At 37.2% G+C, this 123760-nt stretch overlaps 1 protein-coding gene across 9 annotated transcripts; it reads left to right on the plus strand.

Moving 5' to 3' along the window:
- The first annotated feature begins 5221 nt into the window (after positions 1-5221).
- On the plus strand, positions 5222-106958 carry LOC139975631 (uncharacterized). Of its 9 annotated transcripts, none has more exons than XM_071983692.1 (21): positions 5222-5627; positions 21836-22000; positions 36133-36221; positions 39534-39571; positions 43150-43285; positions 49308-49401; positions 50711-50734; positions 66473-66548; positions 66888-67236; positions 68428-68545; positions 69091-69168; positions 71050-71273; positions 72575-72730; positions 74737-74814; positions 79843-80055; positions 89430-89706; positions 92548-92635; positions 93278-93419; positions 98800-98865; positions 100466-100585; positions 103597-106958. In XM_071983692.1, exons 1-21 carry the CDS (start codon positions 5612-5614, stop codon positions 103612-103614), a joined length of 2565 nt encoding a protein of 854 aa, XP_071839793.1. In that variant the 5' UTR covers positions 5222-5611; the 3' UTR covers positions 103615-106958. The 9 variants fall into 9 exon arrangements, with proteins under 9 accessions (XP_071839793.1, XP_071839795.1, XP_071839798.1 ...); XM_071983691.1 differs by having other exon boundaries at positions 5224-5627; positions 98797-98865; XM_071983694.1 differs by lacking the exon at positions 98800-98865 and having other exon boundaries at positions 5223-5627.
- The last annotated feature ends 16802 nt before the right edge of the window (positions 106959-123760 follow it).

Genomic DNA, 123760 nt, shown 5'->3' on the forward strand with positions numbered 1-123760 from the left:
TAAAAGTATACATTAACATCATATATCAGTATGACAACGTCATATTTTTCTGTAATGTCATAGTTAATTATTTTATTGACGAGTAAACCTCATATGATAACAACATAAACACACGTGAAGCCTACGTAAACTGCACTGATAAACAAGCTGAGAACAGAAGATGACGGCGCTATTTCACTTAATGTAATTAAGATATACATCGACGTAGTAGATCGCTACGACGACAGCTTTTCAGACAACAACTTTTAATCCAACGGCACAAATTCATGTACAACGTAATATCATGCAACGAAGTGATAGCGGGCTTCTACTTTTTGAACTGGATTCTATAATTTGGTGCGTTCTCTCCGTTTTACGTGAATGTGTATAGATAACAAGACATGCGATATCAATGGCAAATTTCATGGGGTGAACTATACATGGTGGAATTATAGTGTTGGAACTTCACTTTGCTTGATCATACATACAGCACTATATAACACATCAATTAAGAACAAAAGAAAATAAACTGTATGATTTAAGAAGTAGACCATGTGTCGCAACCAGAGCGTCTCGGTCGGAAATGTGCCACCCCCCCCTCCCCTCACTACCATCATCGACGGTGTCAGTTTGACTGCGTATCCATTCATGTATAGTGTGTAGTTTATCCTAGTGCATGCGGTATGTTGAAATTCTAACATGTAAATTCAACTATATCTATATAATAATTAAGGTGAACAAGAACTAGAACCCTCCACGGTGGCCGGGCTGTTTGTGCAGGAGTTCATTGTAGTCTTTAACTATAATTGACACCGAGTCCATAGTTTCCTGTTATCCAATTACATGTTGCCATATTGTATCAATGTATCGCAACAATAATAGTGTCTTATAGCACAAGACACCGATATATATATATATGACTCATAATTGACAAATAAGGAGTAAGGTTTTAGAAAATATATTGGAATTTTCGGTCCCCCTGGGACCTTCGTCAGCAATACTTGGCAGTCGAATGAAAAGTACCAAATGTGACACAATGAAAGTATAACGCTAGGTAAGTGTAAATTGCATTGATGGAATTAGAACCAAATAAACCATGATGATACAGGAAGCGGATTAAGGAGCAAAGAACAGATTACATATGCTTGTAGAACTGATAGTTGTTAAGGGGTCTCAAGTCTTTGTTGAGACCGGTGATGTGAGACTTAATACGAAAGATTCAATCGATTTCTTTACTAGCAGTTCGGGCTGTCACCGTTTATTGGTGATATTATGGCATTAAAACTGCATGCTTTCATTCCCCAACTGAAAACGTGTATCTCATTTTCGCACCGAAAACGTTTATTTCTTTTTCGGACTGAAAACGTATATTTCATTTTCGGACTGAAAACGTGTATCTTATTTTCGGACTGAAAACTTGTAGGACTGAAAACTTGTCGGACTGAAAACTTGTCGGACTGAGGGGTGTACCCCCCCCCCCCTCTCCTTTGTCATCTGTGTTCGTTTTGGCCTAACTGCTCCAATATGTAAGAGATTCTGTCTTCGTTTTGCCTACTTTTAGAATAAGTTCTCTTTGTGAGTTATTGATTGTTAGTGGTGAAATAATGATAGATCACTTACTAAAATAATATCTTTGGAAATCTAAAGAAATTGCCTAGCTACCGAATGGAACAAAAGAAGTTTTAGCAAGGGCGTAGGAACCGGGGGGCTGGGGGCGCCAGCCCCCAGTGAAAAATATGGGGGGCGGAAGTATCGTTCCGCCCCCAGCTCCGCAAGTCAGAAAACCCCTTTTTCGTTTCCAAATGAGAAAAAAATCTCATTTGAAGCACCAAATTGCATCTAAGGCCAGGTGAAAATGCAAAATTCTTTACAAAATGGAGTGGGTGTTGAAGTGTGCTATGTTGCACCAAATTGCATCTGAGGCCACCTGGAAATGCAAAAAAATTCCAAAGGGGAGGGGAACACCCCCTCCCCTTAGACCCCTCCCCCAGGCCGGCCATCAGTTTTCAGCCCCCCCCCCCACTCAAAAGTACCTTCCTACGCCACTGAGTTTTAGGGTAAGTAATGCTGGTTTCCAATGTTCAGGAATTGCCGCAACGAAGAGAAAACATGTTTACTAGTCGTCAGGGTTAACCGTTACTGACAAAGCCCTGTTTAGAACATGAAGACTGCCACCATAAAAGTTATTCACTCATGAAATCTTGTACTCGACGTAATGTAAACAAACTACAGTAACCAGCGGTGACTTGGCAAAGTACCAAATGATATTTAATTGCGCGTAATTTGCAGGGGCGTATCCAGGATTTTCTAACCCGGGGGGTGCGAATTACTATCTAAGCGGAGCGCCACCATCGGTTGGCGCGCAGCGTACACGAAAATTTCTGGTTTTGATACCACCCAGATCACCGGAAAATGCACTTCTCGCGCTTGAAAATGACCAACCAGATGTACACTTTTTGCCTGAGAACCAAGTATTTTCCCAATAGTTTTTTTTTTCCATCCATATCCTTTTTGAAGATTGTCACCAGTAACAGCTTTTGTAGGTGATTCTACGTCGCGGCCCACAATACCCGTCAGCCGCACTTTTCAAGGTTTTAAGCCCATTATTTGTTCAGAATATGAAAATTCACATCTCTCGTGAATAAACTCACTTCAAAACATACCCATATTGTTTCACAAAATTTATATATGGACAACCAATATAGAAAAACCTCCTTCAACCCCTAACAGACCGGTCAAAATTGCACAAGTAGAGGGAAGTATGATGAAGAATGTTGATGAGGAAATTTTCGAAAATTTAGACACAGTTAATTTATTAGTCTAGAAATATTAATATAACGGCTACTATAAAACTTGGTTGAAGGAAATAAAACAAATAGCAGATATTTCCGAAACCGAACACTACACCCATAGGGGTAGGAGGCGGTGGGGGGGGGGGGCGGGCTGCAGCCCCTAATTCGCCATTACTAATGTAAAAGAGAGTTTTGACCTAATTGGAGCTCAATGCTTTTTCTCCATCTACTAGACATTTCGTTGTTTACACTAGCATCCCGCGGTGTACTGCGCAACTTTCACGGACCGTACGGTACATGATAGCATGCGATGTAATACCCGATGCTTGTTTATATGATATTGACATTACAAAGATGAAAATTTTTGGTTATTTTTTCGGGCAAGTTGTTACAGCCCCCAAATAAAATTGGGCTTCTACGCCCATGATTACACACATAGACAGTTTTGAGGCTGGAAATTGTATTTCCCAGGCCTTGTAAGTTGCATCTAAGCATTTTCTAGATAGAAATTACTAGCGATATCATAAAAAAAAATATGCTCAAGGGGGGGGGGGGCGTTCCCCCCCCCCCTTCCCGAAATGAGTCATGTTCCCTGACGACACGGTCGAGTTCGAGACCAGCCACAGTTGGTTTCATAGCACAATTCTATAATTAAGGCGTATATACACACACACGTGTTATGATAGACCATATATAGTATATATATATAGATACATTAGTGAGAGAGGGAAAATGGAAACGTCAAAAATGGAGTTGTCGGTGTAAGGGGTAGGGTGAGGCGCACGCCCTTCCGAAATTCCTGTGTATACCCTGTGTATATAATAGGGATCAGCGCTGTAATGATGTCACTGTTCCTTTCTTTTCCCGGTGTCTTGGCGTTTTTCTTTTACTCCCTCCATTTCTCCTTTTTCTCTCTTCCTTCTTTTCTTTTCCCTTCCTTCCTCTCCTCCTCTTCTTTTTTCCCCCTCTTTTTTCCCTTTTTTCTTCTCTTTTTTTACTCTCCTCTTTTTCTTACCCGGGGGGAGCGCGCCCCAACGCCCCCTGGATACGCGCCTGATTTGGTTTGCACTTTGTGTTCGTCCTGTCTTGTTTAAATGTGAAAATTTAGAAGATAAAAAGAGGTAAAACGATGGACAATTTGGGAAAGATAAGCATTCTCATGTCTTTAAATTTGTTGAGCAATCAGAGCCGACAAGAAGCATGTCCACTTTGCTCATTTTACACCCATTGAAATAACACGTAAACGGGTTTCGAAGAGTTCGATTTATCCCCTTACGATGGCAGAATAATTTTTCGTATATTGCCTACCAAGCAAACACAATTATGTTTTTTGAAATATCAGGAAAATGTTTGCACAAATGTAGCGTTTACATTATTAATAACGTTTTCATGACGTTAAATGTTGAGTCACTAGGAAAGCTGGAGAACGTTGTCACAACATTTTCTAACCAGAATATTGCGAAACGCATTGAGGTTTTAATTGCTTCATTGCACTAGACTCCTTGTATACCAGAAATAGCTGTTACAATATACAGCCTATATATGGCCCTATATGATGATGTACAATTGCACTATGGCGTGGTAAACACAGGTCAAATCTCAATAAGTATACTGTTCGTGGCAATACACACCTCCTTAGAAAACAATAGGGGTCTTGTTCTCAATGTGATGCATCCACACCAGTATAATGAGTATCCACGATTCCCACCGTTAGGTATCATGTGAAAGGGCAGTTGCTATAACGATGGTAAAAACATATGATGGTAAACAAACGATGGTAGAAAACAAAAAATGGTAAAAACATATGATATACATGATATAACAAACATGGCAGCATGTTATCTCGTTCGGAAGCGTGTGTGGCAAAGGGGGTGGGAGGGGGGGGGTGGGGCATTGGGGCTCGATCGTAGCGATGACCGTGAAGAAAGGAAAATGATAGGGAAATATTTGGTACTAATTTGAGAATTACCCATTAACGTCAACCGCGAACTGGCTTAACTGAGCCTTTAAATGCATGTTAATTGTTATTCACGTCTAATACTTACTTGCCCACCAGTCTCATTGGGGGGGGGGGGGGCGTGACCCGCCCCTTCTGCCTGCCATAGTTAGTAAGCCACTGAACAAGGGAAAGCAATTTGAACAGGACCATCTTTGATAAACTTATAGCAGACATCTCATCGAGACTAGTATAGCTTTGGAAAAATCCAATATGTTATAGTACTACTACTATAGTAGAAGCCGAAGAAGATACGCACTTGAAATTGATTTTCGTTTTGTTTCAATGAGCAGTCTTGATTAAAACAAAATACCAAAATTCCTGCGTACTTCGGTAAAAGAAGAAATGTCGACTTTGAAATTTTATACCATTTTGAGATTTGACCTATGTAATTGCTATAGCCCCCTCTCTATACCTTACAGAGCGATCGCTCGCTGCAGACAACTTTAGCCTAATGCACACTACATACATTTATGTTTAAAATTTCTGTGATACAAACCAGCAACTGGGACTGCTTTGAATTAACTTTTTTTGTGAAGTTCTTTCCAGGTGTCAGGTTCAACTAACACCGATCTATCAGGTGGGCGCTCTGGCAGGTGCCACGGAATTTTGTTTGGCTTTTAAGTGAAAATCCCGTGAGTTACGTCGAACTTCTTGTTCTACAACAACCAAATTATACTTTTTACTACAGAACTTAGCCTATGCCGAGGCTAAGTTATCCTACTCCAGAGCCAATCGTACAATTTTGAGATTTTTGCAAGCCGTGGGAAAGCAATAGCATGTGATTCGGCTGGGGAAAAGGGTTTTGATATCGATACCGAAGAATACTGATGAAGTGGACATTATGAATAAAATAAACAGTAAGTCACTTACGCAATTGCTCCATGTCACTTGCCAAGTGTATTGCCCAGGCCAGTACGACTGCAGTAGGGGGTCGGTTTGATAACACAATTTAAGAAAAGTATTACGCCTAACGCAGAACAGTAAGAAAACGTGTAACATTTTTCAATTCCTGGGAATGAAATACTTTTTGGCTAGGACAAACTAATGTGATAGTAAAAATAATGTGTACAATATTTCAATTCCGGTAAAGGAAATACTTTTTGGCTAGGACAAACTAATGTGATATCATTGGACAACCCACTTGTCACCAACTTGTTTTTCGATATCCAGCCCCTTTGGTTCCTAACTATAGTACTGGTTACCTAGCTTACAATTATTGTGTAGGCCTATAGGCCTACATTTAATATCATTGGACAACCCACTTGTCACCAATTGTTTTACAATATTCAAGCCATTTGATTCCTACTGGTTACCTAGCTTATAATTATCGTTGAGTTTTTAAGTTTTTAAGGCAAAAGTTGGAAACTTGAATTCCAACCAACCATCAAATAACTCCAAGTGCATTGAGTCCCAGCAATGGTATAGAGTTGTTTGAGTTTTTGCTTTGCCTCATCTGACCCACAAGGCACAGTAGTCTTTTCCTTAACTATAGACCAGTCTTTTCAGGCTGTAATATGGTGACCAGACGTCCTCGAGTTCCAAATACAGTCCCCAGATAATATGTATTGTCAGTGGAACTGTTTTCAGATTTGATGTTGTGCCAGTAAGTTTCCAATTTTCACTTGTTTGGCATCCCGTTCCTATACAGACAGCTTGAACATTAGCTGTGATGCAACATTTTTGGCTCACAATTAAAGGCAGTTAACAGAGGACCTTGAATAATATCATGTATTATAGCCTGTAAGGAACATGAAAATGCATGTTGCACTATAGGTAAGTGATGAATAATTAGACTGCCAGCTACCTTTAAATATTTGATATTAGATTTTCGTTTCTGGACCAGGTGTTCTAAACTTGAGCAATTGCAAGGTCAGAAACATAGAAGAAAAAAGACTGACAATGGGTTTCTTTAAACATACAGTTCCGGTACTTACTAACACTTCATGTTAAAATTGGGGGGTTGGGGGTCAATATATCATGTCCCTGGAAGTATGGTAACCTGAGGCTATAATCAAAGAGCCTTAGACCTACACCCAGCTCATCTTTCATCAGTCAGAAAACTCTTAAAGGGTGTGAAGACTCGCGCAAAAAGAAACGTCTAATGATGGTAATTTGACCTAGTTTCGAATGAGGTGTAACAGAAGTGTTAAACACTACCATCGATCCCAGAAAATACACACACAGCTTGCTACCGTCGGTAATTAGACACTAGTGAACAGTCAGTACATACAGCTAAAGATAACAATTAAGATATAACGTTTCATTACTGTCTGCATATTGTAGCGACACGAACAAAACGTCACTTGCAAGCAATAGAAAGTTAACTTTTTAGATGGCCGCACGCGGTTTGGGGCGAGTCTTCAATGCCTTTAATGTATAGCCAGGTCAGTTTATTTACTTTGCATAATTTCATAACTTTTGTAAAAGGTTGGCACGTAAAATGAAACCCTTGATCAGTTTAAAAGTGTGTTACAGTATACACACACCTTCCAAGGAGTAACAGATGTTAATGAATTGAAGACCCTTTCTTCGTTTATGGGATTTGTCAACTTTGTTTGAACCAGTTTTCCTTCATTGGTGGTGCATTATAGTAATCTGTATTGCATACTAATTGCCAGCAGATTTTCACTGAGAAGTGGGAAAAACCTCAAATTGTATTTAAATCACCTCAGAACATGCATAATTCATTGCTGAAATGTATCAGACCTCCCACAAATGATTAGAATCATAACTGATTACAAAGTATAAATGTTATAAGCAGTCATGGGTAATAAAATACCCTTAAAGTTTGAAAAACACCTTCACTGAGACAAAAGTTTTCTTTCTGTTTTTCAACCACATGATAAATAAAAACACCTTTGTAACAATAACAACATGCAAAAGTACATGTAGCCAATCACTACAAATTTGATCAATAAATATGTAAACTGAACTATCATAATAATTAATGCTCAGTTCAAACCAATATAAAATAACTTATTTGCCTTGATTTTAAGTTATTTAAATAAGTAGCTCCTATCACCATATAAAGGTCACACATGGGTTTTCAATACATTGAGTGTCATTTGTTATGTTCAATGCCAGTACTTACAGTTATATACTTACATACAGTACTGTACCTGTGCAGCCATGGATACTTCCCGAGGGAAAACCTCTGACATTGTATCTTGATATTACCAAGAGTAAAATATTTGGCACATATCTGCTCAGGATTAGTGTTCTTATAATAATGTTAAGTTCAGTATAGGTGTATAAAGTAATATGATCCAATGTCTATCAACTAGAACAAACAATGCCCATACTGTCCACCTAATTAAAGCCAACATCAGATCAGTTTATCTCAAGTTTTTTTACCATATTTTAGGGTTGACATTTACCCCTTTCCAGAGAGTTATATCCCTTTCCAGAGAGTTTACATAAAATCGTGTGTTCTACACCTGACTTGTCAAAACAGTTAAGTACTGTTTATACTAGTTCACACTGCACAATGGTGAAAAATATCAGTCTCAACTGTTTTTGTGATGGTCGAAGATCATTTAATGTCAACAGAGTCAAATTATGAATTCTAGTAAACACAATAGTCTCCCAAAGTAAAGCTTGGATGAACTTCATACTTAGTGCTATATGTCCACCTCAGTGATTGCAAGAATCTGATTGAGCATGGCTAAGGTCATTTGATGTCACCATAGGTCAAAGTCTGAAAACATAAAGATGATAATTCCAAAGGTTGGAAGAAACTCCTACTTAAAGTCTCAACGTGTGTTTGCCAAATTTTAATTTCGAGCAAACTAAAAGCTCAGTGAAAATAACACCGTTCAATGCAATTTTCATATTGATATTCATCATTCAGCTAACTGCACTAAAAGTTCAGTGAAAATGACAACGTTATTTAGTTATCTGTCGTTAAACATTTTGAGCTGAATAAAATTCGCCAAATTTTTTAACGAGTCTGTGGTTTCTAAATACTTCAAGCCCTGCCCAACAGATCATGCACCAATGCAATCTCTCTGTTTTGTTTACGACCGTTAGGCCTGTGTGCTAGCCTGTGTTAGGTCCACATTTGAATAAGTATCTTTCTTTCGGTCTTACCGATGTAGCTTGCGAAACTTTGTCATTTCCTTCCATTGCAAGGAAATAACAGGTGTTTCAGACGTTTCCTCTGTGAAATTGGGTAAAAAAAGTGGACCATATCTACGAGTATACAGGTTACATTTGTGTAATGAACATGCTGATATGGGCTTTCGCAGTGATTTTATATGGTATGTCTAACCAGTATCCACCCTAATGAGTACAATTGCCCCTGTTGGCATTTGTAGAGGTCAAAGGTCATTTAATGCCAATAGAATTCTGAGACTTCATCACTAGTAAGTAAAGATCGAATAAACTTTCAGTGTAGTATTTTGGATCTTCTTCTTATACATTCATATAGTGTTAGTCATGAAAGCAACCCTGAAAGTCAGTCAGTTTTAGGTCAAGGTCATGGTATGGCACCAAGGCCAAGTTATACTCAGTACAAGCGTCCCCAATTAAGAGTTTTAAGGAACATAAAGTGTGTCACAAACCTCATTGTTTGTTTAATATGGAAGCCAAAGGCCATTTGAGGTTAGTAGAGGTCAAAGTTGTTATAAACCTTACAAAATATAAATGGCCCCTCTTCCCCCTATAGGTCGACAATGGTGAATACTTTTTTGTGCAATGTTCTCATCATGTAAAATGTGGCAAGGACGTACTAAGTGCTTTGGTTTGGTTATATTTGAAGTTTATAGTATAGATGGTGTGTTAGCTGAAGAAGAGAACATAGTACACAGTTATTGAATATCCTGTTTCCTGATGGCTTATCAGAGAGCTGTCAAAGCACATTATCACTTAAATAAGTTCCAGTATATTTATTTTGTGGTTATATTGGAAAAGTGGTAGCATTCCCAGTGTTTAGATTCTCAGGACTAATTGATAACTTACATAGAGCTAGGGTACTGTACCAAAAGTCAGCACAACACTACATTGATCCATTGTTGTGCTCAAAACTAGGTAAAGGACATAGAAGTATTACTGTAGAGTATGTACTCTACAATACACACCTACGTTGATTGTACTCTCAAGTCACCAGTGAGACTAGTAACAGTAATTGTTTAGCATTGACTTTGTATGGATGTATCCCAAACTTGAAGTTCATAGGTCATGCAAGATCATGTGGCATCATACTGCATGTGAGTGCTATTTTTAACAGACTCTGTTTAATGAAATGGAAATAAATGACAAAGGCAAATGAATATATGTATAACTGAAATTGTAGTGAGTTGGAAAATCCAGAACAGTTAAACTTCCAGCCTCCACCGAGATTTGAACCCAGGCCTCCCGCTTTTAATATATGTGGACACCCTAACCACTAGGCTATGGACGCTGATTGTATGTCCAGGGGTTCGAAACCAGGTAAGGAAGGTCGTAATTCCACTGTAGGCATATGCCACTAGTATCGAACAATGCTAGTTCTGTTTTAGTGTCATATTTCGCATTGATGCTGACCAACTCGAAATCACTTATGATTTCCTAAAGCCGGATCTTGAAAGAGATACTCTGAACAGCATCTGTTAAATGAAATGGAAATAATCGACAAAGGCAAATGAATATATATAATTGAAATTGTAGTGAGTTGGAAATTCCAGAACAGGGAAAAAACTTCCAGCCTCCACTGGGATCTACATTGATACCATCCATGTATAGCTGTAGATCACACAGTATAAACCCTGTGGATTTTTTAGGTATCTGGTGATTCAATGCAATATAGACACTATAGGATTTTATGGTATGTTGTAGCCAATGATCAAACTGCTCACAGGTTTTTGTGAGGCCTACCATACTAGACCTTACAAAAATCCTACAACACAGTCTGTGGGCTTCTGTGGTCGCAGGGATTAAGTGTTTTGTTCACTGTTGGAGTTTGTAGGCTCTGGGTGTATGCTCTTTACAACTAAAAGGGTTATTAGCCTAGAAGGGAATATGTACCCGAATTTTGTTGTTCTGTGGAGGTCATTTGAAAATAAAAGCTTGAAAATCATGTAGGCCATGTTACATTTAGTGTTTTCATGTCAAGGTATAACTATGCTGTTGGCTTACATTTTTCTATTCATATTTCATATCAAAGTGAGCAATATACAATATACATACTGTACATATGTACCATATACATACAACATATTCAGAGAGAAATACAGCTTTAGGTAGATGCAAAAACTACCATCTTTGTGCTACACTTGGTGATCCTACCTAAGCTAAAACGAATAGTAAAGAAAGACAACAATGTTTGGATAAATTTGTTCAATTCTTATTCAGTCTTGAGTATGTAACATAAAATTGTCAGTTGTCCAGATAAATTTCTGTTATCTGTTAGGAAAGAGTATTCATTGCAATATTTATCAAATATACTGTACTTAGGTTGGTGATAGTGGGTTCGTTGAAGTTGCCTTGGATCGTTAGTTCACTGGCTTTATGTACTGTACTTGAGCATGATAACACATACTGTACTTGGAACATCATGTAGCAACTAATGCAGGATAGCATATTAGGTCCTGAAATTTGTTGGTTTCTTTATTGTCCCATCAGTTAGCCCTGCAGAAAACAATAGTAAAACAGCAACAGTTGTAAGTTGTGTTGTCAATGTTCATTAAAGGTCACCTGCAGTGCCCTCTGCTGCCCCCCCCCCCTCTCCAATGTTTGTTAGCAGCTTGTGTATCAATTTGTAAACTGTCTCCTTTGAGTACAGTGGGTTGAGACCTTCCTATTTATTTGTAGACATAGGTGTAGTGGTATAACATTTTATTGCACACATACTTGTGTGTATTCCTTCTTGTTATTAAAATGTGATATGTTGTGAAACAAATATATGACATAAATGCAATGGGGAGATGTGAGATATAGTTCAATCCTTTGGTCTGTTTTACAATAGATTGTTTAACTGCATTCAGAAGGTGTCACTCTTTTCAAGTCACTAATTGTTCTTACTTGTACATGTTAAGGGCATTATAGTCAACCAAATCCAGTTCAAGAAGGGAGTTATAGTCCTGAGGGAGATTATGTTATATGCATTGAAAAGCCAAAGACAACTTTGTATTTCCTCCACATCCTCAGTGCAGTCCAATCTTGCCCATGGGGAATTGGGGATTGAGATGGCTTTTGAAGTGAGCTGTGTTTTGCACCCAAATTTGAGGGGGCTTTGAAATAGAGAATATACTATTATGTCACTGAGTACACACAGGTTTCTTCACAGGCTTATGTGGGTGCGCAGAAGTAAACCTCCTTTTGTAAAGCCACCTGTATGTTTTGCACAACAAGTTTGTGTTTCACCAAGCTAGCCTCAATGTGTGTATTATTAATAGCTCACTGATGGTGACATCCCTATGTTCTGACATTTCTATTAGTTCCAATGTATCTCTACTGTATGTTCCGACAAAAGAAAAAATTCTGAGCAATTTTTTTCAATTCAAAAATTTGTTTGTACCAAGAAAACTAGTTTTGTGACCCCAATATTTTTGTGACCCAATTTATTTTGGGACTCAATTTTGTTTGGACCAACATTTTTTCGGACCAAATTTTGCACAAATGGGGGGTGGCAATAGCCATGCCACGCTCAACCTCAAGGCTCAGTTGGGGGAATTTGAAAACGTCCAGCACTGTTTGGGTCCCAAAAAATTTTGGTCACAAAAATGTTGGGGTCTGAAAACTTGTTTTCTTGGTACAAACGATTTTTTGGGGAAAAAAATTGTCCCGAATTATTTGTTTTTGTCGGAACATAGAGACGTCAGAACATACCCGTAGAGACTTCACGAACTTAGAGATGTAACCTCACTGATGACTCTTATGTTCAGAGCTTTCCTTCTGTGGAGTAAGTGTTTTCTTTTGAGTTAGAAATCATACCCATTGCCAAGCTGGCTCCAATCACAATCACTATTCCTATCACCCCTATCCCCCCCCAACATTTACAAAAAGTAATTGTCAAGTCTACACTACTGTATACTGAGTGCACTCACAGCGTCCAGCATCTTCAGATATATATTGCACCTAGAACAATACAGTATCTACAGTACCTCAATCTTTAACTGTTTGACCTTCAAGTGGTCAGCCAGGATTAAATTTCAGCTATATTTGACCCTTTCTCAAACAATTTGTGATACAAGCTATGGGACATAAGTCCTACAACCTTAAAGGGAATGAATGATCATTGTTACACTATGTCAACTAATATCGACTGCACTACTGCATATAAAGTAAGCGTTAAAAGAAATATTTGAATAAAATGTATACAGCTATTGAACAATGAAAAATTGACAATGGAAAATTTAAAAAATATCATTTTGCTGCAAATCATTTAAAAGGGAATCAAGTGATTTAGGCAAAAAGGGGCCCAGTTTGTTGGAAAAAGGAGGGGACATTTTTACATACATATCCCTTGCTGTTTTCCATGATTGCAAGTTCTACAGTATATACTGTAGCAAGCATTATGCCATACGCCTGATCAATACATCCATGTTAGAGGTTCAAGTCGGGCTGAAGCAAGCATTCTGTGAGGATTGAGTATGTTTGAGTTGGATTTAGCCAACAGTTAACCAACAGTTTTAACATGATGGTGATTTCAAACTGACATCAAACTAATTACTTGATAATTCTTCCAATATCGTGTACTGACTTGAACTGACTTCATCACAACTTTTCTCTACCCTTAATGAAACAACTCTTAAAGGCAACAGTGTACTCTTACATGAGAGATATTTGAACTTAGAAAAATAAATTCCCAACAGTTTGCAAACATTGTATTTACTGTACTGTATGTTATAGGTACAGTACAGTTTATAATGAACTTTACATTAGAGTAAAATTGTGTCTGTTATGACAGGTGCCAAAGTTTGTGAAATGCAAACAATTAAGGAATAACATAGAGAAGAGAGCTGAATATCAGCTCTTGAAGAGCCGATTAGAGTGCATAGCTGGATGCAAAAAAAAAAAAATTTTTTTTTGGCTCATACTAAAGTATTTTAGTACACAAACAATACTGTGGGTTCCCGTTTAGTCGAAATAGACAGTAATTAAGAGTAATTCGTTGCCTTGCAGTTGTTTTCCAGCTTCGTAGATATATAATGCTATTACATTGGGCAATGGGCAGTTCAACATATATTCTGTACACAAATGTATTTAGGTGAAAAGTTAAAAGGCTGATGATGTTATGCAATTCATATCAGTACTGCATAGATGGATACCAATATGCATGTTAATAGCCTAATGAAAGTTTAGGCCAACAGCATTTCTTAGCTAACATTGTGTATGTACACTTCATTGCCACTGTGAAATGCACATCAAAAAGTGGCTTAAAAGGATTGTCTCGTGGCCCAAAGAAGTTACCTTAAAAAATGATCAATAATTTTCCAAACACGTTGTCAAAGTATGAGAACGCTAATGTTGCGTTTGACAGAGAAACAATTTTTAATCGTTAAGGATGGACATTTCAATATGATTTGAACAGTACAGAACGTCACGTCATCTACGCTAATGCAGATTGCGACATAACCCACGCTCCGTACAGTACAGTACCTACAGTAATCACAACAAAAATTGTGTTTGTATACAGATTAATTTCTTCCTTAATTTTTGGTGAAATTTCTTATAAATTAGATATATTTTCAAAAACTCCTTAAGCCGCCATATATGTAGTAGATCGGTGGTTTCGTGGTCTTTTGGTAACACAAGATAAGTTTTAACAGCAAACTCTTCGTTGTTTATACATCGCGCTATCCAGCTCCAACGCGAAGAATGTTCGCATGTAGGCTACTCTAACGTTTACAATTGGACAGTTCTGCGAAGCCTAAGCTTCTCGGTGCTACATTCTGCTCTGACATCAATTCCGCCAAGTTTCATTTATCGGTGTTCCGAATACTTTTCAAGTTTCCTTTAACTGTTTTCAGCGATTTCGAAGAACAGTTTATGAACTGTCGTTTGAGTGTGAGAATATATTATGTGCAACGCTTTACGTATACCAACTGAGCATGGTAGGCTGTAACGTTCGCGATATGTACGTTATATGTAATAGGCAATCACATGTGCGTGTACACGTGAGAGTGTACAGTATTTGCTGCGAAAATGGGAGTGCTAACTTCAAGTCGCCTGTTTTGCCTATTTGCCAGCACAACGTCAATCAACATATTGATGTGCTCGAACAAACGATACTTTTGGTGAGAAACTGGTGAATTTGAAAACCAGATTTATACAAGAAGAAAAGGTCAAATGGGGACAATTTTTACATGGTTAGAAAGAGAAAAATAATATAAGTACAAGGACAATGTATCAAAATCTTCCACCAGACAATTTCTTTAAGAAGTGTTGTTACTAATTCACTGAACACAATGTTAAACAAATGACAGAATCATACACATCATTGACTGGACTATTTTGTCTTAAACATTTCAAATAAGTGTGACAATGAAGGTATACTCAAAGACATCTGTAACCATTATAGACCAACTGACCAAGTACAGTAAGTAGGCCTTTAAACTGTCCGACGCAGTACCATTGCATTAAAGGAATTGTTTAGTGAAAAATGGGATCCAGTCCTTTCTGTCATATAATTTTTTGTCTTTGTATTGCCCTAAGCCTTGCCCCGTGATGAAGTTTAGTTTCCGTGATAGTGTGCTTGAAATGTTGGCCCGTCCTGCCAGAAAATTTGAATCTAACACTGACTTATTTCAGACGTGACGTCAGTGTGGAACATTGGTCAGAATCAATCTGATCTCACTCTAAGCTTGGCCTCGAAACAATAGATAGGAATGTGTACAGACTTCGCGTACGGCTGTGATTAAAAAAATTGCTCAAATAACAAATGTCTGAATATTATATTATGAAGAAAACCAAGTTTGAAAATTCTTGAATGTTTTAACTCTTCAAAAGATTGCTAACTTGCAACTTCACCAAGAAATTCCATCTCAATCACTATTTTACTTTCACAAATTTGAACTTTCTTTCGCTACAGTGTAGCTTGCTAATGATAGCTTCCCTGCTGCCCGAAACGAAGTGCCGCGATGACGTCACAGCGCTCATTGTTATCAACTGTTCAAAATATATCAGATTAAGCTGGCGCGAGGTTCAAAAATTCGCTTCTCACAAATCATAGGTTGAAAAATCCCGAACTACGACTGTGGCGATGGAAAAATGATGAGTTCTTTTCATATACCCAATAGACTACCACAAAAAAAAAATCCTTAAATGCCAATACACAATCCTCTGGATATAACTAGCATTGTACAGTAGGATTATAAATAATGCTAGACCTCAAAATTCAGGCTCTTTACTGGTTAAACAACAGTGGCTTTTTCTGTTTGCCATGCTATAGGAAAGAAAAGGCACTGGCATTTTGTGCCAGTGTAAATTAATGTTGCTTTGGTATTAGTTCAAGAAAATGACTAACTAGTGGGGATGGTTTTAACAAGTTGGGTTTTTTATGTACTGACATTTTTTAGCAAGTGGCTAACTACTACAGTAGGCCTGGATGCATACTTAAAATGATTGCCATATCATATACAGGTAGTCCTCGTAATCGTGGAAGTCCTTCATGGGAATCAGTATATGAGTTCCTACAGGAGACACTCCATTGAATATTAAAGCTATTTGTGCTAAATCATCATTTCCACTTTCATGGTTCATGCATTTGGTATTAAGGTTATTTAAAAATGATAACAGTAAATACAACCAACAGTGTTTTCTGTTGTACTGCAATTGTAGGGCACACTGTAACCCTTGTGCAATATTCTGTGATAGCAGCTGTTACCAGACCGTTATAAAGGAATTCTTCACGGTCTGCAGTGCATAGTACATGACAAAACTTGTGCTCTTGAAACTGACTACTTTTCAAATATTGTCAGGATTTAGACTACACAGTTTTCTTGTAGTTTCTTAGTCATTCTTTGTCATTGAACATAAAGTTAGTGATGTTTTTATTTGTGTGTGTAGCAAAAGCCTGCAACATTAACACCAGGCACCTAGTTGTTGTTGCCTGTAATAACAGTAGGTCAAATATCATAGCCATGCAAGTTGTTGGTTAGAAGTTGAACTTGGTCCATCACTAGAGGTGAATCGATAATCGATTGTCCATTAATTTAACTAGATAAGGCTAGTACCAGAAAATGTCTAGGAAATTGTGGTTGTCTCAGAAGAATGCTCTGGATAATATACTTAAATACTATGTAAGGCCAAACATCACCAAATAGTAGATGTTGGTCACAATTTTGTAACCTAAACTGTGACTTCCTCCATTTTATTTCAATATGTCATATATTCTATGGATGTACCTGTACGTGGCATCCGTCTGATTCCTAGGATGCTAGATAGAGTGTCTATGCTCTAGAAGTATCCTGAGCTTCATTTTCTTCTATACCTGTACCATGGGAAATGGTATTGTGTTTCTTTTTGGGGGATCTTATACCTTAAATGATTTCCTTTAAATTGACAAAATGTCATATTTATTTACATCATTGTTATTCTACTCAAACATATTGAGACTTTTCTTTTTTTCAACTGACATTGTCTGACATACCTGTACATATCAAGTGCAAATTGTCCCACAGTGGATACTGTAGCTATCAAGTTGGCCATTAAAGGTACCTGGGTCATTCTGTGTCAAATCACGGATGGCTGTTGCTGCACCCTCTCCAAAAATTCCCAAATTTTTTGTATGATTGGAACACCATAAAATCAGCATATTCTGCAAATTGTATGCAAGTCCAACAATTTCTTTTGAAAGATGAATCTGGAGCTTTTGTGTTGCTGGTCCTTCCTATTGTCCTCCTTCCTAAGTTTATGAATGGGTTAAAAACAATTGTAAGGTTTAAACTGACTGACCTGTGTATCTGGTGCTTTTGTTAATGCCTAACAATTTGAACTGTTAGTTAAAGTGAATACCTTTACATTTTACTGTATTGATTACTGTACCCACTTATGGAATCCTTCTCAGCATCAAAGCCTGTCTCTTTAAAGGGTGTGAAGACTCCTGCAAAAAGAAATGTTCGGAACCCCAAACATTGACTTATTCGCTTTAGCAACCAACGCCAAACTCCTGGCCTATATGCACATGGACCTTCCACCCCAGAGCGTGGGTGTCCGACGCATTCTCAGTCAGCTGGGAGGGGATAGAGGCTTATGCCTCCCCCCCCCCTCTGCCTTATATACAAAGTGCTACTCAACTGAACCTACTGTATCTTGGACGAGGCTAAGTACTAATCGCGCCCTACTGCTGGCCGAGGAGGCCATGGTTCCCCCTTCTACTAGATCTTCTGGCAGGAACCCCACACAGTCTTCCGGACTCACCCCACTTTGTGAGCTTGGGCCGGGTCCAAGTCAGTCTACCTCACCTACGATCACTGATCCTGACTGCATTGTCGGGGCTCGATTCAGAGCGAGCAGCCTTTCTCAGGATGCTGCGGCCATGGCAGCATCAGCCAGGCGGCCATCCATCGTCCAAACTTATGATTCCCTACTGGCACGATTTTCGAATGATGAGCCCATCTACAGATCTTTCCAGATACTACCTCTCCGGCACAACTAGCAGATTTTTCATGCTAGCCTAATACCGATTCCCATAACAACCTGAAATTTCACTGACAACTTAAAAGGTTCTTGTCTTGTGATTCGCACATTCATGAATATTGCTCTGAAATTTCAAAGAAAGTGCTATCATAAAATAGGAAAATCAGGAACGTGCAGCAGTCATTACCTCTCTCTTACTGTACATGGCGGAGTGTATAGCCTAGTGGTTAACGCCGGCGTCTCCCAGTCATGAGATCCCTGGTTCGATTCCCCGCCGACAGCAATGTGTGTCGTCTGGCAAGGGTGTTGTTCAATGACAACTTACTGACATGGACGTTAAATGGATTTGTGCCGAGAGATTGGCTTCGGTCAGCTTGCGAGTCTACAAGCCTCCATGGCTTCTTTCGCGAGTTCCTGCTTGCGGGAAGATCACATATATACATACATACATACACCCATACATGTACACACATACATGCTAAGTATTCATATCATAGCATGATATACAGAGCTTCAAATGCATCTACTTCATTTGAAGTCAACAGAGGTTGAAATATGAAAACTTTGTGAACCAGATGTCACTATGAATTGAGTCTTGGATTAATCTCTTATCATGTGGGTGCTTCACATGGAGAATCTGATGAACCCTGTTGTTCTTATTAGTTGGAGGGCTACAGTAGGTAAATGTATAGTGTATAGGAGTCAGTTAAGTTATCCTCATTGGTAAATACCCAATAGTGAAGAAAAAATTTGGTTGCCGCACCGTTATAATTGCATAATGTCTGTTGTACGGGTAGCAGTTTAGCGAAGTGAAGTTATAAGGAGGTCTGGTCCAGAGATTTCAATTAAGATGGCTCAAGAAAACCTGCTAAGGGGAAGCCACTGAAACTAAGCCACCAAAACCCCTGCTAATAGCTTAGAATTAGTGGGAAACATTGAGAGAAAGCTGATAAAACAAACTACAGTATCTCAAAGTGCTTTGATATCTGTTTCACACAACTTGGAATGGTTTTCTTTGATCGGTTATGAAGTTTGTACCATGATAGCTGGTACTAGTCACTTTGCAAAAGTCAATTAAACTTTAATATGGTTAAAAGGAAGCATGTTAACTCAAAAAGGGTATCCCGAATGAACGTTGCTGGTTCTAGCTTTTTTTATTCAGTACCAATATAATATCATACTAGTTGTTAAACAACATTAAGCACTACAATTGAAAGAATGTTTCCAGGCAATGGGTAGGGACTATTAGCCAATCAAATCACAGGAATTTTGGTAAAGCATCATTGTCTATTTTTAGCATGAAAATCTCCCTAATGGAGTGTTGTTAACCTTGTACCTTGTGGTTCATTGGTTTTATGATATATTTATTTTCAAACAAATTTAATGATCTGTAGGAGTGGGAAAACTTTTGATTCTTGTCAGAAGAAGTTGTGATTTTTTTAAAAGAAGTAATGAAAGATGTTCATTCAAAAATGTATTTTGTTATGTTTTCCATTGACTTAGTTGTGAGAGTGTACTTGGGTTTGTTTCTAAAAAAAATTTAAAAAGTTTGCGTCGGCTGGACGAAAGCAATTTGAAGATTTTGCGTACCTGGCCAAAACATTGCGTCCCGGACGCAAACTCTTGCATTCGTAACAATGCTGCAGCACTACCATGTATTAATACGTCAGGAAGTTGCTTGAGTACTACTAGCACTTCCTCATTCCAAAATCAGAACACTTTTGATAATACTGAGATATTATGAATATAGCAAGCAATATCAAGGTTCCAGCATCCTCTTTACATTCATTCTGCTTTAAATATCTCTAAGAAAACGATGTGCGTTGTGGTTGCATAATCATATTTGACTTAATATTATATACAGTGTATATAGCAAACCATACACCATGGAAAGTTATGTGTTTAGTTGTCTAATGGTAAGCTGGAGGACTGAAATTAACATCTACGGCCTAGGGCATCCAAAAAGGGACTTCTGACCATGGGCTTGGCACATGTTTTTTTTTCTCTGTATGGCTGAACGAGTCCATATAATACTTGGCCAATGATATACCAATCCACGGATGGTAGATTAATTAAGTAGATTAAGTATTTGATTCACGACCTACATATATTAATATAAATATATTTACGCCCTATCTTTCAAACATGGCATTACCTGTACTTTAGCAGCAGCAAAACTATTAGGTTTTTCTAAACAAAGGTTTAGCAGGCCTGACATTTCAATCATAAGTGTGAAATGTCTGGCTATCTAAGGTTTAGAATGCTATTCCTAAAGAAACTGTCTGCACTTTTTCTGAAATGACAAAAAGTAGCAGAAACAATATGAATTTGTTTTTACACATAAAATAAAGCCCACCCCTGCTGGCCACAAACAGTGCCAAACAATTGCAAAAAGAGTTACACTTTTTTCAATAATCCACTTCTTTTGTGAAGTTTCCCATGGTATGTAATTTTCGTACAGATGATTGTTTGCAAAGGACCCAGGATAAATGTTGGATCAGGTTTTGAGGATTTGCGCATGTGTAGTTAACAATGAAGTGCGAACAGGCCTACGTATATACATGCAGTAGTACAGTGAAATGTGTGGAGTTTAGCGAGAGATATGCACTGTAGGTACAGTGATTTGTGAAGAGTTGGTTGTTGGAAGCGCTGCAAGGTCAACGCATGGAGCTACTACGGAGTTGGCGAGTGCGGAAGTACAAGGGCGGATGAAGGAGGGGGCTGGTGGTAAAAATTTGTTGAAACCGCAGGGTGGGGGGGGCGAAAGGAGGAGTGGGCCGGGTTGCCCCTGTCAAACAGCGAAGCTAAGGCATTGAGCCATCTGCCCTATATATGGTGTATAAATTCACAAAGTATAAGCAGTGATACTACACTACACTAGTCACAGTAGGTAATACAATAAACCCAATTGGTGTTCGATCGGGGCGCAAGCTTTCTTTTACGGGACGCAAACTTTTTTTCTGTAATAACATTACTGTCTGTAATAGAGATGCATGAGTAGAGTACTATAATATATGGTAATACTATACTATGATCTACTTGTAAGGACTAAACATTATTTGGCTTCTTGTTGCAACGTCAAGTTTAAATGTTCAATTGTGGACTTTAAACTGTCTTGTATCAAGGCAAGGCCTGTTCACATGACTTTACAGCAATGTCAAGTACTGGATCAGTACTCTTTTCCTGACCAAGTACCAAAATTGCATACCAGTAGTTTAGTATCCGAGAAGAAGCAATTTAACGACTAAGTACCTTACATCGGGTGCAGGCACGGATGACTGGTTCAAAGTACTGGAACTACTCGAGTACTGAGAACTTTTTGGAAAAGTTCAAAATTGCGATCTGCAACACAGTATGTGTTAGACACCCCCCCCTCCCTCCACCCCAGCGTGCAGTCATTATTTTCTCATTTATCAAGCTGTATACTAATCTGCATATTTTCTCATTTATCAAGCTGTGTACTAATCTGCATGTTTTCTTCTCTTTCTTCTTTGTATTGCTGCAGGTTTAGATGAGTTGCTGCCAAATTTTGAGCAGTTTCTAGAAGATCTATCGTCAGTCAAGCTAACAAGTGACTTAGAGAGAAGACTTAATACGTATAGGCAGCGAATTAAATCTCACATCGAGCAGCACTCACCACAACCAGGAAATGTTCCTCCAAAGTTACCAGGTAAACAGTATTTTCACCTCTAAGAAGCCGATTGAAATGTACTGTACTTAATGATTTATTGATTAAGAGTGTAACATATCGATAACCAAACTTGACCCAAATTTAAGTGGCGACCATGATATCTGCAATATCTACAACATTCTGATATAATTTCAAGGGGCGACTGACACATGTGACATTAGCAAACAGCCCAGGAGCAGTAAGCCTCCCTTGCTAAACTACAATACAATTTGTTTACCCCTGGAGGTAGTTAAGGCCTTTCAGAAGTGGTATGAATTCAGAAGTGGGGTCAAAGTTTGTTGTATGAGGATGGAACAAGCGTGCTCACTGTTCAGTGCTGGTTTTGCAAATGGTGAAGGGGGTGCAGACACCATCTTGCCTGGGGGCCACATCACAGAGACAGAAGTCTGGAATATTTTCTCTTATTTTCCATTATATGCTTTAACTTGCTGTATTGTGAACACTGCAGCTCAACGGTATTATTGGTTTAAATTCATACTAGGTTTGTGGAATTGCCATATTGAGTAGAGGGACCATATTGTTTTCTGTGTTGGTCAAAGGTCATGATGATATTAGCAGAGGTCAAAAGTCTGGATATTTCTTAAACACATTCTTTATTAAAGTAAAGTTTGAATTCTAAATGATATATTTGGTATGTGGATCTATATTGTTGAGTATGAAAACCTAATTGCTTTCTGTGGAGGTCAAATGTCATTTTAGGTCAGCAAAGTTCAAAGTTTAAAACCATTTAAACATACAGTCTAATTAGTCACTCCAAAAGCTAAGCATGGATCAAGTTAATACAGTCCTTGGGTATGTTCATCCACCTTATTGAATACAAGATTCCCATCTTCCAAAGAAGATTTTTCTTACTACTGTATTTACAATTCCCTTGTATTACCAATTGTTTCCTACTGTGCTATTGTTCAGGGTAATGCTGTTTCAGTACACGTAAATAAAATTTTCTTTAGCCAAAACAAATCTTTCGTGCAATCGTTGGCAAGTCACATCTGGACCATTCAAACCTATTTTTAAAAAGTACAACGCACTAACTGTCTTGATATTTAAGTAAACACCAAGTAGCTGTATTCATGTTCCAATTCTGCCACATTTTATAACCAAATTCACTCTCCAATTTGTTTGCTCTTCGTAGCCATTGTTACTACAATAGAGATATAGTTCTGATTACACCATCCCTTTCTGTAGACTTGCAAGTAGCCAACATTGCATAAGATATTTAGGACCGTTCACCTAGCATGTTCTCCCAGAATCGATCAATATCCTCCCTCCCTACTAAGCTTTAAAAGAAATTACATATTCCACTTGTTATCTGATGATATTTAATTTACATTTTTTGTTTTCTTTCTGTTTATTGTTTTGTCCTTTATGATGTTTAAACGTATTGTTCTTTTCCAGTCATGCTGTTTTCTTTTTCTCTGTAAGGGGGATTTCACATCCCACAAGCTTTTAGTAGCTTCCTTGTGTAATCCCCTCAACTATTTATCATGTTTTATGTCTATTTTATGAACACATCATGTAAATTCTTTGAACATTGTTGGTTGAAATAAAGTTGAATTGAATTGAATTGAATTGAAAACTTCTGTGGGTCCAGGTGAAAGGTCACTTCAGGTCATCGATGTTGAAGTTAAGCATTTACTTCGCTCCTCACTTACCTGTCTCCTCACAACCTCAGCACTCTCATCATACCATGCCTAGAATGATCTGGTAACCTTTGAACTCTGCCCTCTATGTCTGGAGCCCTCCGGTCATGCCCTCCCTTCTCATTCTATGACTATAAGTGTTTAGATATTTTTTTTGAGTACCAGAGTTTCTTTTGCTTCAATTCGTTTAGAACTGGGTATTTATGTTGCTCCTCGCTTACCTGCCTCCCCATAACCTAAGTACCCTCATTCTACCGTGTCTAGAAGGAACTGGTAACCTTTTGACACTGTGCGCCCTCTATAGTCAGACACCACCGGTCAATGCCATTCTCATTCTACCTCCCAAAGTGTCTACGTCGTTCCTTTTTTGTGTGGATTTATTCTCAACTTAATTTGATTTTCTAGGATCTTTGTTTGGTATTTTCTGTAAGTATGAATTTTGTCTGTAGCCCAATAAGTATCCTTGTTGTCTAGGGAAGTCTTTGAGATTGTTTTGGGGGAGCGGTTCCTGCTCTGTCTCAAAATTTTATGTTGGGGTATCATAGCAGCTATGTGAATTGCCTAACACTATTTTTCCCACCCTTCCCTCCCATACATGCTGTAGTTGTTGTTGATTCCTTGCCCGAAGGCTCAAGGAATCTACAGTATGCGCGTGTGTATGTGTGTGACGCCCTTGGCTCGTAAACATGATAACTCAACAATGGCAAGTTGGATTGAAGTCATACTTGGTAAATAGATGCGCCATACTGAGTAGATGAACCCTAAAGATTTTGGTGCTCATCATGAATAATAATGAGGTCACAGGTCAAATATGAAAATCTCCAAATGCTAATAACTCCGCAACCAAAAGTCAGAATTTATTTATATTTGGTATTAATATGTTGGTATATAGCGGGTACATGGTGACGTATTTTCAAGTTGATATTATGCATATTTATTAGGGGGCGGGGCTTAAGTTTATTTTCACTAAAATAGCTCGTAAACATGATAACTGAACAACGACAAGTTGGATTGAAATCATACTTGGTACATAGATGCGCCATACTGAGTAGATGAACCCTAAAGATTTCGGTGCTCATCTCATGAATAATAATGAGGTCACAGGTCAAATATGAAAATCTCCTAATGCTAATAACTCCGCAACCAAAAGTCAGAATTTATTTATACTTGGTATTAATATGTTGGTATATAGCGGGTACATGGTGACATATTTTCAAGTTGATGGATATTTATTAGGGGGCGGGCTTAAATCTATTTTCACTAAAATACTGTAGCTTGTAAACACGGTAACTGAACAACGACAAGTTGGATTGAAGTCATACTTGGTACATAGATGCGCCATAGTGGGAAGATGAACCCTATTGATTTTGGTGCTCATCTCATGAATAATAATGAGGTCACAGGGTCAAATGTAAAAATCTCCAAATGCTAATAACTCTGTAATCGAAAGTCAGAATTTATTCATACTTGGTATTAATGTGTTGGTAGATAGTGGGTACATGCTAACATATGTTCAAGTTGATATTATTCATATTTATTAGGGGGCGGGGCTTAAGTCTATTTTCACTAAAAGAGATTGTAAACACGGTAACTGAACAACGACAAGTTGGAATGAAGTCATACTTGGTACATAGATGCGCCATAGTGGGAAGATGAACCCTATTGATTTTGATCCTCAACTCAGGAATAATAATGAGATCACAGAGTCAAATATAAAAATCTCCAAATGCTCATAACTCCGCAACCGAAAGTCAGAATTAATTCATAGTTGGTATTAATGTGTTGGTAGATAGTGGCTACATGGTAAATTATGTTCAAGTTGATATTATGCATATGTATTAGGGGGCAGGGCTTAAGTTTATTTTCACTAAAAGAGATTGTAAACATGGTAACTGAACAACAACAAGTTGGATTGAAGTCATACTTGGTACATGTGCACCATATTGAGTAGAAGAGCCGGATTGATTTTGGTGCTCATCTCAAAAATATCAATGAGGTCACAGTCAAATGTAAACATTTTCAGAATTGAATCATTGTGTGAAAGTGTTGGTAGATAGCAAGTACATGATAATGTATGTTCAATGTGATATTATGCACATTTATTAGAGGGCAGGGCTTCAGTTAATTTTTGTAAAAATAGCTTGTAAACATGGTAAGTTAACATATTTAGTTGTAGTTCCACAGTCAGTGAAAGAACCTTGCTAATCAATTTAATAACAATGATGAAAGCTTGGGATTATAATCTCAATTGGCAAGGAATCACGATAAGCCCACTGGCTTTCTGGTTTATTATTGAATCTAGTTTTGTGTTCCCTTTGTTCGTTACAGTACTTGTTGTTATCAAAGTATTTTTGAGTGAGTTATATTCGTCTCTTTTTATTTGTGCTCACTGGCCTTTCGTTACTGCTGGTTATATTTTTTGGTCCAGGTTTTTACTACTCTTGTAAGCTGCGTGCTCTTAGCTTAAGCCAAAGCATGTATACATGTTGTTAGGTTACTCTTCTTGTATTGTTAGACATTCTTGTTTAGCTTACATAACTTCCCCTAATATCTCCCATTGCAATTGTTAGTTGTTATTGCAAGTGCTATTTTCCTTAAATCAGGGTTCAGATATGCCTTCCCTTAGTTAACTAAAGTGTGATAATTGTTTGCTGTTCTACCTTGGTAGAACGTGGGATGACCATGATTTGTGTCCGAAATACCAGACCTGTAATCTAGAAGGATTCCTTGCCTGTTATGTAGTCAATTTTCGTTTAGTCAATGGCAAGAGATTGAAAGTTGGCTTACAGGCAGAGAAATACTGTAAACTGGAAGGGAAGTTAAGAGACGGGGAAGGTGAAAGGGAGATGGGAGAAGAAAAGGAAGTAGGGGAAGAAGAGGAGAGAGAGGAAAGTAGTGAGGAAGGAGTGGAAGGAGAGATAGGAAGAGAAAAAGGGAGAAAGAGAAAAAGAAAGAGAATGAGTGCCTCCTGTGGTCCTGGCTATGTCCATTTGGATCATGGACAAAGGGAATGGCCAGGGCAAGGGCAAGGCGTCTGTTAAGAATGCCAAAGTACCAAGAAAGAAACCCCGTGCGTCTGGTATGGAGGAGAGAGAAGGTCAGAGAGTGTCGCAGATCGGGTTGCAGGAGGAAGTAGTGTCGGCAGGGATGCATTCAGTAGTGCACTTGGAGCAGTCTGGATTACACTGCTTGGAGAGTCCAGTTCCAACGGGGACACAAAGAATGACAGCCGCGAGAAGATCCGACCCGAACTAAGTACAATTATATCAAATTTGAAAACCATGGGGCTCGACTGGTTCCAGATCTTGCATTCATAGCTAAAAACCAAGTATTAGTTTTATTCCTGGGTGATATTTTTATCCTGGAAATCATGACCTTGTCATTTGTTGCTGAAGATAAGTTATGGTGTCCAGTCAGGGCATTGAAATGGTATCTTGAAGAGGACAGAGGGTTTCCAGGGGATAACCACAAGTTTATTTATCCTACCATGTGTGCGGTTCTCAAGAGCATCAAAAGACACATTATCAAGGTGGCTGATACAGTAGAGGTTATGAGACGGTTTGCAATTGATACAAGGAGTGTCAGGGCAATTGAATTCAGAGGAGTCGCAACCTCAACAGCCTTGTTTGCAGAGGTATAGTCAGTTGGGGTAAAATAAAACAACGGGGTAGTTGGGGTAAAAAAAAACCTTTTTATAGAAGGGGAATATTTAGCCAAAGTTCCAATTGATTTTGGGTGATAGTCCTATATGTCTAGTTTAATTATTATTATATAATTTCTGGAACTCTATGTCACTTCTCTGCCAGTCACCGCTTAATCGAATCAAGTGAATGCTAAACTAGCAAAATTTGAAGTTTGTACCACATATCCGAAACTTTCTCCTGCATACCCAGCTTATATGGTGTGGAGATTATTCTAGCAGTTACAGCATAGCAGTTAAGTGATATTACACACCCCCATGGTAGAATTACTCCAACTTCATTCATGCTTCATGGGGGGGGCCTTGTTTTTTTTTACCCCCAAAAAAATGATGCAAATGGGGTAAAAAAAACAAGTACTTTCCGACTCCAATGTACTCCCTATTTTGCCCGAATGGATAAATTTTTCCATAATGTGGATTTAGAGGTTAGGCAAATAGTTTTCATGTGTGTCATGTGTCAAAAATGTTAAATAATTGGGCAGAAATAACTGAAATTGACTCAACTCTAATGTTTCTACTATATTACACCACATTTGTGTAGCATCATATACACACTGTACAGTATGAATATGGTTGAGCATGACATATGACACAAGCCATCCATAATTACGAATTAAGACAATTTCACAATTTGTTTCCTTTTTCATGTAAAGGTAGTAGCTCATACTTAGATGTAATTATATGCAAACATGATTTAAAGATACATTCATGAAGAAAATATCTGTTTTCTAGCATTGTTTCTTTTACCCGGCATTGATATTTTTTACCCCGAATTAAGCAAATTTTGGGGGTAAAAAAAAACAAACATTTTTCGCAAAAAAAGACACTTTCCATTTACAAAAAAGTTATTTTTTTTAGATATTCTTTAAGAGAATCCCATTCCACACACTTGAACATTGGAATCGAAACAATACCTCTTACTCATCAATTTTTAGAGCAAACTTTAGGTAAATTGTTTTTTTTTTACCCCACTTGACTATACAATTGAGGATATCCTAATAGCAGCAGCCTGGAGATTCCTGACAACATTTGTGGCTTGATACTTGTCAAATACTTTGCAGGCTGAGTTGGCATTTGGTAGCAATGTGATGCTGGCCCTTGTGGGGAGACAGGTAAGCGAGGAGTGAAGAAAATATTCCAAAACTTACTTGATTTGGATATTTACGAGGTTACCTGTTTCCATCCCCACCTCCCTCCCTGAGGGGGGGATAGGACACAGCCGGACAGTGGAATGAGGCTCACATTGAAAGAGGCCAGGGTCACCATCGATTTGGACTCAGATGAGCAACCACATTAATATAAGTGCAGAGTTCAATATTTTAAACAGGTTTGGAACCTTAATGTTATTATATTTTGAACCTAGGTTGAGTTAAAGGCATTGAAGACTCTCCCCAAATTGCGGGCCGCGCTCTGTTAAAGTTAACTTTTCTTTGCTTGCAAGAAGTTTTCTTTTTGTCGCTACAAAATGCAGACAGTAATGAAACGTGACTCCTTGTTATCTTTTATATAGACCTGAGATGTCCATCGCTGCTACGTACACTGTGCTGTGGGTATTGACTATAGCTGTATGTATTGACTGTACACTAGTGTATTATTACAGACAGTAGCAAGCTGTGTGTGTATTTTCTGGGATCGATGGTGGTGTCAAACACTTCTGTTACACCTCATTCGAAACTAGGTCAGGTTAGAGATGTTTCTTTGTGGGCGAGTCTTCACACCCTTTAAGTTATGGACAGTATAACATAGTAGACACAATTTATGCACTTAACTGGGTTATATATGTTTTAATGTCCTGTATGTCACCTACAGTATTTATATGTGTTGAGTCGTATATTGCATTGTATATTGTGTATATTGTGTTTTGTACAATGGGTATTGTGTATTGCTTTGTACAAAAGAAAAGCGAGTTGGTGAGGGTGGTCTCCCCTCAGAGTGGGGGTGAGACTAGCCCTGGTATACTGTAGGAGAACCACTTTGGGAAGGGGGGGTAGTTTCATTAGAAAGCAGGTCATGGTAGAACCAGAGTGCTGAGGTTGTGGGGGAGACAGAGCTATAAGCTTGTCACTCGTATAGTAAATATCCAAACCCAGTAAGTATTGGAATATAGTAATAAAACTATAAAAACTAAGTGAGTCAAATGTGTAGGAAACTAAGGGAGTCATTTTCCAAGAACTTATATTATTTTACCCATTTTTTGCCAAATCAGCAATTCAGGATGTTTACATTGTGAGACCTTTTCATAAATTGCTAGTCATGGTATTGTGCTTTGAGGTAACTAGTGTTGTGTTTTCTATTCACGTACTTCCTATTTTTCACACTGACTTGCATGCTGGTTCTTGGAATAAAATATTGGGCATGACAACAACTGTCTACTATCAGTTTTAATAGGAGAGCCACATAATTACCTTCTCCTCCTCTCTCCCAGAAGTAAAGTGATTCAATTTATGGTTTTGGAGTAAGCTGAATACCAGCCCTGTCACTGTCTATGTTTTATAAGAAAAACTAAAACCAATACATATTTCTGCTCCCCACTCGAGAAATCGTGTGACTGTACAAATAAGGCAAAGTATTTGAGGTCAATTAACCAAGCTACAAGAGTTGATGATAGAAACTTTAAAAAATCATGTTAAAAATTGAGAAAATTATAATTGAGAAGGAATAATAAAGTCTAGATAGATGGAATATAACAGAAGAAGTAAATAAACAATTCTAGCTAGTAAACACCCTGGTTACACTTGTCTATAATCTCTCCTAGGTTGCCAGTGTCTTGCATTTGTTCATAAATTCTTGGTTCCTTGCTGGAATCAAAGGATCAATGCAGTCAGTCAGGGGTGTACATAGGCGTAGGAGGCTGGGTGGGGGGGGGGGGGGCTGCAGCCCCCCAACCAAATAATTTTGGAAAAATTTGGGCAATATGCTGAGAATTTTTGGGCACCTACTGAAATAATTCGCAATGTGTGTTTCAATTGTCAAACTTATATTATTATTATCATCATTATTGTTTCGACTTCCCCAATAATGGAACCAATGTGTGTAAATAACACGGTAAATGATTGTATGGTATTGGCAGGCGATGTAATAACCGATGAATGCCTATATGATATGCACATTAAGATGTTGAATGCACTCGGAGCATTATTATATTTTTCGGGCAAGTCGTTACCGCCCCCTCCCCCCCCCCCAAATCGAAATGTTAATGTTAATTCCACCTCAAATGCGTTTTAGGACAAATTCTTTGAGCCCAAATTTGTGGGACCCAGGTTCACACAAACTTCCTCATACTCATATTTACTTATTTCTTTTTTTAATAAGGTCACTTTCCAGACCTAAAAATTAAAGTTTTCAACTATCAACAAGTCACCACGTGTTTGGAACTTCAGACAAGAAGAATGTAGGGGCTATGTTAATATGGGATTATAAACTACATACATGATAATCGTACACAATTATTTATATTGTTAATCGGCTGTGGTTTTCTGCAAAAAGTATACTTTCATACAAAAAGTTCTTAAAAATTAAAACGTAGACAAAGATGACTATAAATGACATTGGAGAACCCTTTGTAATGATAAACGAATCCATTTCATTACAGCATCAAATCTCAAGCACCGCACAGCAGTCTGTACCAGTACTGTACCCTAGGCTATAATAATATACAGTCCTGGGCGAAGATGGATATTTGCTAGATATACTCCCAGCGGTTTTGGCTAAAAATGTATGAAATCGTTATAATTATTAAACCAAAATGAGGTGAAATACATGTGGTAAGATTTTATACATGGGAACCTTCACAATCATCAATTGATGGAAGAATAAATAAGGAAAATTCCAGAATAACTTTGAGGTCCCGCAACATCCCAAGTTAGCGTTCGATATTTGGTGTAGCCTAGGTCCAAAATACTACATGTTGATTCGTTAATATATACTGTAGGTCTAGGCCAGTTTTTGATCAGAATGTTATTCAAACTAGGAACACAGACACCCAAAATAAACGTGTTTTCTTTTCTTTATTTCAAATAGTATCACATGGATATTTTTATTATGTCTGGGAATGATACCGAAACGAATGTAATAACCGGTTGTTTTTCCACTCCTGGTAGTAGTTACACATTGAACTGTGATCGGGACTAGTCAATACTGGGATCGGGATACCGGGATTCACTTGACTACCGGGATCCTGCACAACGCTAATCCATAGTGTTATAGTACTGTTTGTTCAGCATCCATAGTTCAGTTCATTCAGCAGAATATGTTATTGTTTATGTATTGTTGGTTAAATTTAGCAGAGGACCATATGTAGTGTATATAGTACTGTTCATTCAGCAGAACATGATATTGTTAATGTATTGTTGGTTAAGCAGAGGTCCATATGTAGTGTATAGTACTGTTCATTCAGCAGAACATGGTATTGTTTATGTACTGTTGGTTTAGCAATCAGTTGCTCTGTATCATTAGTTCCTCTTAAACTACTATTGGTTTCACTCTATTGAATAGAAAGGAGGCATATTTATGAATTTTTATTCTCAGTTAACAGGAAGCAATTAAAGCTTTCAACTATGATAGCTAGTTAATAAGTCAATACATAATTCAGTACATTGGTTACTTGTGCTTTATTGCATTGTAGTATAATTAAATAAAACAAGAGTTTTATAAGTTAGTTTTGTTTCATAATACTTAAGGTCTTTTGCACCGTCTAATTAGTTAGACTACAAATTCCTTCTTTCTGTTTGACTTCATGACCAATTCTGTCAGCAGTAGAATAAATTAAATTTTTAAGGCCATCCTATGGATGTAAACAGGATATTCTGAAATTGAGAAACATGAATGTTAATCATGTTGTTAATTTTCAAACGTATGAGATATGATCCTAATTGCTTCATTTCTGGTGAAATGTTGGCAAAATTATGTAGTGTAGAATTTACCTCCGGTCCGCCTTTCGGGATGGAGGCAGAACAACACCAACACCCACGGATCCTGCTCAGAAAAATGCTCTAGAGGGGGAAATTCAAGTCTTGCTAGAAAAGCAACGTATCTTGGCATCCAACTCTAAATCTAAAACTCCTGAACAAGAATTTGTTGTAACACCAAAGCAATTCTGTATGAAAAATTTAGCTCTGATTATACCCTACTCAGAAAGGACACGTGGGAGGCAATCATAGACCTAAAAGATGCCTACCTACACATACCGTTACACAAGGACACACCAATGCTATCTAGCCTTTCGCTGCAGCGTCTAGGACTTTCGGTTCAGAGCATTGACATTCAACCTGTCTACACCATCCCCGGTATCCACGATGGTGACAGGAGCAGTGCCTGTATTCCTGAGGAAGAGAGGGTATCTCTCTTTGTATACCTTGGCTAATGGTTGGTGGTAGAAGAGGCAGAGGCAGAGAAAACAATCAGCCTACAGAAAACAGAATTGACACTCCAGGGACTTACTTTTGTGTACATCCTGGACCGAAGTGGCCATCTCATTGTCTGCTCTTCTTTTGTGTTTTAGAGGCATAATTTGTGGTCTCATAGTCAGTGCATGCAACTGTCCACAGACCCTTGGAAAACAGGAAATGTGTGCCTTCAAGCATGACTCATTACCAGCTAGTTGCTGTGCTGATTACACTAGGTAGCAAATGCTGGTCCTGCCATAATCCTTGGTTGAATTTGCGAGCCTTCCCTTATAGTATCTTGTAGCAACTTATAGTAACTTATGGTAATAATTAAGTTGCGACTCATGAAGGGCACCAGGATTATAGGGTACCTTTCTGCTACAACAAGCTTCCTTGTTAGAAATAAGGGGTACGATAGTTCTCGGGCAAAGAGGGTAGGCCCCCCAAGGGTTGGGGAGGACTATCCCTCCCGTTAGACAACCCTCATAAAAAATCAATGGGATTTTACTGTGTAATTTCCTTTGCATATAGTTAACTCATTAGAGAAGTTCAATTGACATAATGTTTATAAAGTAAGAAGGTCGTCGAAGAGCAAGGTTTGTGTACAATATGCATATCAGTACTCAGTGGTGAGAACTGTTTAGCTGCTAATAGCTGAACATGGAACATTGAAACACCCTGAAAAGTAATACTAAAGTCTTGCATGGTTTCAGTAGTCATAGGTGCATGAGAACACTATTAGCAGCTATAAACATGGATTGGTGCCTATGGAAACACCCCGATTAGTTAATACTAAGTTTTGCATGATTTCAGTAGTCATAGGTGCATGACATTATTAGCAGCTCTAAACATGGATCGCTGCCTATGGAAACACCATCTGGTTCTACTTCCTGTTTCTATGAGGTACAGTGAAATACAGTCTGTAGCTTATTGCAATGTTCAGTTCACTGATGAATGTGGTTTTTAGTCTGTAAGGGTAAGGTATTGGTAAATAAGGAAACTATGAGCTAAAGATGATTGTGCAAAGTACACAGGATAAGGGAGCTTACTATATTTAGTCAATGTTTACCTTGACCTGAAGTTTCGCAGCATACTTTTGCATTCTGTTAATAGAAATGCAAGCTACAGTTAATTCAGTATTCTCATGTCCTTAATCTTTCTGTCTTTCGCTTTTTGTGGAATATTTAAGGTCATTATAAAGAGTGCACCTAAATATGCAGTCTAGTAATGTTTAACAAATACAAAGTACCTACAGGTAGTAAGTTTTCCATAAATGCTGCCATTTAACAGCGGCTGAGGACTCCGGCATGATCTTACTAGCTTCTCACATTGCGGGCAAACTCAAAGTGATGGCAGACACCTTGTCCAGGGGACATATAGGTCCCAGTGAACCGCCGCTGGAACAGGAAACGTGATAGAATTTTCTCCATCTTCGGCAAACCAATGATAGATCTGTTCGCAACACACGAAAACAGCGAACTCCACACCTTCTGTTCCAGACAGAACTACTGAGGACTGTCGCCAAACAATTTAAGGGCTTTTTAGGAGTATTTAGTGCCATGATATCATCATTTTATGGCATTTGTAAAATCTTTGGCGCATATTTAAATTGAACAATTATGAAGTTCTCTAGCCAGACTAGCCTAATGTACATAGAACTTACAATGAAAAAGGCCTAATGTTATTGTTTCCACTTTCCAGTTTTCACCTACGGTGAAATGGCCAAAGTGGTTCAAAAGTCCATTAATTTGGTTTTGATATTTAGTCCAGAAAATTAATCTTTTCTTATCAATCGTTAAACATGATAATAGGAGGTGTTGTTAGATGCAGGAAGCGAAGTGAAAAAAAAATAATTATGTCGTCCCCCTAAAGTAAACTGTTCGATGTTAACTGCCAAAACTGGATAGAGTATCCAATAGCATTAGTACAAACTCACGTGAGGGACTTGTGATACCATTTCACGGTAGATTAAGTGGTCCAAAGTATATTGGTCTGGTTTTAAATTTAGTCGAGACAATTAATCTTTCTTATCAAGCATTAAACATGATAACATGATAACAGGGGGTGTTATGTCGTCCCCCTAAGCTTATCGCGGGTATATCGTATGAGGTTAACTGCCAAAACTGGATAGAATCTCGAATAGCATTAGTACAAACTCGTGTGAAGGACTTGTGATACCATTAAATGGTAGATTATTGCTTCTTCCCCGGCTATGAATAGCATTGAATCAAATGATATACACTGTTCTCCCGTTGTGGTTGTGGTGAACCAAAAGCACGGAAAAATACAATCCTTTATGTGGAACGTAATAATCAGTTCCAAATAATCGGTAGCGCAATGGATTTTATCGGATGCCGATTATTTACCGATTGTCTGATAAGCACTAATGTAGGGTCCTTTTTAGCAAATACAGCGTTCTTGCTAAATTTGTAACAGCAATAGGACACAGTGGTGCTACATTGTTGCAGCTATAGGTCCCTATCATTGTGTCATTTTCTGTTGACAATATTTACTTTGCTCCCCGCTTACCTGTCTCCCCACAACATTAGCACCTCATTCTACAGTGTCTAGTATGCCCTGGTAATCTTTTAACACTGTGCACCCTCAGTGACCGGCTCTATCCGGTCAATGCCCTTCTCATTCTACCATCCAAAGTGTTTACCCATGTGTTTTCATAGTAGTTTGTAGTGTATATAAACCAGTAAGTATTATCATAACAACCACATTGTCAGATGGTCCTGATTAAATTTGGAACAACTACTCTGAGCTGTGGTCTGTTCTGTTATTGAAATGGATCGGCTGAAAAAACCATTTGGGTACAAGGCAAGATGTAGTGATAAGTACTCTAATACAGTACATGGAGAAGGCAGATTGGCACATATTCAGTTCAAGTTCTGTTCTAATACTTTACTCTTTGTACAATACTCACTTAAGGTGTCACTTAATTGCTCATAGCTATAAATAATCAGTTTGTTGTATATGTGTTAAATCCACCCAGTTTTGGTAGGCTTCACTGGAAGCACCCGTACTTGGAATAAAGCCCTGACAGTCCTTTCTGATCATCAGCTCTGTAATTTTTTTCTAAGTCAGCTGAAATCACCAGTTGTCAGTCACTATTGTGCGATTCCTACGGTAGTTATGCATTTATTTGAATCTCTGTCATGAGCTGATTTCTGTCATTTATCCATTTTAATGAATCATTGTATTAAAACTACTATTCAGCATTAAGCACAACATGTAGCTGGGAGAATGTTTGCTGCAAACATTTTTGTTTGAAATTTACAAAAAAATAAATAACCTTGGTTTTAACTTTGCTACTGTACTGTGTTTATTCCTCTCCATTGAATATTTATCCATGTGGTTTCATATTTTTCTTTTTTCTTTTAGCTTCTAATCCTCCATTACTGAAGAGGCCAAATGAATCAGATGCAGCGTTTACATCAAGACAGCGAGTTATTGCTAGAGAGACGTATTCGGTAAGATCCTGAATGTCATTCAGCAATTGATTACTTCCTGGATGGTGGAAGTCAGGTGTTAACAGCTATTAAAATCAATGTAATTTAAAATAGTCATGACAGTGTGAACAATGTCAAAGCATGAGATGCTTTCATCTTCAGATTTTGACATTTTACAGGAAGAAATTTAAAGGAAATGCAAGGTTGGGAGGGTGATGGAGGTAGCTTACAAAGCTAAGATCACACGATCAACTTACTTTAGGAACTCCTTACCTTCTGGATAAATAACTTAATTCATTTGCCTGCACCATTGGCACCCTTCTCGAACATACAAAACAAAGAGAGGTAAACCAAACTAGCACCAACTATCAACATGGCTGATCAAATGGCAACCAGCCTACCTGAATCCCTAGGTAAGACTGGTGCCGTAATCTAGTCAGTTCTCTCAGCTAACTTGAGTTGGTAAGTGTGTCACAACCCACATCTGTGTTTAAATAGTTCTAAACTATATCTTTGGAAATTGTTAAGATGTTAATAAACTAATTAATCAATCAATCAAGGTTTGGCTCAGTTTTGGACCTTCTACAACTGGAAGACTCTTTAAGATGGGAATACTATGAATTTCTTCTGGATGGCCAGAAGTTTGTTTTCAGAAATTCATCAGCAAACACATATTGAGACTTAAGGATAGTAAACAGACATGAAGTGTATATAGAGGAATTGTACTTCACCTATGTTTACTTATCATTGGGTCATATTTCATATCAAATCTCTAAATATTTTGAAAAGTCTACAGTTGTCCATCTCAAATTATACTGCCCTTCATCAGGATGCTCCATTGCACTTGAAAATAAATCCTCAACTTTGGAAGTGTACTCTATATAAACTAGGAAATTGTAAGGAAGGAGATACAAAAGCCTGTAAAGGCTTTGAAGGAGATGTGTTTCTGCTCAAGCTAAACCAAAAATCCATCATAGTTAAACCATGGAGCTATGATAGCTCCATAGTTAAACCATGGAGCTATTATAGCTCCATGGTTAAACTGCCTTCATGTTGGCAGGAGACGTGTCGGATGTATTATGTTTACATAATAACTTTGGTCCAGGAAGCACTTAATATCTGTGTAGGTGAAAGTTCAATAAAATCATATTGCAAGCAGTAGGGTAAAATACCATATAGTATTTTGAATGGTAACTTCGTGTGTCCTTAAAGTTAGCCTTCTGTGTTTTACATATATGTAGAGCTGCAATGAAAGACCCTTTAGCTTGCAGTGTTTGAAAATTAAATTGTAATGATTTTTTTCAAACGCAAATTAAATCCACAGAACTGGTCTTGAAAAATGGTTAAACGTTACTGTATACGATCCTACAGTAAACTGTAAAAGTGTCTCTTAGATTAAAAATAATATATTTTATTTGACCTGTAACTTTTTCTTTCAAAATAAATAGACTTCCCTGTTTAGTTCTTGTAGCGACACCCGCCCCAAACCTACCACTCATCCCCACCCCAAACAAGGAACATGAAGGAGCAGTTGTGATAATGTGCAAGGCCCGTACAGTAGGTGACAGCATTATTACCTCAGTGTGGACACAATTTACTTATTTTCGGAAACTTTGCCCTGGCTCTATCTCCTTGTTCATGCACAATCCACTGGTGTAGTGTAGTGTTTGCACTGGTTATCCGGGTACCCAGGTACCCGCCCGACGCGATGCTACCCGGTTCCTAATTTATTACCCGAATCCTAAGCAAAGTGTGATTTAAAGAAAAAAAACATTGGCAAACCGACGGTTAGGCAGATTTCCCATTGACTTAGTGTGGTGTTAGGCTACAATGTGGTCGAAGATAACAGCAATAACGAAGGGGCCCGCTCGACGCGATACTACCCGGTTCCTAATTTATTACCCGAATCATACGCAAAGTGTGATTGTTTAAAAAAAAAATTGCAAACCGATGGTTAGGCTGATTTCCCATTGACTTAGTGTGTTGTTAGGCTACCATGTGTTCGAAGATAACAGCAATAACGAAAGCTTTCCATAGATATCTTATAACTGCGTCACAATTTCAGCTAATAAACAGATGGTTAGGCTAGACTACTCCCATTGACTTAGTGTGGTGTTAGGCAACCATGTGGTCGAGCGTAACAGCAATAACGAAAGTATTCCATGGATGTCTTATAACTGCGTCACAACTCCAGCAAATAAACAGATGGTTAGGCTTAGCTAGAGATCTCATTGACTTAGTGTGGTGTTAGGCTACCATGTGGAAGAAATTATTATTTATTCATTCGTTTATTTCAAAGAAGGAAAGGCTGACAAGGAATTTTTCGCGATGTTTATGGATTATAGACGGGATAACTAAAAAATAGTAATCGCAAGTGGCTTTTTACTAATCGTTTATTCCAAATGCGATCAAATTGCGCGAATCGCGCCGCTAATGCGAACCCTGGGTCTGCATAATAGATAGTAGTAGTATTAAAAACTGTTTAAGAGCTAAATTGGATATTTATATGGTTTGATCCAATAGACATGCACGAGCTAGCATAAGCAGCGGCGGCAGTGCGATGTTAGTAGAAATGCTAATTATAATTAAATAATTAATTTATTAACAAGTTAATGAAAGAAACAGAAGCAAATAAAAATTTTTGAGGGAGGTTTTATTCCTTATCTTACACCTACGTATTTAAACATGAAAACATTGTCAGTAGAGAATATAATGCATTTATTACAGCATCCAATATGTACTTTCTTGAAAATCGTGATACACGCGGGTAAACAATTTTTTTTCCGGGTACCCGGATACCCGACGGGTAACGGCCCTCGGGTACCCGGTTCCCGATTTTTGGACCCATGTAAACACTAGTGTAGTGTTGGTCTTGAAAACCTCACTTAGTTCCATGCACTGACCTCCCTTAAATGCACTTGGTCATTGGCAAAACATCAATGAAAGAAGATTGATGAAAAATAAATACAAGATTTCTCCACTGTCTCTGTAACTGGAAGAACCTGTATCTGGGAAAGACCTTCTCCCAGACTAAAAACATCCATTGATTCCCAATGTTTGATCACAATAACACTTGTATACTTATGAACACTTCTTGATGACTTCTCATGTCAAAATGTGTGAAATCCTGTCTGATTAGATTGCTCTCCACTTTACATCACAATAACCCAGATTTAGTTACAATACTGATATTTTAATGGCAGTACAAAATAACTGCAGATAATGCATCACCAGCAGGTACAATGAGCCTTAATAATCTTAATTGCTGGTCTGTACCGTGGTCCTATCATATCAATTTAATTCAACCCCTTTACAACTTCTCTTTTCTTACAGAGTTCAGGTGGATCCATTCCAGTTGAGGAAGATAATATGTAAGTATGAAGTCACTAAACCAGTCAAATACTGATGCAAAGGCACCAGTAACTCTTTCATGAAAATGTTAATTCTTGTACTGTAGATCTGACATGGTTATCCATTAAAACAATGTCCAATGGGTATGTGGGAGTCTAGAATAACAATATAGCTATAAATGGACCAGGAAACCAGTAGAAACTGATTCTCCCAAATTTTTCTTGCAACATTTATCTAATTCTTATCAAATTGCAGAACAAAAGCTATTTTGTTATTAGTTTATTAGCATTAACTTTACAATGTGTTGAAATTATATTGCTCTTTCAAATGTTGATACCACTTAGCACAGACATTCCACAATTTTATGAACAAAGTAGAATATCCATTTTTGTACACAATCAGGACTGGAAATATAAATGACTATTGAAAGCTATAAGTACTTTGAAAATATTGACTTTTGTGCATAAAGGAAAACATCAAACAATTTATTAAGCTTTTGCTGTTCAGTTTCAAGAGTGAAGCTGAACGGTGATGAAAGTTCTCCAGCTGCCTTTGCTAGTTGCCTGTATACTCAACCTCCCAATGTTCATGAGTTGACACCATTCAACCATCTTATATAGTATGCTACTTTGTTAATACTATGCTGAAACAGTAAGTGATAAGTATTTTCTGCTTTTGTTTTTAAGAATATTTTCAGAGGGAACCTAATCTTGTGGCTGTTACAAAGGTTTACACCTTACCCCTAGTAAAGTTTCAAAGTCAATGCTGCAGACATAAAATTCAACATTTTTGACACATTTTGAAGAAGAACCTAACCTTGTTTGATAATTGTGTAACAATTCATATTCATAACTTTTGAACATTGTAATGGGCCTTGTTGTCTACCTTCGTAAGGGAGTTTTGATGACTTAGTAGGAAGTTCTGACTGAACAAGGTGGAGTTGAATTGTTTGTAAACAGAGATCAGCAAATTGTACGTTAATAATTGGCCCAAATGAAACCCCATTGGTGTCATTTGAAGGACCTTAATTCAGTTTTCTTCTTCTGACAGTCGGGTACAGTAGCCAACCAAAGATATAGTTAATGGTTGAAGGTCACTTGTGGTAGTCTTAAAATCTTGTAAACATGATCATTGTCTAAGTAAATCTTTGATAAACTTCATACTTAGGGAGCATTGCCAAAACTCTCCCCATCACCTGAACGTAATTTGCTCATCTTTTGTTTATTCAATGAAATCAGCAAAGCATTACTACAGCTCCTCTGGGCTGCAGTCACCAATAGGCAAAGTCATGGGCGGAGCCAAGACCATGCCTAGGTGATTTTACCGACTCTTGGGGTGAGAGTGGTTGCTAACAAACTATTGTTAACAGGCTTATAGGTTTAACCCAATGACCAAGAGATCAATAGAATCTTTTTGCAACAGTCAAAGCAAGCTATCCGTCAAAAATCTGCGGAATTTAATATAACATGAAGACCTTTCTTGAATGCAAGATTCAACACCTAATGTGCCCGTATTCAGTAGTCAAATGTATATACAAATGAACATACACAGGCCCATACACTACATGAGCATTGTTTGTTTTAAAGAACAGACTGCTACACACTTTTTCCACACTTGCGCGAAATCGCTGCAAACCTATCATGTGTACCTCTTAACAAGTTGGAGCCATGAAAGACATGTTGATCAATTATTTTTTAGAGTTTTTAAATGATTATTGTAAACATGGCAAATCTCACATTTTGCTTAGTGTTTCAATTATGAATGTTTTTGTTCAAACTGCAAAGAATTAAGATGTAGCTGGTAGGATAGAATATTCTTGAAAGTTGCAAGCTTAAATTGAAATGATAAATCTTGCTTGTCAACTCTTCTTTGCTACACTTCATTTAAGCAGGTAGTTAATGTGGCTAGGCTAACTTGTGGTAAGTTTTCATATACCTACAAAACGCTAGGATAAAGCAAGTTTCAAATACCTTACTGAAGTTTGCTGTATTTTAAAAAATTTAAATTTCTCACACTGTTGGGAGGTGTGGACTTATAGACTGTTTGGGGATTAGGGAACTCTCAACTAGTGTGGCCGTCAACAAATTAGTACGCAAGGATGACATTTCATTGTGATGTTCAGTTTAGCAAGGGGCTAAAGAAAATCTTAATCTCTGTTAGCTGAGTGACAATATGCTCAGTAAAATATCATCCAAGCAGTGGCGTACCCAGAATTGTTGGCCACTGGGGCGGATCCTTTCAACCCCATGCCGGGGATCATTCGATTCAACACTATTCAAAGCCGAGGAAGGTCCGCTAATCTACCGTGTAATGGTATCGCAAGTCCTGCAAGCGAGATTGTACTAATGCTCTTCGATATACTATCCAGTTTGGCAGTTAACATCATACAGTATACCCGCGATAAGCTTAGGGGGCGACGTAATTATTTTTTTTCACTTTTTTCACCTCCTGTTATCCATGTTTTTAACGATTGATAAGAAAGATTGATTGTCTTGACTAAATATAAAACCAAAACAATATACTTTTGGACCACTTTGGCCGTTTCACCGTATGTGCATTACAGTATTTGTGATTAGGCAAACACACGCATATTTTTGCGAAAAAATCCAAAGCAACTTTTTTTCCCTGGCGGCATGTATCATACGTGCTGAAAGCACCCCTTTGCAATAACTGAACTCCTAATAACAGCACTGACTAAAGCAAGTCTGATTTCCAGCTACACGCGCGAAAAGTCAATGGGACTTTAGTGTGTGATTTCTCCCACATGTAGTTAAGTCAATGGAGAAGCGCCATTGATTTACTACAGTATGTATAATCTTTTGAAAGAACATTTGACCAGAATGGTTCCCTGGCAGATAGTAAACAATTGAATTTTCATATATCAGATTATATATTTGGATATTAGATTATGAAATTTCACAAAGGTTTTATTGCCGTACAGTCTACTTTTCACTTTATTTACGTTGGAGTTGCAACACTGATAATGGTTTTAATACCAGTTGTAAAAGCAGGCCCTAACCTTTTTTTTTCAATTCGAAGCCAATGGCTACTATTTTCCCCCTTCTTTAGTATGTATAAAGGAACTCTAGTCTGTACAGCCCTGCCATTTACTGTGTTGTGGTCAGATTGAAATATTGTGACTCATCGTTATACATGTGCAGCGCCCCATGTATGTATCACAGTGTTCTTTATTTGCTCCATTAATCTTCAGTGTGAAATGTTAAGTCGTTCATTTAAATCTGGTATTGTTTTGGCCTAGAAGTTGGTAATCATGCGTACAGTAACACTAAATCATTTTCCACGAAAATGATGAAATAATCGATAATCAGCATCGGCCCGATTGTCACATGAACTAAAGTTAATGTTGGGTCAAATATACATATGATGTTAGTCCACAGAAGGGCAAGAACCGTTCCGATTGTTTGTAGATAACAGCTCAAGAATTGGTGAAACATGAGAATCCTGTGTCTAGTGTTAACGTTCAATGATCTTCTATCAAACTTGGCAGGGAATCACTAAGACTGTATTCTGGTTGTCTCTGTTTACTCTCTTTTGAACATAGCAACAAATCTTGAGGAGTTATTACATTATTTTTTAGATACGAAGATGAAGATTTTTACTTGGAACCCTCAGCTCAGCAGCCTCCTCCCCTCCCAGCAACAGACAGACCACCCTTGAAAAGCAACACCCTGGGAAAGAACCAACAGACCAAAGCTGTGGAAGAAAGTGGACAGGTGAGACTATAAATATCACTAATTCTCATCTGTCATGGTAAAAATAGTATCGTCCTTGAAAAGCAGAATATATTTCTGGCTTTGCCAGTTGTGTTCTCCCACCCATGACTGGGGATGTGCTTGCTTTGTGGATAAGTCTGTGTCAGGCAGCAAAGTGGATAGTCCATCGGGGCAGGCCTCAAAATGTGCTTAAAAAACAAGTTTCGTTGCACATATTTAGTACCAAGGTTTGTTGGTTGGAAGTTGTAGAGGGATGTCCTAGGAACATTTTTCACAATGTTGGATGATTGGAGAGGTGTCATTTTTCGAGTAAACAACAAACAAATGACGTCACTCTTATACGGTGTATGACGATTACAACAAAGCAGTTCCTTGTCACAGCAACACGAAAACGGCATTAAATGCATTTGAACTTATTAGAACCAAGATGTTTTTGTTGACAGGTATAGAGGGATGTCCTGAGATTATCTTAGGAGTTGTTGGATGCTTGGAGAGATGTTATCTTGCGGGTAAACAACAAATTACCTCACTGTGAAGTGTGGGCTAATTTAAAAATCAGCAACGACTATTCACAGCAACATGATCAGTTTTCAAATGTTACTAAACCTATTTAGAACCAAGGTTTGTTGGTTGGATGTTGTAAAGAAATGTCCTTAGAATACTTGAAGAGTTGTTGGATGCTAAAAGAGGGAATACTTTACGAGTAAACAATAAACATATGACGTCACTGTTATAGGTTGGACGACAATTAAAACTCAGGAGTTCCTTTTAAAAGCAACATGGAAAACGACATAATTTAAATGTTCTTGCACTTATTTAGAAACAAGATGTGTTGGTTGAAAGTAATGGAGCGATATCAAAATGATATTTAAAGAATTGTTGGGTGCTAGGAGAGGTGTAATTTTACAAGTAAACAATATACATATGACGTCACTCTGATACGTTGAAAGATAATAAAAATAGAGCAGTTTCTTGTCACAGCAAGATGACAAAATAATTAAACACAGTATTAAGAATCAGGATGTGTTGGCTGAAGTAAAAGAGGAATGTCCAAAGTATATTTTCAGAGTTGTTGGACTCTTAAAGCAGTGTTATTTTTCGAAAACAACAAATTTATGTTGTGTTAAACATAATTTGAATAAATGCATTTTAAACACTGTCCGTCTCCTGAAGTCTGCCTCGAGACTCACCTTTAACGCAAATGTAGCTGGTCAAAAACGCAGTGACCAGGCAAAAATTTGTTTTTAGGATTGGGAAAATTACAAGTAGCACCTTCCCATGAGAATAGGACCGGATGACTCTGAGATCGTGGGGACAACTTGAAAAGGCGTAACGGTCACACAAAAATAAACATAAGGAATATATAGCAGGTTTACTATGCACATGAATCTTGTATTAAAAACAATGGGGTAACCTAAACTTTAAAAATTTAAATGATATAAATAGGAAACTTACAGATCTTATCAAAGCTGTTAAGTCTGACAAGAAATCCACTGAACTTATTTGAAAATAAAATGCCTAAAAGTCCTAAGTTTGAACACATTCGCGGCGCGGGTCAACCAAATAAAGTCGCAAAATAAAATTACATCTTTTGGGTTACTTCGATCAGGGGCAGGTTCACTCTGTTGGGGCTTCTCGGGGTAGGTTTGCTCTCTGGACGGCTCTAGACCAGCTTGCTCTTCACTCCCTGGTATCTGGGCACATTGACCTATCTATCAGCTGTCAATTAAGTTACTAAATAATTACCAGGCACATTACTTAACCCGAATCTAAACTTATAAATGGGTCTCATCAGTGTCCTTAAATAAATTTGTAGATACACATCCATCACCAAGAATATTCCTACCTAAACAAAATAGCTATTAAACTGTCTATTTCTCCAACAGTGATAGATGCTTGGAGCCAGTACATGTATTCCTAGAAAACAAGGGCCACACAAAACAATTACTAATGTTAAAAAATGACAAAGGTCACACAGGGCCACCTGACCACAAACTCTTGCCCTGTAGTAGTAGCAAAAAAGTGAAACTTTAGGGAACTCCTCAATCTACCAAAGTATTAAGTTATTCATTGTGAAATGTATAAAACAAAATAAGAAAAAGAACGGAAAAGATCAAATGAATAAAACAAAATTGGAAAATGAAAGAAAATGATCAACATAAACAACACCAAAACATTGACCAGGTAATGCTTTGGTTACACAAACAATCCTTTCTGAGTTATATGACTTCCTCGTCACTGTCAACATAACCAACACCCATGGCCACTTGCTTAGGAAGAAGTAGTCTTCCTCTGTTATGTGTAGACAGAATGTCTTGGGCAATAGCATTGTCATCCTTTCATCACATCTCTGTTCAGCAGCTTCTTTGAGCCGTTTTTCAGCATCTCGTGTCAGACACTGAGACAGCTGTTCTGTCTGCCCGGCTAACATATCTTCTTCCTTTCGAAAACTTGAGTCCTGATTGTGCCAGAGAAATCTCTGTAGAGGAAGCACTACAAATATCATTGTCTTTGGCACCGATCGGCCTGCACTTTCATCTGCAACAAATCAAAACCAAATTTGTTTGGTTGATAGAGTATTTTGAATTGTCCTGTTGATCACACTGTGGTTCACATTAATTGTCTACACTGGAACTCAATTGACTAATAAGCCATCTGATATTCCATTTATTTCAGTGTAAGTCTGGAGCAATGAGCTTGGTAGGGCATAGTTACAAACCCACACACTACAAAGGTTTGAGAACACATGCAATGCTACTTGACAGGATTTCCCATACTAAAAGAAGACCTCCCCATAGATGCATCAAAGTAAAATAAACCAAGCAAGATGTTTGATATAAAACATTTTATTCCAAATTTTTAAAGAGCTGTAATAAGACTATAGGTGCAACTAAATTGAGTGCCATGCTGATGCTAAATAAACTTACATATGCCAACTCGCTTTGTTAGGTGTACAAAATACAAGAAGGGATCTGAGACTAGGCAATACTGTAGCATTGCCTAGGCCTATTTACTTAGTGGCCTGTATATAAGCTACATTACACGCTACATTTGTTTGTGTGTGTGCCAGTACTACCAGCAGCCATAGAGACATGCTCTGGGCTTAGTAAGGCCCTGTTTTGACAAATTAATCCAAGACTAGAGGCTAGACCATAGGCTGACATTGAATATTGATAGGCCTAACGTTAGTCTGCCTATCGAACCTACACTGGTGTTGATTTCATTTCTTTGTTTCATGACAAATAAAACATGAAATAAATGGTATCATAAAATAACAGCAGAAACCAGTATATAGTAGCTGTCGATCTATCCTTCATGGGTGCTACGTTAATCACTTCTAGTCTAAGGCAAACTAGTAGTAGTATAGTATTGAAGTTATGTATACTTTCTTGTCACAGTAATGCTCTAACATGAGTATAAGTAACAGGCCTTGAATTACCTTCATCGTTTGTGTACTGAATCATGGAAGCACCTTCTAGGTATGAAAATTTGCCACCCTCAATACTACTTCATATTTGGCACATTTGACGTCAGATTGCCAACTGTTGGCTGTAAATTTCGTTAGACTTTCAGCCCATCGTGCTCTTGTTATGCAGTACGTTATGCAGACGAATTGTAAACACGTACAAACGTTACATACACAAAGTCTGTGCATATACATCACTCCGAGCCGAGCAGTTTCTGTATCAGCTGACATATCACATGCCATACAATAAGGATTTTGATTGGCTCTTGACTGAAAAATTGCTGCGTTCGGAGAAGTCCTAACAACGCAAAGCGGACTAAATGAGTCCGTCTTAAACTGCTGTTTACTCTTAAGATAACGCTTCCCGAACCATCCAACATCGAGAATTGTAATTAGCATATGAAAACACACCATAATATGTGATCAAACCTTGGTACTAAATATGTGCAACGACAGTGAACAATATCGAGCCTGCCCCGATGGACTATGAGCAACTCACAGTCTAATCAACAACCATAGTCAGGGGCGTAGCCAGGATTTTCAAAGTTGTAGGCACGACTATCTGAGCGGAGCGCCACCATCGGTTGGCGCGGAGCGTATAAGAAAATTTTTGGTTTTACAAACCCCCAGATGGCCGGAAACGGCCCTTCCCGAGTGTTCATTCTGGTTCCCTGGCCTCATGCTAACTTGAGACACCTCATTCAATATCACCTTTAAACCCAAAAACAAACGAGTTAAAATAGTACGTAATGCAATACTACATAATGTATTTAAAATTAGCAAGGTACATGTACAGAGTAGTCTTACTTTTCAACTTCTGATACTTGTAGATACAAAGATAGGCCAGAAATGTCTTTGATACAACTATAGCCAGTAATTGTCTTTGATACAACTGTAACTAGTAAATGTTTAAGTTAGCCTAATAAGAGAAGGCGAGAGCTATCCGACGATTGCCATCTAATGCAAATTTCTTCAGCACAGCATCAACGACAATTGCAAAGTCTCTGTGGATGTCAGTGGAGTAGCCAGAATTTTTTTCAAGGGGGGTGGGCGCTGGGTGGCTTGACCATTTCATGGGAGGGCGTCTTGTTACTATCTAAGCGGAGCGCCACCATGAGTTGGCGCGCAGCATACCTAAATTTTTTAGCTAAAAGGCCTCCTAGATCGACGGAAATGACACTTCCCAAGCCTTGTAAACAGGGGCGTCAATCCGATTTGAAACGTGGGGGGGGGGACGTAATTGATTCGAGTATTCCGGCCGCAAGTACTATCTAAGCAGAGCTCCACCATCAGTTGGCGTGCAGCGTAGCAAGAAAATTTCAGATTTCAATATCTGCCAGATCGCTGGAGATGGCACTTGCCAGGCTGGATAGCAGCCATCTAGTTGCGTAATTTCGGGAGAAAATTACCAATTTGTCACTCAGGAAATCTGCAATAAGTTCATGCGGCCTTAATTTTTGGTGGATTATTTCTGTTATTAGCGATTCCAATTGACATCAACATTAGAACCCAGTGCAAGTTGACAAATGATGCGGCGAACTGGAAACCCTGGCCCCATTTTGCCTATGTTTCAGGATAGAATACCCCTCATTTGTTCAAACCCATGACAACTAACAATCTGTTAATAAATTTACTTTGAAATGGGCACATTATATTGCACCAAGTCGGTCAAGGAATGACCCCAGGGCCTCAGATATAGGCCTATAGGAACAATGCCACAAAATGTCCGCCGCGACTGCATGTGCGACTGCGGTCGAAGGGTCGTTCATGAGTGGTCATTATGGAGATTCGAGACCATTCAGACCAATGATATATTTTTCGCACATGTAATTTTTTCGACACCCAAAATCCCAGTGGGAGGGCGACTGGGGGGCGACAAGCTTTCATGGGGGCTGTCGCCCCCACGCCCCCTGGTTACGACACTGGTGGATGTGCATGAGTGCCAAACCGTTGAGTCTCTCTTCATTCATTGTATAGTTTTTTTAAACTACGCATGTAGTTTTTTTATTCTGCGCATTGCGCTTAAAGACCTTTCAGCAGTTGCCGAAGCTATTGGCATGGTTAATCATGGTAAGTCTTAACTAGATGTTAAAAAACTGGCAAGATCGTATCTTAGTCTTTTTCGGCGGGTAGAGTGTTGAATGAAACGGCACGCGATAGAAATGACAGCCTAGATGACAGAAGAATAGGTCATCTAATTTAGCCATATTCTTGCTACGTTCATTTCAATAGTTTTTCCTGTCTATACTCTTAAACTCGTCCCGCAAGCTTATGGATTTGAATTATGGGTGTTTTAAAAAAAAAAATCACTTGGCCAAAAAGTTGTAGGCCCGGGCCTACAGTTCTACATACTGGCTACGCCCTGTAGGCCCGGGCCTACAGTGCTACATACTGGCTACGCCCCTGATAGTAAAGAAGAGCAAGTGGAAAACTTATGGAAAAGAGGATATTAAATGACATGTGTTATCGATGTAAAATGGTAGAATGCCTGTTTGAGAGATTTGTCTGTAGAATTGGAAACCCTTACCTAGGCTCTTAATTTGTTCTTTACTTTAGATGTACTACGACTTTGAAAGAAAAGGTGGTGAGACCCCAGTCAGGATCATAGACACTCACGAAGATGAAGAAACGTATCAAGATGTGGATGATGGTAAGGATGTTTCTTGCTGCCTTTATGTAAAGCTTTATGATTGCAGACTTCTAAAAACCCTTTTTCACCTCTTCCTATACCTGTGCTGACCTCTAAAACCTTGTTCCTCTGAGCAGTATGAATTAGGATACTTCCAACAAGCTTAATTGAAGTCGATAGATAAATGAGGACTAACCTGTGCCAATGTGTGGTCTACATCTTCACAGCTAGGAGTAATGATGGTATTAATAAGGACAGTCAATATTAGTGTATTTAGGTGGTGTGAGTGTGGCTCCCACTTTTTACAAAAATTACAATAAACGTGTGTATCCAATTGGCATGATTGTGGGGCTGCCACTCATCTAGACTCAAGTCCCTTATCATTACTTACATAAGATAGATAGTGTCAACGCATTCTTACACAGGCTAGGCTACACTGTGGACGTTACAACAATAAAAGCAATAAATATAGCCTCAATTTTTGTCATTCCTCTTTGAAGCATTGATATTGCACATTATTTCGAAGGTGCGGGGGGGGGGGGTGGCGGGGGGATTTAAATTTTCCCAGACTGATTTAGCTAGGGGCGTAAATCTTTATAGGAGGGGCCAGCGGGGATTGAATGATTTTATAAAGGGACTTCCATGTATGAGGCTCTGGAAGTCCTCGCTCTTGAAACTAAGAAGCTTAGACGTCAAATGGTGGATTCTTAGGCAAACTTAGACTTTATATGGTCTATCATTAGATCTAAGCATGAGGTTTTGCTAAGTAATACTGTTGAATTTTTATGTGAGATTGAAAAGGGTGCTGTACACTGGGAGGAGTCGTTTAATTCTTCCTAGACTAAGTGTACAAATTGCCTGACTGACAATGGGAGAGGGGGGTGGCATTACCCCCACCCGCCCCCTCACATGTCACTTCTTTTAAATAAACAATATGTTATTAAATGGAAAGGGTGAGGGCAGAGAAACTCAGACAGGATCTTAGCAAAACAGTCTTTGTACCGTTATAGTTTGATTGAATTGAAGAGTAATGTTCTTTACTTTCTTTCTGGAATATGTGAAATATTTGAGCATGCTCTGATCTGAAGACTGAATCTCATCTAACAACCTCGCTACATACATTCTTTAACATATTATGTTTCAATTTGTCAAACCAGTTTCAACTCATCATGGTGACTTTTAAATTGTTTACTTTTTAAGTAAATTAAATTGTAAATACATGTTTTTCGTCATGAAATCACACTTTCTTTCTTCGGAGGTTGGTAAAACTTTGTTCTTGTTCTGCATTTGCTTAAATGATCATTTTGTTGTGTTCTCAATTCTATGATAGGTTCCAGTATATACGGACCAGAATGTAAGTTAAATCACTGGCAGCAAAGTTATGTTTCACAGATTACTTGTGTTGTAAACATAGAGACAAAAATAGTTTCTTTGTAAGTTATCTTTTGTTGGACACACTCCCACCCTTCTTTCACAAGCTTTTCGATTTCCTGTCAAAGGTAGAAGGAATCTATGCCATGGCGTGTGCAGTGTGGTTGTGTGGTTGTGGTTGTGAGTGTGTGGCAAACTTAACTTCAGAAGAAAAAGTGGGGTACATTTTGTATTTGGTATGTAGGTTCCCCTTAGGTATAACTTGTTTGGGATTGTTGTTGGTATTGGTCAAATATGGACTGATGAGCAGAAGATTAAACTGTCTGGTCAGGTCGAGTCGGGCTAGTGTTTGGTAACCTACGATCGCACTCAGACACTACTATGTGGCCACGACTGTCTCGATCTCATTCCTACGGAGTGGTCGGGAGTGTCTTGTTGGGTCAGCTAGAGTCGGGTGCAGTTAGAGTATCTGGATCACACTGTTAAAATTATCCTTTTAAATTTGATAGGTAGGGTTCCAACAGAACAAGAATGGTCTCCAGCAAGCATCATAAACTCATTGATTCTGTCTAGTGATATTGTCAGTGTTATGAACATGAACACGTCGAAGGAAGCAACAGTCCTATGCCCAAGTCTTGATTTGCTAGTGTGTATTTTACTCAACTCAGTTTACTAAAGTTGAAGTTAACAAATATTCCACAGATCAGTGAACACATGACAAAGACACCATATTGAAACTAGTGCTTGACCTTTTAGGTAGAGCATACAGTACCACCTACGTTTGTTAACAGAATCAATGTGCTAGTGATAGAGAGTGAATATTGCAGGTACAATTTGCACCTTTAGGTGAAACTTCATGAGATAAATGCTTTTACAAAGAACACCCTATGTACATCTAATTGAGTCCCTACTTAGTACTTAAGGAAATCAACCCATGCTTTCATAATCATATCACGAACAGTTATATGTAACACAAAAGATTACACTCAACATTATAATATTACACACTTCAGTTAGTGATTTATTCAAGCTTGCAGTTAATGAAAGTTTTACTACTCAGTTCTGTCATTGCAATCTGCTAATGTCAAGCATGTCACATAATTATGCCAAATACTCTATTGATTGATAATATATATATATCATAAATAATGATATATACTGTACTGTACACAAACCCAAATCATCATCTTTGGTTCATATGTTATATATGGTGAAGAACAACACCCATATATATCTCTGTTTGTAGATATATCTTAGTTTAAGAGTCATGTATGGGAGCTATCATTTTGTAAACCTGTGATGTCATATTGCCACAAGGATATGACATTGTTTACTTTCTCTTTGTTTTTTTGTCATATAATTTTCAAGGTAGAATGTTTAACAGTGGTGATGCTGAAACCAAAGCCATCGTTAGGCCATATTAAGAGGTTCAATATTTTTACCTATCTCCATTACAGAAAATAATGTGTGTAATAAACAAAGAAATAATTGAAGCACAAGTGGCTTGATGATGTCATATTTAGACTTGATCAAGTCCTCAGCCTTGTGTGTGAAAAAACACTAAATCTGTGGTATTTACCATATAGATGTTTCTTAGCTGTTGGGGAAGTTATTCATGACATCTCTATCACATAAGTTAATGATGATGTTGGGGTGTGTGTCTCCTATATTGATATTTACTGCTATGTAATATGATATAACACACTCCATTATTGATATTTACTGCTATGTAATATGATATAACACACTCCATTATTGATATTTACTGCTATGTAATATGATATAACACACTCCATTATGTCTATACCGTACAATTTTCTTCGTATTGATATTATTGGCAGCCATCGTCATGATCAATCTTTCTACTAAATGACATCAAACACTCTACTTAAAGATATCAAACACTCTACTTAAAGATATCAAAAGACTCTACTTGATGACATCAAACACTCTACTTAAAGATATCAAACACTCTACTTAAAGATATCAAACACTCTACTTGATGACATCAAACACTCTACTTAAAGATATCAAACACTCTACTTGATGACATCAAACACACTACTTAAAGATATCAAACACTCTACTTAAAGATATCAAACACTCTACTTGATGACATCAAACACTCTACTTAAAGATATCAAACACTCTACTTGATGACATCAAACACTCTACTTAAAGATATCAAACACTCTACTTAAAGATATCAAACACTCTACTTAAAGATATCAAAAGACTCTAGTTGATGACATCAAACACTCTACTTAAAGATATCAAACACTCTACTTAAAGATATCAAACACTCTACTTAAAGATATCAAACACTCTACTTAAAGATATCAAAAGACTCTACTTAAAGATATCAAACACTCTACTTAAAGATATCAAACACTCTACTTAAAGATATCAAACACTCTACTTAAAGATATCAAACACTCTACTTAAAGATATCAAACACTCTACTTAAAGATATCAAAAGACTCTAGTTGATGACATCAAACACTCTACTTAAAGATATCAAACACTCTACTTAAAGATATCAAACACTCTACTTAAAGATATCAAACACTCTACTTAAAGATATCAAACACTCTACTTAAAGATATCAAACACTCTACTTAAAGATATCAAAAGACTCTACTTAAAGATATCAAACACTCTACTTAAAGATATCAAACACTCTACTTAAAGATATCAAACACTCTACTTAAAGATATCAAACACTCTACTTAAAGATATCAAACACTCTACTTAAAGATATCAAAAGACTCTTCTTGATGATATCAAACACTCTACTTAAAGATATCAAAGACTCTACTTAATGACATCAAACACTCTACTTAAAGATATCAAAAGACTCTTCTTGATGATATCAAACACTCTACTTAAAGATATCAAAGACTCTACTTGATGACATCAAACACTCTACTTAAAGATATCAAAAGACTCTACTTGATGATGTCAAACACTCTACTTAGTCAATAATCATATCACTCTACCTAGAGATATCATAGGCACTCTATTATATGATGCCAATCACTCTTGTTCAGGACATCATTCTACGTATTACTCTACCTAATGATATAATGGGCACTCCACATATTATTCACATTTTATTTAATAACATTAATCGCTATTCATAATGATACAAAACTCTTGTCTAATGGTATCAAAGACTCTACCTAATGATATCAACTACTCTACCTAAGGATATCAAGGACTCTACTTAATGATATCAAACACTATACCCAATGATATCAAAGACAACCTAATGATTCAGCCACTTACGGCTACCATAATCCTCTAGTTCATATACATTACATTTTAAGACTTGCTCAATGGGTGGTCGAAAATTTGCATTTAATTTTGTTTTTGTATGTGGAAAGCGTGTGAGCAGTTCTTTTTGAGCACTATCTATTGATTGCAGATTTGATACTTAAGTGTTCTCATTTAGAAAGTGCACTTTTCTTCCTCTTCTTACACTTTACACTGACAGGTCCTATCTATACTGTGTGCACATTGTTTATTTTCATATCTAATTACATTTAACAATTAGATACATGTGGACATCAGAATGGATATCTGGTACCAATTGATACTACAGTAGAGGAATGCCATTTATGTCCTAAAAGCTTGCAATGTTGAAACCTTCCCTGTCTTTCAAGTCATCAGTGTTTGGCAAGTTATTTTCCCTGAAGCAGGGGCGTATCCAGGATTTTCCACTAGGGGGGGCGTCAGGCATGAATGATCGCCGTCCTGGGGGATGGGTCTAAGGGGAGGGGTGGACAATTTTTGCTTTCGAAGAAGGGCTGAAATGCAAAATGGTGCCATATGTGATCCATTTTTTGACCTTAATAATAAGCAACATTTCCAGTAAATATGGACACAAAATGCACAATTTAGTATGGCTGGCATGTCACTTAGTGTTTATAGTGATAATACAAACACAATTACCATCTATGTTTCTATAACTATTATGCCGCCGAACTTCGCCAGAACCTTTTTTTGGCAAACAAAAAATAAAGCATACGGGAGGGGGGGGGGGGGGTTGAGCGATCACCGACATCTCACATAAAGGTCGTCATCAATTTTTTTTTTTTTTTTTGCTAAACTTTTTTTGTTTTGGTGACGGCCAGTAGGGGGGGCGCGCGCCTGTTGCGCCCCCCCTGGATACGCCCCTGCTGAAGTGAGTTGTATCTACAAAATAATATCAAGAGCATGGACAGTAGATCTCCTCAATGAACAGTTAGCACACCATCACTGTACAGTAAGATGAATTGTAAAAGTTGCCCCGTTCAAAGTGTAAGCGTCAATATCTAGCATACAGTTGTCAAGACTTGGTTTGACAACTTAACATTCAAATGTTTGAATTGCAATGATGTATCTTAGAAGTATTCTCAAACAGTAGAATCGTGGTAATGTAACACATAAAATATGGTATTTTATTTGTTTGCCCTATCTCTGCAAATGGGTCATAATTTTTTGGCAAAATGTACATCCTTATGATTTGTGTGATATTTTTAGTATCAAATATGGTTTCTTAGTAACAAAAATGCTTTTTTAGACATCATGATTAAATGCATGATTGGGCTTAACATAACATAAGTTGCTAAAGCCATTGTCACAGTTCTTCAGGTTGTTTAAAATGGTTTTCATATACTTAATATATTAATATGCAATTGCTTTTGTGTAGCTAGCACTTTAAGAGGAACCATTGACAGAAAGGCAAGTGTTCTATTTATATTCGGCTTTTGTTCTTTCTGCATAATTATCTACCACCATTTGCTATTTCCAGGGTACACTCTCTTTACATATACCAGGTCTTCCTTGCTTTTGAGAGGAATTCTGCTTTTGTGCCTATTTATGTTTACTACCTCTTCCTTGCCTTAACCTTGAAATCCTGATTAACATTTGAACATTTTGTCCTTTGCATTAAGCTGCTAAGTTATCTTACTGTGAATCTTCCATTCACAAGATCATACATCAGACAAAAGGGTCTCAAAAGTATGCTGACATGCAGGTCTAAAATTCTCTATTAACTGAAAACTTTTGAGCAAAATGCAGACTGCAGAAAACCAAGAAATCAAGTTTTAATTGTTTACCCCATTCCTCTTTCCACTGCATGGGACTCAAGCTGGTCCAGTGGAGATCAAAACACTATGTTCACATTTGTATTCACACCGGTCTAATCCAGATGAAATCAGTGTGTTCACATACTGTACTCAGTGTCAAGACATTGGTTACTGTTTGACCTTGTTTATTGTGCTTGATCTGTTGCTACTTCTGTTACCGTAAACACCTCCAGAATTACTCTGTCTTTGATCAAAGTATTGGGTTCACCAGTTTCTCAGTTAGTGGATTATTGTTCTTTTTGCTTGCACAACCTGATGTCAACAGAGAAACTTACTACCCCAAGAAAAAGCCTCTACATGACTCAGATTAAACAGTGAAGTCCAAATATCAGGCTTGTTTGGACAATGTTTAATTCGTTTGAATTGGTGAATTTGTTGCTTTCATGAATTTACAAGTTATCATCCTGTGCCAACTATGCTCGTAAACAGTATACCTACAACAGTGACCAAACCTTCAACTACATTTCCCATGGCTGTACGTAACACAATAGAACCCTAGTTAACTACACATGCGATTTGAATATCCATTTTCGAAGCACAGTCTTGACAAGAAGATTTGGACCAGATAGGCTGGTGTCAGAAATATTCCTCCCCCTCCCCTTGTGAGTGGGTCAAGATATAATCAAAAAAATAAAGGAATGGAAAGTAGATTAGAACTGAAGAGGGAAATTAAATATGATGAACAACTTTTACAATTGTTGTAAAATGACTAAACAAATGATACTTTTCACACATATCCACCCTAGATAGTTGTCTCATTATTGAATTCTGTAGGACACCTTGAGTGGAATCATTGATCCAAAGCCCCATGCTACCCCTACCATCATCATCCATCCTGTCACAGCCCCTACCGCCATCACCCATCCTCTCACAGCCCCTACCACCATCACCCATCCTCTCACAGCCCCTACCTCCATCATCCATCCTCTCACAGCCCCTACCATCGTCATCCATCCTCTCACAGCCCCTGCCATCGTCATCCATCCTCTCACAGCCCCTACCATCATCATCCATCCTGTCACAGCCCCTACCATCATCATCATCCATCCTGTCACAGTCCCTACCATCATCATCCATCCTGTCACAGCCCCTACCATCATCATCCATCCTCTCACAGCCCCTACCATCATCATCCATCCTCTCACAGCCCCTACTATCATCATCCATCCTCTCACAACCCCTACCATCATCATCCATCCTGTCACAGCCTCTACCATCATCATCATCATCATCATCATCATCATCATCATCATCATCATCATCATCATCATCATCATCATCATCATCATCATCATCCATCCTGTCACAGCCTCTACCATCATCATCATCCATCCTGTCACAGCCCCTACCATCATCACCCATCCTCTCACAGCCCCTACCATCATCATCCATCCTCTCACAGCCCCTATCGTCATCATCATCCATCCTGTCACAGCCCCTACCATCATCATATCCATCCTCTGCCATCATCATCCACCCTCTCACAGCCCCTACCATCACACCCACCCTCTCACACGCCCTCTGCATCAGCAAATTGATCAGCAGTTAGTCCGAGTTAGGCTATTATAAACTCATCACTTTCTGGCTATGTTGGGAAGGGGGTGGGGTGAACTTCTTAAATTTCAAACTTGATTGCTGCTAATACCAAACTCTATTACTCTGTTTGGAAGGTTGCTATTTGATGACACTAGGCAGACACACATGTGGGAGACGCTGAATGGCTAATTATTTAACACATCAAGACGTCGAAACGTAAAGTTGAAACTCATTTTGTAGGGTTTTTTTTACAATTTAGAAGACAATTCCAGATGGTGTTCAAAGCATATATTGAACATGTACCTATGCTTACTTCCAAATAAACATTAATACTTGCTGAGCATGGCTTTGGTTATATCTCTTACCCTGATAATGTTTTGTGCACATACCTTTAATAGGCAGCAAGATTTCATCGTCATCAGGACAGTTTGATGGTATGTTGAACATTTTCTCAGCAGCTACTTTGTACAATTTCATATTAATATTTGTTTTACATTCTGTGGTTCAGTAATGCATCTTTTGATATCCCTGTAACAGATGTCCATACAAATATATGTTGGTTCATTCTGACAGCATATATATTTAGCAATGCCATTTCATTTCCGGTCAGTCAGCCGCAAACTTATACTAAGTACTGTGGAAAAGTTATATACTGTAACATTGCACTCCTCATTTAAACCCTCTAAATTGATGGTTCTTGTAACAAAGTTATGGTATTTGTATTATGTTGTGGATACTCTTATTGCAGCACAATTATAACTATATCTTCCAAGTAGAAGTTGTTTTTATTCCCAGTGGCAGTATTCTAAGAAGATGTTGTTTGTAGCCATTTGTTCATCCTCCACATTGGATGATGTGTGTACCTACTGTTTAATCCTTAAAAGTGGAGATATTTGTTCCCACTATTAGTCCACTATAAAAAGGGACGGCATTTGCATTTAAGTAATGTTTGCTGCTCTGTCTTAAATCCTTTATTAAATCAGTGTTTGTGACTGCCTCTCCCTGAATAGACTTGTTTGCATTTTTCTATTTAACTCTCTAAATTGAAATTTTGTTTGAACATGTAAGAGTTAGTAACCTGCATCATGCATTTTTAATATGCATGTCGCTGAGTCCTGTTTGCATGATGAATTATCTAATTTAACCTACTTTAACAAATATAGACTTCAGCTTCCTTTGTCAGTTTTGTACTTCTATAGATACCATTGATAGGTGTGTTTTATAGTACTAAAGAGAAACAACTAATGATAGAATTACTTTATAATATATATACATGGGCGTCAACAGGTGGGGGACGGGGGGACATGTCCCCCCACTTTCAAAAGTGGAGGGGATATCATATCATTTGTCCCCCCCACTTTTCAGAGCAGTTATTAAAAAAATCACATGCATATGCGCGATTTTCTATCACAATTGCTGAGCTGATTCAAGTAGAATCTAACTTAAGAATCATTATCAATAAATTGCACTGGAAATTAGAACAGTGCTTGGCCCTTTATCCCCCTTCCTCCGATATTCACCCTCCCCGCTTCGTCCGAGACCTCTGATAAAAGTTTGTGCGATGTTTGAACGATGTTTTAGAGTGTTTTGTGGAAGCACCCCTTCTTGTCAGAAATGGAATTCCCCTTGCCCTACACTGTGAATCAGAGAAAACGACGCATTTCAACTTGAAAACAAGTCGAAGACCCCACCAGGAAGGTAATATCATATATTTTAGGCCCTACAGACAGTATTCTGCCTGTATGCAGGGTATTATATAATACCAAACTACCGAAAATATTTCGTTTGAGATGGACGCTGTGTAATTCGTTTCCCTTGGTGTCAGAACGGCATCTTTCTACCAGTACTTTCTGTCGGAATTTAGTTTTGTGAGACAAAATTTCTCCTCACAGATCTGGTTCTGATGTAACTAAAAACGACTCAGGAAGGCCGTCTCCTGCGATCTAGGGGGTCTTATGTACCCAAAATTTTCTGGTACGCTACGCGCCAACCAATGGTGGCGCTCCGCTTAGATAGTATAGTGTCCCCCCCACTTTCTGAAACCTGCTGACGCCCATGTATATATAACATATTGAAAACAATTAGGTTTTTTATGTTTATTACCCTGTAAATGTTTAATGATCCCCACTTCCTTTTAGCTGAATGGTTAATTTTCAGTTAATTGCATCATTTGTCAATCCAATAGAGAAACCAAAAGTATATCTCCTAGTTTGGTATTTTGTGCATGTTCACCTAACTTATTACATTTACTTGCACTTTGTAAAGGTTGCAGTACAGCCAAGACTTAATATTTTATATTTAACGTGACCGCAATGTGTGTATTCTTGTTAGGCCCTTTGCTCAAAATAAAGCAAATAAACAAACTCTTTGCTATGTGTACTGTAGCTATAGGACCCAGGAGAAAGTTTGTATTAAATTAAACATCAGTGCAAGGTTTATCCCAGATAATATTTAGTCCAAAACAAGATTGATAGCACAGAAAATACACTCAGGAGATTTGGAAGTTATTTGCAGTGTCTTGCATTTTGAAACGGAAAAAAACATTCTGTGCCCTTTCAAAATGTTCCTTTTAAATTCTGTTACCAATACACTACAACAGTGTCTGCTATCTCAGATGTCATCTCTATGGAAGCAGTTAGTCCAATTTTACCATTTAAATAGCTTTATTTTCCAGTTTGTTTATCCATTTTCATTACACATAGGCAGAATGTGATGATATTGACCAGTGAAGTATGTGTTTGATTTCTATTTTCATTCCGGAAAGTAGATCTTGGTTCTGTGAATGTACTCATTACAAGCATACAAAAGAAGGGGATAAGTTTGCTTCTGCAAATAACATGCTAGAAGAAAGTGGCTGAGAGATATGACTGAGCTTGAACTAGCACTTGCTTGGCTCAAGTGAAATCTGAATCCTAAGATTTTGTCGTAATGTATTCATGTGTAACAGCAGCAGCATTATACACTAATCTGCCATACTAAAACACCTCCTGCTTATTTCCTATGTAGTTTAAAGTTGCCATATATGTGGACAGGTGTTAGATATTTGCAGTCATGCCTCTGTGTGCGTGTGTATGTGACGCCTTAGCTTGTAAACACAATATCTCAAGATGGGTAACCTCTTCAATTCTCATATTTGGCATGTTGCTTCCCCATGACTAGTACAAGAACCCTGTTGTTTTGGGTGGATGTCGAAGGTCATTTGGGGTCATCAAAGTTCACACTCTCTAAAGCCTTATAATCACAAACCTTGTAAACATGATAAACCAAGATAGGTTAATCACATAGCTTATATATGGCATGTGTCTTTCTAATATTAAGTATAAGAACTCTTGTATTTTGGTGGAGGTCAAAGGTCATTTGGGGTCAGCAGAGGTCCAAACATCAATTTGTCAAGATATCAAAAGTAAATTATCTTGAGAACTTAACCTTCATAGAGAGATTATATATGCATGGTAGATTACCCAAATGATTAGTAAAATTACTGAACAATTTGGTGGAAGCTCATTTAAGGTTTGCAGTAATTTCTAAAGGTCAGTTCTCAATGAAGATGTGAAACGTATGCTGATATGACTTCCCCATATGTAGTAGAACCTCCTTGCTGTTTTAGGTGGAGGTCAAAGGTTGACTTAGGTACATGCAGTATGAAATTCAGCCTGGGTTATTAGCTTGCAAACTACTCTTGTGCTGCATATGTAACCTACTTGAAGGCAAGTAACCGCTGGGAGGGGTTTCCCTCTGGTTTCACTCCTTGGCAGTTTCTTCTCCAGCAGAGAGTTTAACTTTGTTTCTAAAGTTTAGGTAGTATTGGTCTGACAAAACTGAGGTAATAACTAAAAACTATATCATTTCAACTTGACCCTTGGCAGACATGTGCCACAATTATACTGAATGTGACTCTACATGTGACTCTAATACTAGCAGACATGGTAATTAAACATCCTTGTCAGATGTGTGTTGTCAGATGTGTGGCAGATATTGCTATTTTCATGCTGGTTTTAATGTTTGTATATTGTAAGTAACCACTGTGAGCTACATAAAGTCAGGTTATCTGTTTGGTTCAGATTTTACCATAAGCTGTGTGTCCTACTTTTAAAGCCTCTGTTGAGCAATGGGCAGTTTGCCCTCTGGTTATACAAGTACATAAGTTCTGTGTCAAAAGAAGTCTTCATGTTTCTTACATATTCACTTGCACTTTGATGAAGTAACTGTAAAGCTCTTTTTCCTTAAACTGTCTGTAGACTTCATTAAAGAATTATACTAAAGCAGATCATTAGAAGAGTGATACTTTATTATTATGTTATTCATTGTTTCTAGGCTAGTATGATAATACTGTATATGATAAAACATACTCACCACGCTGTGAGTTAACATACAAATATTTGTGTACTGCAATTAGCAACCCAGGCATTGGATGTTAATTAGGTGCAAATTAAGTAAAACATTCTTGATGTCCTAAAATTCGCTTCCACGTTGCCTATCTGCAAATGTTTGGATAATAATCAAGGAAGTTGGTTGGTGAAGAAGAGAGGAAACAAGGGGTCAAGAGGGGTCATTTGTATTTTATGGTAGTAAAGGATGACTTGTTAATGTCTGTCTTTCTAGTACATACCACATAGCATGTGTGAAGGTTAATACAAGTGAATGTAAGTGCACTTCAGTTATATATAATAGTATCATGAACAACCTGTTTACCCAATTAAGGTACCATGCATATTCAAGTAGGCAGAAATATGTTAAACAGGACACAGAGCAAACAACCATTTTCAAGAGAGAGTTTTAATGCAGTCACTTAATCAGGAAATGACAGCTTTAATTAACTTAAATTGATTGAGAAGCTTTATAATTTCTGAGTACTTGATTATCTAATTGCAATAATTTTTGTATCGTTTATACTATGTAGATATAATACATCTATGAGTGGCGTTGTCAAGGAAATAGCTCTTCAGATTAATTTTATCAAAAGTTCCTTAATAGTAATTCAGTTATAAAATGTTTATATTTCTTTTTGTAATACAGTGAAATTTGTGTATGTGTGGAAAGTACATATTATAATAAAGAGTTTCAATTTTTTTATGATCACAAATTTGATGTGTGGGTTTCCTTTAATGAACATAGTTTTGAAACTTATTGTTTTCAATGGTCAGACATTTGTGTTACATCTTGTTCTTATGACACCGATAGGTTGTAAGTGGAAGTAGAGCTTCATAGGTCAGCTATTGGTCAGAGAGATGTACAGAGAGATATCGTTGATAAACTCATCATCCAAGAAGGAAATGTTGACAGAGTTCATAATAAAAGCAGTTTTATTGGATTTGCTTGTACATCTGTTATTGACCAACTAGGCTATATCCAAACAAATCAGTCACAATCGATAAATGTCTGTGGATTTTTTTCACCAGGGGAACAACGATTGGGGAGTAAATTTAGGGAGAGCTTGCAACTTCTAACATTTGTTCCACACACTGTAATATCCTATTACTTATATACAAAAATAAATTTGGAACTGGGCTGTGTCACTTTATTCAAAGGGAAATGAAAATAAACAGGACAAAGCTGCATTGTTATGAAGTTTTAGCATCTAATTATATCGACAATAACCAAAGTCAATGCTTGAAGCTGTGTGAAGCTCAATCATAATACCGTACTGTACATCCAGTATGGCAGAATTTATGTTAAGTTGAAACATGATGTAAACTCCTTTTACATCAAATCATGAAAATCATTTTCATTGAAATCTATTTCTTGTAAAAGAACATTTTTTCACTCCCATGAGGTTTCTTTACCATGACTGGCTGTATTAAGGTTTTAAGTACTTAACATCCTCAACTGTGCAAGAATTTCATTTTGGTTGACAGCCATTTAGAATGCAGGTTATGACTTATAAATAAAGACATCAGCTGTCTTTCAGAACTGGGACAAAAATACATCGATCCACTTCAGATATGGTTTTAAATTTTCCTTATATGGCAAGTAATAAATGGAAGGGTCGTATTTTTGTTATTCGTTCCATTATGCATCATGAGTACATGTACAGTAAGTAGAGCATACACACGCATGGTATAATTTTGTGGGGTACTCACTATACCCACTTCATTAATGTTCTTAATGCACGTACACAAAGCTTGGATCACAACAGCTGCCTGGGCTTCTTTTCTTGAACACTATCAACGTATAACTTGATGGAATGTAGCATTTTGGATCTACAAAATTACTTCACATTTATGTCATAAACCTTTTTATTTACCACTCTACTTCATTTGTGAGGGTTGCTTATTGCATAACCTACCATCTGTAGGGAGTAACATGTGTAACCTCAAGACAGTAGTGAAAGTGATAATTACTTATGGTGATAGCCTCTCCTAGTTCAGTGAAAGTGATAAGTACTTATGGTGATACAGTACCGCCCAGATTAAATCGGCCGTGGCATCGTGTATCGTGACAAAATATGAGGAGACTCGAGGAGTCTATCGTGATATCGTTTCCATTACGCCTATAGCAAGTACCTAACGTAATGTCGGGCGTCGCATCTTGGTCGTAATATTGTGATGGTGTGTTTATCATTTCACTGGCACTTTATACTATCGTAATGTTATCGTTATAGCGTGAATCATGTTGCAGAACGATCGATCGTTTCATCGTGATTTGAAAGAATTGGGGTAGGCTTCTTCCCGCAGTAGATGAAATCATCAATTCAACGCAATTTGCAATAGATTTATTGCAAATTCTGATCAAAAAGTTTGGTTTGCCAAAATTAAGTGTCAATCGACATACAAGTTTCATAATCGCAAAACTAGCATGATAGGACTAATGAACACACTGTAGGCCTACTCATCCAAACTCCTTCATACAAACCCCTTCTTTAAAAAAAAACAGCGGTCGCAAAATATTTTCTATTCGAACAAAACATTCGTTCTGAACTTCTTGTATGCAAGAATATTAGCCTAGGCTTTAATTGCACTAGCAAATCGTCCCAAATGTTACGATAGGGTTAATATGCATTGTAACGCTGAATATAGGCCTACAGTAGCTTTTTCACCGTCCGGCCATATGATATGCTCAAATAAGCAGTTTCTTTTGCATAGCATCAGTAATCGATATGATCCTGATGGCAACCCGTATTGACACGCACATTAAAAATTATACAAAATAGGTCATTACTTCTGTTAGAAGCTTTTTTTTTTATTTAAATGTCATAAAGTCATTTAATTGCTTTTGGCCGGACAGTTTTGTATGGTAGCAACCTTATTTTCTGAAAGTACTAGATACGGTAAAGTTGATCACGAACCTCTTAAGAATTTTCCAATATTTTTGACCAATATGTTTTCGGACCAAATTTTTTTTAAGACGCATATTTTTTAGACCAATATATTTTGATGACACAAATTTTTTTTACTCTAAAATTTTTGTTGACCAATTTTTTTCGGACAAGCACTATTTGGGTCATAAAAAACTTTGGGCCCTTTTATTTTTTGTTTCGTAAAAAAAATTTGGCGCATCCAAAAAAAATGAGTGCCCCCAAACAAATCAGGTCAGGAAAATTGTGGGTCCAAAAAAGTTGATTCCACAAAAAAAAATTGGGTCCAAATAAAATTGAGTCCCCCCAAGAAAAATTTGGCCGGAAAAAGTCCCCCCTAAAAAATTGGGTTGGAAAAAAATGAGTCCCCCCTAATAAATAGTTAGTGAGACAAAATTTGGGTCTAACAAAGTTGATTTCACAAAGAAAATTTGGGTCCAAAAAAATTGAGTCCCCCCAAAAAAATAACTTAAGCCAGACGAAATTTGGGTCCAAAAAAAAATGAGTCCCCCAAAAAATTAGTCAGACAGAATTTGGGTCTAACAAAATTGAGCCCCCCCCCAGAAAAAAATTGGGTTAAAAAAGTTAGAGTCCAAAAAAATTGTCGGAACTGAAAGAGACGTCGGAACATAGAGACGTCGGAACATAGGGTATGTCACCCTTCTTAATACATTGAGAAATTACTAGTCAAAAATATTTTCTGAAGAAAAACCGTACGATATATTGCACAAATATTGATGCTTAGATAAGTGCTTCCTCACAATCAACGAGCCGCCCCGAAATTCACTCCGCTTACGTAAAACTTCTATATATATAACACGTGGAAAAACACGAGTTTTTACACACATAATTCCCATTGACATTGTTTACGGAACATAAGTAGGTCAACAACATTCGAACTTGGCAACTTGCCCGAGTTCATTGCACCGTGGGAACGACACAACAAATTGTACATGATTGTACATTTTCCCGCCATCTGGACACCCGAGTGTAACTTTTGATGTAATATGCAAATTATTAATGGTACTGTGCGGTTAAAACTTAACCTATTGCGACACATACAAATTTTGGGAAGTTGTTGTAGATGTTACTTTTGTATCAAATGTAAAGTACTGTATGGTACTATAATTTATAAAAGACGCTTTTCCTCAGGTGGTAGGGAAAAGGGGTGTTTCGGTGAACTCGATCTCTTTGTATAGTATTTGGATACTTAAAATGACCATGTACTGTACATGCAGTTTCAGTTCTATTTAGTAAGCTGTACTTCGCATTTTTATCCTTTGTGGATCTTTATTGGAATAAATACGAAATGTATTTTTTGACGCCAGTATTTAACGATAAGCATTTTTTAAATTTACAGTAGTCAGGTTTCATGATAGAAAACGATAGAAAAAGATAAGGGCATCACGATACACGATGCCACGGACGATTTAATCTGGACGGTACTGTAGCCTTATTATTATATTACTTATGGTGATAGCCTCTCCTAGTTCAGTGAAAGTGATTATTACTTAAGGTGATAGCCTCTCCTAGTTCAGGGAAAGTGATTATTATTTATGGTCATAGCCTCTCCTAGTTCAGGGAAAGTGATTATGACTTATGGTGATAGCCTCTCCTTGTTCAGTGAAAGTGGTAAGTACTTAATAATTTAATTTATTGAAATATGAAAAATTTAAAAAGTATATATGTTGATGTTGGAATGTAGAGAGTAGTCTCCTCTGGTGCGCTAACTCTCTTAAAATATTTCTCTTTATCTCAGACAACTACGATGATGACTTCTCTGATTCCACTGACTTTGAAGAGGTTGGGGAAGGTGGACAGGTGGAAGCAACAATGTAAGATAGTTTTAAATAAATCTGGACCAGTACTTTGGAGATAAAACTAAGGAGTGTTGGGGTGATCCTGCAGTGGTAGTGTTAGATGCTCTAAATCATGGAGTCATAAAGTTGCCTAACTTATACTATTCAGAGTAGAAGTTAGTTGTCCGTTCAATTAGAGCAATTAAATTAATTATCATGAGGAAGGATTTCTTAACCTTTACTTTGGTGAAAATGTCTAGAACACAAGTGAAATGGTTCAACACATTGTGGTTGATTATTCAAACCTTGTTCCTTTTCTAAAGTACACTGCTTTTCTGGTTATAGAAAGCACTCTTCCTCTTTCTTTTCATGCAGCCAACCCAAACAGAAGAAAAGCAAGTTTGAACTGTTTCAAGAGCAGTACGCTGAGGATGCACAGGTTGATATGATTGGAGAACTATTCTACTGTAACATGTCTGCGACAATATCAAAAAGACTCATCAACAAATGGGTCAAGAAATACTGTGTGGCAAGAGACATGCATCTGCTGTGTCACAATGCACCAAAGAAGAAGAGCAGCACGGATATTCCACTACCAGGGCACACAGTTAAACTAATGGCCAGGAGTTCTGGCAAGAAGAATGTCTTGGTCATCAGCCATCCCAGCAAGGGTGATCAATTGTTCAGCTGTAGGAGTAAAGAAGAGGCAGAGAGATGGCTAGAGGTAATTATTTGCTGTATTACATATCATATAAATGAAAACCATGGGTATGTCAGGTGGACTACTCTGCTCCACGGCAACCAACTCATGAATTTAAATTAAGTCAGGTATTAAACGTGAATAATATGTAACATCCTCCACACTAGTAAACCTCTTCATGAATGTTTGCTAATAAGTCATTAAAGTTACATATTTTCTTTCGAGTTTGAAAGGTGATGCCAAACAGATATTACTGCTGATGGTCATGAGCAATTCAAGGCAGAATCATGCAGGTTTCCAATGCTTATACCACTCTATACTGTCCTCTCATGTCATGCTTCAAAGTGCTCATACTGACAGTATAAACAGTTCCTAACTTTAATTTGATAGAAACATGATATCCATATTGCTCATACTGTCAGTAAAACTGCTTTGAAGGTTTGACATCAAAGTACAGTTTATAAAACTTGTCCCAACTGGGTGGAAAAAATGTTAGGGAAGCTTCACATGGACACTTCACAATCATTGCCATGAGATCATTGCCATGGGATCATTGCTAGTATAGCAATTTATCGATAATGAGTCACTCTTGGGCGCAGATGCTTGTGAGTATCTTGAGACAGATATATTCACTACTTGAACTACTCAGCACTGATCTGATGATACCACAATAGGGAGCTTGCACAGTTCCATTGTTAGCTGCACTATTGTGCGACAAGGCAGTGATGATAGCTACATTTCAAGGGTTTCCAAAATGTTTCTAAAATGGGATTTTTCAATCTGTGGTATTTCTGTGGTGGTTTTGTTTTGTTTGTCAAACGTTTGCATTCTACACGAAAAGTTTGTGGTAGAAGAGAGTAAAAAGGGTGAACTTGTGCAGAAAAGTGAGTTCAGGATTGTTTAAATCAAGTGCTGTTTATAAGGTACACCCACGGAAAGATCTTGATAGCACATTGAGAATGATTTTCTCGTTCTAATGGCAGTTCATGTATCTTCACATATGCCACTGCTTCATGTATAGGAATCGCAATTGCAATGCTCTGCTGGTCACTACTTGGATCAACTGTTTGCAAACAAAACAAAGCCATTCAGCTTTAGACTTGGCTTTAGACACATATTGAGTTGTTATGTGGTGTACGTCTGTGTTCAGTTCTACAGAGCCGATATAGTTAAGTATGCGACTGTAGTTAATCTATTCTTTCTAATCCACTTCAGGTTTTACAAGATTATGCCACGATGGGTCATGAAATAGTTCCAAACTCAGGTTACGTAAATACAGTTGAGAGTCCAAATGCCACCAAGACCAAGGAAAAAGACAAAGATAAAAAGAAACGTAAGTGTTTTGTAATAAATTCAATAATGCAAGTGATAGGCTGCCTTACAGTTTATAGAAAAGCATGTGCAAATAAAATAGGATTTTTACTGGTTTTAATGAAAAATATGATATACATATATATATATATATATATATATATATATATATATATATATATATATATATATATATATATATATATATATATAATATGATGTTTGTTCAATATCCATGTTGTGATTTGTGTATTTGCATACAGCAGGTGTAGAATACTTATTGTAGGGATTCTTTTATTGAAGTATGTGTTGTGAGGTAAGTGTGCATGTGTGTATGAAACAAACTGAAAGTGTAAGGTCTTTGTGCTGGTAATTTATCTTTCCCTAGATTTTACAGAGAGAGTTTAGTCAAGTGTTAGGTTGATTAATAATTATTCCGATTTCACCATCAGTTGATCAGTATTTTTGTCTGCTTATGTTAAAATGATTCAATGCAGTTTATAATCTGACCTAATGTACTTTATTAATTTTCATCTGGTCTGAACATTGAATACTTTTTGTTTGCAGAGAAAAAGAAGGACAAGAAGAAAGAGAAAGTGCTTGTTGTACCTGAATTATCATATGATGATAACGGGGTGTTAGTAGGTAAAGCTGTTCTCACTATTACTTCCTGTCTGAGCGTGGCAACCTTTGTTACTCACAGTAGTTGTCTAATTATTGGTACTAAAGTGGATATTAACACCAGTATGAGTGGTGGTACCTGTCTGAGTATGGGTACCAGGTTTGGTATGAGTACCATTGTAAGAATTGATACCTGTCTGAGTATGGGTACCAGGTTTGGTATGAGTACCATTGTAAGAATTGATACCTGTCTGAGTATGGCAACCTGTGTGAGTCAATGTAATACTACTGGTAACAAGATAGATATGAGTACTGAGTACCAATGTAAGCCATGGTACTATTCTGTTCATGAGTACCAGGGTGGTTATGGGTTCAGGCACGGGCAAAACAGAACGGCCATGTAGAAGTAACTAAGGAGAACATCGCTGACCGTGGAATCAGGCACGGGCAAAACAGAACGGCCATGTAGAAGTAACTAAGTAGAACATCGCTGACCTTGTATCAGGCACGGGCAAAACAGAACGGCCATGTAGAAGTAACTAAGGAGAACATCGCTGACCGTGGAATCAGGCACGGGCAAAACAGAACGGCCATGTAGAAGTAACTAAGGAGAACATCGCTGACCGTGGAATCAGGCACGGGCAAAACAGAACGGCCATGTAGAAGTAACTAAGTAGAACATCGCTGACCTTGGAATCAGGCACGGGCAAAACAGAACGGCCATTTAGAAGTAACTAAGTAGAACATCGCTGACCGTGGAATCAGGCACGGGCAAACGAGTACAGCAATCTCAAAGTCTAATTGAACGGCTTTGACAGATAACGAAAAGATAGACAAACATATATAGTAAAGAGAAGACTTGTCTTGTTAGGCAAAGTGAAGAACTAACGTAAGGCTACTGCCAAAGAGGAGCTAGCATGGCGTAGCGATTACGTAACAGGTTGTATTAATACATTCCTAAGGCACAATCAATTAGACTTCACTATGTACGACAGTTGTACATTCCTTGAATAGAATGCACAGACGATATAACAGAATGAGTGCCAGTGTCGATATGGATACTTATGTCAGCCATGATATCATTCTGAGTATGGTTAACACAGTTGGGAGAGATACCAGTGTGAAACGGTACCAGTGTTACTCTGCTCTTACTGTGAGCATGGATGCCAATGTAATTATTATGAATGTACAGTGCAAGTATAGGTACCAGTGGGAGTGTGGTGTGGGTATCAATTGAGGTATTGTGCTGCTTTTACTGTGGTACCACTGTGGATACCAATGAGAGTATACATATTGTGACTGTAATACCATGGTGAAGCTGTATTATGGATATCAATGTGAATGAGAAATCAGTAAATCAGTGGACCCATTGTAGCTATGGAAACTAAGATAGGTTAAGGATACCAATGTGGGCATGAGCATCAGTGTGTCTATTTTACTAATGTGGATATAGGTACCATTGTAGCTATGGAAACTAAGATAGGTAAGGATACCAATGTGGGTATGAGCATCAGTGTGTCTATTTTACTAATGTGGATATAGGTACCATTGTAGCTATGGAAACTAAGATAGGTAAGGATACCAATGTGGGTATGAGCATCAGTGTGTCTATTTAACTAATGTGGATATAGGTACCATTGTAGCTATGGAAACTAAGATAGGTTATGATACCAATGTGGGTATGAGCATCAGTGTGTCTATTTTACTAATGTGGATATAGGTACCATTGTGGATGGGGTACTGCCTGTGATTATGAGTACTAGCATGAACATGAATACAACGGTCTATGAGAATATATGTTTATTTGTAAATGTTTCAAACGTAACTATTTGTTGGCCCATGTAGACTTGGTGATACTTGCACAGAGAGTTAATTTTGTCTCATGTTCTGTTTGGATGTTTTCAGGTAATGTCAACTTGTACGGAATCCACTTTGGAGAGCCAAAATGGAAGAAATACTGGATTTCTATCAAGGAACATACATTCAACTGTCATCTTGAAGAAAATGGAATAATCCTCTTCAGTTTTGACCTGAGAAAGACCACCATTGACTTAGCTGACGACAAGGAATCTAAAGACAAAACAACACTAAAGATCGGAGATGGAGAAGAGACCTATGTATTGATTGAGGTCAGTAGTAAATGACCTTGTTTACCTGAGTGGGATATTCTCGGTGGTTGGAGGAATAAACAGTAAATCATTTCTTTATCCAAGCATTCCTATCATGTGTGAATCTGGAAGGAGAGGACAGTTATATCACATATTATTACAGCTAGAAACAAGTACTTCATTATTTCAGTGTTGTGATGTAAACATTACTACTGAGCAGACTCAAAGATAACAACATCACTAACTTTATTAACTTGGTGTGTAGAAGTACCACATTGAGTACAGGTAGCTTATTGTTTCTTGTGGAGGTCAAAGGTCATTAGGGGTCACCAGTGGTCAAATTGTGAAAACCTTGTAAACATGATATCACAAGAAGGGAAGCTTGGGCAGATCTCACACGTACTATGAAGGTGTATAACATTGAGTAAAAGAAGTTCAATTTGGTGGAGTTCAAAGGTCATTTGGGGACAACAGGTGAAATCGTGAAAGCCTTGTAAACATGTTATTGCAAGAAGGGAACTTTTGAAATATCTCATTTAGTTGTAGATGTACCATATCATATTTAAGGAGCCTATCATTGCAGTTGGTGGAGATCAAAGTTCATTTGAAGTCAACAAACGTCAAACATTTACTTCCCTCCCCTCTTACCTGTCTCTCTACACTAACGCACCTACCTAAACATAATATGGCAAAGGAAGCTTGGATAGATCGCATATTTGGTATGTAATTGTACCACATTGAGTACAAGAAGCCCCATTGAGTACAAGATGCCTAATGTTTTGGGCGGTGGTCAATGGTCGTTTGAGTTCACCAGGAGTCAAATTGTGAAAATGTTTTACACTATATTTCAACAAGGACAGATGTCATATTTAGTATGTTGCAATATCCATAACATTTAGTACAAGAAGCCTGTTGTTGAGGTCAAATGGTCATTTCAGGGGAGCCTGTGTCATTTCACACTGCTTTTCACTTTATTACTTAGATCAAGTATTTTTGTACACCCTCACTATACATTTCGTCAGATTCATGAAGAAAACTGCTCATGTTACATCATCGAAACCACAATGCATTATTACAGTCTGGTTATATTTTGTTATCGTTCTTATAAATTGCTGTATGTGTGAGTATATGAATTTCCTTTATTGAGAAATAAAGTTTACTTACTTACTGAACTTGTGCAACTTTTTTAATCAGTTGATATTTATATCTACAATACACATTACCGTGACCCTTGCCTTACTAATTATTTCATGCCTGGGAATTTGCCTTTAATTGTTTAGCCATAAGATAAAGAAATCATACTGATTTTTTTTTTCATTCAGCCTCTCAATATGATTGACAACGGTAAACTTCTCAAAAGCCTAATGTCAGGAATCACAGCAGGAGCAGATCCAGAAGTACGTCAAAAACAGAGTGGCCTTGTGTCAAGGCTGATGGAAGCATTTGAGGAATCACAGCAAGAACCATCATTTTATGAGGTAAATTCAGTAGTATTAATAGGTTTTGTTTTATATTTGTTCAGAGCTAAATGATATGTGATTTTGTAAATAGCACTGGTGGTTTATGATCACCTGTGTTGTGTGTTCAGATAGCCATTGTGTATGATAACCAAGTAGGATGGCATTTGTTATCTTAGTCATTACTCAGATTACAGTTCAAGTGTAATTTATGAATTTTTTGTTGCAGGATCATTTGGTTGGTCATGTTTAAACATAGATAACCACTGACGTCACAGATTTGCTTTTTGTCTCGATAACATCTATAGTTTAAAGTTTGTTAGATAGTCCTTCAGGGTGGCAAGTTTAATGTCATGAAAAGAAAGGAACACAGTATTCAAGCAGTATACACAATGCTGTAAGTAATCCTTCAGTGTACACAATGGTGTAAGGACTCCTTCCGTATACACAATGTTGTAAGGACTCCTTCAGTATACACAATGCTGTAAGTAATCCTTCAGTGTACACAATGGTGTAAGGACTCCTTCGGTATACACAATGTTGTAAGGACTCCTTCAGTATACACAATGCTGTAAGTAATCCTTCAGTATACACAATGTTGTAAGGATTCCCTCAGTATATACAATGTTGTAAGGATTCCCTCAGTATATACAATGTTGTATGGATTCCTTGAGTGTTAAGAAGGATAACTAACATAGTATTACAAGCAGTATACACAATGTTGTAAGGATTCCCTCAGTATACACACTGGTGTAAGGATTCCCTCAGTATATACAATGTTGTAAGGATTCCCTTAGTGTTAAGTAGGATAACTAACATAGTATTACCAGCAGTATACACAATGTTGTAAGGATTCCCTTAGTGTTAGGTAGGATAAATTGCCATAGTATTGCTTCGTAAGAGTTCATGGTTTCTATACAGGACTTAACTACATTAGAAATATGGAGAGTTAGGAGGAATGGTAGAGCCCATTCAATACAGATTCTAACAAAAATTACAGGGAGAGACCAATATATGATACAAGGAATGCATCTCTACATAAATATACAGAACCTTAGTGAAAACAAAATACAAACATTTCTTGATATAATAATGCATCATTTTGATCAGCAAAGAATTTTAAATGAGAGAAAATGTGGAAGTGAAAAGAGTGATAGATCACTCCATCCAGTAGTGTATCTTAATATTAACAAAACAGATATATATTACCAGCAATAGAGTGTTAAAGGGATGTGGCAACCAGTCAAAGAAGACTGTTTACAGAGTTGATATTACAGCTGTAAGTGTTAGATCTGTCAACCTAGCTACATGACTTAAAGCTTACATGATTGTCTATATACAGCTGCATAGAAAGCAAAACAACACTGTGCTAGTAGCAATACAAATATTTGCAATCAAGGTCTTCTTTCAAGAAATGTTTGTTTAAAGAATTTGTTCTTTTTCAGAGTATTCCTAGAAAAAGATATTTCACTGGAGTGACATCGTCATGAAATCACATGTTGCTTGGGTAATGACATAATTGCATCACATGATCACAGTTATGATGTAAAAGGACTCTCTCCTGAGTAAATTACAGATAAGATTATATTGCTTACTGCAACATCATCTTTGAAGAAGATTAAATCTGCTGTTAGTCTGTACATCATGCAATAGTGGGTATCTTGGTAAGCTGTCACTTGTAACCATGCAATAGTGGGTATACTGGTAAGCTAGCTGTCACCAGTAACCATGCAATAATGGGTATACTGGTAAGCTGTCAGCAGTAACCATGCAATAATGGGTATACTGGTAAGCTGTCACCAGTAACCATGGACTAGGAGTCTTTCACTGGGCATGAGTGATCCATGCTTATTGTACTTTCCATATATGTGAGATGTTACAAGTGAATAGTTCAAGTGTTGCTTGATAAACAGTAAAGACACATCTGTATATGAAAAAAAAAATTGAATTGGCCCCAAAATTGATATTATTAAAATTTTATTCCAGCTAACTTAAGAAATATTATTATCTGTATTCTCTTTTTGTAGCTGTCAAAACTGCTGAAAGAATATTTTGCTTCCGTTAAACCAGATAAAATTGTCAAGGACTGTACCCAAGTTTGTATTGTTAGTTGACTGGTCTGGCAACCAGAAGTAAACAACGGGTTGTAAAGGATTAGTCGATAACATGGAATTCACCACTGGGAAGTTTAATCTTGTTATCCGACATTTTAATACATTAAAAGATTAAACATCAATACTCCAGACTAAAAACTGAAAATTTGACATTCTTTAATGAGAGTGATGTTTAGATCTATGAGGTACTACCTCAATAACAAATCAAAATACTGCATTCATTTAAAAAAAAATATATTTTCACTGTTTACTTAGTGAAAGGTGTTCATGAAGAACCAAAAACCACAAGTTCCACCTTCCAGGTTATTCCTGAGTTATTAATATCTCATTTGAAGTGAACAGCTACCCTTGAATTGCAGGCTTCAATGATTCCATTGTTTCCATTTGTGAATTCTGTTTGATTAATTTTTGACGGCCTTTGGTGCATGTCAATGAAGTGCATGGCATGTGTAACAACGACACAAAGAGTTAGCCAGCATGTCAGTATGAACAGAACGCACACACAATAACACATAAATAGTTTAGTTGTGAAAAACACACTTTATGTTTGTGCTTGTGGTCTTCTTGAAGAATATGCATCTTAGACCAAACTGTAGATTATAACCAGTAATTGTACTCAAACTTTAAAGCCACAGTTTCTCAAACTTGGGGTGTGAATGCTTCACAGTAGTTTCCTTTTATATGTTTGCTACTATCTCAACATTGGAATACATGGGCAAGGTAACCTTGACAGCATATTATACCATCATACCTCTTGATGTCACCTTCCAGTTTACAGCATGTGGGAACATCACTGAGAGGGCAAAGGGTGGTCGTAGCATCATAAGCAAGCATATTTTATTCATCTGATATGTTATATCAGTGTTTGTGGATGTGAAAATTAATGTTGAAAGCTCTTAAAATGATTTGATACAAATCTGACTATTTTTGTAAGTTTGGGAAAAGGAACAGCTGGTAGTATTCTCCTAGCCAACTTTGTGCATTGAGAAACACATGTGTGTAATTAGAGGTATTAGGACCCGAGGATGTTACAAATATGCTTCCAACTTGGTTTGAGTGACCTGCAATGAGCTTTATTGGGAAATACAATGTCCATTGTTGAGTGGAGATAAACGGATATGTCCAGTAGATTGGAATATAAGAAGTGACAAAATTACCCAAAGCAATTTGGCTCTGTGGCGTCCACAAGATGGATAGGATTGAGAGTTCTAATTCAACAAACTTTCTGTTTAACATCAGGCGGCTACAAGCCCTTCCAGCCCTGAAGTACTTTATGAATCGCCCACTTCCATTGGACCACTGGAAACATTTGAGCATTCGAATAACAATAGGTTTAGAAAAATATCACGGTCTAGAGAAGAAAGTGTTATATACTTTCAAGCTAGAGGGCCATCTCTGGATGAAGAATTGGCAAAGGAGAAGACGTCTTTCTTCAGTAGGGAAGCTATAAGAGTGAGTTTGGGTATAAAACTCACTTTATAACTCACTTTATCCTCAGGATAAAACTAACACAATTTATGTATGCTTTCCTTATCTTGCCAAGGGTATTGTAAAACTAACATACTATATACTCCAAAGATCATACATTACCAGTAAAAGGTCTGGAAAAGTGAAAGTTTCAAAATGACTGAAGAAAATTTCCATTATATAGAGCAAGTACAGGGTATCAGGTCAATTACAGGAAATAATACATTAACTGACTTTAGGATCCACACCATAGATGTACAATATGCCTGATGAGGTACCAACACATGTATTATGTTACCATGGTGACTTCATTCTCATATTAGCTGAATGATAACCATGCAGTAGTATTGATGTCAACTTTGAACCTAGGACTGCTTCTGCATCTTGTTTTGTATCTGTTAGTCTATCTGTTGATATATCTGTTGGTCTATTGATATTTTACTGCAGGTGTGCAGGGTGTTGCTGAATAATCAGGATGAAGATGTAGGCACACAAAGGAATTAGCATAAAGGGATTAGCATAAAGGGATAATTAGCATAGTCAGTAGATTTGTCTTAAATTGATGACAGGATACTGGTACCTTCCATATGTTGAAATCTGTGTCAGAAAATGAACAGTCAAGCAATCGATGCGTGTAACACCCATTGCTCTCAGCCTTCTGATGTCCAATTCCAGATGTAACCCTTTTTTTTGGGGGGGGGGGGACTAGGAGAGACCTCAAGGAGTTTTAGGTTTCCAATCATCAGGTTTCCTGTAGCTAATGCTGGCCTTTCTATCTACTTATCGTATTGTTAATTTCAACATTCAGTCATATTACATCATCACTTTTCCTGGGTTACTAACCTCTTGATAGTTTATCTAGTCGGTCCTCTTTTAATGTCTTTGTTTCATATCTATTTCATATCTTCTATTAACTGTTGTTACTTTCTTCAATCCTGGGTCTGTGTTTGTATTGTTTGCTGGGGGCAAATGTTAAAGGCTTAACTTTCCAGTGACACCCTGACATGAAAAAGTTGCCAAAATGGTACCTGATATATCACAAAGCAACATTGTTCTTCAACATTAGTGAATTTCCCATCAAATATGCTAAAGATGATGTTTGGTTTTGCTTCTCCTTAAAGTACTGACCACCATTTCATGCATCTTTAATGGTGTGGCACTTCAGCCAGGTATTGTAATGGATTGTGTATTAAGCCAACTAAATGCACATTAAATAGAGGTGAATGGTAATTAATGTTATAAACAATAAAGCTGAATTCTAAGATTATCCTGTGAACTGATTGTTTGGTTCACCGGATTGCAACATTTTTAGCTTATTGTGATAGCTTTTAAAATGGTTTGTAGAGTTAGCATTAATATGGGTGGTATTTGAGAGGTGGTCAAATTGGTTATATTCACAGCCTTTTAAATCTTCCTGTAAACGTGTTGTAATAACTACATAAATATCTGTTATGGTAAAATAAGCATGCTATTCAGTGTACTTCATTCTTTATGAATGGTTACTCTAACATATCAATAGGTGTTTTTCTATTCATGCTGCCAGGACTTATCCTTTCCATCTAAGCAATGGGTGCCTTTTCATCATCTGAACTTTTCTAGATCTTTAGAGAGTTGAAGAAGTAGGTTTCAGTATTACTACAGTACATTTTCAGCAGATGTAGTTGCTTCAAAATCAGTGGCAGAACATAACCAAATCGATTTCCCAGGTCACAAACCAGAGCTATTGAAAACAAGAAAACTCTCAATCAACAGCACCATTAACTAATGGCTGAGGATAAGTCATGGTAGCCTTCATGGTTGAACACAAATCTGTTCACCCTATTTCTGTTATTATATTATAACATAGATTATAATCGTTGCATGGCTGCATGCATGTACCATCATTTATTTACCCTGACTCCCATAGAATGCTTTTGTATTAGAAAACATAATTGTGTTGGTAGAAATAGAATTGATAGTAGGTATTGAAACTGTTCTAAGTGAGAAGAAAAGTTGAAAAGTATTTATTAATTAATACTGATGTCCCTAGAGCAGGGGTGGGCAAACTTTTTGAATGAATGGGCCAGATATAAGGAGTGAAAAATTGACTGGGCTGCACCTACCCAACGACCTGCTGTTGATTTCAAACCTTTGATTCCGAGGACTTTCAAGCAATTGGTGTGTGTACTTAATCTGTATTCACAAAAACATAATGTCAATACAGAACAGTTGATAATTAATGGGGATAATAGGCCTACCTGACATCATCGTTAGTGCCGATAAATTCTGAGCAGCTAGCTCGTTTATTGTGATGATGTAACATAGATTGATTTTTTTTCTTGAGACATCTCACGGGCCGCAAAAAAATCACTGGCGGGCCCCATGTGGGCCGCGGGCAGTTGGTTGCCCACCCCTGCCCTAGAGCAATGATTTTAAAAGTTGAACCCCCAGAGGTACATTGTCAATACTGGCATCAAGCAGCATGTTGGAGGGATAAAGCCGCTCAAATAGGCCTACCATCAGCATGTTGGAGGGATAAAGCCGCTCAAATAGGCCTACCATCAGCATGTTGGAGGGATAAAGCCACTCAAATAGGCCTACCATCAGCATGTTGAAGGGATAAAGCCACTCAAATAGGCCTACCATCAGCATGTTGAAGGGATAAAGCCACTCAAATAGGCCTACCATCAGCATGTTGGAGGGATAAAGCCACTCAAATAGGCCTACCATCAGCATGTTGGAGGGATAAAGCCACTCAAATAGGCCTACCATCAGCATGTTGGAGGGATAAAGCCACTCAAATAGGCCTACCATCAGCATGTTGGAGGGATAAAGCCACTCAAATAGGCCTACCATCAGCATGTTGGAGGGATAAAGCCACTCAAATAGGCCTACCATCAGCATGTTGGAGGGATAAAGCCACTCAAATAGGCCTACCATCAGCATGTTGGAGGGATAAAGCCACTCAAATAGGCCTACCATCAGCATGTTGGAGGGATAAAGCCACTCAAATAGGCCTAAAATTTACAAGTTTAGTCACTTGCATTTTCCTTGAATTAACACAAAAGAAACCTTACTTTTGCATTGGCAGAAAGATGCAAGTGTTATCTTCCACTAGCAAACAGTGAATCAAGAGACATTTAGCCAGTAAATAACCTACATTTTGAGGCTACCACTATCCCTGTTACCCACTTTAAATATGACAAAATGAGTTGGTGATTAATACCTTTTATCCCAGTCACAGCTTCACATTTGTATTAGCAATTAAGTGGAAATCTTAGTTCAGCCGTTGTGGATTTGTGCAAGCTCCCGACAGAAGCTTCAATTGAATGCGAAAACAACCATATAGTTTGTAACAAGGCCAATGACCCAAAAGAATATATTCACTCATGAAATCTAGATAGAAGCATCACTGGATATTCAAATTAACAGAACTATTGCTGCATTTGAATACTAATAATCAATATGGCTGCCAACTGCATAGCAACAGTTATCATATTGCTTATGATTCTTGCTCTTCAATTCTCTTTCACATGCTTACTCATGCTATCAAAATCCATTTAACTTACTCAGAACAATGACTCGGTGGTTGCAGGCAATGTGGAGGAGCTATATTTGGAAGTTCTTGCTGATTACTGCCAGTCTTCAAGAGATAGAGTGGTTGTCCATCCCTCAGGGAAGGACACTCACCCCATACCTCCAGAGGAGGCATATCTAGAAGTACCCAGCTATAACAGTACCCCTGTCATTCGACCTCGTATTGGCTCACTTAAACTACCTACAATGGTAATCCAAGCTGCATGAAATAAACCCTCCCACCCATGTATACCTCTCCAAGTAATCTCTCCCATTTCCCACTAATGACCATCAATGCTTGTTTCATTCTGTGAATGTTTCATCCTATGTTTGTTACGCATATATTGCCTCAGTGCGATATGTCGGCAAATAAAGCTTGACTTTCCTACCACTGCAATCCTCATGTCCTTGTACCAATTCATGTCTTTCAGTTGTTTCAAATTTGCTTTTTCCGTGTTCATTTATTGCCTTAATAGTTTCTATAGACAACATTTTGATGATTTAGGTAGTTAAAATTGTTCCATGCATCCTTATTCTACAATGAATCCTCATCGAGTTTAAGATGACCTGGACTCTCACTTCACAGTAGGGAAAACGAACAATCATGGAGGGTCATGTGATGTGCTCCCAGGTGCTACTAACATATTATTTAACCCTTTGTCAGTTCAAAGAGATAAGTGTTCCGTAGAAAACAGATTGCTACTATTACAGGCATTTACCGTAAATTTGAATAATTGCTTAGGTGTGGATTATAACATTGTTGTAACATTTGCTGTCCGTCTCATAAAATGCTTGATCTGTATGGACAGTTGCTACTATTCCAACATCTACTGTCAAAGTCTTATAGACTGCTTATGTCGGTCACTCTTATCATATCATACGCATTTGTTTACATGCAAAAATGGCAAGGAGCCTTGTGTTGCTAAGGAACGACGAATCCTGTCGTCTTCTGTTTGTGTCTGTGTACATTTGAGTACAGCCCTGATAAGCTGTGTCCTTTTGCGTTTGAAAGAAAATACTCAAATGACAAGTATGGATTTAAAAACTTCGTTTTACACTGGAAAATTTTATGGGATGTTTTTGACCTACTTACTCTGAAAAAGATCAAGAAAATTGGGCCATTTCATAACATATCAATGCTATGTGGATTAAGGTTATCAGCACATTGTTACTGGCACTCTTGGTAGAATCATCTAATTTGCAATGAAGAGACACATTCATACACTGTTGATGTTTATACTAATACTCCTCCCTATCACTGTTGGTAGAATCATCTAATTTGCAATGAAGAGACACATTCACACACTGTTGATGTTTATACTAATACTCCTCCCTATCACTGTTGGTAGAATCATCTAATTTGAAATGAAGAGACACATTCACACACTGTTGATGTTTAAACTAATACTCCTCCCTATCACTGTTGGTAGAATCATCTAATTTGCAATGAAGAGACACATTCATACACTGTTGATGTTTATACTAATACTCCTCCCTATCACTGTTGGTAGAATCATCTAATTTGCAATGAAGAGACACATTCACACAATGTTGATGTTTATACTTATACTCCTCCCTATCACTGTTGGTAGAATCATCTAATTTGCAATGAAGAGACACATTCACACACTGTTGATGTTTATACTTATACTCCTCCCTATCACTGTTGGTAGAATCATCTAATTTGCAATGAAGAGACACATTCACACACTGTTGATGTTTATACTAATACTCCTCCCTATCACTGTTGGTAGAATCATCTAATTTGCAATGAAGAGACACATTCACACAATGTTGATGTTTATACTTATACTCCTCCCTATCACTGTTGGTAGAATCATCTAATTTGCAATGAAGAGACACATTCACACACTGTTGATGTTTAAACTAATACTCCTCCCTATCACTGATTGTAGAATCATCTAATTTGCAATGAAGAGACACATTCACACAATGTTGATGTTTATACTTATACTCCTCCCTATCACTGTTGGTAGAATCATCTAATTTGCAATGAAGAGACACATTCACACAATGTTGATGTTTATACTTATACTCCTCCCTATCACTGTTGGTAGAATCATCTAATTTGCAATGAAGAGACACATTCACACACTGTTGATGTTTATACTAATACTCCTCCCTATCATTGTTGGTAGAATCATCTTATTTGCAATGAAGAGACACATTCATACACTGTTGATGTTTATACTAATACTCCTCCCTATCACTGGTGGTAGAATCATCTAATTTGCAATGAAGAGACACATTCACACACTGTTGATGTTTAAACTAATACTCCTCCCTATCACTGTTGGTAGAATCATCTAATTTGCAATGAAGAGACACATTCACACACTGTTGATGTTTATACTAATACTCCTCCCTATCACTGTTGGTAGAATCATCTAATTTGCAATGAAGAGACACATTCACACAATGTTGATGTTTATACTTATACTCCTCCCTATCACTGTTGGTAGAATCATCTAATTTGCAATGAAGAGACACATTCACACACTGTTGATGTTTAAACTAATACTCCTCCCTATCACTGATTGTAGAATCATCTAATTTGCAATGAAGAGACACATTCACACAATGTTGATGTTTATACTTATACTCCTCCCTATCACTGTTGGTAGAATCATCTAATTTGCAATGAAGAGACACATTCACACAATGTTGATGTTTATACTTATACTCCTCCCTATCACTGTTGGTAGAATCATCTAATTTGCAATGAAGAGACACATTCACACACTGTTGATGTTTATACTAATACTCCTCCCTATCATTGTTGGTAGAATCATCTTATTTGCAATGAAGAGACACATTCATACACTGTTGATGTTTATACTAATACTCCTCCCTATCACTGATTGTAGAATCATCTAATTTGCAATGAAGAGACACATTCATACACTGTTGATGTTTATACTTATACTCCTCCCTATCACTGTTGGTAGAATCATCTAATTTGCAATGAAGAGACACATTCATACACTGTTGATGTTTATACTAATACTCCTCCCTATCACTGTTTGTAGAATCATCTAATTTGCAATGAAGAGACACATTCACACACTGTTGATGTTTGTACTAATACTCCTCCCTATCACTGTTGGTAGAATAATCTAATTTGCAATGAAGAGACACATTCATACACTGTTGATGTTTATACTAATACTCCTCCCTATCACTGTTGGTAGAATCATCTAATTTGCAATGAAGAGACACATTCATACACTGTTGATGTTTATACTAATACTCCTCCCTATCACTGTTGGTAGAATCATCTTATTTGCAATGAAGAGACACATTCACACACTGTTGATGTTTATACTAATACTCCTCCCTATCACTGTTGGTAGAATCATCTAATTTGCAATGAAGAGACACATTCATACACTGTTGATGTTTATACTAATACTCCTCCCTATCACTGTTGGTAGAATCATCTAATTTGCAATGAAGAGACACATTCACACACTGTTGATGTTTAAACTAATACTCCTCCCTATCACTGTTGGTAGAATCATCTAATTTGCAATGAAGAGACACATTCACACACTGTTGATGTTTATACTAATACTCCTCCCTATCACTGTTGGTAGAATCATCTAATTTGCAATGAAGAGACACATTCATACACTGTTGATGTTTATACTAATACTCCTCCCTATCACTGTTGGTAGAATCATCTAATTTGCAATGAAGAGACACATTCACACACTGTTGATGTTTAAACTAATACTCCTCCCTATCACTGTTGGTAGAATCATCTAATTTGCAATGAAGAGACACATGCACACACTGTTGATGTTTATACTAATACTCCTCCCTATCACTGTTGGTAGAATCATCTAATTTGCAATGAAGAGACACATTCACACAATGTTGATGTTTATACTTATACTCCTCCCTATCACTGTTGGTAGAATCATCTAATTTGCAATGAAGAGACACATTCACACACTGTTGATGTTTAAACTAATACTCCTCCCTATCACTGATTGTAGAATCATCTAATTTGCAATGAAGAGACACATTCACACAATGTTGATGTTTATACTTATACTCCTCCCTATCACTGTTGGTAGAATCATCTAATTTGCAATGAAGAGACACATTCACACACTGTTGATGTTTATACTTATACTCCTCCCTATCACTGTTGGTAGAATCATCTAATTTGCAATGAAGAGACACATTCACACACTGTTGATGTTTATACTAATACTCCTCCCTATCATTGTTGGTAGAATCATCTTATTTGCAATGAAGAGACACATTCATACACTGTTGATGTTTATACTAATACTCCTCCCTATCACTGATTGTAGAATCATCTAATTTGCAATGAAGAGACACATTCATACACTGTTGATGTTTATACTTATACTCCTCCCTATCACTGTTGGTAGAATCATCTAATTTGCAATGAAGAGACACATTCATACACTGTTGATGTTTATACTAATACTCCTCCCTATCACTGTTTGTAGAATCATCTAATTTGCAATGAAGAGACACATTCATACACTGTTGATGTTTATACTAATACTCCTCCCTATCACTGTTGGTAGAATCATCTAATTTGCAATGAAGAGACACATTCATACACTGTTGATGTTTATACTAATACTCCTCCCTATCACTGTTGGTAGAATCATCTTATTTGCAATGAAGAGACACATTCACACACTGTTGATGTTTATACTAATACTCCTCCCTATCACTGTTGGTAGAATCATCTAATTTGCAATGAAGAGACACATTCACACACTGTTGATGTTTAAACTAATACTCCTCCCTATCACTGTTGGTAGAATCATCTAATTTGCAATGAAGAGACACATTCACACACTGTTGATGTTTAAACTAATACTCCTCCCTATCACTGTTGGTAGAATCATCTAATTTGCAATGAAGAGACACATTCACACACTGTTGATGTTTATACTAATACTCCTCCCTATCACTGTTGGTAGAATCATCTAATTTGCAATGAAGAGACACATTCACACACTGTTGATGTTTATACTAATACTCCTCCCTATCACTGTTGGTAGAATCATCTAATTTGCAATGAAGAGACACATTCATACACTGTTGATGTTTATACTAATACTCCTCCCTATCACTGTTGGTAGAATCATCTAATTTGCAATGAAGAGACACATTCACACACTGTTGATGTTTAAACTAATACTCCTCCCTATCACTGTTGGTAGAATCATCTAATTTGCAATGAAGAGACACATTCACACACTGTTGATGTTTATACTAATACTCCTCCCTATCACTGTTGGTAGAATCATCTAATTTGCAATGAAGAGACACATTCACACACTGTTGATGTTTAAACTAATACTCCTCCCTATCACTGTTGGTAGAATCATCTAATTTGCAATGAAGAGACACATTCACACACTGTTGATGTTTATACTAATACTCCTCCCTATCACTGATTGTAGAATCATCTAATTTGCAATGAAGAGACACATTCATACACTGTTGATGTTTATACTAATACTCCTCCCTATCACTGTTGGTAGAATCATCTAATTTGCAATGAAGAGACACATTCATACACTGTTGATGTTTATACTAATACTCCTCCCTATCACTGTTGGTAGAATCATCTAATTTGCAATGAAGAGACACATTCATACACTGTTGATGTTTATACTAATACTCCTCCCTATCACTGTTGGTAGAATCATCTAATTTGCAATGAAGAGACACATTCATACACTGTTGATGTTTAAACTAATACTCCTCCCTATCACTGTTGGTAGAATCATCTAATTTGCAATGAAGAGACACATTCATACACTGTTGATGTTTAAACTAATACTCCTCCCTATCACTGTTGGTAGAATCATCTAATTTGCAATGAAGAGACACATTCATACACTGTTGATGTTTAAACTAATACTCCTCCCTATCACTGTTGGTAGAATCATCTAATTTGCAATGAAGAGACACATTCATACACTGTTGATGTTTATACTAATACTCCTCCCTATCACTGTTTGTAGAATCATCTAATTTGCAATGAAGAGACACATTCACACACTGTTGATGTTTATACTAATACTCCTCCCTATCACTGATTGTAGAATCATCTAATTTGCAATGAAGAGACACATTCATACAATGTTGATGTTTATACTAATACTCCTCCCTATCACTGTTTGTAGAATCATCTAATTTGCAATGAAGAGACACATTCATACACTGTTGATGTTTATACTAATACTCCTCCCTATCACTGTTGGTAGAATCATCTAATTTGCAATGAAGAGACACATTCATACACTGTTGATGTTTATACTAATACTCCTCCCTATCACTGTTGGTAGAATCATCTAATTTGCAATGAAGAGACACATTCATACACTGTTGATGTTTATACTAATACTCCTCCCTATCACTGATTGTAGAATCATCTAATTTGCAATGAAGAGACACATTCACACATTGTTGATGTTTATACTAATACTCCTCCCTATCACTGATTGTAGAATCATCTAATTTGCAATGAAGAGACACATTCACACACTGTTGATGTTTATACTAATACTCCTCCATATCACTGATTGTAGAATCATCTAATTTGCAATGAAGAGACACATTCACACACTGTTGATGTTTAAACTAATACTCCTCCCTATCACTGTTGGTAGAATCATCTAATTTGCAATGAAGAGACACATTCATACACTGTTGATGTTTATACTAATACTCCTCCCTATCACTGTTGGTAGAATCATCTAATTTGCAATGAAGAGACACATTCACACACTGTTGATGTTTATACTAATACTCCTCCCTATCACTGTTGGTAGAATCATCTAATTTGCAATGAAGAGACACATTCATACACTGTTGATGTTTATACTAATACTCCTCCCTATCACTGTTTGTAGAATCATCTAATTTGCAATGAAGAGACACATTCACACACTGTTGATGTTTATACTAATACTCCTCCCTATCACTGATTGTAGAATCATCTAATTTGCAATGAAGAGACACATTCATACACTGTTGATGTTTATACTTATACTCCTCCCTATCACTGTTGGTAGAATCATCTAATTTGCAATGAAGAGACACATTCATACACTGTTGATGTTTATACTAATACTCCTCCCTATCACTGTTTGTAGAATCATCTAATTTGCAATGAAGAGACACATTCATACACTGTTGATGTTTATACTAATACTCCTCCCTATCACTGTTGGTAGAATCATCTAATTTGCAATGAAGAGACACATTCATACACTGTTGATGTTTATACTAATACTCCTCCCTATCACTGATTGTAGAATCATCTAATTTGCAATGAAGAGACACATTCACACATTGTTGATGTTTATACTAATACTCCTCCCTATCACTGATTGTAGAATCATCTAATTTGCAATGAAGAGACACATTCACACACTGTTGATGTTTATACTAATACTCCTCCCTATCACTGATTGTAGAATCATCTAATTTGCAATGAAGAGACACATTCATACACTGTTGATGTTTATACTTATACTCCTCCCTATCACTGTTGGTAGAATCATCTAATTTGCAATGAAGAGACACATTCATACACTGTTGATGTTTAAACTTATACTCCCCCTATCACTTTCTGTCCTAGTCCTGCACTCATTTTGCCTGTCTTTCTACTTATTGATATCTTTTTACTTCTATCAATTGCTATTATAGCTTCCTTGTTTCGCTGTAGTCAATATGCACTTAACATTGTTGGCAATCATTTCCAACTAGGTAGTTGTCACCTCCGTTTCACATTTCTAGAGAGTCCTTCTCTTATATAGTAGTTAATAAATAATAATAAATACTTTGCTTCCTATAGCGCTATTCCAAAAATGATCATAGCGCTTAACAACAATAGAAAACAAAAACACATTGTCAAAATATTGCAGAAAATGAATACACAGTGCAAATAAAAAGATCAAAATGACCCTAGAAAATATGAGTTTTGAGATTACTTTTGAAAGTAGTAACAGTGGGAGAACCAGATAGTTAGAGGGACATTGTTCCAGAGTTTTAGTCCTTGCATGCTGAATGATCGGGCACCATATTTTCTGATTCTCCTGGGAACATAAAGAAGTATAACATCCATAAATGATCGGAGTCCCTTCCTTGATAGTGTGAATATGGAGATGAAGTTGGAGGGGTAGGTGGGTGCAAGACCATCTAAGGACTTGTAGATGTACAAAAGTGTCTTGAAAACAATCAGCTTGTCTATTGGAAGCCAATGTAGAGTAGTCAACAGTTCGGATGCAGAATGAATTTTTGGGACTTGAAAGATTTTCCGATCGGCTTTGTTCTGGAGTCGTTGCAATCGCAAGATGTCAGCCTTCCCTGCATCCAAGAAGGAGGGAGTTTGCATAGTCCAATTTCATCAGAACAAGGGCACGCATGATGGTAATGCAGGTATCTTGATCTATAGACCTCTGGATTCTTGACATGTTCCACAAAACTGGAAGTTCAATGACTTGCATAAAGATGTAACATGTGCCGACATGGTCGTGGCAGAGTCAATACCCAAATTCCGGGTTCTGGCAGATAGTGATATTTCAGTGGTTCCAATGCATATTGTGGTTCCGGTAAGATGATACATTAGTTGGGGTGGTGAGGCAAAAAAATTCAGACAACTTGAAGATGGTACTCGCAGCTTCACCAGCTATCATTGGATCAAAGCTTAAAATACCGATAACTTTTCACTTCTGACACTATGTAATATTCTTGATGATAATGATACAAGAGATGATTCAAAGAGGAGTTGTTATTGCATTGACTTCTATATTCAGAGTCTCATTGTAACACACTCATTGTTCCTAACTACTTCTACTAACATATGTCATATACAAACTCTATTCTAAACTTGAGTATGTTTTCAGGTATACTGTGATATTCTGTGATATACTGTTCATTTAGTATTGTCTTTGTACAGCAACAGGATACCTGACATATTAATAGCTTACCTCCTTTTCCAAGAAAATGATTGAATATGGCTTTCTGGCTGCTTGTATAAAGATGGTGACCAGCCTTGACTACTATTTGCTGTAAATATTTTTAGCAAATAAGAAATAACCAAGAGCACTAACAAATTTTGGAAACCTTTTAAGCTGCAGATTTAGGGGCTCTTTGGGTAAAGCATATACCCACAAATAAAAAAATAAAATCTGCTTTCTTTAAAAACTTATTCGGAGCTTGTGCCAGCTTAAGAGATTGAACCAGTGTGGGTGCATGTTCTATTTATATTGAGTAGTATTATTGTTCATTTTTTATGCGTATATTCTTATTTCTCATTGTTGTAGTTTGAATGCAAAGATTAGAGTTTGATATGACAGGTCTTGTCAGCAGACACTTGTTGTAATATTGCAATGTGAAATGAAGAGATGTTACCAATCAAGAAAGGGAACCAACCAACACAAGGAAAGTAAATGCACACAACATGCATACAGGCTATGGAGCCATGTTGTACATTAAAATGAACATTCATTAATGTACAGAAATTTATACGAAGACCTGTCTTATGTCTTTAGAATCTACGCCTCGGCAAGACTGATCGTCCCGGGTCTGCTGAAGTTAAGACACCAGAGAACGACCCGCCTCCAATTCCAAAATCAAGTGGTGACAAGAAGTCAGGCTCGGGTTCCAAATCATCGACTCTGAGTCGTTTCTTTTCCCCAAAAAGTACAACACTATCACCACCTCCTACAGATGAGGGAAAATCCAACGAGAAATCAACACCAACGCCCTCACCTAAAGCATCTCCCAAGGTGAAAAACAAGGCCAAAACAAATGATGAGAAGAAACCAGGTAACAGTTTGTAGCTGATTGATCATAAAACATGCAATCATGTTGATACTCATGGCTCATACGAAATGAAATTTGTCTTTTTTGTTCTTTCTACTTCAGAGTATGAGTAGTGAGGAGAATTGCTCTCAATGTACAAACAAACCCTAGATTTAATATACCATTATGCAGCATTTTTACTAATCCCTGTTGACGTATTTTGAAGATCTCTGATGTTTTCTTACACAATCTCTTTACATGATCAAAGGTCTGCATTCTTATACAAACCTTGAAGAAGAAGAAAAAATAATAAAAAAAGGAAGAAGGGGAGAAAAAACCTTTGGTGAATTGATTTCAGTAAAATCCTCTAATGCAGCAGTTTTGTGTTGTGTTGCCTTAATTGAGTGCAAAGACTTATACTTTCATACCTGTACTACAAGAGACTGTTAAGTGGCTTAACAAGGAATTACTTGGCATGTAATATATCATTTCTACTAAAATGGACCAATTGAATAGGACACAACTATCCATACAACGGATTACTTGATATCACTTCTGTGGTCCTCACATGGAGTAACTTGATAAAGGTACACTACTGTCCACAGAAACACTCACTTGATATCATTTCTATGATCCTAGCACAGACTTACTTCATATAGCACACTACTGTCCACAGAAGGACTATCATAATATCACTTCTATGGTCCTAACATGGAATTACTTAATGAAGGTACACTACTGTCTACAGAAACACCTACTTGATATCATTTCTATGATCCTAACACGGATACTAACACGGACTTACTTCATATGGCACACTACTGTTCCCAGAAGGACTTTCATAATACCACTTCTATGGTCCTAACATGGAATAACTTAATAAAGGTACACTACTATCCATACACAGACTTGATGTCACTGCTATGATCCTAACACAAAATAAATTAAGGTCCACAGAATCACTTACTTGATATCACTTCTTTGATGCTAACATGGACATCCTAGTATGTCACAATACTGTCCACAGAAGGACTAACTTGATATTACTTCTATGGTCCTTATGTAGAATAAATTAATAAAGGTACACTACTGTCCACAGAAACACTTACTTAATATCACTTCTTTGGTCCTCACATGGAATAACTTAATAATGGCACACTACTGTCCATACACAGACTTACTTGATATCACTTCTATGGTCCTCACATGGAATAACTTTATAATGGCACACTACTATCCATACACAGACTTACTTGATATCACTTCTATGATGCTAACACAGACTTGCTTCATATGGCACAATATTGTCCACAGAAGGACTAACTTGATATTACTTCTATGGTCCTAATGTAAAATAAATTAATAAAGGTACACTACTGTCCACAGAAACACTTACTTGATATCACTTCTTTGGTCCTCACATGGAATAACTCAATAATGGCACACTACTGTCCATACACAGACTTACCTGATATCACTTCTTTGGTCCTCACAAGGAAAAACTTGAATAATGGTTCACTACTGTCTTTACACAGACTTACTGGATATCACTTCTTTGATCCTCACAAGGAATAACTTAATAATGGCACACTACTGTCTATGCACAGACTTACTTGATATCACTTCTATGGTCCTCACATGGAATAACTTAATAATGGCACACAACTGTCTATACACAGACTTACTTGATATCACTTCGTTGGTCCTCACAAGGAAAAACTTGAATAATGGTTCACTACTGTCTATACACAGACTTACTGGATATCACTTCTTTGATCCTCACAAGGAATAACTTAATAATGGCACACTACTGTCTATGCACAGACTTACTTGATATCACTTCTATGGTCCTCACATGGAATAACTTAATAATGGCACACAACTGTCTATACACAGACTTACTTAATATCACTTCTTTGGTCCTCACAAGGAAAAACTTGAATAATGGTTCACTACTGTCTATACACAGACTTACTGGATATCACTTCTTTGGTCCTCACAAGGAATAACTTAATAATGGCACACTACTGTCTATGCACAGACTTACTTGATATCACTTCTATGGTCCTCACATGGAATAATTTAATAATGGCACACAACTGTCTATACACAGACTTACTTGATATCACTTCTTTGGTCCTCACAAGGAAAAACTTGAATAATGGTTCACTACTGTCTATACACAGACTTACTGGATATCACTTCTTTGATCCTCACAAGGAATAACTTAATAATGGCACACTACTGTCTATGCACAGACTTACTTGATATCACTTCTATGGTCCTCACATGGAATAACTTAATAATGGCACACAACTGTCTATACACAGACTTACTTGATATCACTTCTTTGGTCCTCACAAGGAAAAACTTGAATAATGGTTCACTACTGTCTATACACAGACTTACTTGATATCACTTCTTTGATCCTCACAAGGAATAACTTAATAATGGCACACTACTGTCCATACACAGACTTACTTGATATCACTTCTTTGGTCCTCACATGGAATAACTTTATAATGGCACACTACTATCCATACACAGACTAACTTGATATCACTTGTATGATGCTAACACAGACTTGCTTCATATGGCACAATATTGTCCTTAGAAGGACTTGTTTGACATCTTTTCTATGGTCCTAACACTCACTGTACAGTATTCGAAGGACTCTCTTACTTGATATTACTCTGCCTTAATGCACAAGTGTATGTGATGTTAGCTCAGTCCGTATAAGACTAATTACACATTTATCTGACATCCTGTCATCAATAACTTTTGACATTCTACTATCCACTGTTTGCATAGTTGTTTAAGTTAATAACACATCTCTTTATCTGTTGTTCTTGTCATTTTCTTTAGACCTTATACTTGCATCAAAGCTCAGTGAGGAACGAACAGCAAAGGAGGCCATTCGTAAAGAATTGAACCAGAAAAAGAAAGATATAAGGTGCAAATTAGAGCTAGGTCAACAATCTCTGATAATGCTATCAACCTGCCAACTGAATTTCTCAAACCAAGAAGAGTCCAATCGTAGATTTCTGAACATATTTATGTTAGCTGTTAATGCAATTAATAATTCAATTTGACCCATTTGCCACAGGCAGTTTTATATTTTAGTATAAATAACATGGCAAAATAAGAATCACAAAGTTTGCAATTTTCAGTTTTGTTCATGAGATGTTCAGTCAGTGAACCATATCGTTAAATGGACCTTCAACACTAATTAGCACCACAATTTGAGCAACTCAGTGTAAATAGGTGCTATTCTCAATATGAATGCTTTGATTAATTGATAGTTAAATCGCTCTTGCTATTAGTATTCAAACGTGTGTTTTTGCTGATCAGGTTTATTGTAGATTTTGTGGCTTTACAGGGTAACATGACAACAGATAGATTGAGCAAACATTAAGAGATACATAGGGCAAAACTATGGTTATTTCCTTAAAGAAGCCAGAGTAAGCAATCAGTATTTTTGTTTGTATTGTACAATGCTTTCATGTATTTATTTTTCAAGCCTAAAGAAAGCTGTTGTATTCTAGTTAAATTAAATTGTCCATTGTCAGTTACTTCATTTATGCTTCTTTATCAGAATGAAAAAATTTACACTTAAGACAGATCCTGAACGGGATGCTTGCGATCAAGAACTTCGGGCAATCCAAGCAGAGTGGAGTGAGGTGAACAACAGTTTGCTAGAATTGGAGAAGAAGATTTACATGGCCAAAGCTGGAATTGTGAGCCACGATTTTATTGCATAGCAACTGCCCATTTTACACACTTGTGTTTCTTATATTAACTCCCAGCACAGCTTTATATTGCACATGTTTGCTGATGATGGTATGTTCGTTGGTTATATGATATGTAATGTGTTCACTGCCTCCTTACCTTCTAACATATTGTAACAATTAGCATTGATAGCTATTTTGATGCATTGGTGGAATGACATTGAATGATTCCATTGCATTGTAATTTCTCCATTACAACTTACTTGTCTTCTCCATCAACAAGATTGCAAGTAGTGTTTATGGACTGAAATAGTGAGCTAATGTGAGCTAATGTTATAGCACTAACAAAAGCAATACTAACAACAAAACATACAGGATGTAACATAAGCAATACTAACAACAAATCAAACAGGATGTAACATAAGCAATACCAACAACAAATCATACAGGATGTAACATAAGCAATACCAACAACAAATCATACAGGATGTAACAGAAGCAATACTAACAACAAATCATACAGGATGTAACATAAGCAATACCAACAACAAATCATACAGGATGTAACAGAAGCAATAATAACAACAAATCATACAGGATGTAACATAAGCAATACTAACAACAAATCATACAGGATGTTACATAAGCAATACTAACAACAAATCATACAGGATGTAACAAAAGCAATTCTTACAACAAATCAAACAGGATGTAACATAAGCAATACTAACAACAAATCAAACAGGATGTAACATAAGCAATACTAACAACAAATCATACAGGATGTAACATAAGCAATACCAACAACAAATCATACAGGATGTTACATAAGCAATACTAACAACAAATCATACAGGATGTAACATAAGCAATACTAACAACAAATCATACAGGATGTAACATAAGCAATACTAACAACAAATCATACAGGATGTAGCATAATTAATACTAACAACAAATCATACAGGATGTAACATAGGCAATACTAACAACAAAACATACAGGATTTAACATAAGCAATACTAACAACAAATCATAAAGGATGTAACATAAGCAATACTAACAACAAATCATACAGGATTTAACATAAGCAATACTAACAACAAATCATACAGGATGTAACATAAGCAATACTAACAACAAATCATACAGGATGTAACATAAGCAATACTAACAACAAATCTTACAGGATATGTAACATAAGCAATACTAACAACAAATCAAACAGGATGTAACATCAGCAATACTAACAACAAATCATACAGGATGTAACATAAGCAATTCTAACAACAAATCATAAAGGATGTAACATAAGCAATACTAACAACAAATCATACAGGATGTAATATAAGCAATACTAACAACAAATCATACAAGATTTACTATAAGAAATACTAACAACAAATCATACAGGATGTAACATAAGCAATACTAACAACAAATCATACAGGATTTAACATAAACAATACTAACAACAAATCATACAGGATGTAACATAAGCAATACTAACAACAAATCATACAGGATTTAACATAAACAATACTAACAACAAATCATACAGGATGTAACATAAGCAATACTAACAACAAATCAAACAGGATGTAACATAAGCAATACTAACAACAAATCATACAGGATGTAACATAAGCAATACTAACAACAAATCAAACAGGATGTAACATAAGCAATACCAACAACAAATCATACAGGATGTTACAGAAGCAATAATAACAACAAATCATACAGGATGTAACATACTGTAAGCAATACTCACAACAAATCAAACAGGATGTAACATAAGCAATACTAACAACAAATCATACATGATGTAACATAAGCAATACTAACAACAAATCATACAGGATGTAATTACATAAGCAATACTAACAACAAATCATACAGGATGTAACATAAGCAATACCAACAACAAATCATACAGGATGTAACATAAGCAATACTAACAACAAATCAAACAGGATGTAACATACAGTAAGCAATACCAACAACAAATCATACAGGATGTTACAGAAGCAATAATAACAACAAATCATACAGGATGTAACATAAGCAATACTCACAACAAATCATACAGGATGTAACAGAAGCAATAGTAACAACAAATCATACAGGATGTAACATAAGCAATACTAACAACAAATCATACAGGATGTAATTACATAAGCAATACTAACAACAAATCATACAGGATGTAACATAAGCAATACTAACAACAAATCATACAGGATGTAACATAAGCAATACTCACAACAAATCATACAGGATGTAACATAAGCAATACTAACAACAAATCATACAGGATGTAACATAAGCAATACTCACAACAAATCAAACAGGATGTAACATAAGCAATACTAACAACAAATCAAACAGGATGTAACATAAGCAATACTAACAACAAATCATAGATGATGTAACAATAGCAATACTAACAACAAATCATACAGGATGAACATAAGCAATAGTAACAACAAATCATACAGGATGTAACATAAGCAATACTAACAACAAATCAAACAGGATGTTATAAAAGCAATACTAACAACAAATCATACAGGATGTAACATATAAGCAATACTAACAACAAATCATACAGGATGTAACATAAGCAATACTAACAACAAATCAAACAGGATGTAACATAAGCAATACTAACAACAAATCATAGATGATGTAACAATAGCAATACTAACAACAAATCATACAGGATGAACATAAGCAATAGTAACAACAAATCATACAGGATGTAACATAAGCAATACTAACAACAAATCAAACAGGATGTTATAAAAGCAATACTAACAACAAATCATACAGGATGTAACAGAAGCAATAGTAACAACAAATCATACAGGATGTAACATAAGCAATACTAACAACAAATCATACAGGATGTAATTACATAAGCAATACTAACAACAAATCATACAGGATGTAACATAAGCAATACTAACAACAAATCATACAGGATGTAACATAAGCAATACTCACAACAAATCATACAGGATGTAACATAAGCAATACTAACAACAAATCATACAGGATGTAACATAAGCAATACTCACAACAAATCAAACAGGATGTAACATAAGCAATACTAACAACAAATCAAACAGGATGTAACATAAGCAATACTAACAACAAATCATAGATGATGTAACAATAGCAATACTAACAACAAATCATACAGGATGAACATAAGCAATAGTAACAACAAATCATACAGGATGTAACATAAGCAATACTAACAACAAATCAAACAGGATGTTATAAAAGCAATACTAACAACAAATCATACAGGATGTAACATATAAGCAATACTAACAACAAATCATACAGGATGTAACATAAGCAATACTAACAACAAATCAAACAGGATGTAACATAAGCAATACTAACAACAAATCATAGATGATGTAACAATAGCAATACTAACAACAAATCATACAGGATGAACATAAGCAATAGTAACAACAAATCATACAGGATGTAACATAAGCAATACTAACAACAAATCAAACAGGATGTTATAAAAGCAATACTAACAACAAATCATACAGGATGTAACATATAAGCAATACTAACAACAAATCATACAGGATGTAACATAAGCAATACTAACAACAAATAATACAGGATGTTACAGAAGCAATAGTAACAACAAATCAAACAGGATGTAACAGAAGCAATAGTAACAACAAATCATACAGGATGTAACATAAGCAATACTAACAACAAATCATACAGGATGTAACAGAAGCAATACTAACAACAAATCATACAGGATGTAACAGAAGCAATAGTAACAACAAATCATACAGGATGTAACAGAAGCAATACTAACAACAAATCATACAGGATGTAACATAAGCAATACTAACAACAAATCATACAGGATGTAACAGAAGCAATACTAACAACAAATCATACAGGATGTAACAGAAGCAATACTAACAACAAATCATACAGGATGTAACAGAAGCAATAGTAACAACAAATCATACAGGATGTAATATAAGCAATACCAACAACAAATCATACAGGATGTAACATAAGCAATACTAACAACAAATCATACAGGATGTAACAGAAGCAATACTAACAACAAATCATACAGGATGTAACAGAAGCAATAGTAACAACAAATCATACAGGATGTAATATAAGCAATACTAACAACAAATCATACAGGATGTAACAGAAGCAATAGTAACAACAAATCATACAGGATGTAACATAAGCAATAGTAACAACAAATCATACAGGATGTAATATAAGCAATACTAACAACAAATCATACAGGATGTAACAGAAGCAATACTAACAACAAATCATACAGGATGTAACAGAAGCAATAGTAACAACAAATCATACAGGATGTAATATAAGCAATACTAACAACAAATCATACAGGATGTAACAGAAGCAATACTAACAACAAATCATACAGGATGTAACAGAAGCAATAGTAACAACAAATCATACAGGATGTAATATAAGCAATACTAACAACAAATCATACAGGATGTAACATAAGCAATACCAACAACAAATCATACAGGATGTAACAGAAGCAATTTTTATAAAACTTACTTGTCACTCTCTAGCTGTGTTTGTAAATCTTTAGATGTTTAACAAAACGTCCAGTTTCTTGAGAATTGAGAATATATAGACTGTCTGTTTTGGTGCCTCATGCATTTTATATACCTGTTTCATTCATTAAACTATAGAAAATAATATGATTAGGGAAAGTGATCTTGGCAGTAGCTTGTCCAAATATCCCAGGATGAATGAAAGAATGATATATTGTTGAATCCTTAGTAATGAACATTTTGGTATTTGCATTAGACAAGAGCACCAGAAATTTCTGGGGTTCTGACATATTCATGGACAAAGTTTACCTCAATTGCTCAATCAAGCAGGCAACTGAAAGAAAGATTTCATAACAGAATCACAAAGACTTTCTGGTAAGTAAGTGCAAAGTATCCTCAGATTATATCAGTCTAAACTTGAAGTTGATTCTGTTCCAAAGGTAGTTGACACTGTCACTTTCATGTACTAATCATTAAACTTAATAACTTTACATTCATGTTTGGGTTTTCATTTTACTGATCATTTTATATGACTTGTGAAAGGAATGATGAATCCTACAATCCTTTGACGTTCGGATGGCTATGAATGGATTTATGAGTCATTCATAACATTAATTTGGCCTGAAATTTCAATAATGAGAAAATCTATGTCCATGATTTATGATGATGACTCACTTACCAACTTGTTTAATGATGTGTTATTTGGCTCATTCAAAGGTTTGGTTATCTTATTCTTTAGGAAGTCACAATTCTTTTTTATTAACACTTCTACTCAGAAGGATGATCCAGAACAACTTGAAAGGAGCAATTCAACAGATGTTTCCAAAAGTCTGCCTCGCTCTCTGGTAATTTGGGATTGATACTTTATCAAGAGTAAAACCAAACATATTGATACCTTAGGAGCACATCATGTGTCAGCCCATTGCTATGTCTTCATTATACTGGGAAAGGCCAAGCAAAACGTAACAGAAATTGAAAGGCTGAAAACTTCCCAATTGTTAGCTCAGAATTTAAAAGGATGCCCAGGTATATGATGTATCAAATAGTTAAAATCAATTCTATGTACTCACAGACCTAGCAAACCAGTCATAAGTTTTCAACACTAACATCTCAGGAGGGAGCAAGGGGATTTAGGACAGTGTTAGAAAAATATGGAAATGCTTCCAAATAATGCATGTTGACATTGATATAGGCAACTAATAGCAATAAGTAGCTTAATTTCAATCTTAAGACAGCACATTGCAGTGTTAAGCGGTACGCAGGATTGATAAAAGTACTAGTTGCAATAGTAGTAGGCCAAGCAACTAATATGAGATCTCCAGCTGGCTAAGTTATGTTTTGATGCAAGTATTTAAGAGCTCTTCTTCTTTCAAGTTATTATGTTACAGTGGGTGGTAAACATACCTTGTGTAAACAAGTGTTGTCTGCTGCAAAATGTATGTAAAGAAGTAGCTTGCTCGACCCATTTATTTCCCTGTATGTAGGATACTAGGGCCAAGGATCCTTTACAATTTTAAACTAAACAGCATCCACTGTGCGATTTCTGCTAGCAATGCATATACTTGTAGACGCTGGCCGGAGTTAAATTAAAGTTAATATCGGGGACCTGCCACTGGCAGTCACACTTGGAAAACTATAAAGTAAACGAAATAATATAATAAAGACGACACAGTCCGTGCGTTACTTTAACAAAATATATATATCCGTATGCTCTGGTGGTCTACAAAGAAGTCCTTACCTCAGTCTACAGAGGCAAGACTTTTACATAGTTCATTGCACATTGTGAATTGGGTATAAATAGTTGGCATGCTTTTAAAGTAGTTAGTCAAATTAGCTAGTTGCCTTTAACCCAGTCGCTTATAATTAAATGCAGTTTTCAGTTGTTATTTTACTTTCTACATACTTAATCGATTGCAAGTGGCTCCTTCATATAACCTCATTTGCATGTTTCATCATCTCAGAGGAAATTAGCGGCTAGGCCGTTTGTTAAATAATTTTCATACTGTCGAGTACATTCAATGTTTAAGTCATTCAGTTTATGAAACTGAGAGAAGTGTTGAAGTACACAACAATGCCCCCCCCCTCCCCTCCTCTTCCCCTCCAAAAAACAAAACAAGGATGCAAGTTAAAACCAGGATATATTATTGTATTGAGTTAGTACACCTGCCACAGATTTATATATTCATTGCAATTGAGTTGACTTCATGCTTGAGTACAACCTGATAGATACCCAGGAAGGATTGGGATTTACAAACCCTTCTATTTTTCTCTACAAATACTGATTTTAAGGATATGGGTTGTTTACCAACTTAATATTCATCAATGTGCTTTATCAATAAATTCTTAGGTTGTCAGCTTTGCAATGTCATCTTTCAGATAATCGTTTCTCATCAACAAGCATTTGCTTTACGTTTTCCTCAAATGCTTACAATTTTGCAATTCTAGAATAAACGAGTTTCGGTGGCCAATAGAGCTTCTGCTTACAATCGCATGTCTTCGATTGAAAATGGCACAATTGGCGACCAAGGCAGAATTTCATCTGGATCCGTTCAGAACATGAAATCTGTAAGTTCTATAGCATTACTAGTAAACATCTATCAGGTGTTAGCTATACAATACTCATGTATACATGGATGAGTTAATATGCATCTTTCAATATAAACACTTTATCCAGAAGTATCTAATGTTATGCAGATTCATAGGAAAGGCAGGGATCAAATACAATTAATATTATTCAGTAACCTCAAAACTCTCTAATATTTGATTTTTAAGTTAACTGCTTTCTGTTTGACTGAATGCGCTCACTTTGAACATTGGCTCCTAAGGCCTTACCACAATACACAGTAAGACGCTATTGATTAGGTAATATGCTTGAAATTCCATATTGATGACGTCAGAGGAACAACTCTCGTAACAAAGTCATTTTCCGTGTGGTAGACTCCCCGTGGAAAAAGTTCAGCTGTTGTTGCTAGGGCTACAACTTTAGAAAGCCTTGCAGTTTCCTATAAGCCCAATGCAGTTTAAAATATTTACAAGGTACCTGAAGATCATAGTTAGGAAAAGTCAAGAGTTCTCTTTTCTTAAAATTTTCATTAAAAGAAGACCTAGGCTACGCTAAACAAGCACACTAAAGCTAGGCCTAGTGTACGCTTAAGTAACAGTAACAATGTAGGCTGACTAACGTAAAGCATACATCATGCCTTGCCAGACTTAGGCTTACTTCATATCCAATCAAAATGGAATGTTCCCTGCGTGGCCACAGATGTCGTTCCTTATTACTAAGGTGGCTCTTAGTACTGCTTTATTATGGCAATTGGTTTCAAACTCTGTTTTGACTGTTAAACAGCCTTCTGGGGATGAAAGAGCATTTGCAAAACTATCCACTTTGTGGCAACGAACATACTCCACCTGCGTAGGCATTATCGCAGCTGCCACAAGATCCTCTTCTTCCCTGTTTACTCTTACGTTTTAACTGCCTGTAAATCCTCTGCTGTTAATATCAGAACAAAATCGTAAGGCTGCAGCCCTGCCATTGAGCCTTCTTTGATTTCTTTCGTTTTTGGTGAGAAATTCTAATGAAATTGTTGTTTACTGACTGTGCATTAGGACAGCGTTTGTACGGAGAGGCGCTACTGCTCGATTGAGTTGTTTCTCTCTGACGTCATCAATATGGCATTTCAAGCATATTACGTAACCAATGCCAGCTTATTGTGTATTGTGGTGAGGCCTTAAGAGCCAATTGTCAAAGCGAGCCTATTCAGTCAACAGGAAGAGGTTAACTTAAAAATCGATTATTAAAGGATTGGTTCAGGTGTTTGACATGTCTATTTGGTATGAAAGAGCACAAAAAGAACAGTGAAGAAACTACCATGATAGCATGCTCTGTTAAGGAGATATGACACTTTGAAGATATCAAAATTTCTTTGAAAACGACTGGTGTAGAAAGACTTACTGTGAGGGTGTGACGTCACATCCTCACTTCCTTAACATTTGTGAATATATTTCTTTAAAAATTATTTACATTTTTTAACACATTTGAAAATAATATAATCAAAAATTCTTCAGATGTTTAATCTCAAATACTTCCTTTGACAAATATGAGATCTCCTGACATATCTTTTGGTTGAAAGTCATGAAATCTCACAAAATATTTAGAGAAAAAAACAAAGACTTTTTATGAATGTGAGGATGTGACATCACAGCTAGTCAGATTTCAGCAGTTTCTACACAATCTGATAAAACTTTACACTTGAATATCTCTTTAACCGAAAAAGATATTTGAACAGTTCTTTCACCATTGTGCTTCTTTTATTGTCCTCTTTCATATTACATAAACATGTTTGACAACTGAACCAATCCTTTAAGAGAATTTTGAGGTTACTGAATAATACAAATTGTCTTTGATCTCTGCCTTCATTAATCCTTTAAATCTCTTTGTCTTCTGCTTGTGATCTGTTGAGTATACAAACAGTTTTGTGAAAAGTATGTTCAAAAGTTTTGTTATTATTTGTTTACAGCTAGTTAGAAAGTTAATGGTAATGGAGGTTCATGATAAAGGACTAATAAAAGTCACTACAGAGTGTTTAAATTGTTTCCCCCAAATACAATGAAATATTTTGAGTTATTGTTAAGGTTATGGTGTATGCAATTTTACAGTGCGAGGGCTATTGTGGATTTCTGATAAAAGCAATCTTACGTTTTGTGAAAGCTGGTAAACCTTGCCCAAGTTTAAGGTGTAGGTATGTCTTGTAAACTGGTAACTCAAAAAGTACATGGTGGATCAATGATGCATAATACTAATTCACATGTGGTATGTGGATACCTCATAGTGAGTACAGAAAGCTTGTTGTGTTTCGTTGAGTTCAAAGGTCACTAAAAGTCAATATATGAATATATGCATATAAAAACCTTGCTGATCACTCAAATCAGCAATGGTGAAAACTTGGAAAATATCATTTGAAATATTCTCATATGAAACACGGGATCACTGAGCCAGAATACTTGCTGGTTTGCTTTCCTTTGCTCCTTTATTGCTCAAATATTCAAAACAACAGTATCAAGTTTTTGTTCATGGTTGTGTGATATGTATTAACAAACAATTTCTTATGAAACTCTTCCTAATTGCTCTCTTAGTTATGTGGAATAAATATGTGCTGTATATACATAGTGTGTACACAGCAAAGAAACAGGTAGTGATTGCCACCAATAAATGGCTGGATAGCTCACAGGTATGGTACAGGACAGGTAACTGGGTCAAGATTTTAATACTGCAGATTTTGTCTGCTTTTGAGCATGGTTATATTGACTTTCTGCATGTTTTGCATATAGTTTGAGTGAGCATCAACTTTGACCTTGGCATGTTAAGATAGTATTTTGCTTGTTCACAACTAAACTGTGACTGCTTGGCCTTCTTTTTATAAATCAATATGTTAGACATACTTCCATGTTAGAAATTCACTTAAATGATTTGATTTTGCAATTTTCACATCTAAAGCAGTGTGTAGAATTGGAAGTAATTCCAACCAGTGTCATGTTGGTTGCATCACAGGTGACACATTGATTTTGTTTTTCTTCAGTTATTTCAAGGCAATTGACCCATGAACATTCAGGAAGTGTCAGACAGGATATCAATGAGCAGATGCAACTAGGGAGTGATGATGATGATGATGATGATGACAATGATGATGATGACAATGATGATGATGATGATGATGGTGTCTTTACAATGATTGAATGACTATGCAATTTCATCTGGTCTTTCACCAGCAGCATGATTCCATTAGTGTTAGATACCACAGAGCCAATTAAAAATATTATCTATGTAGTGTAAAACATCATTAATAAACAAAGTGTAAATATATATGCAAATGTCCCTCTATGGGATTTTATAAGATTTAATGATTTATTTATGACAGAAACCTGGTACATGTCGTGAATTCTGTAGTTTAAACTTCTGAGTTCTTTAAACTCCAGATAAGCTTTGCTCATCCAGGCAGTCTAGGTTTCCAATGATAGTTGGTCAGATATCCAGATTACATTACAGTATAAATGTTTAACAGTTTCAAATTACCCCTAAATCATTCTGACACATTGTGGACTGTTGACAATTAAAAGCCTGTGGCAAATCAAGTTCAACAGAGAATGACAATTAAACAATGTTTAAATAATGTTCAACAGAGAGTGACAATTAAACAATGTTTAAATAATGTTCAACATAGAGTGACAATTAAACAATGTTTAAATAATGTTCAACATAGAGTGACAATTAAACAATGTTTAAATAATGTTCAACAGAGAGTGACAATTAAACAATGTATAAATAATGTTCAACAGAGAGTGACAATTAAGCAATGTATAAATAATGTTCAACAGAGAGTGACAATTAAGCAATGTTTAAATAATGTTCAACAGAGAGTGACAATTAAACAATGTTTAAATAATGTTCAACAGAGAGTGACAATTAAACAATGTTTAAATAATGTTCAACAGAGAGTGACAATTAAACAATGTTTAAATAATGTTCAACAGAGAGTGACAATTAAACAATGTTTAAATAATGTTCAACAGAGAGTGACAATTAAACAATGTTTAAATAATGTTCAACAGAGAGTGACAATTCAACAATGTTTAAATAATGTTCAACAGAGAGTGACAATTAAACCATGTTTAAATAATGTTCAACAGAGAGTGACAATTAAACCATGTTTAAATAATGTTCAACAGAGAGTGACAATTAAGCAATGTTTAAATAATGTTCAACAGAGAGTGACAATTAAACAATGTTTAAATAAAGTTCAACAGAGAGTGACAATTAAACAATGTTTAAATAACGTTCAACAGAGAGTGACAATTAAACAATGTTTAAATAAAGTTCAACAGAGAGTGACAATTAAACAATGTTTAAATAACGTTCAACAGAGAGTGACAATTAAGCAATGTTTAAATAATGTTCAACAGAGAGTGACAATTAAACAATGTTGAAATAATGTTCAACAGAGAGTGACAATTAAGCAATGTTTAAATAATGTTCAACAGAGAGTGACAATTAAACAATGTTTAAATAATGTTCAACAGAGAGTGACAATTAAACAATGTTTAAATAATGTTCAACAGAGAGTGACAATTAAACAATGTTTAAATTAAGTTCAACAGAGAGTGACAATTAAACAATGTTTAAATAATGTTCAACAGAGAGTGACAATTAAACAATGTTTAAATAATGTTCAACAGAGAGTGACAATTAAACAATGTTTAAATAATGTTCAACAGAGAGTGACAATTAAACAATGTTTAAATAAAGTTCAACAGAGAGTGACAATTAACAATGTTTATTGAAATTTGAACTGGGGTGATCATTATTATACTTCCTATCTATATAGTAGCTACTACTGATCACAACCCTGTGCTTATTTGCTTGTAACGACTTAATGCAGTGACTAAGCATATTGAGAGTAGAGTAATTTTACCATATATTTCTGTATGTTACAGTAAACCAAACATAGGAATGATAGGAGCACTTCCTTAATTTTAGCCTTTCTTCCTGTTCGCTATAAATAGAATGATAAATGGTCACCAAAATTCACAACCTCGACATGTAACAAGAATAGAGTCGCATATAGAGCTCAATATAGTCAGCTGATGTAAGCCTTATTTTTATCTTGTGACTGATTAAAATTGGTGATTACGACAGAAAAACTAGCTGTTGTTACATATAAGAGAAAGTAAAAGTGGTTGTTGTTATTCCAAAGATGAAGTCATTGGTCCATTTGATAAATTTCATCTCACTTTTGAAGTATCAAATTGTCATATGGAGAAAGTGTTTATTTATATGATGTCATGGAGTTAATGGGGTTAATGGGGTTAAATTCAGATCCTTTATACCTTTGTTTATCATTAATAGTTGATTCAAGTGTAGATGATGTCATGGAGAATGGGGTTAAATTCAGATCCTTTATACCTTTGTTTATCATTAATAGAGGATTCAAGTGTAGATGATGTCATGGAGATTGGGGTTAAATGCAGATCCTTTATACCTTTGTTTATCATTAATAGTTTATTCAAGTGTAGATGGTGTCATGGAGATTGGGGTTAAATGCAGATCCTTTATACCTTTGTTTATCATTAATAGAGGATTCAAGTGTAGATGATGTCATGGAGATTGGGGTTAAATGCAGATCCTTTATACCTTTGTTTATCATTAATAGTTTATTCAAGTGTAGATGGTGTCATGGAGATTGGGGTTAAATGCAGATCCTTTATACCTTTGTTTATCATTAATAGAGGATTCAAGTGTAGATGATGTCATGGAGATTGGGGTTAAATGCAGATCCTTTATACCTTTGTTTATCATTAATAGTTTATTCAAGTGTAGATGGTGTCATGGAGATTGGGGTTAAATGCAGATCCTTTATACCTTTGTATATCGTTAATAGTTGATTCAAGTGTAGATGATGTCATGGAGATTGGGGTTAAATTCAGATCTTTTATACCAAAGTTTGTCTTTAATAGTTGATTCAAGTGCAGATGGTTAGTTGTTTATAGTGTTCCCTTTTATCTGAGTGACTCAATTAACTGGTGGTATTTGTTTCTTCTAAACATAGAGAGTATTGATTGCCTGATAATGATTTGAATAATCAATTTTAATTACTTCAGAAACAACACCAAAGTTAAACTCAATAACAAGTTATGAAAGAAATTAGAAGATGGGAACACCGGTAATGGGGAAACCTGCAGATGTTAGTTATTTTTCTAATAAAGTTCTCTGATTTATGCACATTGAATAAATTTACTGTCAAGTAAATTAATGATATTATTAAAAAGTGAATATTTCAGTATCTCTTTAATACAAATATTTCAATTTTTTATATTTTATGATCATGGTAAAGTAAATGTTTAATGGGTACATTTAAATGAAATAAAACTATTTGGTAGCATATTATTTGTTGTGAGATGTGTTTTGAGAGTATCATCATTGAATTTATCCCCCCCCCCCCCCAATTACCGTATTGAGAATGTTGAGGAACTTCTTCCCACACCCCCTCTCCATCCCCTTTCCCAATGATCCGATCTACTAGATGAACCATTTGCTTTGGGAGTAAGAGAGAATTCCTTTGTACCTAGGGTTTCGGTCCTTATAGTAAGTACAGGTATCTTGGTGACCCATTAATTGTCTGTCTATGGTTGCCTATGATAGGGGGAAAGAATATTCATACAAATTGGTCGAATGTGTACTAATATTCTTATGATGAAGCCCTTTGGTGACTGCAGCTTCCAACTTACAGCCCTCACTTGTGGAACTCGCTTCCGGTTCAGTTAAGACCATTCGACTCTCTCGGAACAGTTTAACAATTTTCTTCTACTAAAGTGTCATTAATTTTCATTTTAACTTGGCACTTGTAAAGCGCATTGAGCAAGATGTTAAGGTTGGATTCTGTACTATAAGACTTGGCGCATATGCGTACTTTTACTTCTAGAGAAACTTGCATTAGACACCTCAACATCGGGTGAGGAATTTACAGTATTATCATCGCAATGAATGTACATGGTATGTTTCCTACTACAACATCGCACACTACAATTAGAGCGCTTGTCACAATCACTAGTTCAGTTCAGTTTCAATCACAAATTTGGGCAAAATATCAGCAAAACGGTGGAAAATATGCCAAATTCGATTGACTGTCTGATACGGAAACATACAAATCCACACACAAATCTTAGGCATCGGCGATTTGGCCGATAGCTGAGGAAAGCATCAGCCAAAGGGGTTCAAAATATGACAGAAAAACACAGAAAAATATGTCCATTGACCCCTTTTATAGTTTCTTTTCCAACGAAAACGTGCCGTTTCAAAAAAAAGGGTACACCTCTTCTAAGTTCTGTACATCAGTGCAGCGGGCCCCCTTTGGTCGGGGCCCCTGGGTTTGCCCCGTCCGAGCCCATAGGCGTTACGCCGCTGAACTCGTGTATTCACCGCTCTGTAATTAGGTGCGAGTTTCCAAACCGGTTTTCTAATATGGACCTAGCTTTAGTATAACCGCAACTACCTCCAACTAACTGGCAACTCCTAATGGCCTCTTTAGCAGAGCCCGACGAATATTGCATTAACCTAGATAGCTTTAAATCGTTGTCCTCGTATACCTAATCAACATTAGCCTCAAAAGCCCTTATGAATTGATGATAATGTAACGGATTGCCATGAAATATTTGCAATATAACCTTAGGTAAGTTCAATAAATGTGAAATTGTTTACAGGATAAATCTGCGTTTTGATTATTCGTAAGAGATTGATCCTTACGTTTTACTACAGCAGGTTTCATTGGCTTGAACTAAATTTTGAGCGGCAATATAATCTTTCTGCTTGTCACAAAAATAATTGTCACTCTCGTTAATGTCCTTCTCAACAGTAAGCGTCTCATAGTAGGCTACTTGTCGTGGGCCAATGTAAACACTTTGAAAAGATCTTTCAATAATCTTGCATGATCGTTAATATCGTCCACGTTACCTTCTGCGATATACTGCCTGACCCGATTAATCACCTGAGTCAAGGGCGGCGGAAGCACTTTTAATCTGGGGGGCACCGACGTCGAAGGGCACTTTGCAGAAATTCGATTGGCCTGATGCAGCCTGATATTTAGTACCCTTTATAACTCTTATTGTATTATCTTATTTGCGTATACACATCACTCCATCAACGCGTGTGGCGGAGCTAGGGGTATTGGTCAGGGGCCGAGAATGGTCTGTAGGCCGGGGACGCTTTCGACACTATCTAAGCGGAGCGCCACCACAGGTTGGCGCGGAGCGTAGTGAATTTTTTTGAGTAAAGATACTCCCTAGATCGCCGGAAATGACCCTTTCCGGGCCTTGCTAATTTGCAGATAAACGAAGAATAAATAGGTGTCATCGCCATTTTGTCAGAAAATTACACCAGCAAAATGTGACAAATGTCAATAGGTATTTGAGAGCGCAATAAAAAAGTCAATAATCGCGAATAAGTAAGAAGTGGTAAACAGCTGAAAAGGGCGCCAGCAGTCAGTTTGAGTCCGTCAGGGGGGCATCCGCCCCCTCTGACTGTATGGACGCTCCGTCACTGCCCCCACCCCTCAAGGAAAAACTGCATACTAGCACTGCAATATCCAATGTGCAAATTGGAAACAAGGAACAAGTTTGAAAAAGTTTTCTTTCCGAGACAAAATGAGGTGAAATCATTATAAAGTCCAAGTCCATGCACACGCGATCGATACATGCATGAAAGCAAATGAAATATGTCAAAATACGAAAGGATGCGGTAGGTTATGGGATATTAAAACTAAACTCATTATTCATAGTAGGCCATAAATGGCTTCTGCTTATTACAAAGTCACAATGTAATATAGCAATGTATTTTTGGAAATGCATTACGATTTTTTTGACAAATTGAATATGCATAATGGCACTCACCAGAATGTGAGAAGCCTTGTGGTAGTAAACATTTGAGTTTGACACACAGAAATTCATTAATACTTCTAAATTAGGATTAGATCTCTTACTGAAATATCGCTGACCTAATAAGGTGATCAAGAGTAAAAAAAATTATGTAGAAAAAGGGCACATTTTTAACCTGAGGAAAAGTGGGGGGCACGTGCCCCCTGTGCCCCGGTTCCGCCGCCCTTGACCTGAGTTGTCACTTTGTGCCGACGCACTGGCCCCAGCACGACATACAGGGACTTACAGCGGATTTCTGGGGTTTACGGCGGATTTCTGGGGTTTACGGCTTCTCTATGCTACCTTGGATTTCTTTCTTTTTTTTAAGGAAAAGAGTCGCCCAGGAAAGAACCTCGTCACGAAAACCAAACTACCGAACGACTGATCCGCTCTCAACTCCAGTCCCCATGCATCGGGACTGTGACTGTGCTTCAACCGCACATGCGATACCACTCTGAACTAGGAGAAGAATGAAGCATGTAACTCACATAATACGTAAGTATGCAAACCAGGGAGGCGGGTATGAAAAGTCACACCCTCAACACCATTGGGCGAGGGCAGCAGTGACCTTTGCCCGACCTCGACCCAACGGAAATTTCCCTTTTAACGGAGGGTGTAGACTAGGGGATACCTCCTCCAAAACACTTCCCCACAGGCAAAAACTGGAGGAACCTGGGAACCTATATATGGCAGAAAAGTTGGAATACCAGATTGAAAAGTTAAAACCTGAAATTGATGGAATAACACGCTTCATAACCCATTGATGGTTTCTTCATTTTGGAAACGCTAATTTCAAGTGAAACGATTGGTTTCGATGATAATCATAATCAATGCAGTCATGATGGCGTGTCTGTGTGTTATGCCAAGCTAGTAAACACGATATTCCAAGATGGGAACAATAGATTCTTTCATTCTTCATATGTTGATAGGTCATATTGAAAGGAAGAACCCTATTGTTTTTTTTTGTGGAGGTCAAAAGTCATCTGAAGTCACCAGACGTCTAAAAATGAAAACTTGTAAATATGATATCTCAAGATAGAAATCATGGATACTGTTCATACTTAGTATGTAAATATGTCACATTGTAGAGGTCAAAGGTCATCTGAGGTCACCAGAGGTAAACATTGAAAACAGTGTAAACACGATAATTCAAGTTAGGTTTAATTTCATACTTGTGGTTTGGGTGCATTATAGTAATAGAATATCTCTACTGTTTTTGGTGGAAGTCAAAGGTCATCTGTAGTCACCAGAGGTCAAATGCTGCAAACCTTACAAACACTATATCTCAAGATATGAAGCATGGATACTTCTCATATTTATCATGTTGAAGTGTTATATTGAGTAACAAAACTCTGTACTTTTTAGTGGAGGTCAAATATTGAAAACATTATCTCAAGTTAGGAAGCATATATATTTTCATACTTGGCAAGCTGATGCGTTATATTGAATAGAAGAACTCAATTGTTTTTGGTGGAGGTCATAAGTTATCTGGCTCACCAGTTATCAAACTCTGTTAAATAGTGATAGTATATTATCAGAGCTATTTCTGGTGAACAAGCAGAAGTATTGTAATGAAGACATCGAAACCTTGATGCGTTTTCGCATTCTGGTTTCATAAGTAATGAAACCAGCTTTAAAATTGGCGAGATAATGATGTTATTGTTGTGAGGAATATTGCTCTTCTCATTGCCCATCCACCCCCCCCCCTCTCCTTAATAAAAATAAACATGACTCCCTAATTTGCATATTTGTCATTAGCATTAAATATCATAACACTAGAAAATTTGAAATCCATATTTCTCACCTTTCTGTAACTATCAAGATTGTTATTAAAAAAATATGCCTTTTAAGCACTTAAAGAGGCCATGGCATGTAAAATCCAACTAATCGAGAGTAATTTCCTCTGAATCTATCAGACAATCTATGCTCAAAACTATTCTCATCGCCTTTAAAATCTCAAGGACTAATTAGAAATTTACGTTTGAATATTCGCATCCGAAAACAGACCTCTGAAAAATGCAAAACAACACAACGATGACGTCATGTTAGGAACACAAGTGCCAAGCACAGGCATGTACCGGATGCGCGACGATCATACCGAGAACAACCGCTTTATTACGCTATATCGTTAGAAATTTCAAGTTTTTTTTACAACATGTAAAATATGTAAGAAAAATGCAGGTCCGTTATGTCGTTGGGGGCTGCAGTAATGTCGTAACCCATGCAATTAGCCTTCATCGATGGCCGAAGGACGTAAAAATAAGGCGATTATGACCAAGTTAGTGCAGAGCACCAGCGCCGATTTCACTGGGCCTAACCTGTATACAGCTCCGCATGTAGCGAACATGCACTAGACTTCTGCTTGTTAGTATAACCAGAACTAGCTGTTACAATAACACTCTGGTATGCCAAACACAGGTCAGTCTACTGTACGTGGCTATACACGGTGACATCCCTATGTTCCGACGTCTCTATGTTCCGACGTCTCTATGTTCCGACAAATTGTTTGGACTCTAATTTTTTTTTTGACCCAATTTTCTTTTGGAGACTCAAATCTTTTTGGTCCCCCATTTTTCGGACCAAATTTTTGGGGGGGCCAAATTTTTTGGGCCCCAAATTTTTTGGGACCCAATTTTTTTGGGGGGACTCAAGTTTTTTTGGACCAACATTTTTTCTGACCTACCTTTTTGGGGACACAATTTTTTGGACGCACCAAATGTTTTTCAGGAAAAAATGGGCCCAAAGTTTGCTATGACCCAAATAGTGCTTGTGACCGAAAAATGCTTGTGACCCGAAATTTAATTGTTTGTACTCAAATTTTTTGCGACCAAAATCAGTTTGGTCAAAAATAATTTTGGTCCGGAAAAAGTTGGTCCGAAAACATGTTGGTGTCAAAACTTTTGGTCCCAAAAAAATTTGGTCATAAAAATATATTGGTCCAAAATTATTTTGGTCCGAAAAAAGTTGGTCTGAAAACATGTTGGTCAACAATTTTGGTCCAAAAAAAATTGAGTCCGAAAAAAATTTGGGTAAAAACAATTAGAGTCCAAAAAAATTGTCGGAACATAGAGACGTCGGAACATAGAGACGTCGGAACATAGAGATGTAACCCTATACACACCTCCATAAAAAACAATACGGGTCTTGTACTCAATGTTATGAATCCACACACCAAAGCGGTATCTACGATTTCCATCGTTACATATCATGTAAGAGGTTTTTCAGAGAGTTTGACCTATGGCGACCTATAGGAGATTTGACCTCACAAGCAATAGGATTATTGTACTCAATATGGCAAATCCATATACCACGTATGTAAAGTATCCATGATTTCTACCATGAGAAATCATGTATTGAAGGTTTTCAGGCCTCGACAAATATTTGTTAAAGTACTCGCTATTTGGCGACCGTGACTAAAAGTCTACTCGCCAAAATCCACTCGCCACTAGGCCTATGATTGTTGTTCAAGTCTCCAAAGTACAGATCTGCAACATCAATACTTTCTATAAACGAAGGTTAGGTAGTTATAGGCAGATGCATGGTGCTACGTAATTGCGCGTTAGAAAGTCATGTTTCATTGCAGTATGAAATTTAAACTTTTTCCACCAAAAGTAAGGGTTGACCAAAGTAAAACATGTCGCAGAATCATAAATAGGCAGCTAGGCCTACTGTAGTGTTTTAAACAATTAAAAATACAACATCTGTAAAAAATACCCACGAAAATAGCTTGGCTTTCTGTTACATTAGGGCTCCTCTACTTTACTAGGCAAATACTATACAGAAACTAGGTGTGCCCGAGTACTAACCATATACAGTACCTCACTGCTACTCTGAACCGCTGCTCAATTAGAGCGGCGACTTCGTACAATTTCCCAATTATTTATCTGTCTTTTAGCTGCAGATTGATGCGCGAAAAATATCGCTATAAGTCCATTACACTGCCTTAATCAAAGCGATCTTATTCGCAATGAAAATCTGAGGTTGAAAAAGGATCTACCAAAAATCCTAGCAGTAACAACAGCAAACTTGTCTCAAAACTCCTTAAATTGTTCTATACTTTGCGAATTATGACTAATAGCCAGTAGGAAAATTGCCTTTAGAAATAATGAAGGAGATGTTTTGCCATCTTAAGTGTATTGGTATTCTGCCCATAGGCGTAGGAGCCTCATTTGATTTGGGGGGGGGGGGGCTGTAATGACTTGCCCGAAAAATATAACCAAAATTTTTTTCGCGCGCTCCGCGCGCGTTCCACATGTTATTGTGCATATCATATAGGCATCCATCAGTTATTACATCACCTGCCAATAACATAAAATCATTTTCCGTGTTATTACCCTTCCATATTGGTTAGAATTATTGGGGAAGTTGTTACAACAATAATGATAATAATAATAGTAATAATATAAGTTTAACCATTGAAAAACACATTGCAAATTCTTCATCTTTCACTAGGTGCCAGTGGCGGAGCTAGGGGGTATTGGTCAAAGGGGGGGGGGAAAGAATGGTCTGTAGGGGCGCTTTTGACACTATCTAAGCGGAGCGCCACCGCAGGTTGGCGCGGAGCGTACAAAAATTTTTTGAGTAAAGTTACTCCCTAGATCGCCGGAAATGACCCTATTTCCGGGCCTTGCTAATTTGCAGATAACGAAGAATAAATAGGTGTCATCGCCATTTGTCAGAAAATTACACCAACAAAATGTGACAAATGTCAATAGGTATTTGAGAGCGCAATAAAAAAAGTCAATAATAGCGAATAAGTAAAAAGTGGTTAAAAGCTGAAAGGGCGCCAGCAGTCCATTTGAGTCCGTCAGGGGGGCATCCGCCCCTTTTGACTGTATGGACGCTCCGCCACTGGTAGGTGCACGCAAAATTCTCAGCATATTGCCCGAATTTTCACCAAAATATTGAAAAACACATTGCAAATTATTATTCTTTCAGTAGATGCCCGAATAATTCTCAGCATATTGCCGAATTTTCACCCCAAAAAAAATGAAAAGCACATTGCAAATTATTAGTCTTCCAGTAGGTGCCCGTAAAATTCTAAGCATATTGCCCGAATTTTCACCAAAAAAAAAAACCAAATTGAGATAAACAGCCGATCCAGACAAAAGCTCATGAACTCACTGCCAAATATTGACAAAGGAAGAATTTGAGATTAAACATCTGAAGAATTTTTGATTATATTATTTTCAAATGTTTTAAAAAATGTAAATAATTTTTAAAGAAATATATTCACAAATGTTAAGGAAGTGAGGATGTGACGTCACACCCTCACAGTGAGTCTTTCTACACCAGTCGTTTTCAAAGAAATTTTGATATCTTCAAAGTGTCATATCTCCTTAACAGAGCATGCTATCATGGTAGTTTCTTCACTGTTCTTTTTGTCTTCTTGTGCTCTTTCATACAAAATAGACATGTCAAACACCTGAACCAATCCTTTAAGCTAGTTAGGAGTTACTCCATGTAACAATATTGCGCCACAGGTCAATAGGTCACCTTGTATAAAATTGGTGAATTGACTAAGGCTCGACTATAGGCTACTACTCCCATTGACATAAGGCCCCATTTCAAAGCCTAAAACCATTGAAATCACTCAGTCTATGCATATTATTGAATTATAATTAATTTTTACTAATATGACACTAAAGAAAAATAGCCAGTGAAAATTAATCTTACATGATCTGGTCTACAAGGTTCAGATTATTAGGAACGTTTGTATGCAGGCAATGCCTATACAAACTACTGTAGTTTTATGCAATTTGTATGCACAGTCCGTAACTAACATGATTGGTCATCTCAAATACAGTCAAATTTAGGTCCTTATAATTTGTTCTTTTTGTCAATAAAGTAGCATCAACTGATATTTTCTCAAAATTTGGGCCTAAATAGTCAATATTTCTAAGGCCGATGATAATTCGGGGATTTTAACAGTATAGTTTATTTCGCAATGAGCTTTTCCATATAAAATTATTATATTTCAAATGTTCATATATCAGCAACGGAACAAGCTATGAAGCTGGTGGATGGACCAGTGAGCATGTTGTGTTCTCTATCATATATGTGTTTAAAGAGTTTGCTAATCCTTTGAAAATGCCAGGATAAAGTTTGCATAAATTTCCTTTGAATTAAAGTAAGCATACTAACTTCTTTTGTTTGAGTTAGTTGCAGAAGGACAATATGGTAGAAAAAATCGTGGGAAAAGTCGATCAAGTTAATAAAATACTATAGTTACCCCAATTTAACACTAGCTTGTGGTGTGGATAAATCTTGCAAAATAAGGCTTTAAATCCTGCATAGGGAAGTGCTTAACAGGCGCGTATCCAGGATTTTCTAACCCGGGGGGCGCGAATTACTATCTAAGCGGAGCGCCACCATCAGTTGGCGCGGAGCGTACAAGAAAATTTCTGGTTTTGATACCCCCCCAGATCACCGGAAATGGCACTTCTCGGGCTTGAAAATGACCAACCAGATGAACACTTTTGCCTGAGAACCAAGTATTTCCCAAAAGTTTTTTTTTCCATCCATAACCTTTTTGGAGATTGTCACCAGTTACACATCATGTTCGACCTCATTGCATGTCCTATGGATCATTGCTTTTGTAGGTGATTCTACGTCACGGCCCACAATATCTGAAAACCCCACTTTTGAAGGTTTTAAGCCCATTTGTGGTTGAGAATTTAAAATTCACATTTCTCGTGAATAAAAATCCCTTCAAAACATACCCATAATGTTGCACAAAATTCAATATGTGGACAACTAATATAGAAAAAAACCCTTCAACCCCTAATAGACAGGTCAAAATTGCACGAGTAGAGGAAAGTATGATGGAGAATGTTGATCAGGAAATTTTCGAAAATTCAGACACAGTTAATTTATTGGTGTACAAATATTAAAACCTCTTATAATGGCTATTATAAAACTTGATTGAAGGAAATGAAAAATACCAAATATTTCCGATATCAGGTATATCGAAACCGAACACTACACACATAGGCGTAGGTCCCGTAGGAGGCGGGGGCTGCAGCCCCCCCCCCCCCCCGCAACCAAAATTTTTCCCATTTTTTCGGGCACCTACTGAAAGAAAAATAAATAGCAATGAATAGCTTAAAAATGATCTCCTTGGTAATTAAAATAAAGTTCTAAGCTTGGCCGACATTACTACTGTAAAAGAGAGTTTTGACATAAATGGATCAGTGTGCTTTTTCTCCATCTACACAAGACATTTCGTTGTTTACATTAACATCCGGCGGTATACTGTGCAACTTTCACGGACCGTAAGGTACACGATGCCATGCAATGTAATGGCCGATGCTTGCTTATATGATACTGGCATCGATATGTTGAACGCGCGCGAAAAATTTTGGCTTTTTTTTCGGGCAAGTCGTTACAGCCCCAAATCCAATTGGGCTCCTACGTCTTTGACTACACACATAAACAGTTTTTGAGGCTGTTCATCGTGGAACATGCATTTCAATGCTCACTGATATGATGTTATATCTGTTATTTGCTTTACAAATTCGAACAGGCGTGTAGCGAGTAATTGCCAAGGGAGAGGCGAAGCCTGTATGCAAACTATCTAAGCGAAGCGCCACCATGAGTTGGCGCGAAGCGTACAAGAACAATTTTGGCCGAAATTGCCTCCCAGATCGCTGGAAATGACACTTCCCAGGCCTTGTAAGTTGCACCTAAGCATTGTCTATTTTGAAATTACTAGCGATGTCATAAAGAAAATTTGCTCGGGGGGGGGGGCGGTCGCCCCCTTCCCGAAATGCGTCATGTTCCCCGATGACTCGGTCGAGTTCAAGACCAGCCACAGTTGGTTCCATATAGCACAATTGTACAATTGTTTAAGGCGTTCATAAACACACAAGCGTTATGATAGACCATATATAGCATTTATATAGATACATTAGTGAGAGAGGAAAAATGGAAACGTCAAAAATGGAGTTGTCGGTGTAAGGGGTAGGGTGAGGCGCACACCCCCTCTGTAATCCTTGATCTGTCACTGGCTACCCTGTGTATATAATAGGGATCAGCGCTTTAACTATGACTGTTCCTCCGTTTCTCTTCCCGAGGTCTTGGCTATCTTCTACTCCCTCCTTTTCTCCCTTTTCTCTCTTTCTTCTTTTTCTTTTCCCTTCCTTTCTCTCCTCCTTTTCTTTTTTCCCTCCTTTTCCCTTTTTTCTTCTCTTTTTTTCTCTCCTCTTTTTCTTACCCGGGGGGCGCGCGCCCCCAACGCCCCCCCCCTGGATACGCACCTGCTTAAGGTTAATTGGTTGCTGCCTCGAGTACTCAGTTTGTCACGATATTGAATATAATATCAAAACTAGGCAATACAACAATGTTGATTTAATAAAAAAAAATCAGCTTCTAGAAGAACAGAACACAAATGAAGCAACTATGTATGCTACAGATATCCACCAGATTGCATGTAAATGCATCAAAAGATAACATTTCTCGCGCCCTATAAAGGCGGACCTATGGAAAGCCGTTTTAACATTAAAAAGGAATTTTAGATATCTCGAAAGAATTTCAGATATCTCAAATTAAATTACAGATATCTCCAATTTATTTAAGATATCTACAAATAATTGCAGATATCTTAAAATCAATTTCAGATATCTCGAAATACAAGAGAATTTCAGTTTGCGTTCTTAAGTGTGAGCAAGGCCACGGTAGCCAAGTTGCTATTAAATGTTTCACACAGGAGTGTGAGCCCATCATTTTATGCAGTTTCTGACAAGTGTCAACCTAACTTTTCACTGAAACTTTGATAGACTGTGGTTATAACCAAAAAGCCGTTGAAGATGCATGCACACATAGTTGTCCTACACACACCTTTTCAGGTCAAGGTAGATAGCTTGGAAAGTTGAGCGCCAAGACGGTCACTAGAAATCAGTCATCCGCCCTCCACACGACAAAGACTTTTTCTACAGGATCCTTTAAATGTGCATTCAGTTCGTACTATCAGCTCGGGAACATTTCCCTGGACTTAGTTGGATCATGGTGGCATATTCCTGTATCAATCCGACCGAGTGTTCTCCTATCTCAGTAAACCAGTGCAAAAAGCAACAGGAGAACATCTTTTTAATATGTTATCAATCAGGATCTGTTTTTTTTGTTTGTTTTTTTTTTTGTGGTTTGTGTGATGAGGAGCATGATTGGAAGTACATGTGGTGCACAAATTGGATCAATTGAGGCAATTTTAGACGCCTTTTTAGGCCTCCCAGGAGCAGCGTACGAAAATTGTTTGCTGATGAGTATAGAGGTTTGTTTACAAGACGACGAAAACGTCAGACTCATACAAAAAAAATATGCATGGTCATGATACGGAAAATTGATGGTGCCAACTTCTAAGCTATCCAGTTATGGGAAGCATTTAGCTAGAGCGAACTTCTACCTAGACTTAGAGACCACATCACCTTTCTGATTTATTGTGTAAGTCACTGGGGCTTTTAATGGGCGTATGCTACCTTAACTTATAGACCAATTAACCGATCTACACATGCCACTCATTGTTTACTTTAACTCAATTCTTAATTTTCACTAGTATCTCTTCACTTGTATTGAGAGTTTGAGGACAAACTTAGTTAAAAGCAGTGGAGGGTGTAGGGATAATCACTAGTCTATTGCATATTTCCTCTTCAAAACTCCCTGATGTTGAGGATAAGAAACCCGGTAAAAACTTGTACGCAAAGACCATTCATCAAGTGGCTCGCAACCGTCTAAGATTTAAGTATTCAAAAAAATATGTTTGTCTTATATGATATGAAAAAATGGTGGTGCCATGAAGGCCAACTTGTCAGCTATCCGGTGATGGGTAGCGTTTAGCTAGTGAGAACTTCTATCTAGACTTAGAGACCACATTACTTTTATGATTTATGTGTAAGGCAATGGGGTTTTTAGTAGGCGTCTATGCTATCTAATACACCAGTGGCGTAGGAAGGTACTTTTGAATGGGGGGGGGGGGCTGAAGACTGATGGCCGGTTGGGGGAGGGGTTTTAAGCCGGAGGGGGTGTCCCCCTCCCCTTTGGAATTTTTTGCATTTCCAGGTGGCCTCAGATGCAATTTGGTGCAATATAGCACACTTCAACACCCACTCCATTTTGTAAACTAACTTTTGTATTTTCACCTGGCCTTAGATGCAATTTGGTGCTCCAAATGAGAGTTTTTTTCTCATTTGGAAATGAAAAAGGGGTTTTCTGACTTGCGAAGCGGGGGGCGGAATGATACTTCCGCCCCTCCACATTTTTCACTGGGGGGCTGGCGCCCCCCCCCAGCCCCCCGGTTCCTACGCCCTTGTAATACACCGACATACGATTAACAATAAACTGCGTCTCTTTTAAACTACGACCTTGTCGTTTCGGCTCTAAAGAACTTTTTTGAAACTACACGTTGTCAATTTGGAGTGCCCCTTTTCAACATACTTGCCGCTTTCAAGCGAGTCGAGATTACCCAATCTGTAAATATAGGTGTGATAAATTCATTTCTTACTTATCGAAGTGTAGAACAACTTAAGTTTTCAAGTCTCATTTGTTAAGTTGAAACCAACAGTTTGATGTTGTCCATTCCCCGCCACCCGTACCAGTTTCGCTTCCTTTTGTTGCACCCCCCCTCCTCCCCCACCCAGTTACAGCTAAACTACGACGTGATCTTATTAATTTCCTCTCGGACTACTGTATAATAGCAATTGCAATTACATCGACACAGAGCCGATTTTGCTTTAACTGCAATTTGATAACGAAGCTCGTTACTTAAAATACTCTTTTATGATAAATACTACGGACATTTTCTCTGTCGCCTGAATTTATTAATTGACTGCACTATACAACATAGGCCTATACTTATTTTCCAACATACTGCCCATCACGAATCGACTGCATCCAGCCGGACTGCCGCATTGATCGAGTCCTTCTCCAAAGAAAGCTGACCAATAGAACGATTAAGGTATTACACGGTGAAAGGAAAAGCACTCTACCTGAATAGGACTGGAACACGGCGCTTGAAACGAAAGCATGATCACAAAATATATAGAAGGAAAACTACCTCACTATGCCACTCTGAGAAGACCCCGTGCAGGAACAACCCTTACTGGTATATGTATCAAATACCGTGTGTTTCAAGTGCATATCATTTTAAATCAGTAGCCACCAACCATGTGATAACGGTGTACCCACTGAGTTGTACATCCCATATAATTAGCGGTGATCCTTTACGCATTTCCTAATTCAAGTAATCAAATATTTTTCAATTATCCAGATAACAAAGGCGAAGATGCTGAAGAGCCCGGGTGCGAATTTCTTTTTCCTGAACCTTTCGGGCAGTGTACGTGGAGTTTAGCCAATCAGAGAGGCTGTGTTGATGACGTACTACAGTAAAGATAGCGGCGTGCTTACCAAATGTTGAAGTGCATGGGGAAATCACATTCGATAAGTCAACATAATTGTTGTACTACAGCAGAAAGTATTGAGGTATATAGGCCTTGCACTAATAACATTATACTGAATCATTGTGCACAACTTACGTGACGTTTGCATCGGTTTTTGTTGAAAAACGGCGATGTATGATCGCTGTCTGTTGTACAAATTTACAATGTCTTCAGATTGATATGACACTGTACTCAGTACTGTAGTACTGGTACAGTAGTATGTTACGTACTTACAGTTTACACACATCTACACAGCAATATTTGTACACAGTGGTATAGTCCTATAGCACCTCCTTGTGAGAGACGAGGTCCAGTAATTAACGGTTTATTGTGGAAACTGCCAAATGTTTGTTGTAAACTGATGAGCGAATTAGGTAAATAAGAGTGCAAGTACTGCCCTTGTTTTATTATGCAATAAATCCTCTCTCTTTAATTGTTCCAGAATGAATATCTGTTTCCCTTGTCTTTTATTCTAGCAAGTCATCTGCTTTTAATTAAGATAAACTTTCCTAACACGGATGTACCACATTTTGGGGCTGAGACCGATTTCCCTCTAATAAGATCTAGAAGGAAAATAAACAAAAGAAACTATATATATTTTCGCCACACTATCTACGGAGTTTCATATATAAGATGACCATGCACGAAAACCATGACATAACTTATAATATCGATTTTCAATTCATGATATAATACTTGGACATAACTACTTGAACATGAGAAAAAGTGGGGGGAAAATCCACACGGGGGCTCGAACTCGCGCTCTTTCGTTTTCCACCGTATGTTATTGAGGGGACGCATTTACCCGACTGACCATCTTTACTGAGTAGTACGTCATCAACACAGCCTCGCTCTGATTGGCTAAACTCCACGTACACTGCCCGAAAGGTTCAGGAAAAAGAAATTCGCAGCCCGGGTAGCTCAAATGACTTCCGGAGCGGCATCCATCTATAATCTTTGCAAGTAGCATAATACCAAAAGTGTTTGTTTCTTGCAAGCAGTGGCGGTACCAGGGATTCCAATGTGTGTATCTGTGTATGTTTGAGGGGAGGGTGGGGGAAACATTTTTTTTAAGAAGATCGTTGGAAGTGCACAAACGCACGTGTATAAAATGCAGATCACAGGAAACTTCATGGGTATGGAACATGTCGTACCACCCACCCCTCCTCCGTCCCACGTCTACGGTGAACCAATGTTTTCATTTATGAATATATGAATTTTTACAAGAAATTTACAATGGCGACAGAACGTGAATGTCATATAACCAGTGTCGTATACATCGACCAATTCTCAAGAGATATGTAGATCGATTACGAGACCGACTTGCAGTGATTATCAAGCAACGTTTTGCAAAAATGGAAATTGCTTTATAATTACAACTGTACACATTCAGCTGGAAGTACAGGCGCCCCAGGAGCTGTAGCACCTTTTTGGTCAAAAATAACATGTCAGGATGAGAATTTACACATTCATTTCTCTGAAGTGTGTCTCAGGGCCCTAATGGGGTTCAATGGGTCCTAGTGGGGTCCTGTCGTGGCGAAGCCCCCGAATTTATTTCAAAGCCCTTGTCCGGCGGAGTTGTTGGATTTTAGACCATTTCTTGTTCTCGTTGTGACTTTAAAGCACAAAAGCACATGTAAGAAGAAATTCTGAAGGCTTCAGGCTTTCCTAGCGCAAAATCTACACGGTCCGAAATTGAAGATACCGTAGATGGTGAAGGACTTCGAGAACGCATTAATTTACGATTTAGTACGTTAGTCAATAAGGAAATCATATACATATACAGAGTATATAGCGATATAAATAAAACTTAAAAAACCCGTCCAAGTTCATGATGGTATTTTAACCTAGTGGTCATGTTTCTTTGGCGTGTCAACGGCCCGGGCTGTGGTGGGAGTCGAGGTGGGGAGAGGGTACAGCACGGGGTCAATTAGGTTTCCTCCATTAAGTTCATGTCAAGTCACTGGTCATCCTAGACCAGTTGTAGTAGATGCAAATAAAAACATTAATAATTCGACGTAATTTTTGGATGATGAATTTAGACAAAATGTCAGTGTTGATAGTAGAAAACAAACCCATATATATCCAAATGGCCTCCTCACGTTACCCTCTACCCTTCAGTAGTGCAGTCCATTAATGATGTTTCACTCCCCCTAATATTAAGGCTACATATGAGCACTGATACTGAAACAGGAACCGACTCAAAGTTGAGGTGGCGTAAGGTTCCTATGGGGTGGGGTTTCCTTCACTACATTTTTTTAAGAATGAACTTACAAAACAAAATATTTTGCCGGCAATTGACGGGAACCAGCAAGTCCTGCTGGACAAAATACAAACATACAGGCGCGTAGCCAAGGGGGGGGGGCGAAGGGGGCAGCCGCCCCCCCCCCCTTGAGCATATTTTTAATTTTTTTTTAATGTTTTTATGATATCGCTACTATTTTCAAAAGAGAAAATGCTAAGATGCAACTTACACGCCAGGTGGGAAGTGCCATTTCCAGCGATCTGGGAGGCATTTTCAGCCAAAATTTTCTTGTACGCTTCGCGCCAATCATGGTGGCGCTACGCTTAGATAGTTTGCAATGCCGAATCTACAGTTTCGCCCCTCCCTTGGCAAATTCCTGGCTACGCGCCTGCAAACATGAAAAGGTTTCGTGAACCAAACCTTCCCCCGCTTCTGCTCTCCCGTCTATCAACATTGTTCAACACCCTTACTACCTGCTGTTCCGAACGTCACGATATCGCTACAAAACTGAAATGGCCGCTCGTAATGCGTTTTGAATAGATGATACCCAGCTTGATCACGGTTGTCGGTTGACCTGGCGACGAGTGAAGCGCAGCGTAGTTGAAT

This window comes from Apostichopus japonicus, chromosome 11 (genome assembly GCF_037975245.1).
Source record: "Apostichopus japonicus isolate 1M-3 chromosome 11, ASM3797524v1, whole genome shotgun sequence".
Lineage (NCBI taxonomy): Eukaryota > Metazoa > Echinodermata > Holothuroidea > Aspidochirotida > Stichopodidae > Apostichopus > Apostichopus japonicus.

Coding starts and splice junctions, on each gene's coding strand:
- LOC139975631 (XM_071983691.1), top strand. Junction 39,572..43,149: donor CCAGTTGAGGAAGATAATAT/GTAAGTATGAAG, acceptor ATTATTTTTTAG/ATACGAAGATGAAGATTTTT. Junction 69,169..71,049: donor TGATAACGGGGTGTTAGTAG/GTAAAGCTGTTC, acceptor GGATGTTTTCAG/GTAATGTCAACTTGTACGGA.